General features: G+C 44.6%; 4 protein-coding genes, 1 non-coding gene and 1 pseudogene across 43 annotated transcripts; 2 read left to right on the top strand and 4 right to left on the bottom strand.

Annotated features, from left to right (window-relative positions):
* Positions 1–1,119: 1,119 nt before the first annotated feature.
* Positions 1,120–32,934, bottom strand: CCDC136 (coiled-coil domain containing 136). Of its 25 annotated transcripts, XM_519361.8 has the most exons (19): positions 32,148–32,290; positions 31,250–31,357; positions 29,073–29,327; positions 28,907–28,981; positions 21,724–22,047; positions 18,494–18,605; positions 17,731–17,896; positions 17,356–17,496; positions 16,862–17,020; positions 16,399–16,569; positions 15,712–15,897; positions 13,613–13,807; positions 12,889–13,116; positions 10,930–11,442; positions 10,313–10,534; positions 8,308–8,589; positions 7,320–7,613; positions 5,387–5,493; positions 1,120–1,449 (listed from the first exon to the last, which is right to left on the bottom strand). In XM_519361.8, the coding sequence occupies exons 1-18, from the start codon at positions 32,203–32,205 to the stop codon at positions 5,392–5,394; spliced, it is 3,591 nt and encodes a 1,196-aa protein (XP_519361.6). In that variant the 5' UTR covers positions 32,206–32,290; the 3' UTR covers positions 1,120–1,449; positions 5,387–5,391. The 25 variants fall into 25 exon arrangements, with proteins under 25 accessions (XP_519361.6, XP_016813616.3, XP_054512248.2 ...); XM_016958127.4 differs by lacking the exon at positions 5,387–5,493; XM_054656273.2 differs by lacking the exon at positions 5,387–5,493 and having other exon boundaries at positions 21,751–22,047.
* Positions 32,935–40,161: 7,227 nt separating this feature from the next.
* TRNAP-AGG (transfer RNA proline (anticodon AGG)) lies at positions 40,162–40,233 on the bottom strand. The gene has a single exon. It is a non-coding gene; the product is annotated as a tRNA-Pro (tRNA).
* Positions 40,234–47,929: 7,696 nt separating this feature from the next.
* On the top strand, positions 47,930–51,183 carry OPN1SW (opsin 1, short wave sensitive). Its single transcript, NM_001009127.1, has 5 exons — positions 47,930–48,281; positions 48,566–48,734; positions 49,055–49,220; positions 49,836–50,075; positions 51,064–51,183. The coding sequence occupies exons 1-5, from the start codon at positions 47,930–47,932 to the stop codon at positions 51,181–51,183; spliced, it is 1,047 nt and encodes a 348-aa protein (NP_001009127.1).
* A 1,059-nt stretch (positions 51,184–52,242) lies between these two features.
* Positions 52,243–84,442, bottom strand: CALU (calumenin). 9 transcript variants are annotated; one of them, XM_009454005.5, is made up of 8 exons: positions 84,290–84,398; positions 75,326–76,140; positions 74,889–75,120; positions 69,248–69,441; positions 64,671–64,837; positions 63,868–63,928; positions 56,050–56,249; positions 52,243–54,649 (listed from the first exon to the last, which is right to left on the bottom strand). In XM_009454005.5, exons 2-8 carry the CDS (start codon positions 75,336–75,338, stop codon positions 54,545–54,547), a joined length of 972 nt encoding a protein of 323 aa, XP_009452280.1. In that variant the 5' UTR covers positions 75,339–76,140; positions 84,290–84,398; the 3' UTR covers positions 52,243–54,544.
* A 7,548-nt stretch (positions 84,443–91,990) lies between these two features.
* GARIN1B (golgi associated RAB2 interactor 1B) lies at positions 91,991–114,643 on the bottom strand. 7 transcript variants are annotated; one of them, XM_063813937.1, is made up of 8 exons: positions 114,521–114,643; positions 109,610–109,819; positions 106,746–106,930; positions 104,657–105,005; positions 100,403–100,524; positions 96,868–96,905; positions 93,670–93,837; positions 91,991–92,637 (listed from the first exon to the last, which is right to left on the bottom strand). In XM_063813937.1, exons 2-8 carry the CDS (start codon positions 109,610–109,612, stop codon positions 92,624–92,626), a joined length of 879 nt encoding a protein of 292 aa, XP_063670007.1. In that variant the 5' UTR covers positions 109,613–109,819; positions 114,521–114,643; the 3' UTR covers positions 91,991–92,623. The 7 variants fall into 7 exon arrangements, with proteins under 7 accessions (XP_063670007.1, XP_063670008.1, XP_024213402.1 ...); XM_063813938.1 differs by having other exon boundaries at positions 109,668–109,819; XM_024357634.3 differs by having other exon boundaries at positions 109,733–109,819.
* Positions 113,478–113,545, top strand: LOC112209889 (U7 small nuclear RNA; annotated as a pseudogene).
* Positions 114,644–121,896: the final 7,253 nt, after the last annotated feature.

The following is a 121,896-nucleotide window of genomic DNA, read 5'->3' as shown; positions in this document are numbered from 1 at the left end:
GGGCATGGTGGTGTATGCCTGTGGTCCCAGCTACTTGGGAGGCTGAAGTGGGAGGCACTTGAGCTCAGGAGGTGGAGGTTGCAGTGAGCCAAGATGGTGCCACTGCACTCCAGCCTGGGTGACAGAGTGAGACCCTGTCTCAAAAAAAAAAAAAAGAAAAAGAAAAAGAAAGAAATAAAAAGAATATGCTTGGGGTCTTCTTTCGTAAGGAAACATTCATGATGATAAACTCCAATCACAAAGGTTCCACAGGAATGAAGGTAAACAGGAACACACATAAACTACCCTCATCATTCTACTTGTCCCAGTTAGATCCATCTTCAGGCTTCTGTCCTGCTCTAAGCTCCAGGAGGCTGAGCTTGAAAGATTACATCACCTGGGCACCTCTGCTCTTTGTCTTCCCATTGAGTTCAGCTGATAAGGTACCAGTAGAATACTGGCAGGTGGGAGGAGAAGGTAGGGGAATATATATCCCACTTCGTCACGGCTCTGGCGGGGGCTGCACCCCATGTGGCTGCCACTCCTGCCTGGGGCCCATTTTCAGAGCTCCAGCTCTTGCTTCCTTTCCTTCCTGCTTCAGCCTGGGATGCTAACAGCTTTACACTGTTGCTAGTGCCTGGTACTTCACTATTTTTTGTTGCTTCTCCTAACTCTGCCTTTGGTACGTAGTCCCTTCATTAAACTCTCTTCATGTAAAGCTTTGAGTGTGCCACCTGTTTACTGCCAGGACCCTGGCTGATTAAAGTCATCTCTGAGGGCGAATCCCTTGAGAAGTCACAAAGGCTAAGTCACGAAGGCACACACGTGGATCTTCTTAGGGCAGCCTTCTCATGTAGATAGGTGTGGGCACAGAACCTAAGGGGAGGTCTCCCCAGCCCTCATTCACTCCATTTCTCCATGCTCAGGAGAGTACCTCAGGATGGGGTTAATAAGCACAGACTAACCCCTCTGTGAGTCAGCTGACAGCACAAGGGGCTAGCCTTATTTCTGAGGTCATCTGCAAGGTGAGAAGCCGTATTTAGGAGTCAGACCCTTATGTGAGGTACTTGGTTAAAGGGGGACTGCTCTGTTCTGGTTGTGTTGTGAGGCATTTAGCAAATAAAAATCCACAGTCTCATGTAATTCAGTTGATATTTAATTACAAGGAACTCAGGTTCTTACACAAGGCAGGAGATGGAAGTCAGCCGCTCCCCACAAGCCTTTTCAGCCTGGGTGACTGAGGCTGAGGAGATGGGGACGCATGGAACATATGGGGAGGGTTCTGGCACAGTGTGTCCTGCCCAAAGCTGAGGGTGGTGGCCACTGGGGATCTGCCCTTGCGCTGGCCAAGGTCTGCCATCACTCCATGAGGCAGAACTCTGACTCCTGCTGTCGCATGTTGGGTAACACATACAGAGCCACAGCTGCAATAGCCAAGAATACCATAGGCTTCCACAACCCAAACATGTTCTGTGGGGACCAAAGAGAAACTGTGAGTGCCCAGCCTCCTGAACCCTGCCCTAAGCCAGAAGTCACCTGCCTATGGGTGCCCAAGACACCTCAGGAACATTGTGGATCAGTCTCTGTTACCTCCTGGGTAACCGGTGGAGGTAAGTGATCTCTCAGTCCTGGCACCACTAGACATGTGGCCCAACACTGTACGCACCACCTTAGGTGACCGCCTGTATTCAGGCCTCCGTTTCTCCCCATGGGCTGAGAATACTAGCTCCCATGTGAAGAAGCGGGCTCAGGGGCCAGACTTCCAAGTGGTTGCAATGAGAAAGGACTGGATGCCATGGCAAGAAAGAGGAGGGGAAATCTGGGGCTTTGGGAAGAGCAGCAGCACCTCATTAGTTTCACTGCAGTGAAGTGAACTCAGAGTCAAGAGGATGGGGAAGGGGGAATAAGGCTGAGGGAAAATGAAGAAAGTGCACCACGGAGTGCAGGTAAGTAGGAGGTTCTTAGGCAGACAAACTTTGACAGAGAATGACACTGGTTCAAGGAAATTTAAGGAAACCTGTCACTGGGCCTGGGTCATTAGAACACTCCTAATCACCAGGTATGTTGACTGACTTCCTGGTGCATGTGCTAGAGTATGCTGAGGCTTCCAGACACTGCCGGCCACTAGGGAACCCTGCTGATTCATGGGACAAGTGGCACCATCGAAGATATCCAAAAAGCATCCATTAGGTAATATGAAAATCTTAGACAAGAAAATACATACTTGGGGAAATAGGTTTTATTTTTATTACTTTTTTACTCTACTAACTGAAAGGCAGAATTTGGATTTTGAGTCATAAGCTATGGCATAGGTAACAGAAGGATGGTTTCAAGTAAAAATGGAATATAGCCCATTAATGCTAAGAACACATTTTCTCAGATGATAATTGAACTAAAAAGAGGACTTTAAGCCTGCTAAAGAGCAAAGAAAATCTCCTGAGCTTGTAGAAATAGCTACTAAGAACAACAGAAGGTATGAAATGGAAAGCCAAGCAATGTTACAGGTGGATATACAGAGTAACTCATGTAAGAAAACCAAGAGATCCGGAGGCTGAGGGAGGAGGATCGCTTGAGACCAGGAGTTCAAAGTTACAGTGAGCCATGATCATGCCGCTGCACTCTAGCCTCAGTGACAGAGCAAGACCCTGTCTCTAAAACCAAAAACAAAAACTAAGAAGGGAGCTAGCTAGAAAAAAATATTCATATGCTCAGATGCTTCTATCCTAATGTGCATTGCTAAGAATGTTAGTCTGGTGTTCTTAAAGGAGGGAGGAGCTGAAATCCTTAAATGTGACCAGTGCACCTCACACTGGGCAAAGGCAAGCTTCTACATGGGATGGGGAAAGGGCTGATGTGGGTGTCCCAAAGGGGAAGTCGTGTCAAACTCTCCTTTTAAACTAGGTGACCTAAGTGACAAATCACCGGAATCATGTTTTTGGACATTGAGTTGTTTGACAGAATTTTCTATGATCTTTGCAGATAATATGCAGAAATAAGGGTAGGATGACAGTACAGTTTGTTGAATGGCAGGTAAGTGACCAATGAGCTGAATAAAAGAACCCCAAGAGACGATACTCTAGAGGCTCTGTCCTCACTCTGTCCTCTGTAGATGAAGACAGGGAAGGAGGGCTTGCCACCCCTGTAGATGATGTGAAGGTGGCACAGGAAGTAAATATTTTAAAACCACAGGGTCAAGATTAAAAACACATACACACAAAACCTTATAAGGTAAGAACAATGAACTATAATAGGGAAGAATGGAAAATTCTGCCTTTGAAGCCTCAAAATCAAATGCAGGTACAGAATGGGGAGAGGACGCTTAGCATACACAATCTGCAGAGGGGCTTATAAAAAATACATGAAATAAATAAATAATATATTAGTTACCTAAAGAGCTAATGTGATCTGAGGTTGCCTAAACACAAGTATGGTGTCTTCCTACTTGGGACCAATGAAGAGAAACTGCTCAAAATGAGGAGAGACAATAAAGGGAAGCAAGACTGGAATCTTATTTGTTGCTAATATTGAGTCCTTATAATCTGACTCACAGCTTCCTGGCTGTTTTACTTAACTTCTCTATGCCTTAGTTTAATCATATATATAAAAAAAATAGGAGTAGCTTCTTCATGGGGTTGTTGCAAGGATTAAATCAGTTAATATACGTAAGTGATTAGAACAGTGCCTGACACATAAGACTGCATTTTGTAAGTGCGTGCTCTTTTTATTAATGATGGGGTATTTTATAATTTATAGAATACTTTCATCTACTTCAACCCATCTGGTCCTGACAAAAACCTGTGAGGAGGGCAGAGGTTTGATCATCCTTTGCTTACATTTGAAGAAACTGGAGCTCAGAGTGTGCATTTTGCTCCCTGGGACAACGCCTGTCAGTAGAGACAGACTCAACCAAGTTCTTCTGACCGCCTGGCAGCCATGCTTTCTACCACACTGTGCTCCCTCAGGTCCTGGCTGCACAGGTGCATGTCGGGGCCTCCCAGAGCTCTGGGAATAACAGGCCCCACCAGGAGAACCCTTCACCAGCAGTTCTTCCTCTCCCTCTGATTGGGCCGGGCTGGGTCTGAGGTGGTGGAAGGCTGTGGCTGAACTCTTTGGGTTTCATCCGTAGTGCCTTAAGACTTCTGGGGGGTGACAGGGGAGAAACAGTCATAGAGAGGGGCCCCGTCACTAAAGCAGTTGTGGACCAGGGAGTAAAGGGAATACCTAAGGTCAAGAAGAAAAGTGGAGGCTTGAAGATGAGTAACAGGAAAGCTGGGGAGGGAGCAGGAGGAAGGACAGAAAAGGAAATGGAGAGAAGTGCCACCAACAAATCCTCCAGTTGCCACCCTGTGCATTAAGCTACATTCCGTTCACAGGAATGTGAGAAGAGAGGGGAGTGGAGGGGGAGGCAGGGAAAGCATGAGAGAGGAGCCAATGCAGGACTAGAGAGAATACCTTATGGGTTCCAGAAGGCAGGTGGAACCCCAGGCTTCTACCTTAGGCCGTAAGACCACATTCTGCCTCCTGAATTTGGTATCCTGTTGACAGTGTAGATTACATGTGTGGGAGCTGACAGGAAAGTGGCCAGAATATATCAGTCTTGATTTCCTGAGAACATACATCTCTGGCTAGTAGAAACTTTTCACTAATACCTCATTCTCTCCAGAAAACCTAGCTTGGGAAGCCAATTACCATGGAATCTGGCCCACAAAATAGATAAATAGATAACTAATAAAATTTCCTGGCATTCTGTTCTGACTTTTCTGGAGACTGGAAGTCCAGAAGCAGAGAACTGTTCAGTAGAAAGAGCAGAATACAGTAGGGGTTCGGTTCCATTTCACCAAGCTTGATGGACCAACTTAGGTTGCCCTCCTACCAATGCCCCTGGGAGGATCATGAGGATCAGAGCTCTTCAGACCTCCTCTCTCTCCCAACAGAAGAGGGATTCCTTATTTTGCCATCTTGGGTAGCAACAGTAGTGAGAACTTGGCTCCGGAGTTAAACCAAGACAAAGAGAGTCCAGGCCAGCCTTGCAAATATCAGCTCATCAGAAGTGGTCAGGCTAGCCATCACACAGAGGATGAGCGGGGATAAAGAAGTAGTGAGGCAGCTTTGACAGTAGCAACCAAGCTGGGCTTATCCAAGTTTTTCCCAGCCAAGGATTGAAACTCAAACCATGTCTCTGGCAAGCATTCCAACCTCCTATGCATTACGAAGACATGCTCAGAGATGTCAGAGGCTTTGCAGTAGCCCAAGGAAAAGTCAGAACTAAAACTCAGACCTGAGCATCACCTATTATAAAATGGCACAAGCAAGAAGCAAGCAGCTGGGAGAAAAGGGAAAGAGGAGAGGCCAGGGCAACCTGCACCCTCCCTCTATCCCTCAGAAGGAGAGGAAGCAATACCAGTACCTGCATTAGGACGACGTCTCAGCCCACCAGCACCAGAGCAAAGCCGAGATGACCACCAGGCCTACAAGAGGCAAGGAGAAGATGGGGGGATTGGGGGTAGGGGATGACTGCAACACACCAAAATGAGAAAGAAGCACGAGGAGAGACCAGGATATGTGAGACATAAACGCATGGATCCAACAGATAATGAAGATGAGAAAACAAAGGGAAAAGAGAAAGGAATCAAGAGGTTAAAAAACAGGTAAGCTAGAGCAGTTGCATGTCTTTTCTGCTGCCTGGGCCTTGGTTCTTTCCACCGGCAGTCTGCAGGAATTGCAAAATTGAATGGGTTAAGCAGCAGCTAGGTCCAAGTCAGGCGGTGAGTCCAGTTTTCTTTCTGTCCCGTCACATACCTCTCATATCTTGTCAAGCAGGAGGTATCTGCATCTAGACCTTTCTTGTGACTTTTCCTAGGTCACTCTAGGAAGAGCCAGTCTTCTACCAGGTCACCTGTCCCTTTGTTCTAGCCTGCTTTCCATTAAGTTTCTTGGTATTTTGGGCTCTGGTCCCTTTGATCCCCTAGGAATCTAATGATATCATTGTAAGACAACATGCACCGAAACAAACTGACAAGGGAGAAGGGCTAGTTCTTTCACTGCAACAATCTTCCAGAGAGAAACCGATTTTGCAAGGTGGTAATACGCATGCCCTAGAGCTGCCTGCAAAAGACGCAGGACCCACGGGGCAAAGGGATCTCTCCATATATAGAAACATAGAATATATTTGAAGTAGAAAAATCAGGTCTAGCTTTAGAAATGTGGCACCGAAGGTAAAGACATCTGTGAGGCTCTGAACCAGCACGTGGTGGAATATGATGAGCTCAAGGAAACATGATAGTGGGAGGGGCTGCAGTGGTTCCGACTTTCCACATCTTAGGTAATGGTCCCCTGGCACAAGGTAAGCAGAGCACTGCACACTGGATCCTTAGCCAGTGCTGAAGACCAAATTGCTGGAAATTCCAAATATCCTCAGAGTTGACTGGATAATCCCACCACAAGAGGCTTTTTTCTTTACCTCTGTTTAGAACAGAAAGAACCTGTAATGTAAGCTGAGGACTTACACAGGAAATACTCTAACTCTGTAGGGACTCTGAGCCCTGAGTTAAGCCCAGGGCAAGAATTCAGTTGCTACATACCTGCAGAGACGTACCAGTTATTAAAATATGGAAGTACTTCTATATTGTTGGTAAGTTACCTCTGGCATTCTGGCATATATATCCCAGGATACCTCCACCCCAACCTCTCAATGATCTAGCAACTGAAGGGTTAAGGCTAGGGATGGTCTCCTTGGACTAGTCTTATGCTCCTACTGTACAGACGTGAAATATTTTCACTATCACTCTTGATCACTTCCAGGCCCCACCTTCATGTCCTGTGATATACAGAATCCAGGGGGCAACATGAGCCTACAAAGAAGAGATTATCCCCTGACACACCCCTAACAGCAACAACAAAGGTTAAACCTAACAGGGCACCATAGGAAAACTGGACTGAGTGACTTGCCCAGACCGACAGAAATGGCCTGAAGTAGACTTCACACTGTCAATGTCCTTCCTGCAGTGCCAAAAGAGGGATGAGGGAACACTCCCGACATAAGGAAGGTAACAAAGGCTACTATGTAAATGAAAGGACTCCAGAGACCCCACGCTGGTTCCCAGAAAAGGTGGTCATTGTGAGGTGGTTCCACAGCAAACGGGGCTGAGCCCATGATTTCCTGCAGACAGACTGCTCTCATCTCCCCCTTCTGCATCTCCACCTCCCCGAAGGGTTGTGCCTTAGAGCGCGAGGCCTCCACTCCTGGAGATATCCATCCTTGGCAGGGCCACCCATTAACTCGGAGGTATCTGAGCCCAAGACCCCACTTCCCACTTGATCTAGGCTTTGGCTCTGGTTACCTTTTTGCTCTCGGAAAGTCTGAGGGGGTTATTTTCTTCGGGACTTTCAAGGGAAGAGTCGACGTCATCTTCCTCCTCTTCACTGTCTTCTTCCTTCTCCTCTTCCTCTTTGTCCTCATTTTCCTCCTGATCTTCTGTGGATTTAGCTTCCCCAGGATCTGCTGGCTCAGCAACTAGCTCATCCCCATACTGCTCCTTTGCTTCCTCTTTCACTTCCTCCTTTTTTTCCTCCTCTTTTGCTAGTCCATCTAATTTCCTCTGGCTGGCCTTGTAGTACAGCACTACCTCCAGACTCTGTGGGGTGGGAGTAGGGCAGGATGGGGGCTGTGTTACCTGTGAAGCTCCTAATCTCATGACAATGCTGTACTAGCTCCAGGAAACATGACTTCCAGCATGTCAGAGTGCAAGGGTGTGGCCCGGTGCTCTGGGACTGTGAGCCAATCCCCTGAGCATATGTAGAGGGCATCACACCTCACCTCTCAGGGCCACTATGTCTGTTGGCCATTAAGCCATTTCAAACAGCTACCACAACTAAAGAGTCTTGGGCTCTGCACCTAAATTGTTGCTTCCCACCCCTACAGTGACTCTTCTTTTACCCAATCCTCTTTCACTTATTAGTATATAACTACTTTGAACAAATTCCTCCCTCTTCATCTATTTGGTTCTTCTCTTGGGCATGTAATCCAGGAAGAACAGGAGCCCCAACAAATGGGGCTGGGCAAACTGAAGGAGTTGTCCAGCCTAGGGGCTGTGGTCCTTTGGGGCTGCACCTCCCGATGTGAGTTGTCTGTGTTCCACTCTCCCCATAACTTCACAGGAAAAGGGAGCACCCACTTTCCATTAAGATGGGAACCACTGTAGACACTTCAGAGATCCCAGAAGCTTCTCTACAAATCCCTTGCCTGGTTGAAAGGGTTGTGGAGGCAATGCTTCTTCCCAGGATCTCCTCCTCCTTTCTGCTTATCTGGCTACCAAGGTTACTACTCACCTTTCTGGTCTCAAGGTCGCTCTCAGAAGTATCCGAGCATGGCTTGGTCACCTTTTTCATTTTAACCCCATTGGCATTCTTGTTCATGTTCTTATTAGCATTCTTCCCCCGGGCTTCTTTGACAACAGAGGACCTCTTCTCCCTGAGCTGGCGGAGCTCCTCCTGGCAGCACTGCAGCTGCCCCTCCAGCTGCTCCTGCACTACCAGAAGCCGCCCCTGCTCATCCATGCTAGCCTGGTATTGCAGCTGCAGCTCCCGCAGCTTGGTCTGCAGTTCTTTGATCTGTTGGTAGTGGAGGGCCAGTTACCCAGAGTTGGCTGGTTATGCAACCGGTTGGCTGACCACGCAACCAAACTCAGCCCTGCTTGGGGGTCACTGTCTCAGAAATCTCCCTGTTAAAGCCCGTAGGAAGTAGACAATAAAGAAAATATTCAACTGTGGAAAATGAGCCTCTCAAATAGTTTTACAAATAGCTTCTCCTAACTTGAGGCACCTGATGATGTCCATCTAATAAGATGAAAAAAACGGCAGGGCGCAGCGGCTCACTTGCCATCCAGTGTAATCCCAGCACTTTAGGAGGCTGAGGTGGGCAGATCACTTGCAGTCAGGAGTTCGAGACCAGCCTGGCCAACATGGTGAAACCCCATGTCTACTAAAAATACAAACATTCGCTGGGCTTATTGGAGCGCGCCTGTAGTCCCAGAAACTTGGGAAACTGAGACAGGAGAATCACTTGAACCCAGGAGGCAGAGGTTGCAGGAAGCTGAGATCGTGCCACTGCACTCCAGCCTGGTGACAGAGCAAGACTCTGTCTCAAAAAAAAAAAAAAAAAAGAAGGTCAAAACAATGATTTAAATGGTGTTTTCTACTGTGACTGGGGAATAACAATAGGGCTGCTACCAATTCTGAACCTCAGGGATTTATTATATAATTCTTTTTTTTTTTTTTTTTGAGACAAGAGTTTCACTCTTGTTGCCCAGGCTGGAGTGCAATGGCATGACCTTGGCTCACCGCAACCTCCGCTTCCTGGATTCAAGTGGTTTTCCTGCCTCAGCCTCTTGAGTAGCTGGCATTACAGGCATGCGCCACCATGCCCAGCTAATTTTGTGTATTTTTAGTAGAGATGGGGTTTCTCCATGTTGGCCAGGCTGGTCTCAAACTCCTGACCTCAAGTGATCCACCCACCTTGGCCTCCCAAAGTGCTGAGATTACAGGGGTGAGCCACCGCACCTGGCCTAGAATTCTTTTTATGGGAACTCCTACTTCATCCAACCCATCTCTCTAACAGGAACAATTACTTAAAGAACTGTGTTGTATACTCCTGAAGTGTGTACTGGGCTCCTGCACCTCACCCTGGAAACAGAGGCAAGTCACATCCTGCTCCCTGATCTCGGGTTTTGTCTTCCTTGGCTGATGGCAGTACACAACCATCCCCTCAGTAGGTACCAATACTAGCCAATCTGGACCCATGTGTTCGCTGCTCTCTGAATCTCTCCCGTGTGTATACAAAGAGACCCCCACTGGACCGTGAACCCCTGGCCAGAGACAAGACTTCTGTCCCATTCCTAGGGGGTGCAGAGCACTCTTCTTGGCATTGTGAGAGATCCAAAAGGAGACATGTCCCTGTCCTTGAGCTGCTTACAATCTAGTTGGTGCTCCTAGTTGGTGCACCGGGAGACAAGGCAAATGCACACAAAATGATGAAAGAAGATTGGCAAATGCAAAAATACAGTTCTACAGAAGTGGTCTAGAACACAAAGCAAAAGAGAACAGAAGTGGCAAAGGGAGAAAGAGAGAAATCATTCGATGAGAGAAGTCCTGATGACTAGTAAACCCCAGCTCCACGGGCACTTGGGAAATGTCATCAGGGATGGAGCAGACTGCCCAGCCTCTGAGGTGCATACTCTCCCTGCTTTGTCCCTCTCTTTAGCCTCTATGAAGTGGCCATGACCTCTATGGCTCCAGGGGCTGCCAGAGGAAACCCTGCCTCCCTGACAGTGGTTACCTCATTCTTGTCGTTCTGGGGGGCCACGGGCTTTTCAAGGCATTCCATGCACTCCTTGAACTCCCTTTCACAGGCATCCAGCTCTTCCTTCAGGTCTTTCTGCTTGGCCAGTAACTTTTCCATCTGCTCTTGCAGCTGGCTGTGTTCCTCCTGGCTTATCTGGTACATGGCCTGCACCGCCTGCAGCTTGATCAGCACTTTCACAACCATTTCCTCAAAGCACTGCGGGGGGTGGGGGAGCAACAATAGCACCCTGAGGAGCACCTAAGCTCCGCCCCACTCTGCTGGGCCCTTCCCTGGATACCAAACAATGGCCACCAGGATCCAGAGATGCCTATGGGGGATTACTATATTTACCCCCATAAAGAGCATCGTGGCTGTGGTGAGGAAACGGACTGAATCTTATGGGCCTCTGTCCAGATGGGGGCTTCTCTCTATGAGAGGGCTGAGCGGGAGACCAGGCTGCCATGGGTAGAGGGCTTCGCTTACTTCCAATAGTTCCCCAGGTCAGTTCTGACCCCATTCCCACACTTCTTGCCCCTTCCCCTGGCGATGTATCTCTTAAAAAGACAAGAGTCCATCGTCCCCTGCCTGACCTGTCACCTGGCAACCATTACCTCCATGTCTTCAGGCTCAGCAGGTTCCTCGTCAGTGCAGCTGCTGACAAAACTCTTCTGGCAGGTGTCAGAGCTCCTGGTGCTGCCGTAACTCTTCTTATAGGTAATGCTGCTGTTGCTGGTGGTGCAGTAACTCTTCCCATAGGCCTCACTGGCACTAGTGCTGCTGTCATAGCTCTTGAGAAAGCTCTCGCTGCTGGTCTGGGTGCTGGTGTAACTCTTGTAATAGCTCTCATTGTCATCCACAGTGGTATCATAAGTCTTGCGACAGTTCTCATTGCTGGGGACCATGCTACCATAGCTCTTCCCGTAGGACTCAAGGCTCATTTTTATAGAAGGGGACTGGACTTGAAGCAGCTGCATTTCTTCCAGGCAGAGCTGCAAGTCTGCCTGCAGCCTCTTCCGCTCCTCTAGGAGCCTCCCTTGCTCTTGCTGCAAGAGCTCCTGCTCCGCCTGACCGGCGTCATACATCACCTGCAGGGCCTGCATCTGCTCCATGAGCAGCTTGGATTGCTGGGGGCAGGGGTGGGGAGACAGTATCATTACTCTGACACTTCAGTCCTTCCAGCTGCACCTCTCCTGGTACAGATGTCTGAGAGCACACCTTAGAGAATGGCACGCCTACATTTCCACCTCACCCCGGCCTATGTCTCTGACTTAGCCTACAGGTAACTGGCATGTATCAGTTTCTTTCTCATTTGGGAAAATCTCCCCAGGGCAGATACTCCATGATTTCCGGGCTCCCATTTCGGCTGGTTTCTGCACTTTGGTACATCCCTGTCTCCTTGGAGCAGTGCCGAGTGGGTTTCCAGAACACCCTGGCTCCCTACCACACCCTCTTCTCAGTCAGGTATACCTGTTATCCTGACCTTCAGGCTCAGTCCCCTCGCCCACCCCTAGTTCTAAAATCAGCCCTGGCCTTGAATGCGGCAATATGAAGAATTGGAATCAAAGTCTTACTATTAGTTCCTGTATCTCCTGCCCCAATTCTGAATCTGGCCTCTGGGCATGTTTCCCAGGCTCTCTGGGCCTGGCTTCTTGGCTGCTGATGTCCAGGATGAGATCTGATCAGTTAAGGAAATATTTTATACCTGGTTCCCAGCTGTGTTACCCAGGCCTCCAGCCTGGACATCTGATGCCCCTGGAATATGATCCAGCCTCACAGTGTTGACTTCTGCTACTCCCTGGTTCTCCTTGTTCAGAATAAGATCTGAATGAATAGATTTGGCCTAAACCGAAACTGTCTACCTGCCCCTCCTTGCCCACGCCGAGACCTCAGAACAACTTTATCCCCCAACCCTGAAGAGAATTGTACGGTGATCTCCACCTGTGTCACCTCATCTGAATGACCTCTTGCTGGTACTTGAGAGGCATCGATTTTCCGGTCTAACCCCTGTGACCTTGCTCTATTACTGCCACCAAAGTTCCAATGAAGATAGTGTGGTCAGTACTAAGAACCCCATATGCTAGGAATTCTTCTCTTGGAAATGAAAGGCCCCAAATTTGCCTCATAGAGAACACCAAAGGTGATAGATTTTGATAACTGAGAAGTCTACTTTTCCACTCAAGAAAAAGATGACATTTAGAGTCAGTCCAAAGGAATCCAAACAAACACCAAACTGATATTATACATCTTACTGGGAATGAGTCAAATGATCTGATGACAGACTTCTGGTCATCCCAGCTCTGCCCTGAGTGCTCATAGTGCTTCAACTGGGCACTGTGAATATCAGTGTGATAAAGGATAATGGCATCTAGGTGAGGTCCTCAGGCCGTATCTAAAAGCCACCTCTTAATGGAGCCTGTGAGTGGTCACAGCTGGTGAAAGGCAGGGCTTTTGCCTTATCCTTACCCCTGGCCAAACACGCCTTCCCAACTCTGACCCTTGGGCGGTGCCCACTCTCCCTGCCATGCTGTTGTGCTCAGGAGAACTGTCTCCCTACCTCTTGCTATGGTTACCTTGTTTCGATTACATTTTGAGGACTTAGCCAATTTGGAATCATCGGGATTCTCCAACACTTCCTGGAAATGAGACTCTTTGAAACGTCGCAGCTCTTCGTGGATCTCTAATTGTTCCTTTAATACACAGTCTTGGTTCTGTATCAGCTTCTTCTGTTCCTCCTGCATGCCTTGGTAGAGCAGCTGCAGCTCACACAGGTCTTCTAACTTGGTGAGTAGCTCCTGACTCTGAGGCGGAGTAGAAGGAAGGAGGCAAGGGATTGTGGTGGTTACACAGGAAGTCTGATGCCTCCTTGGTGCCTCATCCCTGCTGTGAACAATTCCCTGAAGAATCTCAGGGTTGACTTCACAGAGCCCATCTGGGGACAGGGGGAGTCCTTCTATGGAGACCTGCTAAAAGTAGCAATGGTCTCTTATGTTGGGATATATTTTGTAGTTTACAAAGTGGTTTCAGGTGCATTTTCTCCAGATGGACTAAATATCTAAATATAAACTGCTGCACAGATTCCAGAGTATAAAAGGTATTTTAAGATTTAAAGCCCTTATAAGAAAAACTCTAATTGGCTCTATGGAGCTTTTTGGTTTGGGGAGAGTGGTGAGAAAGTAAGGAGTGGTTGGTAAGAAGAAAAAGTTCAATCCCCACCCTTTTATTTTTCCCTAGTCACACAGGGAAGCTTCTCAGAGCAGCTTCCCCGCAGTTAGCAGCTGCCTGTGGCAGAGTTACCTTGAGTAAGAGGCCACTCTTTGGCAGTGGCAGTGTGAGCCTGTGCAGCTCTTCCTGCAGCTGGCCCTGCTCCTCCTGCATCCTCCTCTGATCCTCCAGGAGCTCACACTGCTCCATCTGCAGCTGCCCCATCTCCTTCTGGCTGGCCTTGTACTTTTCCTGCAATTCTGTCAGTCTGGACAGCAGTGTGTCACACTGTGGGCGGGGGCGGGTGTGGAGGGGGTGGTTACTCTGTAAGGTAAGCTTCTTGGGTGGCTAACAGAGCACTTCTGCGCTCTCCTGCCTCTTGTGATTCTCTCCCCGTGCAGTCACCTTGGACTGGTCACCCCAAGCCACAATGCAGCCTGGCTGTTTAGATACCGATTGGGGATCCCCTGCAGGCTGCTCCTTCAGAGCAGGTTGCTCTAGACTGGTGGCTGGCCTTGCTCTAAACTTCCACCATTCCTTTCTGGGGGCAGTTTGATGGGGTATGCTATCGATGCCCCTTTCTCATTTCCCCCTTCCTCTTCTCCGGCCCTTTCCTTTATACACCATATTCCCACCCTATTGGGAACTCTTAGCTCCTGTTATTCTCATTAACCCCAGTTGTTTTTTAATGCAACTACACTCCTTATAAATAAGGACTTAATTTCACCCTAATTTTTCCCATTTTTGCTTTCCTAATTCTCTCTTTAAATCTTTAGAAAGTATGCGCTATTGCTAAATTTGGGTTGAGAAGACTAAATCATCCCATTTCCAAAAACCCAGATCTTCTAATATCAGACAGATCTCAATGCTGTTTTATGGCTAGAGAAAAAGCAGGTGCTGTCTGCCAGCATGCTTCTCCTTTCCCATCATTTTTCCCATTAGGGGAAGAGGTGATGAGCAAGTCACGGATCACCTGGGCTCCTAAATTGAGTAGAAGTGGAAAAAGGAGGAAATGTGAGCCTGGATATAGAAAGGCAAAGAGACTGCTGAGGTGGCCCAAATAAACTTCCCAGTCCTCCGTCTCCTGAAGGCCTTTCCCCAGGGACAGGAACTACTGAGTTTTCTGGCAGAATGTGACCAACTCCACCATCTTTAGAGACTCTTGGGCCTCTTCTCCAACATGCTTCAACACCTTTCCATTTCCCATCAGTAATCAGGAGCTGAAAGTGCTCAACAGGATAAATGATAACGGCTTGCATTTTATACACTATGGAAAAGAAAAAAAATGAATAAGGCCTTATTTATCACTACCAGGATTTACTGCTAAAAGGAAGTGAGTTAAGAGTAGTATTCTCTTCCATTTAAAGAGGGCACAATTCAACCTTCAACAATTTAATTACTGGCAGGGCATGGCGGCTCATGCCTGTAATCCCAGCACCTTGGGAGGCCGAGGCAGGTGGATCACCTGAGGTCAGGAGTTCGAGACCAGCCTGACCAACATGGCGAAACCCGGTCTCAACTAAAAATACAAAAATTAGCCAGGCACAATGGCATGTGCCTGTAGTCCCAGCTACTTGGGAGGCTGAGACAGGAGAATTGCTTGAACCCAGGAGGCGGAGGCTGCAGTGAGCTGAGATCGTGTCACTGCACACTCCAGCCTGGGCGACAGAGTGAGACTCCATTTCATAAAAAAAGAATTTAACTACTTCAAAGTCACAGAATAAATCCTAGAAGAGCCTAGGTCCTTCTCTTGCCCAATCAGCACTCTGGGCACAAGACCGTACCCCTTTATAAGAGCATTTGCAATCTGACCCAGAAAACTGGCCCCTTTCTCTAGTTCCAACAATAATATTTGTGTAATGGGCCCACGTATATGTTCCTCTCCAAGAATGACTAGATATCACTACAGTTCTAATACCATTGTATAAATGTCTACATACATGGAATCATGTGTAAAACTTTCAGGGGTTCAGACTGGGATCCAAAGATATTGATCCTACTAAGCTGTGGCTCTGGCTCAAAGTCAAGGTCAGGGCAAACAATTTTGAAGTTAGCAGCATGTGGCCCTGCCTCTGCTTCCTGCCTAGGAAGGCCATCAAGCCCTTGGGTTGGGTGCCTTCACTTTTTGCCTCTGTACCTCTTCTCTCTGGAGCAAGTGCCCAGGAGCTGTCACCTCTCTGAACGACAATTACCTTATTAGCACACTTTCCTTTGTCCTCCGGAATGGGCTGGGAGGCCTTGAGCTCTTTCAGCTCCAGCTGGCAGAGCAGGAGGTCCTGCTCCAGCTGGTCATACATGTGCTTCTGCCGCTCCAGCTCGTCCTTGCTGGCCTGGTACAGCTGCTTCATCTCCTGAAGCTGAGCGTGCGTCTCTGTGTCCTGGGCAGGGGAGGCAGGCCTGGCCATCATCCCAGGCACTCCTGCTGCTGGACTCTCTCCTCCCAGGCGGGGACTAAGGGGACCTATCTTCCCTTGTCCTTCTCAGCCCCAATTTCATCCCAGCCAGGGATAGATACCCAAGATGGACCCGTCCCTGACAGGCTTGAAACACAGACCTTCCCAGTGTAGCCTTTCCAGTTAAATAAATAAATAAATAAATATAAAAATAATTTAAAAAGAAACACAGACCTTCTGGGGCTTCCTTTTTTGGGAGGTGGGGAGGCAAAGGGACTTCCTTTTTATATGCTGCTTTTCTGATTTAAAATCAAAGGAAGCTGAGAGCCTTGTGACTCCCCAAGGTCACCTTTCTCCTAAGCACCTCTTTGGCCCCCTCACTGCCAGCTCCTCCACACTCCTACCATTCCCTCTCGTCCTCTGTGCTCTCACCCTCACACAAGATGATGCCTGGCTACATCCTCCCTCACCAGGAGCTTCTTTTACCTTCTCATTGCTCTCTTTCAAGGAGGCCACCGTATCCCTGAGGTGCTGCAGCTCTGCCTCATGGCACTGCAGCTCCTCCCGCAGCTGCTGCTGCCGTTCCAGCAGCTTTTCCTTCTCACATGTGACGTTCTGGTGCTGGAGCTGCAGCTTCTGCAGCCGGCACAGTAACTCCTATGGTAGAGGGGGCTTTGGGCAGTGCCTTTGGGCTCCTTAACCCACTCACTCTTCTGTGTGAGTCACTTGAAGACACCAACAGTCTAAGATTTGCTTCTTCCTGCCCTTCACTTCCTAATGTCCTCATATCTAATGTAGTACTCGAGCAGGGCTGGAGTTCTTTACTTGTGGTGCTGCCTATGTGGTTGCTGGAATTATTTTTAACTCACTACTCTTATCCACCTTCCCCAAAACCTCAGAAGGATGCCCTTAGCACCTAAGTTGTCCCCTCACCTCTGGTTGCTGTTACCTTATCACTCTGGTTTTCTACAAGTGTGGATTTCATGACTTTGAGCTGCCGGAGCTCAGTCTGAAGTTGCAGCTGCATCTTCAAGAGCTCGTTCTGCTCATCCTGGCTAGTATCATATTTTTTCTGCAGGGTACAGAGTCTGGACTTCAGCTCCTCATTCTGTGGTAGGGAGGATGTGAGTAGAACAGTTACTCTCAAGAAACAGCAGATCTTTCTATGGATCAGTTGGGTTCCTTTTCAGATGCAGACATCTTGAGGAGCTCCCACAGGTCTAGGGTTTGGTTTCTTCTGTGAGATGGACACTCAGTAATGACCACCATTTCTAGAATGCAGTGCTATATGACTTCTACAGTTGGTTTCCAGCAGACTGTGCCCAGTTGCAGGGCAAGAGTCAGCAGAGCACAGCCATACTCACTGTGCCCACCCCGGTTGAAGCAGCCCCTCCATGAGGCCCTTCTGCCCCCACCCCAGATGCCTCCCCGGGCAGTGTTTACCTGGGTGACACTGTGGGAGGTCTGAAACCGAAGCACCTCATTCTGAGCACACTTGAGCTCCCTCTGCAGCCGGCTGTGCTCCTCCTCACTGACCTGGCGATGATGCTGTAGCTCTTCCAACTCACAACACAATTCCTGACACTATGTGGGAAATGGAACAGGGAGGCTTGTTTACTAGATACCACATGTGCTCCAAGAACAAGCTTGGGGAAAGCATGGCGCTCTTTGACTGGAAGATTTACATCAGGCAAGTAAGACCCCAGAGTACTATCTCCCTCCACAGTGGATGCCTATGGAGATGTTTCTACCACAGGCTGGGAGAAGGTGAAAGAAAGACAAGAAATGTGCCTGCCTTCCCCACCCTCTGTGCCCTACCTTGTTCTTCATGCCATGCATCTGCTCTTCAGCATCCCGTAGCTGCTGCCGTAACAACTGCATTTCAGGATCAGGCTCTAAGAAATCCATTTCTGAAGTCTGAGACTCTGCTGACGTCATACTCAGTGTTTGGGACTGCAGCCATCTCTCTGTTGCTCTCTGTGTCCTGCAATCCAGAACCGCAGAGCTATGCTTGAAGGGAGTTCTGCCTGGCATCACCAGCCATGCAGGCTTTGTCCTGATACCTTCATTTTAGGCCAAAGATAGTAAGGGGCCTTCTATTGTGACTCACCGCTCAGATAAACATGCTTAGAAGACTACAGAAAGTCTCCAGCCCCTCAATCTGCAAAGGTGTGTTTGGCTCTGGGAGACCCTTAGAGTGCCAGTCCAGTTAGTTTTGAGGCTAGGCCTAGTCAAGCCCACTCCAATCTGGAAGCATTGTGCCTGCCATTAGACTGAAACAAGTCTGTGCAGACAATAAAAGAATCTCTTCTGATCCACTTTAGGGCAGAGCAAACCAGAACCCAGTGCCTAGAGCAGAAGTAAACTTCAGAACTCACTCCCTCTAGTCTTGAGATAATTGGGTCGGATCCCCATGTCTGCTTGTAGGTGGTATCTGTATCCTTTGGAAACCATGGAAAGGACTGGGTCTCCAGGAGCAAAGGAACCCTCACTGCCCTGGCATCTGCCTTCAGGGAAAGCCCAAGGTAAGGCAGAGTCCTGTGGAACCCCATGACCTCTCACTCTCCAGAGACAGCTGTACCTCTCACTCTCCAGATCTGCAAGCTGCCCCGTGAGGCTGCTGTTGCTCTCCTGCAGGGCCCGGTATTCCTCATTCAGGAAATGGTAGCGTTCCCGCAGCTCCTGCAGTTCTTCTGCAGAGGACAGGCAGAGAGAGATGAGACCGGGAGGAAAGGAAAGCACTGATGACCAGCCCCCAGTCTTCCTGTCTTGAAACCTGAGAGCAGAAGGTTAAAGAGCTTCTCTTTTTCTAAAGACAGAAAAGAGGTAGAGGCTTAGAAGACAGGGCCCAGGAAATTCCACAGTGCCGTGAGTCTTTCTCCTCTTCCCAATAGCTGTCCTTCTTCTCATCTGCCCTGAAGATTTACCCTGTGTGCTTATCTTCAAAGCCTCAACCGAAGCAGACTCTTGAACTTTTAGCAATTTTTGAAAGTTTAATTAACTTTTGGGTTTACTGTATGTAAAATTTCCATTCAACTGTTTATGATTACCTTCCAATTATGCTTTTAGTACAAAAAGCTGAGAGATGTGAACTGTCAGATGTGACTGCCAGTACCTGCCTTTCAGGCATTCTGAGTTTCCTTTTATGTTCTTTATTCCCACACCAAATACATTGGTCTGAATGTGGTAAAGAATTCTTGCCAGGTGTAGTGGCTCAAGCCTGTAATCCCAACACTTTGGGAGGCCGAGGTGGGCAGATCACTTGAGGTCAGGAGTTTGAGACCAGCCTGGCCAATATGGCAAAACCCGTCTCTACTAAAAATACAAAAAGTAACCAGGCGTGGTGGTACATGCCTGTAGTCCCAGCTACTCAGGAGGTTGAAGTAGGAGAATTGCTTAAACCCTGGAGGCAGAGGTTACAGTGAGCCAAGACTGTGCCACTGCACTCCAGCCTGGGCGACAGAGTGAGACTCTGTCTCAAAAAAAAAAAAAAAAAAAAAAAAAAGGAATTCTTTCTAATGGCCTTTTATCTGCTGACAGGCCCATCCTAACCAGACTCACATATCATCCTCAAGCATTAGAAGAGATCCGGTTGAAATACTCCAGCACATGTCTCTAAGCACCAGTCACCTATACCTATACTTTTTCCTTTTTGGTTTTGTTTTGTTTTGAGATAGTCTTACTCTGCCATCCAGACCAGAGTGCAGTGGCACAGTCATGGCTCACTGCATCCTTGACCTCCCTGGACTCAGGTGATCCTCCCACCTCGGCCTCCCAAGTACCTGTGACTACAGGCACACAGCACCAAGCCTGGCTAATTTTTGAATTTTTTTGTAAAGATGGGGTTTTGCCACATTGCCCAGGCTGGTTTCAAATTCCTGGGCTCAAGTGATCCACCTGCCTCGGCCTCCCAAAGTGGTGGGAGTACAGGCATGAGTCACCATGCCCACTTTTAAGGCTGTGATGATACAAACACCTGTATCTGTTTTGTTGCTTCATGATTAAGAATTATGTTGGCCGGGTGCAGTGGTTTACACCTGTGATCCCAACATTTTGGAAGGCCAAGGTAGGAGGATCATTAGAGCCCAGGAGTTCGAGACCAGCCTGGGTAACAGAGCAAGACTCTGTGTCCACTAGCAAAAAATTGAAAAAGAATTATGTCTCTTAGAACATTAATTCTACTGGTATTTAAAGAACACTAACTTGCTCTAATTAGAACACAAGACCTATCTTACCTGCTGGAAGATTCAACACCCTAAAAGTAACTTCTAATGTTTCCTCTTAATTCTAATCAGAATTCCTTAGAATACTGCAGATTACCATATAAGGGAGGAAGGAAACTAATCTTTAATGAAAACTAACCATGCACTAAGCATTAGACTTGATAGTTTCAGCCTCAGATTTGGTAAGTGTGCAAGTGATTTCAACATGCTTCACATTTCATTTAATTCCCAAAATAGCTCTGTAAGGTTTTTTTTTCTTTAAATAAACTTTGAATTTTAGAATAGTTTTAGATTTACAAAAAAAGTTGCAAAGGTAGTACGGAGTTTCCTGGGAGGGTTCTCACCCAATTTCCCTAATTGTCAACATCTTACATTACCATGATATACCTGTCATGACTAAGGAATCAAATATTGATACATTACTATTAACTAAACTCCATAGTTTACTTGGATTTCTCTACATTTTCTCTAAGGTCCTTTTCCTGTTTCAGGATCCCATCTAGCTATAAGGTTTTATTAACCAATTTTGATTTCATATCCTGGATATAGAAACAGGCTCAGAGAAAGACCGTAACCAGACCTCCTACGTTCATCCTGCTAATTAGTGGAGCTGAGATACTGAACTCAGGTCTGTTTGACTCCAGCCCAAGCCTTCCCACTGTGCCAACCTTCCTCTCCCAGCATCATTTAATCTAAAGGCTCTTCTGAGAGGCTTGATACAGCTGGAAAAACTTGCAGTTCTTTGATTCCTTGTTGATTGCCTCTGCTTGACCTGGCCAAATATAGGACCTCCATTATACTCAGATTATAAATCTAGCCTCAGAATAAAGGCAAACTCTCTGATGTCATGAATCCTAGCAACTAGCTGGGAGACTCACTGTCTGAAAGCAGGGCTCTAGGCTTTTGGGTACCTCATGTATCACTCAGAATAACTTTTCTTCTCTAGCTGTCTTTTGTTCCGATTTGTTGCCCCCCAAAGCTTCTATTTTGAGGAGAGCTAATGGAACCTAAGAATTAGCATCCCTGCACCTGGAAGCAGGGCCAGAGGCCCCCTATAAAGCATTCCAGGCAAAGCACCATGATGCCAGGGCAGCAGGAAGAGTTTCCCAAGGTGACAGGTCCCTCTTTGCCCATCCTAGAGCTGGAAATTTTCCCAGGAAGGGTTTTCCCATAGTCAAATCAACAAAGACCCAATGACTCTCTGAAGAATTCCCAGGGTACCTCTCCATGGTGCTATTTCTTACACCACCATGGACTGGTTATGTAACATCTGGGTAGGTTTTTCCCCTTTACTGTCTTTTTAAAATTTTTATTTAAATTTTTCTTTTAGAAAGAGATAGGGTCTCGCTTCGTTGCCCAGGCTGCTCATGAATGCCTGGGCTCGAGTGATCCTCCCATCTTGGCCTCCCAAAGTTCTGGGATTACAGGCGTGAGCCATCACGCCTGGACCCCTACAGTCTTGAATTCAACCTGGAGGTTTTTTCTAGAGATTCCCAATTCATGATCTAACACCACCTTCTACCATTTTCCTATATATTATCTCCTTTCCTCTGCTTGACTTTACTGACCCACTTGATGGCTCTCATACCTTGTAACCCAGAGTAATCTGAGAGACCTAAACTACCGGATGGTTCAGAGCTCTTCATCTCCATTTCTGCACGGAGGGAGGCAATCTCCATCTCATAATCTCCCCGAATGCGTTCCATGTCTTCAAGTTCATTCTGCATCCGGCAGAGATCCTCCTGCAGGGATGCTATGTCACTCTCATGTTCAGTTGCAGAATCCTCTGCTGCTTGCCGCAGACTCTGGATCTCAGCCTGGGCCAAATGCAATTCCCGTTCTATTTCCTTAAGTTCGCTTTCTTTCTCATGCTCTAACAGGGAAATCTCCTCCCGTAGAGAACGCAGCTCACCTGCAAAGTCCAAAGGTTGAGATGATCAAGAGGGCAGGTGAACTAACCTACCATGTTCTAGAGGCACAAAATTAAAGGGAGACTTATTTCTTGTCTGCAAAGTCCTGAAAACCTTGTCTCTACCCCATCAGAGAAGTATAGCATCATGCCGGACGGAATAAAAGGAGTACCTAAGAAGGGAAAAGAGAGTGACTCTATGTAGTAAGGTCCAATAGAAAAGTAGATTTTGAGGCCTGGCACCAAAACAATCACTTAGTCTACTGTAAACAAAAAGTATTTCATGCTTCTAAGGAATCACCTGACAGTTAAAGACCTAACTTCATTTATAGTATTTTCTTGATGCCCTGAATCTTTCTAAAAATCCCCTGACTCAAAAAATGTATACAGACTATTTTCACCTATTCATCCTGAGAGCTCAGAAATTACAGAGCCTCAGAGTTCCCATGACCTACCTGTGGTAAGTACTGGACCTAAAACAATGTGCATTTAGAGTTCACAACTCAAATTCAAATATAAGTTCACTGCATAATAACCAAACACGGGATAATAATCTAAGTGTCAGTCGATAAGGGATTGTTTAAACTGATGATAGGCTGGGCGCAGTGGCTCATGCCTATAATCCCAGCACTTTGGGAGGCCAAGGCAGGTGGATCACTTGAGGTCAGGAGTTCAAGACCAGCCTGGCCAACGTGGTGAAACCCAGTCTTCGCTAAAAAAAAAAAAAAAGAAAGCCAGGTGTGGTGGCATGCCCCTGTAATCCCAGCTACTTGGGAGGCTGAGACAGGAGAATCATTTGAGCCCGGGAGGCAGAGGTTGCTGTGAGCCAAGATCGCACCACTGCACTCCAGCCTGGGCAACAGAGTGAGACTCAGTCTCGAAAAATAATAACAATAATAAATAAATAAACTGATGATAGTTAAATAGAATATCGTGCAGCCATTTAAAAGAAAGTATCAGATCTATGGTGAAAACAAAGAAGTTTCTATATTAACTGAAGAAAAAGAGCTGTAAAATATATGCTATGATCTAATTTTTGCAAAAAATATTTTATGTATAGTATATAACACACAAATGGACAAACATATAGAAAAAGGCCTGGAAAGATCTATGCCCAAACCATAATGAGTAGTTGTTTCTGAGGTATGGGATAACATGTGGTAAGGTTTTTACTTTACATATCATATCTATCTGTGCTGTTTGGATTTTCAGAACAAGCCTATATTTTCTATTTTTTAATTTACAAAATAATGGGTTAAGAGTTCTCTGTATCTATGGAGCATCTCAGAGTTTCTAGACACATGTACCCATCTGGGATCAGAACGAAAAAGTGGAGAGAGTAAAAGGCACTGATACCAACAGTGAATTTAGGATCTGAGGGCCAGGATTAGAGAATTAATGAGGATTGGGTTGGGAGGGTCAGGATTTTCCCATAAATCCTTTGCAAGGCACATTCTCCCATCCCTTCCCCCAACTTCTGCTCATTCTACTCACCATTCAGATGTCAACTTTTCTAGCCTGTACCTCCACTTCCTCAAAAAAAAATAAGAGAAGTCCTCTATTAAATGGTCTCATAAAACCTTGTACTTTGCTATATGTGTGTGTGTACTTAAGTCTCCCCTTCACTTGGTTATAAGCTTTATCGAGGCAGAGAGCATATCTGGTTTGCTCACCATTACAGCTCCAGGATCTAGTATTGTGCCTGAAAATGAAGCTCAATAGATATTTGATGTATTCATGCATAAGTAAGGCAGCAGTTCATCTATTCAACAAACTTTTGCTAAGTATCTCTTATGTGTACAGAACTAAACATTTGGGGTTTGGGGGGTTTTCCTTTCTGTTTTTGAGACAGTCTTGTTCTGTTGTCCAGGCTGGAGTGGAGTGGCATGATCATGGCTCACTGCAGCCTTGACTTCCTGGGCTCAAGCAATCCTCCCTCCTCAGCATCCCTAATATCTGAGACTACAGGCATGGGCTACCATGCCCTGCTATTTTTTTTTTTTTTTTTTTTAATGTAGAGATGGGGGTCTCTTTCTGTTGCCCAGGCTGGTCTCAAACTCCTGGGCTCAGGCGATCCATCTTGGCTTCCCAAAGTGCTGGGATTACAGGCATGAGCCACCACACCTGGCCCTGTTTGGATATTTTTTAAAAATTAGAATAGAATCTAGACTTTCAAAGAAGACAAATTTGGACACGCTTCATAGATAGATGCTGAGTGGTGAGGGCATCTCAGGGGAAGATCTACCCTGCTCCCCTGAGCTCACATGTGGAACTATGGGCATGTCTTTTGCCAATCTTTCCAGTTCTAGAATGATCCTAGCTGTTACGTCTCCTTGATCTATTCAACAACTAACTATTAACTGATCCTTAACTGCATGCCAAGGCCAAGAATCTCCTGTTAGATTCTCTGACTTCCTATTGGAAGAAAAGTCCGCTCTACCCCCACTACTGAGCAGCACAGTGAGGTCTGTCTAGCTAGGGAGACACAAGAGGAAGCTGGCCATTAGGACAAAGGCCCTAGAGTCTGGGGTGGGTGTTCTGGAGAAACAGACCAACCTCCACCTCCCTAATATGCTTTTGATGTTAGGGTTCAACTCTCCCTTAGGTGCTTCTGGCCCTAAAAAAATGGTATTGTCGGCCAAACACGGTGGCTCACACCTTTAATCCCAGCACTTTGGGAGGCTGAGGCTGGTGGATCACTTGAGATCAGGGGTTGGAGACCGGCCTGGCCAAAATGGCGAAACCCCATCTCTACTAAATATACAAAAATTAGCCGGGTGTGGTGGCTGGCATTTGTAGTCCCAGCTACTCGCGAAGCTGAGGCAGAATTGCTTCAACCAAGGAGGAGGAGGTTACAGTGGGCCAAGGTCGCGCCGTTGCACTGCAGCCTGGGCGACAGAGCAAAACTCCGTCTCAAAAAAAAAGGCATTCTCAGATCTACTGGGAACAGAAGAAGGTGCAGGGTCACCTAGAGTCACCCGGGACAGGACCCGAGGCCTGGGCAGACTAATCCAGGAGCGCCCTGGAGATGAAGAGGCCAGCCAGGGTCCCCCGGGTTCCGAGGCGCTGGCGCCCGTTGAGTATGGGGCTGGGACCGTCCAGGCGAGGCCGAGGGCTGAGGAGTCGGGCTGCGGGCAGAGAAGTGGATTCTCACTCACTGGTTATGGCCTCCATCTCGCCGCCCCCCGTAGAGCTGTGTCCCTGGGGGGCCACCCAGCCGCTGGCCGGTCCCGCCCCGGAGGGGCTGTGGCGGCCGGAACGGCCTCTGAACAGCAGCTGCCTCTAAGGCCGCGCGCGCCCCGTCCAGGCGGAAACGGGTGACGCGCGTGCGCGAGGGCAGCCTCGGTCTCTCCCGCAGGGCCGTGGGGGATCTCAGCCTAGAAAGCACCCTACTGAGGAGCAGGCGCGGTGGCTCACGCCTGTAATCCCAGCACTTTGGGAGACCGAGGGGGGCGGATCACGAGGTCAGGAGTTCAAGACCAGACTGGCCAAAATGGTTGAAACCCCGTTTCTACTAAAAATACAAAAAATTAGCCAGGCATGGTGGCGGGCGCCTGTAATCCCAGCTACTCAGGAGGCTGAGGCAGAAGAATCGCCTGAACCCAGGAGGTGGAAGTTGCAGTGAGCCAAGATCTCGCCACTGCACTCCAGCCTGGGTGACAGAGCAAGACTTCGTCTCAAAACAAACAAAAAACTCTACTGAGGAGAGAATCGCTCTAGAACCCTATTTTCGGCCGGGCGCGGTGGCTCATGCCTTTAATCCCAGCACTTTGGGAGGCAGAGGCGGGCGGATCATGAGGTCAGGAGATCGAGACCATCCTGGCTAACACAGTGAAACCCTGCCTCTACTAAAAATACAAAAAATTAGCCGGGTGTGGTGGCGGGCGCCTGTAGTCCCAGCTACTCGGGAGGCTGAGGCAGGAGAATGGCGTGAACCCGGGAGGCGGAGCTTGCAGTGAGCCGAGATCGCGCCACTGCACTCCAGCCTGGGCGACAGAGCGAGACTCCGTCTCAAAAAAAAAAAAAAAAATAGAACCCTATTTTCCCAGGTAGTTCCTGCCTGCATCTCTGCTTCAATTCTGACTTTTCGCCTGTTTGAATGGAGGAACGTTCCTTCTCCAGGCAAAGGCCTTTTTTTGTACTGGATCTTTTCTTTCATTATACATGATCTAGCATTTCCTACCTTTGAAAAAAGAAAAGAAATAATCTTTTGACCCTATTTCCCTTACTTCTCTGCTTCTCTTCAAAATGACTACTGGAGTTATCGGTACTCACCTTCATCTCCCATTTCCTCTCCAAACCCAATCCAATCGGTGCCTCCATGCACTGAGATGTCTCAGGGTCCTCCCTCTTGCCAAATCCAAGACCATCTCACTTGACTTAGCAACCTGACACAGTGGATCACTGTCTCCTTGAAGCACTTTCTGCTCTGGCTTACAGGGCATGACATGCTCCAGGAGTTCCTCTCACTTTACTCTTTTGTTCACTTCTCCTTCTATACTGGACCTCTAAATACTGGAGTGTCTCCGGGACTGGACCCTTTCTCCTCTTCTGGTGTCTCTCCATGTGACTGCACCATTATTTCCCATGGATTCTAATGCCAATTATATGCTAATGACTCCAAATTTACATCTCCGACCCTGTTTTCTCCCTGGTTCTGCCTTTATATATCCAACTGCCTCAATATATTCACTTGGATGTCCACAGTTACTTCAAACTCAACAGAGGAAAACATGTTTTAAATGGCTCCCCTAGCCCCAAAACTTACCCCTTGCCAAGTCTTTCCCAATTCAATAAACATCACCACCTTCCATCAATTTTCTCAAGGCAAAGTCATCTTTCATGTCTCTGTTATCCCCTGATCGAATTCATTAGCAAATCCCGAGGGCTTCACCTTCAAAATATATTCTGAATCATCTCCATTTCTACAGCCCTAACTCAAGCGACCATCATCTCTTGACTGGACTATTGCAGTAACTTGCTGACAGGACTCACTGTTCTGAGTCACTTCCCTCCATCTTAAGTGTTTCCACTTAGTGGCCAAGTTCTCTTTTAAAAATGTAAAGCAGATCGTATCATCCCAGTCCTGGCTAAGACCCTCTCCTGGCTTTCTACCACACTTAACATGAAAGCCAAACCTCTTGGCTGGCCTACAAGATCCACTGTAATCTGGCCTCTGCCTGCCTCAGAACGTTCTCTTGCCAGGGTCCTCCACATGCACTTTGCTGCAAACACAGTGGCCTCTGTTCTGTCGCTCAAACAAATGAAGCTCATTCTCACCTCTGGGCCTTTGCAGTTGCTGTTGCTTCTGCCTGGTATGCTCCTCCCTCAGATCTTGGATGGCTGGATCCTTTTCATTATTCAGGTCTTAGCTCAAATGTCATCTTCTCAAAGATGACTTTCCTAACTGCCATATCTAAAATAAACTCCCTTCAAGACCAGCCTGGCCGACATGGTGAAACTCCATCTCTACTAAAAATACAATAATTAGCCAGGTGTGGTGGCGCATGCCTGTAATCTCACCTACTCAGGAGGCTGAGGCACTAGAATCGCTTGAACCCGGGAGGCAGAGGTTGAAGTGAGCTGAGATTGTGCCATTGCACTCCAGCCTGGGCAACAGAGTGAGACTCTGTCTCAAAATAAAATAAACTAAACTCCCATCCCACCTCCTCTCTGTATCATATTATTATATCGTGTTCATAGCATTTATTGCCATCTGAACTTGTGTTGTTTATTTTCTGCCTCTCTCCGTTAGAATGTACTCTTCATTAGGGCAGGGATGTGGTCTGTCTCATTCACAGCTGGTCCTCCAAGTATAAAGGCACCTCATAAATAGGTGATAAATAAATTAGTCCCATTTTACAGATAAGAAATGACATCTCAGAAAGATAAGTGACTTGCCCAAGATCACACAATTTCTAAGTGGTATAGCTGGGCCCAGGAATCTAGGTCATCCCAGACCAATGCCCACATTCTTCCCTATGTGACATGTGTCCTGCCACTTTCCTCCTCTGCAAGCCCCTTCACTGACCACCCTTCCTGTATCTACCTTTGCTTACATTTTCTGTCCCCGTCTCCTCTCCTCCCCCTCTTACACCTCTGCTTGCTTCTGTCCAGGCCTGCTTCCTGGCCTTCCTTTTTTTTCTCCATTTATACTTTTCTTTTGGCTTGATCTCAGTTCTCCCCAGAGTCCCTGCCGTTTTCTAGGGCAGCTCCCCTAAACCTTCCGGAGGCCCACAGAAGTAACAAAAGCTGCCTCTTTATTTGGTGGTGTGGTGGAATGTGGGGCATCTGCCTTGCTGCTTCCCAGAGACAAAGGGACGTGGGTGTTGGCAAAAAGGGATTTGGGGCCCACAAGCTCAGGTCCCAGGCAGCAACAGAAGTGCTGTCATCTGTCTCTCTTAATAGGTGCAGAGAGGCCCCACCAGTCACTTCTCATTGGCTTCATGCTTTCCCATGCCATCCTTGGAGGAACCAGAAAAAGGAATCCGGCTTGGAATTCAACTTGGATCACCCACCCCTGGCACTGACCAGGAGAACAAAGGGACAGGGATGCAGTATGAAGGAGGAGGCTGAAGGGGCAAGAGGAAAGAGCCCACCAGGGACAGGAGGTGACAGGGAGGCCAAGAAATGGAAGGGGAGGACAGAAGAGCCACGTAGATGTGCAAAGAAAGAAAACTGGGGACAGAGGAGGATGGAGAGACAAGGAGAGGAAAAGGGTGAGACTAGTAGAGGAAAATGAGGTGAAATTACTGAATTTGGTTATTTTTATCTGCTATGCTTCAGTCAAACCCTCAGGAAAAAAGTACTTAGGTGACCACTTGGATGGCCACCTCCCTCCAGTCCAAGTCCTGGGAATTACCTTGGAGCTGCTGGATCTGCTTGGTGAACACCTCTGCCTGCTGGGCGCTGGCTAGCCGTTCATCCTCCAGGAGCCCTGCAGGGAGAGGGGCACCAGTGTCAAGCTCGGATCCAGGGGAGTGCAGAGCCTCTGGGCCCGGGCACTGGGCCCTGGCCCAGGCACTCACCCTGTAGCTCCAAGGAGTCGTCTTCATGCTGCCCTGCCAGTTCCCGGGTCTCCTCCAGTTCTGCCACCAGCTGCAGCACCTGAGCCCGCAGCTCCTCCAGCTCTGTCTCCGTGAGGCTCAGTCCCCGGTGCTTGTTGACTGACAGAGAGCCAACACTGCCACCTTTCTGCACTTGTTCTTCTTCTTCTTCCACCTCTTCTTCCTCCTCTTCCTCTTCCTCTTCCTCCTCATAGAGAGCTGGGAGTAACACCTCTCCTAGGAGACACAGCCATCCCACCAAGGAGTCAGCATCAACTTCCTTTCTGCCGTCCTTCCAGGGCCCTCAAACTCACTATCCCAGGGCAGAGATGACATACTAGTGCCACCTGGTGTCCCCCAAGGAGCCCCGGGGCAAGACCTGTACTCAAGATGAGTCCTCAGGTGTGAGAGTCAAGTTGAGAAGCAGCCCCTCCACCTCCCAGGCCCTTCCTGGACCAATGTTGCACTTGGTAGCCTCCTATCACTGCCTGTGGGCAGGCTGGTGCCCGCTCAGCCATGAGACACTTGCACAGGATTACCTGCTTCTTCTAGGCTGGCCTCTGAGTAGCAGGACAAGTAGTCAAGAAAGGAGACAGTGAGCAGATCTTTCAGTCAAATGGGGTAACAGTTACAGTTTGGAGATTTCTCGAAAGTTAAAAAAAAAACAAAACTGGCCAGGCATGCTGGCCCATGCCTGTAATCCTAGCACTTTGGGAGGCTGAGGTGGGTGGATTACTTGAGGCCAGGAGTTCCAAACCAGACTGGTCAACATGGTGAAACCCCTTCTCTACTAAAAATACAAAAAAATTAGCTGGGCGTGGTAGTACACGCCTGTAATCCCAGCTACTTGGGAGGCTAAGGCAGGAGAATCACTTGAACCTGGCAAGTGGAGGTTGCAGTGAGGTGAGATCGAGCCACTGCACTCCAGCCTGGGCAACAGAGTGAGACTCCATCTCAAACAAACAAACAAACAAACAAAAACAACCAAACAAAAACTATCCAGGTGGCTTGTGAAAAATCAGCCTTTCCATAATAAGAAAGCATTGCCCGTCAGCAGGTAGAGAAAGAAAATATCTGATTGTAGAGGTTTCATTGGACAAACTCGGGCGCCCTTTCGAATGTATATTATTAAATACCTGTTTGAAATTTTCTACAAGGTCCACCTTGTTTTTCCCTGCTGCATGTCACAAGGTCTCCTCTCCCCTAGCTGAGCCATATGAGGCCCCTCCTACTCTGCTGACCACAAAGCAGCTTTCAGGGGAAGTTTTAGGCTGTACTTGTGTGTAAAAGAAAGCCTACCATTTTAATGCATTTAAAAAACTGGGGTTTGGTGCTGGCCCCCAGCCTCTGGTTGTGAGCACCCGCTCCTTTACTGCAATGCAGTCCCTATAAATAGCAAAATGTTGTCTGGATGGTGATTGTTTGCTTTGTTTTAAAATTCTGAATCTCTGGTCTTACTTTATCTAATATCAGCAGCCTTAGGTTCAACTGGGACCCTTCGTGCCATCTGTCCCCCTTAGGGGGAGCAGGTTTGCCCATACTGAATGTGCAACATGCAACACTTCACAGGAAGTACTGGAAAATGGACCAGCGTCCTTCCAGGGGCCTGGTGTTGGCAGCAACTGCCAAGTCACATGGGTGTGGTGGGGATACACGTGTGTTGGGAGGATGGCCTCACGCGCCCCCTCCTAGGCTCTCTCTTTCAGGCAATAAGGTATCCTAAAGAACCAAAGCCACAGGCTTCCATTCGAAGTTAATGGTGGTGGCCCCAGAAAGACAATTCACATGCCCAGTTCCTTGCTTTTTAAAATAGGAGACAGCTTGGGATCTGGGTCGGCAGGCAGTGAGGACAAACCCCCTGCTGAAAGGCTGCTTCAAAGCTCTGTCCAACAAGGCCTCTTTCTCTGTCTGGCGGCTCCCTCGGGACACATAACCTGGTTAGCTGGGGGGTGATTGGGGTCCCGAAGGGATGCATCCTGAACTTCTGTCAAAGCCTGAGCCCTGGGAAGGGCTGGAGCTCTGAGCTGCAGGAAGAGGGGCTAAGATGAACTGAGGGAAGGGCTGTGTCCTGGCTCAGAGGCCTGGGGGTCAGAGGGAGGAAGGAAGGGAATTAAGGGAGGAGGGGAAGGGAAAGAAAGAAGCCTTTTGGGAAAACTCACCCTCCATAGCTTGCATCCCCCGTCGTTCCAGGGACCCCCAGCGTTGGCCCTTCTTCCTCTCACAGCCCTCGGAAGCCTCATAGGAGCCTAGAGTGGTCACTGTGGGTCCTGAGAGCAGGGAGAAAGGAGGGGCTGGGGGGTGGGGGGCTGGCTGCGGGCTGGGGTGCAGAGGAAAGAAGGGGACATGCCTTCCAGCTCCTCGGGGCTCTGGGATCTGTAATCCCAGTGGAGGTGCCTGACTCACTCTGCCGGCTCTGCGACTCCTCTCTCTCGGCCACCTCTCACGCTCGGCCTGCGGAGACCCCAGCCCTGCCTCCCAGCCTCCTCAGAACCCGCTGTTCCAGGACCCTCTTGCTTGCACAGAAAGAAAGAGGGGGTGTGCGTATTTAGTCCGGGGGGACAGGGAGGAGAGGGCCAAGACTGAAAGAGGGCGGGAGCCAGTGAAGAAGAGGCTGAAAGGGTGAGGTGGCCTACAGATGGAGGGAGGGAGGAGTGGGGGGCGCGCGGGAAGGGGTAGGGCTGCGACCGCTCCCCTCCCCTCTCCTCCCATTCTCTCGCTGGACCTTGCCCACCCCACCCTCGCCCCGCGCTCAGGAGTCTCCGGGGCTGCAGGAGGTGTAGGGTCTGGAGTCCCGAAGGCTGGAAGCACCGTCGGACTGAAGTGGAGAGACGCGCTGGGGAGGGACCACCAGGCAGGATGCGGCCGGTGCGCGGAAGCCTCAGCCCCAGGCCGGAAAGATGGAGACTGGGCCCCGGTGGAGGCCAGGATGGAGGGAGGAAGACTTCGGGCGGAGAAAGGGGAGCCGCGGAGGCCGGGAGCACCTGGGGGTCTGGAGGGAGGAGGGATGGAGGAGAGAAAGGAGGGGCCGTAGACAGGTGAGGGAGGGGTGGCTCTGACCTGGGCCCGGGCAGCTCCAGCCCGCGGCTCCCGCGCCGGCTCCGGCGCCCGCCTCCATGACCGCTCCCGCCGCCGCCTTCCGCCTCCCCGAGCAGAAGCCGCAGCCGCGAGCCCGGGGACCCGAGCCGGGTGCGCAGGGAGGGAGGGAGGGCGGGCGAGGGGGCGGGGCCTGGCCAGGCCTCCTGACACCGCCCCCCGCCGCTCGCCGCCGCCCGGAAGCCCTCCCAGCACTCGGGAGCTCCGAGCCGGTGCAGGGGGCGGCGTGGGAGGGTAAGCGCGACCCCGGATACGCCCCAAGGCTCTCCCCTAGGGAGCGCGGGGAGCCGCGGGGCCCGGACAGTGTCAGGAGCTCCTAGGCTTATGGCTGCCCCAAGAGGGAGGAGCGAGATCCCCTGGTTCTGGCGGCGGGTCCCCCCGGGGTCTGCTGTGCCCAGGGACCCTTCTGCACCAGGTGTCAGGGCCCGGTCATGCTCAGCAATGGGGACGGCAAAGGACGAGGTGGGACTGTTTCCTCCAAAAGCGCAGACACGCGCGCCCCTCCTTCCCTCCCTCCCCCGCCCGGCTGGCGCCCCCACCTAGCAGTCCGCGCTGACTCCGGCCCCAGGCCCTGCCCACCCCTGCCCGGTGGCCCCTCGGCAGCCTGGGGGCCAGAGGAGGGAAGTCGAGGCCTGGATGGGCGAACGGCAGGGCCCTGACCTCTCCGCTTTCCGCGACCCCCCACCGAGCCAGGGCCAGGGACCCTCTTAGGAGGAGCCCTCCGGTGGCCCCATCAAGCCTCAGGGCCGGAAGACCCCCTCTCCTCCGCCCTGCCTTCCCTTCCGGTCCCACACCCGGTGGGCTGCGAGCCACGCCCCCGCAGTAGCCCGCTCAGAGTGGGCACGACTGATGTTCACTCTCGTGGAAGGGAGATTCGGAAGCCCAGGGGGCTTATTTCACGTCTTCAACCATTCGTTTATTCAGGCTATGACTACTGGGTGCCGGCTCTTGAAGAGGCAGTTCTCACATCTCGGCAGGTCTCGGCAAGGATAGAAGTGGGCACAGTTGGGAACAGGGGCTCCCCAGCACATCCAGGAAATGGCTGGAAGACTCCTAAGCCAGGGACACACGCGGATCCCCTCTCTGGCACATCCACTCACAGGTCGAGGGCTAGTATTGTCTGCGTTCCCCCCGCTGCAGGAAAGGGATCCGGATCCAGACCGCAAGAGAGGGTTCTTGAATCTCACGCAAGAAAGAATTCAGGGAAGTCCATAGGATAAACTAAAAGCAAGTTTATTAGGAAAGTAAAGGAATAAAGAATGGCTACTCCATAGACAGAGCAGCCCCAAGGGCTGCTTTTTTTGGTTATTTCTTGATGATATGCTAAACAAGGGGTGGATTATTCATGACACCCCCTTTTAGACAATGTAGGGTAACTTTCTGATGTTGCCATGGCATTTGTAAACTGTCAAGGCACTGGTGGGAGTGTAACAGTGTGAGGATTACCAGAGGTCACTCTCACTGCCATCTTGGTTTTAGTGGGTTTTGGCCGGCTTCTTTACTGCAAGGTGTTTTATCAGCAAGGTCTTTATGACCTGTGTCTTGTGCCAACCTCCTATCTCATCCTGTGACTTAGAATTCCTTAAACGTCTGGGAATGCAGCCCAGTAGGTCTCAGCCTCATTTTACCCAGCTTCTATTCAAGATGGAGTTGCTCTGGCTCAAATGTCTCTGACATCCCACAGGCTCCCACGTCCACAAGCCATCCCTGTTCCACGGGAAGGAAGCTCTTCTTTGCCTGGACTTCCCCTCCTTTTCAGCTGGGGGTCACCTCCAGGTGGCCTTCTCTGACTGGCACCCCATCCCTGCCCCACTAGGCGCTTTTGTGGTGCTCGCCCCTATTTGTCTGTAACAGCACCAGGCCCTCCGGGTTGTCCGGGCTCTGCCCAGTTTCTTGAAGGTTAGGGGGATCTTAGTTATCTTTGTATTTCCAGCATCTGAAAGAGTTTCTGACACAGGATAAATGAGTTAAAGGTCAATCTCCCAGCTACCCAGTTAATGCCCTGTCTTATCATTTAACATGATTTCATATTTGTGGTGTTAAATGTTGCCTATTAATGATGATGTTGCCCATAAGTCTCTCTCCCTCCCCCCACTCCTTGCTCCTTTTTTCTTCCTCTGCCTCTCTCATTATCTCAGCAGAGAGATGATGAGCAGAGATCAAGAATGTTTTCTTTGCTCCCAGATGACAAGATTCTACTCCAGATCCTGTGGCCAAGGTGACACAGTTGTGGGGAAAGTTGAACAAGCCCACCCAGACCCCTTCTACAGAGGGTTTACTGCAGACGCCAAGCCTGTCCAGATTTGGGGAGCAGAGCATTTGTCAGGGTGGTAGAAAGGGGCTGCACTGGGGGCTTGAGGGATGCAGTGCTCCGGGAACTGGCAAAGGCTAGTTCTGGAAGCTTACTGGCTGTTCTTTCTGCCCAGCGCAGCTCCTCCTGGTTCTACCTCCGCCAGCAGGGCCACGTTAGCAGTTGGCCTTGACTGCTGACCTCTTGGTGAATGTAGGGAGGCACAGCAGGGAAATTGTCGATGGTGACATCCACGGTTCAAGCTCTCCTCAGGGAGCTCTGATCCTGAATATTAGGACTAATCTCTCCCTGGCTCCTGGCATGCAGGTCACCTTTCACCCTTGATTTGGGAGAACATTTAAGAGAGACCTGAACCAGTCTATTTTCAGGAGCCAAACTTGGTCAAACCCTGGCCAGACCAGTACTGGGTTGAGGGCGGAGGGAGGCAGTTAAAAGGCGGGAGAAAAGAGCTTAAGAGATATGAGGGAGGTGGGCTGTGGTCCAGAAATGCATCTCTGAGGGGCCAGGAGTGGTGGGCATGTCAGCCAGGTGATCAACCTAGGGGGATGATCTGAATTAATCCCTGTAATCCCTGGACTCAGGGCTCAGCCTCCCTCCTAATCCCATCCCAGGAGATCATCCTCTTTGAGGACTGATGTAGCCATTTATCCCCCTTTACCCTTATTTCCAAATGCCTAGATCCTTTCATTAAAAAGAAAAAAAATATGAGTATTTGAAACATGCAGAAAAGTATGGTACAGAGAATAACGTAACAAATAACCAAGCACACAGAACTGAAATCCTACAACCAGTCAGATCTTGCCACATTTGATTCAAGGTAGCCCTCTATGGTTTTCCAGTTTTACCTGTATGTATGTTTTACCTTTTACAAATGTGTCTACCAACAATACATAATTGCGACTTGTGTGTTTTAGAAATTTATGTAAATAGTGTTATATTGTACACATTTTTCTGCAAACTCTTTTTTTGTTTTTTGGTTTTTTTTGCATTTATCCATGTTGTTTCATATAGCTCCAGTTTATGAATTTTAACTACTGAATACTCTTTCATTGCTTGAATTCACTGCAATTTATCCATTTTTCGGCTAATTGACATTTTGACTGTTTCCAGTTTTCCATATTAAAAACAGTGCTGCACTTGACAATTTCATGCATTCTCCTAGGATGGATGCCTAGAAGTGGAATTTCCGGGTCATAGAGTAGGTGCATCTTAAACTTCACTAGCCGTTGCCAAATTGCTCTATTGTGTAGTTAGGCCAATTTAAACACCACTAACAGTGGCTTCAATTTATCCTCTGGCCCCCACTGATTTGGAAGTTACACATTCTATTTCTACTCTTTCAGTGATTACCTCTTTATATATTTCTAAACATTCTTACTTAGGTCTACAGTGAATCAATATCACTATACTTTTTCTGAATAATAGATCTTAGAACATGTTAACTCTGTTCTTCTTTCTCCACCATCTCCCATATTTCTATCTAGTATTTTAGTTTCCCCTTCTTTCTAACCCCAGGAAGTGTCATCCTCACCATTATCACCACCACCACCATCTTTATCATCATCATCTGTCTCAAGGCTTGTTTAGATCTACTAACATATTTATAAATTTCTCTGCTCACCATTCCTTCTTATTTCAGTTTCCTTCTTATAAAATCTACCCTTTTGTGGCATTTCAGTGTAAGTCTTTGAGGGGTTAGCATTCTCAGTTAATGTCTTAAAATGTCTTTATTTCATGCCCTTTTAATGAAAATTTAGTAGGCATCAAATTCTGGATGACAGTTATTTTCTCTTCGCCTTTTGAAGATATTTTTTCCCTGTAATCTTTCGCTGCTAATAAGTGACAAAGATTTTTTCCATAATTTTAAAAAATAAGTATTTTCTTTTCTTTTTTCTTCTTTTTTGAGAAGGAGTCTCACTCTGTTGCCCAGATTGGAGTGCAGTGGCGTGATCTCAGCTCACTGCAACCTCTGCCTCTCGGGTTCAAGCGATTCTTCAGTCTCAGCCTCCCAAGTAGCTGGGATTACAGGTGGGCACCACCACACCCAGCTAATTTTTGTATTTTTAATAGAGACGGGGTTTCACCGTGTTGGCCAGGCTGGTCTTGAACTCCTGACCTAAGGTGATCCACCCACCTCAGCCTCCCAAAGTGCTGGGATTACAGGCATGAGCCACCACGCCTGGTCAAAAAAATGTCTTTTCTATAATCTTTTTTTTTCCATTCTTTTTTTTCCCTTATAATTAATCTCCTGTTGCTAGAAGTGAGCTGCAAATACAATTGTTATCTTTGTAGGCAGACAGGCATTTTTATTTCTGGTTATTTTAAGGTTTTTCTCAGGTGTGGTGGCTCATGTCTATAATCCTAGTGCCTTGGGAAGATGGCCTGAGCCCAGGAGTTTGAGATCAGCCTGGGTGACATGGCAAGACTCTGTCTCTATAAAAATTAAAAAATAACTCCAGCCTGGGTGACAAAGCAAGACTCCATCTCAAAATAAATAAACAAATAATTAGGTGGACATGACAGCACACACCTGTGGTTCTACCTGCTTAGGAGGCTGAGGTGGAAGGATTGCTTGGGCCTAGGAGTTTGAGGCTTCAGTGAGCTATGATCACACCACTGCACTCCAGCCTGGGCAATAGAGTGAGACCCTGTCTCAAAAAAAAAAGACTTTTCTCTTTCTTCAGTATCCTGCAGTTTCTCCACAGTGTGTTTCAGAGCTCAGGACTCTTCAACCTGAGAACTGTGTCTTTCTTCCATTAAAATTTTCAACCATTATCTATTGGAATATTATATTTTCCCCATTCTCTCAGTCACATTCAGGAACTCCTATTAGATATATATTAGTCTGTTTCATTCTTTCCCTCATGTTTTTTAGCTATTCTTTCATATTTTCTATCTTATCACTTTCCTTTTTCATATTTTGAATTATTTCATCAGCTCTTTTCCAGTTCACTTATTCTCTCTTTGCCTGAGTCTAATAATCTACTGTTTAATGCATCACTGAGTTTTTAATGTCTTCTTTGTTATTAAGTATAATTTTCCAGTGCTAAGAGTCGTTAATTTCAATGTTTATGTCTTTCATTTCTTCATGTTGTGTTTGATTTTTTTCCCTATGGTTTATTTCCTTGTCTTTAATACTTCTACATATATTTATTATATAATGTTTTTCATGTTGTTCTATCATGTGTAGTTCTTGGAGAGCTCTCTTGTTTGCTGTGTCCACCAACACTTCCTTATGATGAATTGCTTCCTTGTCTAGTTTTGTTTCTTCTCAGCTGAACCTGTGGCTAGAATCACCCGAAAAGCAGGAACTCCACAAGGGAGTGCCCCAAACTGTTCTGAAATGGGGCTGGTTGAGATTCCAAAGACACCAAGCAATGAACATCAGGGGATTGGTCCAAAGCATTTATTAGGGGAATGTACATAGAAAGTGAGCTGCCGTGGATCCTCGGGGTAGAGAGCGAGACAAGGGATGTTCTACCTAGGTGTGTCCACAATGAGGGAGTTTAAATGAGGTTTATGAAGTTTAAATGAGGGTTTCAGGAATTTGGCTGGGGACAGGGCTAGCTTCTATATGTTTAGCAACATGGTTGGTCTTTCAGTGTTTTCAGCAACAACCTAAACACCTTTATCAGTGCCTGTGAACGTTCAAGGCCCTAGCTTGGGTTCAAGCCTATAGGGGAAAACATTTCAGCTGGCTGGGTCACAGAGCACTTAAAGCAGTCTGTATCTCTCAGTCTGGACAGAGGGAAAAGCAGGGAAAGTTTATAATATTTTATATTATACAGGTTCATAATTTTTATTGTGAGCTCTTCTTCAGCACATCTTGGGTTTTTGTCATTTCGATGGGTTGGTTGGTTGGTTTGTTTTGGTGGGAGTCCTATATGCCCTGGTTATATGAAAACAGTCTTATAGAACTCTTTTTTGCTTCTGTGTGGCTGTGTGGTATTCCTAAGGATTTCAAGGGTCATAAACCAGGTTTATATTTAATTTCTCGCTTGGATTCAGCACCATGAAGACATAAATCCAGATACAGTACAAGCACTTGGTCAGACTTAGAACATCAATTTCTCAGGGTTGACTTGTATTTCCACCCCTTTTCTTGCTTCCTTGCCGGTTTTTAGTCCTCTTTTCTTTTCTTTTTCTTTCTTTTCAGAGACAGGGTCTGGCTCTGTTGCCCAGGCTGGAGTGCAGTGATGTGATCATGGCTTATTGTAGCCTCAACCTCCCAGGCTCAAGCAATCCTCCCACCTCAGCCTCCTAAGTAGCTGGGACTGCAGGTGCACACCACCACACCTGGCTAATTTTTTAAATTTCTTTTTTGTAGAGAAGGGGTTTTGCTATGTTGCCCAGGCTGGCATCAAACTCGTAGGCTCAAGTGAGCACCCCACCTCAGCCTCCCAAAATGTTGGGATTGCAGGTGTAAGCCACTGTGCTCAGCCTTTAATCTTCTTTTCACGAACAAGATGGAGCTTTTATATTCTGAGCTTTATGCAGGGGGTTCGGCTTTAGCTCCTTGCCTCTGGTAGGTGAGGCCACATATCCTACAATTGGAAGCATTGAGACACTCCAGATCTTGGGTGTCTATCTTATCTGTGTGTGACATCCACAATAGGCCGTTGTGATATCCTTCCCCCTGCCCCCCCGCCTTTTTGTTTTGTTTTGTTTTCATTATTTATTTATTTGTTTGTTTGTTTGAGATGGAGTCCCACTCTGTTGCCCAGGCTGGAGTGCAATGGTGCCATCTTGGCTCACTGCAACCTCCGCCTCCAGGTTCAAGCGATTCTCCTGCCTCAGCCTCCCAAGTAGCTGGGATTACAGGTACTCACCACCATGCCCAGCTAATTTTTATATTTTTAGTAGAGATGGGGTTTCACCTTGTTGGTCAGGCTGGTCTCGAGCTCCTGACCTCAGGTGATCCACCCGCCTCGACCTCCCAAAGTGCTGGGATTACAGGTGTGAGCCACCGCGCCCGGCTTTCTTTTTTTTTTTTTTTGGTTTTTACATTCCTTCTTTAATCCTGATAGCTGATAATTTCCTTTATTAAAAAAAAAAAGTTGGGATTGTCCAATTTTAATTTTTGAATTCTATTTTATCCAACATCCCTGTGTGTGTTTGGGGGCAGTGGATGAGGGGGTAGCTACCTTAGTCCAGTCTTTCATGTTGCCAGAAGTTCCCCTTTAGATTCTCTTTATCTGTAATACGATTCCTAACAATCCCTATATCTCTAGGGTGCATTACAGTTTCTGATTTCATCCTCCCAACAACTCTGAGAAATAAGTTTTGAGACTCAGAACTGTAACTGTCGTCCTAGCTTTTGGACTTTGAATCCAGTGCATTTCATAGCTTAGGTTTTATGTTGAGAGCTTGCCTGATCCTGACCTCCAGCTCTGGCCAAGCCCGCTCCTTGTCCTGATCTCTCTGACAGGCTGTCTTTCTGCCAAATAAAATGCAGGCCAGCCAGATGCTCTGCCAGTCCGCTCTTGGTCAGTTTGGCCCCAGTGGAAATAATGGGGTACATATAGGCCATGGCTAATGGGGGGACTGACTGCCAGTTTGTCCTCAGGGTCCTTTAGCCACACACCATGAGGCTACCTTTTTGCTTCCATCCTAGAAGGGGCAGGCGGTGTATGTGTACGTGGCAGCAGAGAAGGGACAGAAAAAGCAGGGCTCGTCCGGGATTTGAACCCGGGACCTCTCGCACCCTAAGCGAGAATCATACCCCTAGACCAACGAGCCACTGGTAGTTATCTCTTGCCAGATGTGCTCTCCCTGCCACATCAGCAGCAGCCACAGCAGCAGTCTGTAGTTCTTAGAACGGGCCTCTCTCCTCCCCCTTCCAGGCTGGCTTCCAGCCCAGGCCACTGTGCTCCAGCAGGCATTGCTCCTGAGTTCTCTCCTGCTCCTCCGTAGCTCATTGCGGAGCTACACGGATGCTCCTCTGCCTGGGCCTCCAGGCAGGGTCTATTCTTCCCCGTGACCTGCCAGTTACCCCGCCAGGACTCCCAAGCAGAGTTCACGGAGGAGCTGCTGGGGAAGAGGCCAGGATCCAGCAACCACCACTTCCGTGGGGACCCCCAGGGCTGGTGAGCCCATCTGGGGTCTCTTGCACTCAATTGAGAACTACTCTTCTTTCTTACTTCATGATCAGACCACCAGAAAAGCATTCTCCAAACCCATTAGACTCCCAGGTGAGGACCCAGAAGAATGTCTCAGCTTACTCTTGACTAGGTGACGTTTGCTAAATTACGCAGTTTCTTCATCTGCTGGTTGGGGAAGGTAACACCTACCCTGTCTACCTTACAGGGTGAGGATCGCATGAGACAGTGTATATGAAAGCACCTTGCGAACTGTAAAGTGCTGTCAAAGGAAACGGGTTACGATGGCAACATGAGGGAGGGGAGAAATACATAGTAGGAAAGCTGGTATTTAATGCTTACTGTGGGCCAGGCAGTGTGCTCCGTGCTTTACAGATCTTATTTAACCTTCCAGCAACCTTGTGAGAGCAGTATCACCTCACTGTAAAATAAACAATTTGCCTGAATTCAGCTTCTACTTCATGTTTATCTGAATGCTTCAACTTGCCTAAATTCAGCTTATTCACGTTTATCTGAATCCGAAGGCTGTTTTAAATGCAGTACACACTGCTACCCAGACTTTCTAAAAAACCAGAAATGGGGACTATATCTTGTCAATACCCACACGCCCTCCCCCACGGTAGCCTGCCCTGCTCATCCTACCCAGGGAAGCTGCCCAGGAAGAAGCTGCTGACAGCCTAAGGGTGGCCTAGATTGGGAGGTTCCCAAAAAGAGTGAGGGGGGTGATCACACCTCAGAAACTGGGGCGTTGTAGGAGACCCTGGTGGTCTTGGTTGGGCTCTCTGTCTTTTGTGCTTCCACCATCCCTGTACACATCCATCACACCCTGGATTCTTGCTCACTTCCAGAGGGGAGGTCTTTTGTGAGCTGAGAGCTCCACCAGGGCAGATACCTGTTTTATTGGTCTTTGGGTCTTCCCCAGTGTCTGACCCTTGGCAGTACTGCTGACAATACAGACGATTCCCAGGCATTTCTGTGTGCCCAGCCTTGTGTAAGCACTTTACCAGATTAATCCCACTTAATCCTCATAGCAGAACTGTTGTCATAGTCATCACTTAGCACATGTCTGTGGAATGAATGAATGAGTGAAAAAAGAAAATCCAAGAAGTGTGCACAAAAAAATCACTAGTGGCAACAGATATGCGGGTGAGTCCTCACCACTTGGCTTGAAGTAGAAATGGTAACCCTGGAGAAATCTTCCACACGCCATCCTTTTTTTTTTTTTTTTTTTTTTTTGAAACAGAGTCTCACTCGGTCACCCAGGCTGGAGTGCAGTGGCATGATCTCAGCTCACTGAAACCTCTGCCTCCCGGATTCAAGCGATTCTCCCACCTCAGCCTCCCAAGTAGCTGGGATTACAGGCGTGAGCCACTGTGCCCAGCCCACACTCCATCCTTTCAAGCAGGATTCCTACTGAACCAATCCCTCCCTTGGATAGGTGGGAAGAATGGCCCTCACTTTAGAGAATACATTGGCCAGCATTCTTTTGTACTCAGGGGCTAAAGTTGTATGATTTCCATCGAAGTGTCTGAACCAGACAACTGGCTCTGCTAACTAATCATGGCCAGAGAGGAAAGCAACAGCTCATCTATTCTCAAACCAAAGAGACTTTTTTGGGTCGCCGTTCCCCAGCTTTAAACTGACTTATAAATAAAAGCGCATGCAACATGTCCTTCCATTACCTCAGCACACATTCCCTAAATTGTTCCTCTTGGTGAGCGTGCCAGAGAGTGATGCTGCTCAAAGCTAGGGCTCCTAGGGGAACTTTGCTGAAGATGTTTCAGAGCTGAGACCAGGGTTGGGTCCTAGCCAGTGCTTCTCTCAGAGGTGCTGTTGGAATTTGGGGCAGGATCATTCTTCTTTGTGTGGCCGATCTGGAGCTGCATCCTGTCCACTGAATACCAGTAATTCCTTCTCCACTATTGTGATGGCCATGAAACACCCCGCATGCTTCCAAAAGCCTCCTAGATGGTGGAGTCGGTGGAGAGGAGCATGGCCCTGGTGGAAATCCACTGGTACATACCTTAAATTTGCTTCCAGGCTAAAATCACTGTGTCCTTCATCTATGCAGTAGGACTTCAGGCCGTCAGTTGCTCCTTTGTCTCTTAGGGAGAATCATGGCCCTCCCTCCAGGAGCTTCCTCACTCTCTTCCTAAGTGTGGGGATGGCTTTTAGGCAGATCCTGAGTCCTCATTTTCACAAGAGCATGTCAGTTCTTCCCTTATCACTTGTCTGGAGAGCCTTATGGGTTAGTATTTAACAGACAACATTGTCACACACATCATCTCAAGCTCACTGTCACCTATATATATAAAAAACAGCAAGAAGCTACCACTGGTTGCCTCTGAGAAGGTAACTGAGTAGTTGGGAGGCTGGGTGGAAAGGAAACTTCTTTTTCTCTGAATATTCTTCTTCCTTTTTTTTTTTTTTTTTTTTTTTTGAGATAGAGTCTCACTCTGTCCGCCAGGCTGGAGTGCAGTGGTGAGATCTCGGCTCACTGCAACCTCCGTCTCCTGGGCTCAAGCAATTCTCCTGCCTCAGCCTTTCAGTAGCTTGGATTACAGGCATGTGTCACCATGCCCAGCTAATTTTTGTATTTTTAGTAGAGACGGGGTTTCACTATGTTGGCCAGGCTGGTCTTGAAATCCTGACCTCAGGTAATCCACCTGCCTCGGCCTCCCAAAGTGCTGGGATTACAGGTGTGAGCCACTGCGCCTGGCCATATATATATATATATATATATATATATATATACACACACACACACACACACACACACACACACACACACGGAAAAACAAATTTTCACTTGATTGTATTATATTGGGTTCTGAGCATTTGTAAGTCTAAATCTAAATCAATGGTTGGATCTCAGCTGGAGGGGAGGGGAGTGGGGAAGGGTTTTGTCTCTCAGGAGGCATTTGACAATGTCAGGAGACATTTTTGGTTATCATGACTAGGCTGGTAGTGTTGATTTTGGCATCTAGAGGAGAGGGACACTGTTCAACATCCTACAATGCACAGGACAGCCCCCAGACAAAGAATTATCTGCGATGTCAATAGTGCCGACGTTGAGAAATCCTGGTCTAAGTGTATTTCGTGTGATCTTCTGTAAAGCCTTAGTGTATTAACATGTTCTAAATTAATAAGGTGATTTTCAGCCTGGGAAGAGCACTGTATAACTAAATGCACTTAAGATGCCTCTAGTTTTTATTTTTTATTTTATTTTGTTTTTTTGTTTTGAGACACAGTTCCGCTCTATTGCCCAGGCTGGAGGGCAGCGGCACAATCTCAGCTCACTGCAACCTCTGCCTCCTGGGTTCAAGCGATTCTCCTACCTCAGCCTCCCAAATAGCTGGGACTATACAGGAGTGCGCCACCATGCCCAGCAAATTTTTGTATTTTTTGGTAGAGACAGGGTTTCACCATGTTGGCCAGGTTGGTGAACACCTGACCTCAAGTGATCTGCCCACCTTGGCCTCCAAAAGTGCTGGGATTACAGGTGTGAGCCACCGTGCCCAGTCTGCCTCCAGTTTTTGTATTTTCTCTTCCTCCTTTACCCCATGCCCCTTCCTCAGAAGCTTGCCTCCTCCTACTCCGTGGCCTCCATGACTTTGGAGAATTTTTGTCCATGGCTTGAGCACCGGTAAGACTTTGCGCTTGGGTGAGGCTCTTTTTGGTCTGAGCCCCTCGGGGATTGGGTTGCCTCCAGCTTGGGCCCATTGTCTCCCTCTGCTGTTGGGGGAACAGGGTGGGAGGGCACTGTCTGGGAAGGCGTGAGGACAGTATTAGGAGGGGCCAAAGATGTGGCCACCTAGCCTTGTACACTGGATGTAAAAGGGCCCGGGGTGTCTTGCACCCTTGCCATTTAGCCTCCCATCAGAAATGTTTGCAGAGGTGGGCACCTCAGCAGAGCCCAGCGGACAGTGGAGGCTGGCTTGTTCCACGCAGGCCAGGCTCACACACAGTCCATGTGCCCTGCTCAGGGATAGGCACCTTAAGGTGACCTCTGGCCCTGGTCCTGAAGTCCTGCCCAGGGCAACGGATGAGCAGCTCTGCTCATCTGTACAAGGCTAGGTGGCCACATCTTTGGCCCCTCCTAATACTGTCCTCACACCTTCCCAGACAGTGCCCTCCCACCCTGTTCCCCCCATGACTCAGGCAATCTGGCTGGACCCTTAGCTGGCTCTCCCCAGTAACCTCCACCAGGACTCCCACCTGCGGCCGAGTGTTTGTGTGGGATGTGCATGTGTGCGCATGCACATGGGAGTGGCGGTCTTTCGGAAATAATTAAGTCAGCTGGGCACAGTGGCTCATGCCTGTAATCCCAGCACTTCGGGAGGCCGAGGTGGTCAGATCACCTGAGGTCAGGAGTTTGAGAACAGCCTGGCCAAAATGGTGAAATGCTGTCTCTACTAAAAATGCAAAAATTAGCTGGGCATGGTGGCACAGACCTGTAATCCCAGCTACATGGGAGACTGAGGCAAGAGAATCACTTGAACCCAGGAGGTGGAGGTTGCAGTGACCTGAGATTGGCTCAGATCCTACTGAGGAGATGCTGGAGACAGGAGAGAACTATTTTGTTTTGCTTCAGGTTTCATTGATTTTTCTCCATTCTTTATTCATTTTTAATTTCAATGTTTTCTGCTCTGCTTTTTAGTATCTGCCCCTATTTATTTTAGATTTGATTCACTCTTTCAGCTTCTCAAGGTGAAAGTTTAAATTTTAAACACTTATTGTCTAGTATAAATACTTAAAGCTATAAATTTTTCTCTAAGTACTGCTTTAGCTGACTCCTTCAATTTCTAATACTTTTTTGTTGTTATTCAGCTCAAATTCTTTCAGTTTTTCCTTATGATTTCTCTTTTGACTCACAGGATATTTAGATGTATATTGCTTATTCATAAGTGTTTGGGGGATTTTCCAGATATCTTTTTGTTATTGATCTATCTGTAAGTTCAGTGATCCTTTCTTCTGCTGTCCAATCTGCTGTTCAGCCATCTAGTGAATTCTTCATTGGACATGTTGTAGTTTTCAGTTCTGGAATTTCCATTTGGCTATTTTATTTTTCCCATTCTTCTGTTGAGATCCATTAACTCACGATGATCATTTTTTTCCTTCCAGTTATTGAATATATTTATATCGCTGTTTGAAGTTTTTCCTGCTGGTGCCAACTTCTTGGGTCATCTCAGGTTCTGTTTCTATTGCTTGCTTTTTCTTTTGGCTATGACTCATACTTTCCTGTGGGTTTTTTTTTCTTTCACATGCCTTTTAATTTTTCATTGTATATTAGACATTGTAGATAGTGAACTTTAGAAACTGGGTTATCTTCCATTGAGGAGTGTTGATTTTTGTTCTAATAAGCAGTTAACTTACTAGTTGATCACCTTGAACCTGCTGAGGCTTGGTTTTATCTTTTGCTAGTATGAGTCAGCTTTGGCTTTGACCTTACTCTCAGAACAAATATTTAGTCCTGGGATATAGATTTTAGCTCTATGGTGTGGCCTTTTGGGAGTTTTAAGTGGAAAGCCCTAAGTTTTACCCAGACCCTCTGACTTGGGATTCAAATTCAAACTCTTTCTCTGCTACAGTGGGTAACGGTCAAAATCTGCTTAGCTCTTTCAGACCTCCAGTGGTTGTCTTTTACTGGGCTCTTGGAAATTCCTCCATCCACAGTTCAGCAGTCAGCCTATGATTTGAGGGGAGTTTATACGCAGATTTAAAGACTTTGCCTTCTGTGGCTTCTTTCATTCCAGGAAATCCACCTTCAGCTGTTCTGGAGTCCCAAACTGTCCTCTGTCTCCTGTCCTCTGTCCTCTGACTCTTCAAGCCAAAAAAGGCTGGGGCTTTCTGCTCAAGTTCTAGCTATCCTGTGCCATTTATACTCAGGAGTACACTCAGGGAAAAAAAACAACAACAATGTAGATGGTTCTTTTCATTGAAGAGTTGAGTTCCTTTCAGTTTCTGCCTGCTTTGGATACTTTAGGTGTTTTCAAAAAGTTGTTTTTCATATTGTGTCCAGTTTACAATTTTTTTGCCTAAGGGGGCATTCATTTAATAAACTATTCTGCCATTACTGGACCATCCTTTCACTTTTAAACTTACTTATACCTAAAGTGTGTCACTTTTAACTCATCTATATATATAGTCTTGCTCTGTCCCACAGGCTGTAGTGCAGTGGCGTGATCTCGGCTCACTGCAGGCTCCGCCTCCCGGGTTCACGCCATTCTCCTGCCTCAGCCTCCCAAGTAGCTGCGACTACAGGCGCCCACCGCCACACCCAGCTAATTTTTTGTATTTTTAGTAGAGACGGGGTTTCACCGTTAGCCAGGATGGTCTCGATCTCCTGACCTTGTGATCCGCCCATCTCAGCCTCCCAAAGTGCTGGGATTACAGGCTTGATCCACCGCGCCCGGCCAACTCATCTATATATTTATGATCTGCTGAGGTGGAAAAGATTCATTCATAAAGCCTAAAGTGTAGTACTGAGTACAAGTGCAGGTGGAACTTAAAGCAGAGTTGGTGTCACTGGGGTGGGCTGCACAGAAGAGGTGTTTGTGAGGTAGGCTGTGAGGGCTAGGTAAGACTTCAATGAACAGACAGGAGGAAGACGGTGGTGACTTGTTGAGCTAAGGGTAGGGGTAGGCATGAACATGGCGTAAGGACAGTGAACAGACCCGCCTCCCTGGCTGGAGGTCTGAGTAGGAAAGGCACACTCTTTGAGTAGATTCAACACAAAGAAATGGAGGCAGCCTGGCTCAGGGATGCCCTAGACCTCTAGGCATTGTCAAGTTGCCTAAGTCCTGTTCCATCAAGGCTGTTTACTGATGTGCTTCCAGGGCACTCCCCACTCCCAGCCCTTTCCTGCAGCCCAGGGCTGGTTCCTAGCCTCTCAGCAGACTTAAGATGGGCACCTTCCACAAAGGGGCAGATGAGTTGAGGAAAACTTAACTGATACAGTTGTGCCAGAAGCCAAAATAAGAGCCGTGCCCTTTCTATAGCCCCATTAAAAGAACAACAAAAAAGTGGAAGCATCTTCAGTGAATATGGGTCAGCACCTCCCAGACCTCAGGGAGTCCACTTCTGTTCATCCCAGCACCCAGCATTGCATATCCAGATTATTTGAGCCCAATCTCTTATCCTCTGAAGAACACAATCGGCTTTGGGGCCACAAAAGGTTTAGGTAGTGGTTTAGGGATTTCTAATCCCAAACTTTGTCCTTGGGAGGTTTAGGATTAGTATTGATCATTCACAGAGCCCAAGTGTTTTTAGAGGAGGGGTTTTGTGGGGTGGGAGGATCACCTATAAGAGGACTCAGAGGGGGGTGTGGGGCATCCATGAGAAAAATGTCAGAGGAAGAGTTTTATCTGTTCAAAAATATCTCTTCAGTGGGGCCGTGGGATGGGCCTCAGTACCACATTGCCCCTGTCTGGGCCTTCTACCTCCAGGCAGCTTTCATGGGCACTGTCTTCCTTATAGGGTTCCCACTCAATGCCATGGTGCTGGTGGCCACACTGCGCTACAAAAAGTTGCGGCAGCCCCTCAACTACATTCTGGTCAACGTGTCCTTCGGAGGCTTCCTCCTCTGCATCTTCTCTGTCTTCCCTGTCTTCGTCGCCAGCTGTAACGGATACTTCGTCTTCGGTCGCCATGTTTGTGCTTTGGAGGGCTTCCTGGGCACTGTAGCAGGTACTGCAGGGGAAAAAGGGGTTAGGGGAAGGCAAAGGTTGCTACTCCACTGGAGGGGGTTCCTAAAGAGGAGTCTGGGGGAAATGAGTCTGGTGCTTTTTAAAATACTGGGGTACAAAGCAACCCAGACTAGAAGTTTGGCTAAAATAGGATGTTTGAGTCTTCACTCCAAATGTCAGTCCAGCCCTGTCTCTCTGTGCTTGCTCCACCCGATCTGTTTGCCACTCTGCCAGCCAGGCTGGGTGGGGCTCTGTCTAGCCCATTATCCTCACATTTCACCACAGGTCTGGTTACAGGCTGGTCACTGGCCTTCCTGGCCTTTGAGCGCTACATTGTCATCTGTAAGCCCTTCGGCAACTTCCGCTTCAGCTCCAAGCATGCACTGACGGTGGTCCTGGCTACCTGGACCATTGGTATTGGCGTCTCCATCCCACCCTTCTTTGGCTGGAGCCGGTGAGAGTGCAGGGCAGTGGTGCTGAGTTAACTAGGAGCTCAGGTTGATGTGGGTGGAAAGAGCTTGGGTATAACTATTTAGTCTTTGACCTCTACTTTTAAAGAGTTGCAATATGAGGCGAAAGGGCAGTGGGAGACAAGTGCTAACGTTTACTCTGCAGTTGGAATTGCTGTAGCTTCTCCCAGTCAGGACAGAAAACCCCCCTGCTTGAAGCCTTTGGGCATTCTGTGGGTTCTAAGTGGAGAACACAATCCAGGCATCTCAGCTCCCACTGCACTCTTGTGGAGAGTCCAGTGAGCAAGTGTTTGGTCCTTTGCAGGTTCATCCCTGAGGGCCTGCAGTGTTCCTGTGGCCCTGACTGGTACACCGTGGGCACCAAATACCGCAGCGAGTCCTATACGTGGTTCCTCTTCATCTTCTGCTTCATTGTGCCTCTCTCCCTCATCTGCTTCTCCTACACTCAGCTGCTGAGGGCCCTGAAAGCTGTGAGTGGCATTTGATAGTCAGGGAGGAAGGGGTTCGGGGCTCCACATGAGAAGGAAGAGTGCTCTGGAACATAAGATGCCTGGAAATGTCCATAGCCAGAGAGGGTATCTAAAAGCAGCAAAGGAAGTAGGAGGAGGGAGAATGATGGAGATCCAAAGGAACTAGGCCAGGAGATGGGACAGAAAAGAGGCAATCAGAGTGGATGCCCCCTCCCCCATCCCACAGAAAAGCATCCAGAGACTGGGTGCAGTGGCTCACGCCTATAATCCCAGCACTTTGGGAGGCCAAAGCAGACGGATCACCTGAGGTCAATAGTTCCAGACCAGCCTGGCCTACATGGCAAAATGCTAAAATGCGAAAATTAGCTGGGCACGGTGGTGTGTGCTTGTAACCCCAGCTACTCAGGAGGCTGAGACAAAAGAATCACTTGAACCCAGGAGGTGGAGGTTCAGTGAGCCGAGATTGCACCACTGCAACTCCAGCCTAGGCAACAGAGCGAGACTCGGTCTCAAAAAGAAAATTAAAAATTAAAAATTAAAAAAAAAAAAAAAAAAAAAAGGCATCCAGAGGGCCAGGAAAAAGAGGGATGTGATGCTCTCTGTGCTCCACCGCAGGTTGCAGCTCAGCAGCAGGAGTCAGCTACAACCCAGAAGGCTGAACGGGAGGTGAGCCGCATGGTGGTTGTGATGGTAGGATCCTTCTGTGTCTGCTACGTGCCCTACGCGGCCTTCGCCATGTACATGGTCAACAACCGTAACCATGGGCTGGACTTACGGCTTGTCACCATTCCTTCATTCTTCTCCAAGAGTGCTTGCATCTACAATCCCATCATCTACTGCTTCATGAATAAGCAGGTAAAGCTCTTTATTCACATTCCTATGGTCCAGAAGACCCTGGTTCTTTTCTCACCATTGACTTTTAACTCAGAGCACCCTGGACTCTACTCAGGTTTCTAGTAGACGAGGGAAGCCACAAAACCCCCGAGTAGGTTGGGAAGCCTTTGGTAAGCACAGGGAGGAAGGCATGGTTATCAAGACGAGAAAATAGAACCCCGGAGGAAAGAACTTGAGTCAGGAAAATGAAGTTGCTCCAAAGAACAGGATGAATGAAAGCATTTTATTGAAAAACTCATGCAGCAAACCACCATGGCACACGTTTACCTATGTAACAAACCTGCACATCCTGCACATGTATCCTGGAACTTAAATAAAATTAAAAAAATAAAAATAAAAACTCAGATTCCTCTCAATTTTCAGTCCTTGCATTTAATAATTTCTTAATCATTTCCCTTCCAACTTTTAGCCTGCACGAGCATGTGTGAAGCACAGAAATCATACCACATGCAAAAATCTCTAAAATATCTTATCATCTGAAGGTACTGGGGGATTTCCTATCCCATCTGAAATCCAAGCTAATAAACACCAAACCCTAAGTGGCAAAAACCCTACTTTCAGATGGTATTGTTTCCTCAATCCCAGAGGTAGACTCAAAACTAATTTGAAACCTCCCTGGATAGAAGAGATTAGCAGTCCTTTCCAGCTGGGAGCACCTGCTAGTAACAGAGGGGCCTCTGTTGACAGTGCTTTTATGAAGCAGGATGGTTTGTGAATTTACCAACAGTGAGGTCTCAGACTTGACCAGTTTAGGATTACCGTAGACCCAGGAGTAGTTCTAGACTGGAATCTAGATAGTTTTCAGGATGGGGAAGATAGATTCAAAACCACCTAAGGGCATTCTGGGTACAAAGCGTTGTGCAAGGCTTTGGTGATACAGAGAATGAGGTCTTTTTTCCCATACTTCCTCATCTGCCAAGGTTATCTCCAATTGTACCTTTCTCTCCAGTTCCAAGCTTGCATCATGAAGATGGTGTGTGGGAAGGCCATGACAGATGAATCCGACACATGCAGCTCCCAGAAAACAGAAGTTTCTACTGTCTCGTCTACCCAAGTTGGCCCCAACTGAGGACCCAATATTGGCCTGTTTGCAACAGCTAGAATTAAATTTTACTTTTAAGTAAGTTTCTATTGTCTCCGTCAGAAACCAAACTACTAAAAACACAAAAAAGATGGTAAGAGGAGTGATGGCAGTTTGGGGAGTCAATTTTTCATTTTCTTACTATTGCCTTCTTGCCTACAAAGCTACTGTTTCCACTGGTCCATTTCAGACCACCCAAAGGCCATTTCAACAATCATCAGTTTCTACTCCTAAGTGGCACCATTCACAGCACTTGGAGAACTGATTTCTACATACAAGGCAACCAAAAAGGAATATGCTTTAAGTTTTCAGTGTATGGATACTTTCCTTTTTAGTAACTTTTTTTTTTTTTTCCTGCTGGGGATCCATTCTGAGATGATATATGCTGAATTAGAACAAACTTAAGAAAACACCTTAGAAATGGGAGAGACATAAAGAAAAAACAAAAAAACAAAAAACAAAAAAAACTTAGTGGCCCCAAATATGAGTTTGAAAGAACTTTTGGATAACTGCTACAGCTTTGGCAGGAACAGCCATGTCCACAAGCCCCTGAGCAAGCACAAATTATTCCAGGTGCTTCCTCCCCGTTGCATTTGGCTAAACCTTTATATTTGTCTTAAACTGTGTGTTTACTAAAGTTAATAGTTTAATTCTCTCGAGGTTCTCAAAATGAATTTGCATGTTTTAATAACATTTGTAAACAATACCAAAATGTTAAACAAAATTGTTTTACCTTATGCTCTATAGATAAACGTGTGTGTACATTCAGAATCGCTTGTGTTTGGTATCAGATAATTATATAACGAGCAGCAGGTCTCTCCAGTTATACGGCCTAATGGAAGTAAAGAAGGGTTATGGCTGTGGTGAGAAGGATGCTAGAAAATACCAGAAAACAGGGAGAAAAGAATAATCATTTAGAAGAAGGCAGTGCTGTCTCTGAGTCTGGGAGAACTTCAAGGAGAGTTCCCATTCTGACATTTTAGAGCATCCATAATTCTAAGCTAGAGTTCTATTTCTTAGAAAATGAAGGTCATACATACCCCATAATGAATGTAAACAGTTTTATTTAGAAACAGATAGGTACCTGTTCGCATTGCAGAATATAAAACTTGGTTTACACTCTATAAAAAATAACCAATATCCAAATTCAAGAGAGCTAGCATTCACAGAACACACAATATGGGTGTGTAGCTACTGTTCACCAGCCTCAGGCTTGATTTGAACAAACAAACAAACAAAAAATTCCAAAGGGATCATTCAAGATGACCGTATAATGCTTGCTGCTGTCTTTGCAGATTAAGGTTTGCTTTTCAAGTGCATGATTTTAACATAAGGCCTGGGCTCTCTGCACCTAGTGAGGTGTGAGGCTCTCTTGCCACACAGTTCACACTCTCACTTAACTAAGCCAGAGTTGGTGGCATTATTAAATTATCACTGGTCTTCTTAATAGTAAAAATGGGGAACCCAGAGGGCAGGAAATTTCCATTACCCTATATTGGGGCTAAACTTAAAAGAGTATATCCACTATCAAGAGCTTAGTACAAAGGCTGGGGTGAAGTTACATTATACCTGGCTTTTTACCATACCAGGGAGCCCACCTCAACATGACTGTGGAAGACCAAAGGATATACCTAGGTTCAGATTATAATAAATCACCCAGCGCCACCTGAATGTATTATCCACAAAGATATAGCAATAATAAAGGTTATATATACATATATTTATCTTGGTAACCTGAGGGCTAAAAACGTGGAATACGATAATTCTTCTCAAGAGGTCCATCTGTAAGAAAGGGACCCAAAAGGACAGTGTTTGTGTTGCATAAAATATGGGTAAAGTGGAGTTGGGAACAAAGGGTGGTTTCTTTAGCTCTTTCCACATCTCTCTTTGATAAGGACTGAAACCCTGTTGATTCACGATAAACGTTTCCTTTTTTTTTTTTTTGGCAGCGGGGAGAGGGAAAGAGGAGGAAATGGGGTGTGATGGGTCAAAGGCAGGAAAGGTAAGCCATGGTCCTCAAACCAAAGAGCCCTCTCTGTAGGTCCTCTGATCTTTGAGTGTGAGCTCAAGCTCTCCAGCGGACACAGAAAAAGGCCTGGTAGTGAGTGGTTTGCATTGTGAGGTATGAGGATCCCTGGTAAATTCAGCAGCACGTGGTTTTTGGAAATCAGCCCACAAGATAAGAACACTGCAACCAAACTCATAACTAATACTGCTAATTTAACTATTGTCCAAAAGAGAAAGGGAAGAAGAAAAAAATCCCCACTCTACTGGGAGGTTCTAGGCTTTCCTATAAGTTATCCAAATAGTCTTTTTTTAATCTCAGGGTTTCTTAAGAGAATTCCCATTCAGTGACCATTTCTTTCGTTAAAGGCACTTTCAATGACATGATTGGAAAGGAGTGAATTTTAATTGTAGTGAAACCGAGATTAATTCCTTGGCACACCCGGGAAGAAGAGGAACCGGATGGGGGCATTTACAGTGATTTCAACAGGCAAATAATTAAGTCTTGAGCATTTCAACAGATGCACACCCAGAAAAAAAATGTATGCCCCGAAAACACTTGTATTTTTCCTTTAGTTTTCCAGCTGTTTCTATCTATAGCTCTGCAAAGAGATCACATTCACTACTTGATTGATTTTCAAGACACTGGCCCTAACTCTTCCCACCACAGCTGTGCTTGACAAAATTAGCCAACAGTCAGTCCTACAGGGGGAAAAAGAAGAAAATCAATTTGGGCCAAGCTTTCCTAGAGCAAAGGGATCTTTCCTTGCCCAGGTAATGGCAGGTTCAGTTGCTGGACCTATAGCAACTGAATGTAATATGTGGCCCCTACTACCTATGAGATGTTGGACTTTTTGACAGGCAAGACTAAGTGTTCTCTCTCTAAATATAAATTGTGGAGCATATATTTTTTTTCTTTCCTCTCTCCTGAACATTTCTTATTGATCTCAGGCTTACAAAATTAGTTAAGTGAGAATTATTAAAATCATATAAGGGGTTGAGAAAGAGTAAAGAGCTAATGTCTACATGTGTGAGTTGAGGATCTTGATCCTTCATATCATACTCCCAACCAGAGAAAAATACAAAAATAAACACGCCATGTTAATACATAATACAAAGTGTAAATCTACAAACACAAGTGTACTAATTAGAGTTGTTCCTCAGAAGCACGGCTTCCCTCCAGTCCCTCAGAGAGGAGGAGGAATGGGGACGGGATGGTTTTCATTACGCCTTTTCATGTCTTAAAAAGTTTGTAATAACAGTCTCAGTAGCGCAAACAATTTCATGTGAAACCAGAAGCTGTAAAAATAAATTACTTTTGAGGAAATGAGGGTTCCTCCGCAGCTCAGAACTCATCATGCCGTACTAAGGCCTCCCCAAAATCTGTGGCCTGGCTGCCAACAAATAAGTCATACTTGTCAACGATCTCCTCCTTGGTAAGCTTGCCATCCTGAAAGTAGAGATAGCAATGAATTGAAGAAGAACATATTTCCCATTAAAAATTCAGAAACACTGTTATAGAAGAATTGGGGTTAATCAGAAGTTAAGATTCTCATTTCTACTAAATTAAGTGTGAACTACTCAGCCCTCATTCCCCCTACATACATACGAAGAGGGAAGAAAGCAGCAATTACACATTCCTTGTTTTTTTTTTTTTTTTTTTTTTTGAGACGGAGTTTCGCTCTTGTTGCCCAGGCTGGAGTGCAATGGCGCGATCTCAGCTCACCGCAACCTCTGCCTCCCGTGTTAAAGTGATTTTTCTGCCTCAGCCTCCCGAGTAGCTGGGATTACAGGCATGCGCCACCACACCCAGGTAATTTTGTATTTTTAGTAGAGACGGGGTTTCTCCATGTTTGTCAGGCTGGTCTCGAACACCCAATCTCAGGTGATCCGCCTGCCTCGGCCTCCCAAAGTGCTGGGATTACAGGCGTGAGCCATCGTGCCAGGCCAATTAAACATTTCTTTTATCAAGAAAGTTAAAAGTGGAAGGGTGGAAAGAATATAACACAACAACTCAATGCTAGAGATAAAGGTTTGTTTCATGAGGAGAAAACTCTCCTTTTAGAGGAAAATATGGAACATCTCCTAGATAGGGATGACTACATGCATTTCCTTTTCTCATACATCTCAGGACACAACACCTGGCTACTAAAGTGACTTTGAGCAAGAACTTAAAGCAGATCAACACTTAAAAAGGCTCTAAAATAAAAAACTGAATTTGAAATTGAAGATTAGCCTAGACAAAAGTATACTCAGAGCACTGAAAATCTCCATCTTTAGACTGATTTTCAGCTTACTCCAAGCAGGGCAGGAGTAATCTCTGAAGCAGGTGACTGGGCTTAGGGACAACAATACTTTCAACAAAATACCTCAGATAATTAATTGATCAAGGACAATTTGAACAGGCTCCAGAGAAAAGCTGATTTATAGCCCACACAAAGGACCCAATTTAAAAAAGCGTATTTGATTTAAGAAGGAAACAACCAGCTTTGAGTAGACAGAATGGGCCTGTAATAGGTAAAGGAACAAATGAAGTAACAAAGAAAAAAAAAAATTCCTGGGGATCTAAAAATACCTGATGATGCACGCTGGGCACAGGCTACACACAAAGGCTCTTTTCTGAAGCCAAATTTCCTACAATGCTATCAGCACTGGGCAAAAGGATTTCTAAAATGAGATCAGATAGCTAGTGCTGCCCTGAAAGGTTTTAATCGCCAGATTCAGATACTTGGCTGACTTAGACTAATTAAGACCTTAAATGCTCTATGCACCTTAACAGAAACTGTTCAGGTGATCCCCTAGAAGCATACTTCAATCAAGGATAGATCGTGTGGGCCTCGCCAGACTTACCTTGTTTTGGTCTGATTCATAGACCAGGTGCCTGGCTTCTGCCTCTGCATGATCATAGTCTGAGGGAAGGATCCAGTCTTTGGTCTCTTCCTTGTCCATCTTCCCATCACGGTTCTTATCCCGAAACTCAACAAACTGCTCTCGCTCTGTCTTTACCCATTCTGGCTCATCAGTATTCCCATCATGGCTGTACATGTCACCTGGGTACACAGACATACATACAAAAGAAGGGTTTGTCTTTTCCCAAAAACTGCCTCATGCTAATCTGGCCTAACCCTTTTTCCTCATCCATTTGTTTGGAACCCAACAGCAGCTACAAGGGTATTTTAGGCCAGACAGACCTTAGAAAGCAAGGTATTTTCCTGAGGCTTAATCACTTATCTTGCAACAAGAATATTTCCAGCTGCTGATTTTAAGTCACATGAGAGCAAAGAGTTCTTATACCTTAATAAATGCAGAAATAAGAGGAGAGAGCTACCATCAAGAAAGATTTAGACTCGTTCCCTACATTTCATTTCACCCTAAGGTAGCTAATTAAACTGGACCACTTGTTTTAGAAAGGTGTAGCCAATTACTACAAAGAGTCCATTATACCAGTGGCCTTCAGTTGGGACAAGCACGCCCCTGGGGAAACAGGAACACTGTCAAGGAGTACACTGCGAAAAGTCAGTCAAGAGAGAATCAAATTCCAGATACTCAGTTCCACATATAGATTTTTCCAAAAATTGATCTTCATAAGAATGTACCTCTGGCCATCAAGGCTTTTTTCCCATCTCCCCCCTTTCACAACTGCCCTTGTCCCACTTTATAAAAGAAAGGCATATTTTCAACCATTTTGAAACTAGAGTGTAAAAAGCTCCAAGATAATGAAAAAGAAACAATTAGAAATACTAGTGTCTGGACGGGCGTGGTGGCTCACACCTGTAATTCCAACACTTTGGGAGGCCTAGGCAGGCAGATCACCTGAGGTTGGAGTTTGAGACCAGATCACCTGAGGTCAGGAATTTGAGACCAGCCTGGCCAAAACGGCAAAACCCCATCTCTACTAAAAATACAAAAATTAGCTGAGCATGGTGGTGCGTGCCTGTAATCCCAGCTACTCGAGAGGCTGAGGCAAAAGAATCACTTGAACCCAGGAGGCAGAGATTGCAGTGAGCCGAGATCGTATCACTGCACTCTAGCCTGGGCGACAGAGCAAGACTCCGTCTCAAAAAAAAAAAAAAAAAGAAAAAGAAAAAGAAATACTAGTGTCAGTCTTGAGAATGCAAATGTCTGAAAAAAATGAATAAATTCGTTTGCATGTCAAAAGGTTTTAAATTCTTTGCTTTAAAAAAAAAACAAACCTTGAAAAATGGCCTAATTGAGTTTTAGCTAAGGGATCATTAAACATAATTTTTGGGCTGGGTGCAGTGGCTCATGCCTGTAATCCCAGCACTTTGGGAGGCTGAGGCAGGTGGATCACTTGAGGTCAGGAGTTTGAGACCAGCATGGCCAACATGGTGAAACCCCGTCTCTACTAAAAATAAAAAATAAAATTAGCCGGGCGTGCTGGCCCACACCTGTAATCTCCAGCTACTGGGGAGGCTGAGGCAGGAGAATCGCTTGAACCCCAGAGGCAGAGGTTGCAGTGAGCCGAGACCGTGCCTCTGTACTACAGCCTGGGTGACAGAGAGAGACTCCACCTTGAAACAAACAAAACCCATAATTTTTGATGATAGATTACATGATTTCTGGCATGTAACTCAAAAGGAGTTCCAAGAACTAAGCAATATTGCTATGACAAATCTTCCATTTCCATCAACTTATTTACTAATGTAAACAAGGTCTGTTAGTACTTCCTCTAAAAAATAAAAATTAGGAATTGGTGCTGAATCCCATTTCACTCTAGGGATAAGTAATTGTCATCCATGGATATGAAACTATTTGAAAAAAAATGTGTCAAAGAAATGCATTTAAAAATATATAAACATAAAACGTCTGTAATAAATGTTATTTTGTTCAATTGTGTATTAATAATTGTAATAGTAACTTAACACAGAAGACTCTAAAAACACTTAAGAGCCATATCACAGAACACCATTTTCCATATTTCAATTTACATACACAATGTTCTTGCAAATAAGAATGTCAAAGTGACTAAGGCTTCAAGATCAAATATGTCAGAATATAATTCTGTTGAGGAAGTAAACTGCAAATGAATCTAACAAATAGAAGGCTGACTTGTGAGTTTGAGATCAGCCTGGACAACATGGCAAAATCCCTACAAGAAATACAAAAATTAGCCAGGCATGGCAGCATGCACCTACAGTCCCAGCTACTCGGGAGGCTGAGGCAGGAGGATGGCTTGAGCCTAGGAGATCGAGGCTGCAATGAACCATGATCATGCCACTGCACTCCAGCCTAGGTGACAGAGTGAGACCCTGTCTCAAAAAGAAAAAGAAAAAAAAGAAACAGGAGGTCGGGTGGCTGATGTCTGTAATCCCAGCACCTTGGGAAGCCAAGGCAGGTAGAGCTCTTGAGCCCAGGATTTCCAGACCAGCCTGGGCAATGTAGGGAGACCCATGTCTATAAGAACAATAATAAAAAAAAATCAGCTGGGTGTGGTGGTGCTCTTCTGTGGTCCCAGCTGAGGTGAGAGGATCACTTGATCTCCCCACCTTGGAGATCGAGGCTGCTGTGATTGTGCCACTGCACACCAACATGGGCAACAGAATGAGACTCTTGTCTTTTTAAAAAAGAAGAAGAAGAAGAAGAAACAGGATGCGTGTAAAATGTCCAAGTTGGTTAACAGTTTATTCATTTATTTTTTTAAGACAATATCATGTGGTGACTGATAAGTAGTATAAATATCCCCAAATCCCTATAAATTTAAACAAAAAAAAGGGCAATTAAGTGATGGTCACATTGTTGCTAACCAAACGCCATAACTAAAAAAAAAAAAAAAAAGTACCAAAGAAACATTTCAACTATTATGAAATGTAAAAAATTACGGATATTTTCTTATATACCCACAATGCCACTTTCATATTTTACAAAATCAATTCCTTGGTATCATCTAATACCCAGACTGAATTTAAATTTCTTGATTATCTTTTTAAAGTTGTCGTGTCCAAATTATTCATATGAAAGACGGCAGGTAAGAAGTTGCTATGGTATCTTGTATTTAAATTTTATAGATTTCTTTCAGAATTACTTTCAAAATGTCAATGCTTATCACCAACAGAGATTATTCTTTTTTCTTCTGAGACAGGGTCTTGCTCTGTTGCCCAGGCTGGAGTGCAGTGGTACAATAACGGTGCACTGCAACCTCAAACCCTCAGGCTCAAGTGATCCTCCTGAGTTGCTGGGACTATAGGCACACGCCACCATGCCTGGCTAATTTTTTCTTTTTTTGTATTTTTTGTAGAGACAGGGTTGCGCCATGTTGTCCAGGTTGTTCTCAAACTCCTGGGCTCAAGTGATTCACCTGCCTCAGCCTCCCAAAGTTCTGGGATTACAGGAATGAGCTACGGCATCCGGCCCAACAGAGACTATTCTTTACAACTGTTTAAATTTCTTAATTAAATATTTCAGATGCCAACTTTAAAACACATAAGGGAATGCTGTTGGTCAAATTCTTTCAGGAGTTATGTAAGTGAACAAGTCTGAAAATGCTTGAGTTATACGACATCTAAGTTAAGTGTACCTGCATTGCATGTAAGGTATGGGAAAACACCTAAAGAGAAATCTAAATAGTTCCTGCAAGTTCTAAGCAAAGGTAATTATTTAGTCAGTGCTGCCATTTTCCTGACCTTGAGGGTTAAGGGTGGAAGTACTCCTCTGTCTTAAACTCACAAGAGAAATTCCTCACAGCAGGACTTGCCAATTTTTTCCCATGCTACAGCACATTCAGAAAATGTAGTTTGTACGGTCCACTGGATCAGGTCCCTGCCCTAGCTGTCCTGAAAGCCAAGAAGACTTACTCACAGGATACAGATTGGAAAGTTCTGAATTAGGAAATAGACACATGCTTAAAAGATATGGTTTTAAAGGAAGCTAGAATACACAATACACTACAACGTAAGTGCATTTTAAAGCTAGGTGACCATGATAAACTATTTGAATTTCTATTTTTATTTATTTTACTTTATTTTTTTGAGACAGAGTCTTGCTCTGTCGCCCAGGCTGGAGTGCAGTGGCGCGATCTCGGCTCACTGCAACCTCCGCCTCCTGGGTTCAAGCGATTCTCCTGCCTCAGCCTCCTGAGTAGCTGGGATTACACAGGCACATGCCACCACACCTGGCTAATTTTTATATTTTTAGTAGAGACGGGGTTTCACCAGTTTGGTCAGGCTGGTGTCTAACTCCTGACCTTGTGATCCGCCCACCTCAGCCTCCCAAAGTGTTGGGATTACAGGCATGAGCCACCATGCTCGGCCGAATTTCTATTTTTAAAAGACTCAGTCTATTTGATGATTTGAAGGGATTATTAATTTTCTTGGGTTGACATTATCTTTAAAAAAATGTTTTTAGAAACACATATATATTTTAGACATATATACCTAAATGTTTACAGATGAAATGACATAATGATTGGGATTTACTTCAAAGTAAGAAGGAAGCAAGGAAGTGGATGTGGCTGAGAAAAAACTGGCTGTAAGTTGACTGTTGTTGAGGTTAGGCATAGGTACATGGGGATTCATTATACTATTCTAATTTGGGGGCAGGTGCAGTGGCTCACACTTGTAATCCCAGCACTTTGGGAGGCTAAGGCGGTCAGATCACTTGAGGCCAGGAGTTCAAGATCACCCTGGCCAACATGGCGAAACCCCGCCTCTATTAAAAATACAAAAATTAGCCAGGTGTGGTGGTGCATGCCTGTAATCCCAACTACTCAGGAGGCTGAGGCACAAGAATCGCCTGAACCTGGAAGGCAGAGGTTGTAGTGAGTGGAGATCACGCCACTGCACTCCAGCCTGGGTGACAGAGCAAGACTGTCTCAAAAAAAACATAAATAAATAAATAAATAAATAAATAAATAGTGTATGTCTGCAATGCTCTATAATAAATTTTAAAAATAAAAATAATTATCAGCACAACTTTGGGTGTTTTTTTTTTCTTTCCCTATGTTTCCACAGGCACTGATGGGGGCTTCTTTTTAATGCTAAATTTATGAGGCGAAGAACTTTGTTTCTTCATGATCTCCTTCAACAGGGCACTAGAAGCTGAAAGATACTGTTTGGGAGAATTTTAGATTTACAAAGCCCAGCATCCCAGATGTAAAAGTGTTTGCATTAGTTACTGACTTGTAAAAAAAAAAAAAAGCACACATGCACAAGATAGTTTTGGTAGCTTCAAAATATAACTCCTCTGCCCTTGAATCTATATGATACACAGGGAGACAGAAATATCTCCTTATTTGGCCTCAATGCTTGATAAGTGATGTAGTTAACAGTTATAAAAATTCCTCTCCTTGGGAGGTTCAAATGAGTTCCTCAGTTTTAGCAATGGCAATAAAATGGCAAAAGCCAAGAATAAAAAGATAAATCGTTTAAAAGTAGAAAACCCTAGTAACATCAACGTGGGCTCAGTAAATGCACCTAGGCACTTATCCACTGTCCTGATAAACTTCTCCAAAAAAAAAAAAAAAAATCAGTTTAGGAAAACATCCATCCTATCTTCCATTGCTCATCCTTCTTTAAAAAGTTCAAAGTATGTCACTGAACCTAAGAAAAGGGAGGTAAACAGTCAAGGAGTAATTCAATTGGAATAACTCTAGCATGTAAATAACAGGTATGATAAGACAACATCTAAGTAAAGCAGTGACTTGCTCCATACAGTTTAATGACAGGTGATAGAGGTAAGGATTAAGTCTTCCTTTCAGGCTTCAAATAAACATTTCAGGTAACTATCAGAGGTCTAAAAACAAACGGGCTTATCTGAAACACAAAACCAATGGTGTGCTAGAATAAGTTATTACAAATGACAATAAGTATGTGAAATATTAAAATATCTAATATCTTTCTAAACAAAGTATTTGTAACAATGACATTTGTAGTAACAGTCTTATACTTTCCATCTTTACTCACTTTTCTAAAGAGATGGAGTCTCGCTTTGTTGCTCAGGTTGGAGTACAATTGCTATCCACAGGCACAACCTCACCACTAATCAGCACAGTTTTGACCTGCTCTGATTCTGTCCTGGGCCGGTTCACTCCTCCTTAGGCAACCTGGTGATCCTCTGCTCCCAGGAGGTCACCATATTGATGATGAACTTGTGACTACAGTCCAGACTCTTGGACTCAAGTGATCCTCCTGCCTCAGCCTCCCAAGTAACCGGGTATGCCACCACACCCAGCTCCTTTACTCATTTTAATTTCTGTCACAGTAATTGGGAAACAATTTGCTCAACTACTTGGTAAGAAAGACAGCTTTTTTTTTTTTTAAAGCAATGAGAATATCTTAAAATTAGTCTGATGATAATAAAACAGAGCTTTACTTGGGAGAAATTAGCCTTGAAGGTGTGACATCCAAAACAATTTTAAAAAAAAAATTTAGACAACTAAAAAGGGAAATGTCAAAAGGGAGAAACTTAAAAAACAAAAGGAAAGTAGTCAGCGAATCAGAGAGAAAATATGAACAGAACACAGTAAAAAGGAATGGCTACAAGAGGGATCAGCAACTCCCTGTCATTTATTTATCCATCTCTTAATCTATTCCCTATCTCCTTTCCCTGGGTTTCCCTATGTCAGTCTGGGCTCCCTGCACCTCTTTTGTTTGTTTGTTTGTTTGAGACGGAGTCTCGCTCTGTAGCCCCGGCTGGAGTGCAGTGGCATGATCTCAGCTCACTGCAAGCTCCGCCTCCTGGGTTCATGCCATTCTCCTGCCTCAGCCTCCCCAGTAGCTGGGACTACAGGTGCCCGCCACTACACCCGGCTAATTTTTTGTATTTTTAGTAGAGACAGGGTTTCACTGTGTTAGCCAGGATGGTCTCGATCTCCTGACCTTGTGATCCGCCCGCCTCGGCCTCCCAAAGTGCTGGGATTACAGGCGTGAGCCACCGTGCCCAGCCCCCTGCAACTCTTTACCATCAGTTCCATAGAGCATGCAGGATACACTATATCTGTGCTGTTGAGGATGGTAGCCACAGGTGCTTATTAAGCACTTGAAATGTGGCTGGGATGTGCTTTAAGTATTAAAAAAAAACCCTCAATAATTTACATTAAGTGGAAATTATAGAGTTTTAGAATATTAGGTTAAATAACTACTGAAATTTCATCTGTTTCTTTTTACTTTTTAATGTGGCTATTAGAAAAGTTAAAATTACATATGGGGCTCACATTTATATTTTGATTGGGCAGTGTGGCTACGGATACTTTATCACAACCCACTATCACACTGGTCTGGTTAATGATCTGGTGACAGCTAATGAGCTAGTGAGAATTGACCCTTGGAGTAAATTGTTTCTATGGGCAAATACATCTTTCTTTTTTTGAGACAGTTTCACTCTTGTTGCCCAGGCTGGAGTGCAATGGCGTGTTCTCGGCTCACTGCAACCTCCACCTCCTGGGTTCAAGCGATTCTTCTGCCTCAGCCTCCTGAGTAGCTGGGATTACAGGCGCCCGCCACCACACCCAACTAATTTTTTTGTATTTTTAGTAGAGACGGGGTTTCCCCATGTTGGCCAGGCTGGACTTGAACTCCTGACCTCAGGTGATCTGCCCACCTCGGCCTCCCAAAGTGTTGGGATTACAGGCATGAGCCACTGTGCCCAGCCAGCAAATACATCTTTCAAAGCTTCTCAGCTTTTCTAAGAAAAACACTAAAAGCAGAGACTTACCAATATACTCTTCTAGATCAATGAAACCATCAGCATTCTTATCTATATCTTCCATTGTTTCCTAAACAGGAAAGAATAAGAAGAGACTATTAAGTTGGTCTCTGAATTTGCCAGAAGAAAGTAAAGTATCTAGTTTAGGTAAACATTTATTATTCATTAAACACACGTGTACATGTATGTATGTATGTATGTATGTATGTATGGTTAAAACCATTTCTAGCCAAGAAATGGTAAAACATGAGCAATTTCCTATGCTTCAATCTAAAATAACTGAGTCTTCCTGACAGAACACTGACACTGCTTAATGACAAACTATCCCATCAAGCCCATGATGATCTACCTGGTAGCCTTAGTCATGCTAAAGTCACACTAACAGGAGATGTGACCAGTGATTATGTGTTTAGCTATAGATAGTCTATGTTGTCAGTAACTGCCTTCTGTGAGAGTTCTTTAGTATCACTGTTATTACTCAATGTCTGACTATTGGTCATGGGATATTTTAAATAATGGGATTTCCCCCCATTCTTACAATATGAAGCTACCAATGAAATGGCAAAATACATTATATGACAGAAGGTATTATCATACTAAACAGAATGCCCAAGGCACCTTGATCAAGGTCACAGAAAAACAGTGACAGACCTTGGATTCTGAATCTGGCCAGTACTTATATAGCATATACAGTGATATGCTATATAGCATATATATATATAAGATATGCTATATAAGGCTAAAGGGGAAAGACAGAATAAGCCACAAAAAGAGAAACTGAGTCCCTGTTCAGAATCCTTCATCTCACCCACCTGTACTACTATATCTTTCATGTAGTCATACTCCTCAGGGTGCAGGAAAGCTGTGAACTCCTCCTTGGTGGCAATGAGGTCTCCATCCTTGTCTGCCATTTTAAACCTCCGCTCATCTCTAACCATCATCTGTTTATAGTTAAATCCATCATCAGGATCTGGATCATCTAGAAAACAAAAATTTAGGTCAAATCTTAAAAGGCTTTCAGAAAACATGAAAATGTGTGGGGTGGGAAATCAATTTCCAATAAAGATAAAACCATGCAAGGAAGAAATAATTGATGACACAGGTAAAACTGCAGCAGTACAAAGACATTTAGTTTTGGGCTACAGCTCCAGGCATCAGATCTCAGAGTCAGCTCCAAGTTCACATGGAACTCTGGCTCCTGAACTATGTAACTCACTGTTATGCTTCACTATTGCTATTAAGGCTACTAGAAGGCTTGAATTTTCTAGTTACATCTGGAAGGCAGTGGTGGCTCTCAAGTCCCATACTGCCTGAGTTTGAACTCTACCATTTTCTAGCTGTTTGGCCTGTGTCTTGGTCTCTTTTATCTGTAAAATGGAGCTAGCAATGGTGCCGGCTTCATAGGATTGTTGTAAGGTTTAAATGAGAAAATATATCTAAGTGCTTAGAACAATGCCTGGCACATAGTTGGCTTTCAACAAATGTCAGTTATTGCTACTTTTATTAAACATTAGGATCTCATTAAGAAGATAGAAATCAAAGGGCTTCTATCTCATATAATGGACACTTGGATTCAAGCAATAGAATGCCACCGCTTTGAAGGTCACATTCTGTTTTTTTTCAGTCAACGCAGAAATCTACCAAGAGTGACAGGTATTGTTCATCCCCATTTACGTAAAATTCTAGAAAATGCAAACTAACTTAGAGTCACAGAAAACAGATGAGTGATTGCCTAGGGACGGGGGAATGGGGAGAATGAGAAGGATTACCAAGGGACATGAGGAAATGTTGGGGGGGGTAATGGATATGCTCATTATCGTGATTGCAGTGGTGGTTTCACTGGTAAATACATACGTCAAAACTCATCAATTATGCACTTAAATACATACAGTTCACTTTACGTCAATAATAACTTGACAAAGGTATACAAAAAAAAAACCCTTAGATTACAACCAAATTGAATTTGGAACTACCCATCTGTTATGACATCAAGCTACACAAGCAGCAGTTATCTAGTCTCTATATAAGAATATAGAAAAGTGAAATTTAGTTTTTTAAGCTGAAAAAATGTGGCGTTAACTGCAGAAAATAAAAATTTTTTTCAATCTGCGTTCCTGTATAAACCAAATTAAGATAACAGACATGAAGATATTTTAAAAAGTAAAAGACACCACATTAATGGTAAGAAATTATTGTTTCTGCAACATATTGATTACATAAAAAGGATATGACACTGGTTTTATAAAAAAGACCCACAGGGCCCCTTTAAGAATAACATCATTACTGCTGACCTTTGAGATTGTTCAGTCTTTCCATACTTTAAGCACAGTTTAAAGAAACAAAAACAAAACTACTGTACTATTTTGAGAGTTGAGCATTTTGAAGCTTCATTTTTTATTGAGTGTCAAAAATTCAGTCAGACAGCTTAATGAGTCATAAGGCTTTAGGATCCTGTGTACACACACACACACACACACACACACACACACTCGAAGCCATAATAGGTTGAGATGGAGAATGTTAAGGCAAACAAGCCTTTCTCAGATACTAAAGTGTCTCTTCTAAACAAGGTTTCAGGACTATGTAACATAAATAAGAAACATAACAAAGACAACTTATACTTTAAGACTAGATTCTTACATAAGTGCTCTCCTCCCCTCCTTGGGGTAAAAGGTAAAACATGGTGACTGGACTCAAATAGCCTAATAGCAACATGCACATATATATATATAAGGAGGGAAACAGGAAGATACAATTTTTTTTTTTTTTTTAATTTATAGTCAGGTCCTTGTTCTGTGTGGCCCAGGCTGGAGTGCAATGCAATCATAGCTCAATGCAGTCTTGGACTCTGGGGCTCAAGCAATCCTCCTGCTTCGGCCTCCCAAGTAGCTAGGACTACTGACAAGTACTACCACTCCTGGCTAATTTTTAATATTTTTTTTGTAAAGACGGGGTCTGGCTTTGTTGCCCTGGCTGGTCTCGAATTCCCGGACTCAAGCAACCTTTCTGCCTCGGCCTCCCAAAATGCTAGGATTATAGGCATAAGCCACTGTGCCTGTCCAAAACTTTATTTTTAATGACAAAACCTATTTTCCTATAGCTCTGCTTGGAATGCTGTATTTATCCTAAGCACCAGTTTTGGCCCTAGCTGGCCTGTATACAGCTTTAGGTAGGCTCTTGATCTAGTTTTGCTATAGGCAGGGTAGATCTCAGTATTTCATATTTTACTTGTGGCAGAGACAGTGTTAACCTTTCTCTCATGGATAGCGGATTCATTGAGACAGATTTTAACTAAGAGCTATGATGATTTATACCTGAACTCCAAATTGAATCAAGAACACACAGTAACAAAAACTCCTCACTTCTCTAAGCCGACTCATGACCCCCTCAGTGCTGTCCACCCTCATGCCTCTGGGGAAAGATGCCTTATAAAGACATTGCTTCTCCAGCCAGTGCTTCAGCTTATGCAGTCTCAGGCAGCAGAAATACCCATTACGTTGAATCATCTGCCTTGTGAGGCAACAAAGCTCTCAACAGATTTTTATGCACATAATCATACACAGCACCGAAGAATCATTCTGGGCAGCAAGTGAGTGCCTAGGTCGGAGCTGAGATTTATTTACACACCATTTTGTTTAGATCACCAATAGCTTACTCTTTGCTTTATATTTATCATTAATTCCAAATAAATCAGGAAGGTGTTGGGTCTCAGCCAGAGCAAGAAGCAGGATGCCTCTCCATCTGTGCTGACTGTTTAATACATGTGTTCTTAATTGGGTGAAAGATATGTTTGGTTCTTGGCTAAGTGTCAAGCATTGAGAGAGAGTGCCACTTTAGTCTTAGGAATGAGAACAAGCCTGACACAGAAATAAAAGTCTCTTCACCAGAAATGCATGCAGTCCTGTAATTAATGCAGACAGCTGGCTATCTGTGGGGAAACAGATCCATTATACACTCACTGTTAGTCAGTGGCGGAGAACGCTTGCTTTAACCCAGAAGGTTGCCTAATTTCCAGGATTAAAATGGAGAAAGTACCATTTATATTCATTTATATTAATACAATTCTTGTCTTAAACTATAACCATGTACAACAGAGGAATTTCACAAATAAAAACACCCTGGATCATCAACTCAGACTCATTGCCTAGTATTCAGCAGCAGGCAAGTGTTACAAGTAAAAGAAAATTACTAACAGGTGGCCCAAGCATACAAGCTATCAAATCAACAAAAAGCAATCAAATTAACATTTATTTGCCTTAAAGCATTTGCAAAGCAGGCTGATAAACTCATGTGCCAGAGAAAACAAATGGGAAATTTTCATTTCCAAACTTCAGTAAGCAGACATACTGAAATAGTTAAATTTTATCAAGGAAAACTATTTTATTAAGACTTCTCACCAGTTATAAAGAAATCTAATTTGGTTTGAATTTTAGGTCCAACACTTTACTGGGACCATGTCAAGAAACATCTCAAAGCCCCTTGCTTTGCACTGTTGGAAGTATGTAGCCTCATAGCCTCTTTTTTTTTTTTTTTTTTTTGGACAGATCTCGCTCTGTCCCCAAGGCTGGTGTGCAGCAGTGCAATCATGGCTCGCAGCTGCCTCAACCTCCTGGGCTTAAGTGATCCTCCCACCTTAGCCTCCTGAGTATCTAGGACAGGTGTGTGCCACCATGCTTGGCTAATTTAAATTTTTTTTTTTTTTTGGTAGAGACAGGGTGTCCCTATGTTGCCCAGATTGGTCTCAAACTCCTGGGCCCAGGCAATCCTCCTGCCTCAGCATCCCAAAGTGCTTATAGGCGTGAGCTATCGGCACCCGGCCCAATGTATTCTTTTAAATGAAATCTACTCCAAAAATTGTCTCTATGAGGGATGACATAAAGAAAAAATGGTAAAATATATGTAAAATGCTAAAAATGTAGAAGATACCAGACTTCCAGACTTCAGAAAATGACAATAAACAAATTTAAAAATACATAATATACAAATTTAAAATTAATAAAGGGAATCAGCTTAGCACTGAACTGAACTATTTAAGATAAGCTTCCTTTCCTTTACTGTGTGACCCATTTGTTTCTTTGACTCAAGACCACGGTCCCTGCCAGGCTGACATCTTGCCCCTTACCCAGGTAAGTGCCATAAGTCACGTTTCTGTACTCATCCCAGGAGATTAAGCCGTCTTGATTCATATCAAACTCCTGCCATTGGTTTTCAACATTGTCATATATGTATTTCTTCTGGGCGTGCTTAATCCAGGATTTCAGCTCCCCCTCCGTCACAAACCCATCTTTATCCGCGTCTATTTTATCTACAATCATTCTACAAGACAAAACAGTTACGTTTCAAGGTGCCAGCTCCACAAGCCTTTTTCCCCCAGACAGTAGGGACCTACCTAAAACGTAGCCGTAGGTGGCATTTTTATACTCCTCCCAGGAAACGAGGCCGTCCTCATTGAGGTCATGCCCCTTCCACTGTCGCTCTACATCCTCGTAAATCCAGCGCTTTTGTGCAAATTTAATCCAGTCTTTGAGCTCATCCACAGTGACAAACCCGTCCTTGTCGCCATCTATTTTACTTACAATCTTTCTGTAGAAAATGCAGAGAAATCCAGCAAAAGGTTAAAAAGACACAGAACTCTGGACTTAGCCAGGTGTGTGCCCAGGGCTAATGCACAGAAATAAAAAGTTGTCTCCAAAACAAAACTGCCAGGCCAGCAACTGAAAAAAATGGTCCATTACTGGTCTGTAATAAGCCACGTGAATAAGGTCAACACAGTCATGGCTGGTGCACTTGGATCCAAAAGCAAACTCAGCCTATCTCTTTGGAGGTAGATTTCAGCCTATGGTTAGAATTCAGGAGTGAATATCCATTCCTATCCAAGTTCTCCACTCTTTGCATCAAACAACATGTAAAACTTTGTTGTTCCTTGTTTTCATTTTTATTTTCTCTAGTGAAGATGTGGCTGAACTTTATTTTTCTTTATTGCTTACAGAAGAGAAACTCCAATTCTTGGTAAATAATCATGGTTTTCTAAAAATTCAAAATAGTTACATCAGACTTCAAAAATTTAGCTGATTTTAGAAAAAGTAACACTTTTGATAAAAATATAAAGATATCAGAAAAGTTCTGGGATCATTTATATCTCAAGGCAAGATTATTTTTAAAAAACAGATAAAAAGCCAGGAAGATGCTTGTCTAAAAAATGGCTAGCAGCTTTTAAATACTGTGTTGAATTGGATTTTTACATGAAAACAGAGAACTCTGAGGAAATGATGTGGTAAGAATGTATATCTGATTATAAGAATGTTAATAAGCTGAAAGGGTTAGTATGTAGATTATAAAGCAAAACCACAAAGCTAAAGAATCAGTGGCTTTATGAAGCTTTATAAGTGTCTTTCTTCCAGATCTGTCATCTTACGGATTTAAAAATATGTCCATGATATGAAAACTTCTGTTTAAAGGTGCAATCACTTAACTATAGGGGCAAAGTCATCCTATGTAATGTCACCCAAGTAAGCAGCCCAGTTTGGAATATGAAGTTGAAGTCAAAACTTCCAACAGAAGAGAAATCTTGGTATACTCCTATGCTCTATTATTTGCAGGATTGAAAAGATTGTCACTTGGTAGCAAATAATGTCTTTCCCTAGCTTGTGTTCATTTCATGAATACAACATAGGAAAGTGATCAGAATTGAAAAGTACTAGTGACTCTAAGAAAAGAGACTCATTTTGATACAGATCAGGTGTTAGATACAACTATTACTTAAATCCTGTAACTAGCATTTTCCTTCAGAGAATGTGTAATCTTGCTCTAAAATGTTAACAGGAAAGGTAAACCAGTAAGAAGTTATCTCTGGCCTGGTACGGTGGCTCACGCCTATAATCTCAGCACTTTGGGAGGCCGAGGCGGGCAGATTACCTGGCGGGAGGTGAGGAATTCGAGACCAGCCGGGCCAACATGGTGAAACCCAGTCTCTACTAAAAACACAAAAATTAGCCGGGCATGGTGGCGCATGCCTGTAATCTCAGCTATTCAGGAGGCTGAGGCAGGAGAATCTCTTGAACCTGGGAGGCGGCGGTTGCAATGAGCTGAGATCGCGCCACTGCACTCCAGCCCGGGTGACAGAGCAAGACTTCGTCTCAAAAAAAAAAAAGTAGTTATCTCTTAAATATCCTCTTCTATCTACATAGACATAAGGACAATTTTTGTTGTTGTAACTTTAGTCCTGTAGAATTTTAACACTATTCACAGACGAAGCTATACCAATATTGAAAAGTTCTACATTATTTATAATGGAATGCAGTTTGTGCTCAAATGATACTGGCTACCAATAGTGCCACTGTACAGTTCAGAAATAAACGGCAAGGAAAAAGGGCAACCAGAACCCCTCCTACCCCCAAAAGGTATTTTTAAACTATTATAAATAGCCTGAAGAGAAGGATCGCCCAGATAAAAAAAGACATATGACTGTTCAAGACGGGCTTTTCTTAATTAAGTTGACTGAAGAGCATTCTATTCAATGCAAACAACTCAAATGGTTTAACCTAGGGGTTGGCAAACTTAAGAAAAAAATTTATTTATTTTTACTTAAACAGAAATATAGTTTACAAGGCAAACTTCTTTTTTAAAAAAGGGACAGATAGTAAATATTTTTGACTTTGTGGGCAACATATGGTATGGTGTGTGTGTATTTTTTTTTTTTTAACAAGCCTCTAAAAATGTAAAAGCCATTCTTATCTTGCTGAGCATCAAGCCTGCAGGCAGTTGTGTAAGTACACTGGAAGTGGGCACATCCTATTTTAGGCATAAGGTTCTAAATTATCATCTTTAAATGCCTGTGTAAATTTATGAAGCTAATGGTGTCATAGTCCTGTGACAGGGGAGAACCCTATGGATGCCACTAAATAAGCCTTTATTCTAGGACAGACACAGTGCATTAGTGCACCTCATGTTATTTCTTTTAGGAGGTAGCACATACCTCTACATTTCAAGGAGCATAAAGCAAACCCTTCAGTTGTTTAAGAATTTGGATCAATAAATGGGCTCCAGAAGGGTGACTAATATTCCTGAAATTTTCAGTGTGCAAAATTTTCTTATTTTGTTATTATTATTTTTTGAGATAGGGTCTTGCTTTGTCACCCAGGCTGGAGGGCAGTGGTACAATTATAGCTCACTGTAGCCTTGACCTTCTCAGCTGAAGGGATCCTCTCATCTCAACCTCCTTAGTAGCTGGGACTACAGGCACACGCCACCATGCCTAGCTGATTTTTTAATTTGTTGTAGAGAGAGGGTCTCCCTATATTGCCCAGGCTGGTCTCGAACTCCTGAGCTCAAGCAATCCTCCTGCTTCAGCCTCTCAAAGTGCTGGGATTACAGCTGTGAGCCATTGCGCCTGGCCCAAAATTGTATATATAAGTGTGCACTTTTCTGAGGAAAAGTCCTTAGCTTTCATTAGACTCCCAAAGGGTCTGGGCCTGTGATCCCCAAAAGGATAATGAACTGCTCTAGTTCACTTCTATAGTAAATATATCAAGGATTTTTTTTTTTTTTTTTTTTTTTTGAGACGGAGTCTCACTTTGTTGCCAGGCTGGAGTGCAGTGGTGCGATCTTGGCTCACTGCAACCTCTGCCTCCCAGGTTCAAGCAATTCTCCTGCCTCAGCCTCCCAAGTAGCTGGGACTACAGGCACGCGCCACCAGGCCCAGCTAATGTTTGTATTTTTAGTAGAGATGGGATTTCACCATATTGGCCAGGATGGTCTTGATCTCTTGACCTCATAAACTGCCTGCCTCGGCCTCCCAAAGTGCTGGGATTACAGGCATGAGCCATTGCGCCCAGCCAGAGAACTTTTTAAATATTAAGAACCACTACCTCAAAACAAATCTTCATTTTAAGGATACATAAAATCGCCTATTTGTCAACATTCTTAATAAGAAAAAATACCTGAAACTTGTATATTGAATTGTTTTAAAATGTTTCCTGTGTTCTTTTAGCTATTATTATTAAAGATTTCAAAAAGTCGTGAATTTTTGCAACTAAAGGCATGAACAATGACTTATCTCTTAATAATTATGTGCCTTATAGACAGATGGAAAAAAGAGGGAACCTGTTGTTCCCAGCTGGTATACATTACCCCACCAAAACAATGTTTTGAAATGCCACAGTAAAGAAGTTTTTTAAAAGTTTCATGTGGGATTCTTGCTCCCAACAGTATGTTACTGTATAAAGTAGGGATATTTGTCACTACCAACAAAATTTGGGAGAAGCAAACAGTCTATTCACACATTCCATAAAAAACATGATTTTATCATCTTATTCTAATCAAATACAGAATCTGCGTATGTGACGAACTTTTAATATTCACTGATCACAAAAAGGAATACTTTCAACTGAAAAGTGCCAGCAGAGCTTTCTCCCTACCTGCAAGGAGCCAGAACATCCTCATTACAGTACCATCTACCCTAAATGATACCAAACCTAAGGGCCTTTCATTATTTTAGAGTTAATTCTGTGAAAAAATATGTGCAGACCAAAATGTGGGTTGGACGTGCACAATATTAATGGGCATGACATGAAGACTTAGAATACCCTCTGCATTTCTATTTTTTTTTTTTTTTTTTTTTTGAGACGGCTCTGTTGCCCAGGCTGGAGTGCAGTGGCGTGATCTCGGCTCACTACAAGCTCCACCTCGGGTTCACGCCATTCTCCTGCCTCAGCCTCCCAAGTAGCTGGGACTACAGGCGACCGCCACCACGCCCGGCTAATTTTTTTTGTATTTTTAGTAGAGATGGGGTTTCACAGTGTTAGCCAGGATGGTCTCGATCTCCTGACCTCGTGATCCACCCGCCTCGGCCTCCCAAGGTGCTGGGATTACAGGCGTGAGCCACCGTACCTGACCTGCATTTCTATTTTCAGCCTGGAATGTTAGTACAGTTATTAGATTAAAACTGAAAGTGAGGATGGTCTCCCAAAGGAAAGCAACCTAATAGAAAACTAACTCTGTGATGCATATCTACTTTCAAATGTTATGTGATAGTGCTCATTCTACATAGCAAAATATCTTTATTATTTCTGACAATGTTGAAGAATAAAACATCGTACCCTTCAGTCAGTAGATAACCCAATGAAAAAATAAATCTATTCTGCAGCATCTTCCAAAGCAAATCCTACAACGTCTTATGATCAAAATGCTACCCATCAAGGCAAAATATTTTTAGAAATTGCTATGTGTGGCACAACTTTCCACACAAATCTCTTGAATACAATTCAGGAAGTTGCACCAACAGTGCTCACTGAGAAGAATATTTTTACAAAATTGACCTGCATTTTCTTCAAAAGTAAGGCTTTGGAAGGACCAAAAAAGACACTCTCAGATCCCCAATTAGAAATAATCAACTGTGATTCTACCAAATCCATTTTTCAGGACAAAAGATGTCTACCGAGAAAGCCAAAGAACCTGACTATGTCCCTGCTGTTACTGAAACAGTAACTCATACTCAGACATTAAGTTATAATTTTCTAAAAGACAAAGTTGGTTTGATTTTTGTTTTTAATTAAACAAATATCTGAGAATGAAAATAAAGAGGGTGAAGGACACCTCGGGAAATCATAAACTTTATAGGGATCCAATGTGCCGTTTATTAGCCCATCAAAGACTTGGCTTGTGCCAGGTCAGTAGGGTACAGATAGTTTTTAAAAATTAAAAGCAGTAGAGATGAGAAGAGATGAGAAATCCCCCCATGCTATGTTCTTCTGGTAGCAAGATAACGCAGTTCAAGTTGGGTCTTGCAGTACTTGGTACTTTTATGCAAAAATGATGCTTTGTAGAATGAGGCACCAACTGTTATTCAATTAAAAATGTATGAAATCAGGCATTTAATGAAATTTTAGAGGTAGTAATTCCATGGTTAGCTTTCAGAAGATGTATTAATAGTTCAATATAACTTTACTCATAACTGAGCCAGAAAAGAAAAGAATTAGCCTTTATAAAGAATGTCATTACCCACACTAGACCCCTGAGAGGTGGTACCTTACCCAAGCCTTTCCTTGCTCTCTTCTGGTGTCAGCTGATCAAAGGTCTTTGCTTCTTCAGCACCCAAGAAGGCATCATGGTCATAATCAAAACTCTGAGCATCATTGTGAACCTTGTCACTGAGCTGAGGCTCATGATGTACACGGTCCTTCTTTTCTGTGGGTTTGCTCAAGGCAAAGGCTGTGCACAGGGACAGGCACATAAGAAACTGTCGCAGGTCCATGATAATTAGATCTTAAAGAAAATGAAAAGCAGTTAATTCAGGAGGCAGTATGCTTAATAACTAAATAAGAAATTAAAAGCTCACATCCAAGTTAAATTATTAATTTGATATACATATCTATGCAAGTCTTTTATATTATCCCAAATATTACTTAATCCATAAAATAAGTATGGTGGAATATCAGACTCTTCAATTATTACAGTGAGAAATTTTTACCAGTTTCCTTCATCTGATTGTAGGCTGATAAGAAACTTATAGTTAAAATGTCCACTTTCTGTTTTCTTTCAAAAGATACCAAAGTAGAACTTTAATCCTTTTGCCCAAGTTCATAAGAATTAAAAGTGAAAGAACCAAGGTTTAAATGTTGACTCCAAATCCTTTACTTCTTGTACGCATTGGTGGTCTGGTCTTCAAACATGGCTGGTTATTGGAATCATCTAGGAAGCTTTAAGTTTCTCCTATTGATTTAGAGTCTCTGAAGCTGAATTCAGACATTCGTAGCTTTAAATGTTTTTCAGGTGATTCTGATGTTCATGAGATTAGGAACCAGCGAAATACTTGGCAGCTTCCTTGGTCTATAGCACCAAGTCTCCAACATCCAGGCTCAACCTTGAGTCACCTTCAAAGGCCAAATCATTCAGATGGTCTAGTCATAGATAAGAACGTCTTTATCCTTCTGCACAGTTGTTTCCCATACTTGCCTAGGCATAAATACCACCTGTAGTACTGTTCAAAGTACAGATTTCCAGGCCCTGATTCAAACTTTCAGAATCTCTGCAGTCACAGGTGACTCTAATGAACAAGCACAAAGCTGGAACACTTGACTGAAAAATGTGACAAAAAACCTGCAAAGAAGCTGCAGAGTACACATCTGTTTAGCACACTCTACTGATACCCCGTGATACTATCCAGAGTGGTTAAGGTCTTAGAGGGAAAAAAAAAAATTAAAAATCAAGAAGAAGGGTTTTCAGGCTTTTACATTTTTTCTTTCATCACTGGGAAGGCAGCTCAGTGGGGGAGGGTGGGAGGTCCTGAAATGGCAGAGGAGGACATATCAGTAGAGACTGGAAAGTGTTCTAGAGTAAATACGACAACGCAGTAAGACAAACAGAAAAGTACCTAAGGAGATAATGGGGGCGGGGGTTGGGGGGCAGTCATTCCCAAGTGCCCCAGTCTCAAATAAGGTACTGTTACTGATGACGTGAAGGTTAAGAGTTAGGAAAATCCATCAGAAGAAGCAATGTGAAAGCAAGACCATGAAACCCATAGAGAAACGGGTAGAAGATGGTACTTATCTTACTCTATTCCTATCAACGTTAGAACTTGGCTATGTTTCTCAACATTGTTTCATTCAATCCCATCAAAATACCCACATTTACAGACAAAGATACTTGTATTAAGATGTTCAATGATGACAGTTCACAATGATTAAAAAATCGGAAAACAAATAAAAACAGAGAATTGGTAAAATATATTAAATCTCGATTATGGAAAAATACACAAAGGTTAAAAAGAATGGGCCGGGCGCAGTGGCTCACGCTTGTAATCCCAGCACATTGGGAGGCCTAGGCGGGTGGATCACAAGGTCAGGAGATCGAGACCATCCTGGCTAACACAGTAAAACCCCGTCTCTACTAAAAATACAAAAAATTAGCCGGGCGTGGTGGTGGGTGCCTGTAGTCCCAGCTACTTGGGAGGCTGAGGCAGGAGAATGGCGTGAACCCAGGAGGCAGAGCTTGCAGTGAGCCGAGATAGCACCTCTACACTCCAGCCTGGGCTACAGAGTGAGACTCCGTCTCAAAAAAAAAAAAAAAAAAAAAGAATGACATGAGGCCAGGGGTGGTGGCTCACGCCTGTAATCCCAAGACTTTGGGAGACTAATGCAGGCGGATCACTTGCATCCGGGAGTTTAAGACAAGCCTGGGTGATAGCGAAATGCTGTCTCTACTAAAAATACAAAAATTAGCCGGGCATGGTGGCATACACCTGTAGTCTCAGCTACTCAGGAGGCTGAGGTGGGAGGATAGCTTGAACCCACCAGGTGGAGGTTGCAGTTAGCTGAGATTGTACCACTGCACTCCAGCCTGGGTGACAGAGATCCTATCTCGAAAAAAATAAAAAAAGCAGCCAGGCATGGTGGCTCATGCCTGTAATCCCAGCACTTTGGGAGGCTGAGGCGGGAGGATCACTTGAGGTCAGGAGTTCGAGACCACCCTGGGAAATACGGTGAAACCCCGTCGCTACTAAAAATACAAAACTTAGCTGGGTGTGGTGGCACACACCTGTAGTCCCAGCTACTCAGGAGGCTGAGGCACGAGAAGTGCTGGAACCCAGGAGGCAGAGGCTGCAGTGAGCTGAGATCTCGCCACTGCACTTCAGTGACAGAGCGAGACCCTTCCTCAAAAAAAAGAATGTAAAAAAAAAAAGAATGAGATGCATCTATCTGCAGTGAAATGGAAAATGAGATGCATCTATCTGCAGTGATATGTCAAGTGAACAAAAAAAGCAAGGTTCAAAACAATGTCAAGATCTCATTTACATAAAAAGCAAAACAAAATTAAACAATCTCCCCAGCTTGTTTTTATTTGTATAAAATATAACATGCACATAAATGGTGTGCAAAGACAAACACCCATGTGTAAACAGTGGTTTACACTGTTTACAAGGTTCATGGGAGAAGAGACAGGAATGGGGTGGGCTGGTAAGATTGGTGTGAAAGTGAACTTTAATACTGTATCCTGCTGTACTGTCTAATTTGTATGAACAGCACACTCTCATGTTTATTAGCTTTCTGTGTGCACCACTTGTAAAATATTGCTCTGGGTGAACAACACTCTGGCTGACCCTCCAATAATTCAACTGATCAATCAAATCAGTTAAAGAGTAAACAGAAAATCCGAGATTTAGTGGCTCTATAAATACAACATTAAAGTGAGTATGCCTTTACTTCAGGGCAAAATGAAACTTCTGTCTCAAACTATAAACAATTCTTTTTTTGAGACAGGGTCTTACTCTGTCACCCAGGCTAGATATAGTGGTGTGATGATAGCTCACTGCAGTCTGGTCCTCTGGGGCTCAGACCATCCTCCCACTTCAGCCTCCCAAGTAGCTGGGAATACAAGTGTGTACCACCATGCACAGCTAATTAAAAAAAAAAATGTTGTAGAGTCTCACTATGTTGCCCAGACTGGTCTCAAGCGATCCTCCAGCCCTGGCCTCCCAAAGTGCTGGGATTACAGTCGTAAGCCACCATACCCAGCCTATAAACAAATAATTCTTTAGATAAACAAAACTTTGGAAACAAAAAACAGAATTATATGTTGTTGATGTTTTGGGATATATCCCAACAATATGTATAGTGACAGAGGCTTGCAGAATCAAGTAAAATCAAGAGTCACTACAACAAAGGATTTTCCTTATGCCTAAGGGGACTTTATCTTTAGGAAAATTTTACAAATGATTACATTCTCAAAATAAAATATAGCATAATACCCTAACAATTCTTGCCAACCCCAAATATTACAATATGAATAAATACTTATGCACTCTAACATAATCTGGTCCTGGAAAGGATACTGTACCAAGTTTTGAGACATGTAGCATACAGAAATGTAACAGATTGGTTTACTCTGTGATTTAGAGGGAAAACTACATTTATGTTTCAGGCTTAGTATCTTGATACAAGGATACCAGAATTCCAAAGAGTAGAAGCCAAGTGATTTAGCTTTATCACTCACCCATTTCTCCCTCCTTCCCCTCTCCTGATTAAACTTTCAATCTCATCCCTTAAACAGGCTCCTCCATTCTGTCAATCAGTGCTTTCTCAGGTCTCCACTACCCATAGTCTTTCCCAGACTGTGCTGTTCCTTCATGCTTGCTCCTCCCTTTCCCTCACCCACAGTTTCTACCCTGCTGCCTCTGCTTCCTCACTGTCCAATGCTACCCTGAAACCTGGCTTCCTTACTATTGATGAAACTGCCTACAACGGTCATCAAGGACCCAGATGGACAAAGCCAATGGTCCATCTTTACTTCTTTATCTTTCTGCAGGGAGGAATGAAAAATCTGCACTTTAAATAAGTTCTACTTAAAAAAAAAACAAAACGTCCTTTGTGCCCACATATATACCAACTCCTGGCTATTAGAAACTTTAACAAAGGCCTCTTGTTTTATGAATATAGACACTAAAAACAAAAAACACCATCCATACCAAAAACTGTACTAGATTTATCTAAAACCATATGGTTTTTGGTATGGAGCATGTATGTTCAAGCAGAAACAAAAGACATCTAAGACAAAGGATATCTTACATGGGAAGATGTGAAAGGAACAGTAAAAAATAACTTCATACACAGCATTTGAAAATCTACTTTAGTGCACTTCGTTTTCTTTTGTTGAGACTGAGTCTGTCTCTGTTGCCCAAGATGGAGTGCAGTGGTGTGATCTTGGCTCACTGCAACCTCCACCACCTGGGTTCAAGTGATTCTCCTGCCTCAGCCTCCTGAATAGCTGGGATTACAGGCATGGTCTACCACGCCCGAATAATTTTTGTATTTTTAGTAGATACAGGGTTTCACCATGTTGTCCAGGTTGGTCTCAAACTCCTGACCTCAAGTGATCCTCCCGTCTTGGCCTCCCAAAGTGTCGGGATTACAGGTGTGAGCTACCATGACCAGCCAGTACACTTCATTTCTGAAGCATCTTTGTCTTTTCAACCAAATTGAAACCAAATGATACAAAGTTAATGGCCCTTCTCATTTTCCTCACCCACTTCAACACTTTATAAAAGTTTAGACTGGGCCAGCAGCAGTGGCTCAAGCCTGTAATCCCAGCACTTTGGGGGGCCAAGGCGGATGGAATGCTGGAGTTCAAGACCAGCCTAGGCAACCCCATCTCCACCAAAAATACAAAAAATTAGCTGGGTGTGGTGGCGCAGCTATAGTCCCAGCTACCGGGGAAGCTGAAGTGGGAGGATCGCCTGAGCCCCGGAGACACGAGGTTACAGTGAGTCATGATCATGCCACCACACTCCAGCCTTGGTGAGGGAACAAGACCCTGTCTCAAAAAAAAAAAAAAAAAAGAAAAGAAAAAAAAAAGTTTAAATTGGATACTTTTGTCCAAAAAGTAAAAAAAAAAGTTTAGAGGAATAGGTACAGATCACTTCCAGCTGGAAAGATCTTTGTGTGTCCATTCGGCCATACATACTGATCACAATACTGGTCCAATGGATATATTATGGACATAATGGACAACATAATATTAGGAAAAATATGATACACATAAACAAAAGACTTAGCTGTATGAGCTTTTATCATGTGATCTAGAAAGTAAACCAATGGTTGTGAAAACGGAATCTCCCCACCTCCCATTTCTCAAATGAGTTTCTCTCTCTAAAATTCTGTCCCTCTTCCATGAAGGGTAACATCTAATATTTTTTTCTTGGGGAAAAAAAAAAAATCTAGGCCTGTACTGCCCAGTACAGTAGCCACTAGCCACATGTGACTATTAAGCACTTGAAATGTGACTAGTGTGAATTGCGATTGGTATAAGTGTTACATTTCATATTGAAAGAATGGTATTTTATATGTATTAGATTAAACATTATTAAAATTACTTTCACCTGTTTTAGATTTTCACCTGAAAATTTAAAATTACATATGTGGCTTGTATTATATTTTTATTGGACAGCATGTTAGACACAAACCAAAAGATTAGAACAGAAAATACATCCAGTAGCTATCATCCTTTTGTAGTATTAGTATGTCACCAATAATGGTCTTCTATAAAGTTGTTTTCATGAATCGTTCCAGTAATTTATAAAGAGAAAAGCTTAACTGGGTTAAGTGTGATTTTAATAATAATGAGTCTTAAGAATTGGTTTCTTCGATCCATCCAAAAATGTCCTTAAAAGCTCTAAATTCTTATCACTTCTCCCTACCCCACCCTTCAGGTAAGAACTTAGAGCTTTCAAGGAAGTTTTTGTCCTTAGTGTCCATAGTGTATCCATTGGACCAGTATTGCGATCAATACATGGCCCAAACTTTCAATTTTGGTAAAGTGCCATTGGTCACAGAATACTTAAATTGTTTCAGGGAAATTTAGATGTTTAAATTCAACTTCACAAGAACGTTAACACTGAGTGATCCAACAGTTATTCTGGTTGACCAAAGACCCATTGCTCAATGTTAACAATTGGGAGAAATGGGTGTGGCAGTAAAATTCCAGTTCTCTGAGCTGGACGGATATTCAACAGAAAAGGCATTTATTTCTCCATAACGCAGCAAAAGCAGGATCTCATTGTTTAACTGTCTACTTCAATTGGAGATTACAGGGAACAGACTGATAGCAATTTAACTATACTAAGGCCCAGGTTATGAGATCTAGAAAATGAAGTTATCTTGTTATCTATCTGACATTCTTTACTTACAAACTTTAGTACTATACCAATGGACTATCACATAAAAGTGATGGCATCCTTCATGATTTGATAAAAGTCATGATACCAACACATAATTTATTTAACGTCTCTCTAGTGATGAAGTTACATCTGTTCATCAATACATTCTAATTATATTGTGTGATGGAGGGAATACATTTATAAGACAGCTGAGATAATAAAAGTGTAAAATCTGGCTGCAGAAGAAAAACCCTGAGAATGTCTGAAACTATTACTCAAGCTTCATTAGTTCTATAACCAAAGCAACCCAGCACAAACTTTAAATTTTTCTGGCTACAGAATAAAAAACTTTTTAAAGAAAAAAGTTCTCGAAATTCTGAGAGAAAAAAGTTTCCTTTTCGTTGACAAGCCTTAATACATAATCAATTGTGAGAGAAATGCTATTTGAAACGTAGGGATAGGAGCCTTGGTTTCTAGTTGTAATTTTGCTGTGCATGAGTAACATGCGTGACATTGTTGAGAATTTGGTAGTTATTTTAGCTCAAACTTCCTTCAGTGCCAGATGTTTATAGATAAATTTAAGATCCTAGAAGACCTACCTACTATGATCACTCTAGCTGGAAGTGATCTGTTATCTTTTTTTCTTTTTGGACAAAAAGGGTATGATCCAATCTAAACTTCTATAAAACTCGTCTGAACCACTCAAAAACAATGACCATAGGTTACCTTAAGTTGTCTCCTTAGCTCCCCTTTAGAATCTACATTTCTGGAAGAATGTCTACATATCATTCTAATACAAATTATTACCCCTATATTGTCCCTAATACATTGTCTTGCACTTTTTTGATACCAATACATTTTACTGGATTAATACATCCTACTAAATTAATTGGGCGGTACTTGGCAGCAATGTGGTTCCTGCCTGCCTGTGTTCTCCAACTTCCAATTCCGTTTACTGGATCTGGCAATCAGCCAGGAACAGGCAAAAGTGTTATTTCAGCTGTCTTAACTCTAATACATAAATTACTGCATCAGCAACATCCATACTTAAGAGTTCAGAGAGTGAGAATCTAGGGCCTTATGGCCTAGCTAGCATTTCCAGTGGCTATCCTTGGCTACACCTCTGTCCTTTCAATATCCCTGGTATACCTACGTTACAGAAAATCTGTGTTAACACCAATGTACTAGGGTGTGGTGTTATATACCTCTAGTCTCAGCTACTTGGGAGGCTGAGGCAGGAGGACTGCTTGAGCATGGGAGTTCAAGGCTCCACCTGGGCAACATAGTGAGACCCTCAACTCTAAAATAAATAAATTTTAAAAAATAACACCAATATATAGATCCCAATACTGCTCTAATGGATATTAAGTGCTATCAATAAGTACTTCTTGACACATCACTGGATGAATGAAAACAAACAATGATTACATTGAGAGTGACAATGAGTTGGTTTCAAAGCTATATTGAGTACTATTCACTCAGGCATACTCAATACATTTTTGTGAGCTCATGGCTTTCCTACTTGTGATTCTCAAAAGAATCCTGTTGGAACCCCCCCACCCCCCAATCACAGTAAAACCTCAGATTAGGTCTTGGCAAACTCATTTTCTTGACAAATACAATTTAGAGGTTATATCTGGTCCCTCATTTGGATTATACTATATAAATTCTTCAGTGATTACTGTCGTTTGGTATTTGGTTAATTAAATCTACTGAGTGAGGTCAAACTTGCATTTGTCTTGTGTCAAGTTCCATTCTATGGCAGACTAATTTAACAGAGATTCCAAGGTTCTCTGCCTCCAAGCTGAAAAAGCTACTAGAACAAAAAACAACTAGAAGCCACCTTATTCCCAATTCATTAACGTTGACTTCACGGTCCACACCAGAAGATGAATGCAATTCAATTCTCGAAGACACTATTCTAGAATTTTATACACTTAGGAATTCAGATCACAGGCTCAAAAGTTTTAGCAGGAGACCCACGGAGCTTGGGCCTTGATGCAAAAGCAGCTTTTTAAACTGCAAGCCACTCTACGCTTAATCGCGGCAGCTATAGGGCATTAAGTTTATTTCTGACCGCAGCATGCTAAAAATCAGTAGGCTATGGGGCTAGAAGCGACAAAAAACGTAAAAAAAATTAATTCCCCAATAAAGCTTTAAAAACTATTTTCCGTCGCTAACTGAAGTACGTAGCCAAATATGGAAGCTCTAAACATTCGGCTTTTCTTTAAAATCATAGATATCACCTAGTGTCGTCACTCGTTCTCTCCCCCCTTGTTTCTGCACCCTTTAGGTGAGTGAACACGACCTTGGCAGATGCACCCTACTGTCGGGATGTGGCCTTGGGGCGGAGCGGGCAGATACAAGCAGGATGGTGAGTGGAGGCGGCAAGGAACTGTTACAATAACACTATCCAAATGCCCTCCGACCTTCCGGAGGCAAAAAATGACCCTCTGGTGCCAGAGACTCGGTGAGTGGCGTGACCTAGAGATGGAGGACCAGGACGCAGCAAACCAGGCACAGAACAGTACCCAACGGGACAGAGTTCGACCGGACCAGCCCCCTTCCCAGAGCGCGCGGTAAGACAGGCGGCGGCCTCCATCCCAGGCTGCACACCGAGGGCCCCGGGATCTCCAGCAGCATCAGGCCTGGGACCCGGGCGCCAGCAGAGACAACGGCCCCGAGTGAGGCAGTCCCCTGCCGCGCCAAGAACAAGACCGGGGACAGAAAGAAAGCGAATAAAGATGAGGCAGTGGTGAAGGGGCTGGGCATCACCGTACTTACCTTTCCTCGTAGCCCCCACAGCACAGGATGCCGTGGCCGCCGCTCACCCACCGGCTTAGCTCACGCGCGCAAGCACCGCCCAACCGGAAGCGGGTCCGCACCCCGCCCTCATCCGCCTCGCCGGCGGCCTCCCGACCAATCATCAGCAAACCCGCCGCTGTCGCATAGCGTCCCCGAGTAGCCATTGGTCTAACAATCGCATAGCCGGGATTGGCTAGAAAGCGCCACGTCCCCGGGACCGCGCCGAGTTGCGTGGAGCGGATTCCCGCCCAACTCTCGTCCCCGGGATTGTTGGGACGGCGGGCTCCAGCCCCAGCCCCAGCCCCAGCCCCGTACTGCGGGTGGCGTGGGCGCGGCCGTGTGGCCGCCACGTCCCCATTCACAGCTCATGACTCTGCTTCCACAGGGCTTCTTAGACTATCCTGCTAGTTATCTTCATTCCCACAAGACCACCAGGGCGGAATTAATCCGACTGAATCAGTCACCAACTTTATTGAACAATCCCAACTTTTTCTTTCCCTTCAGCGCTGCGCCCTGCGCTATCTACAGGAGGCTCTTCAGTCTTTGGCACCAGTGTATCTTTTAGCTCCATCTCCCAACACTCCCCCTCATCTTGCGCTCTGGGCACCATCATCTGTTTCCTAACAACCGGTCCTTTTTCATCTCTTAAGATTTTTGATCAAGAGGCTTCCTCTGCCAGGAATAAGTGCGTTTTCCTGATTTTCTGCCTTGCCAATAGAAGTCCCAGTTCAGATGTTAGCTCTAGAAGCCTTCCCTGACCTCACTAAGCATAATTCTTACCTTATTTACCATCATAGCTGTTTATAGCTTCAGTACACTTTGCCAAATTCTGCTATAAAATGTAGCTTATCCATCTGTCCTCTTCTAGAGTAAGCTCCTGGGTAGGTATCTGTCTATTCATCTTTATATCTGCAGCTCTGAGCTTACTGCCCAGCTCAGTAATGTTAAGTGAAGGGAATGGGCCGAACCCGTTGCATGTCCCTGAAAATTTAGTTTCATGTCATGAAATTAAAACAAATATCAAATAAAGGCTACTATAGCTTCAACACAAATGGAATATAAACCTGTGGCATTCTTAGCACATAAAGCCTCTATAGTTTAAAATCAAATTGAGACAAGTTGTAAACTCATGAAACAGTTAAGCTCATGAAAGCAAGCTAGTTACTGTCAACGTGAAAGGTTTACAACTAATCCTTCCGGCATTCAAAGGAGTGTCAGTGACCCTTGGTGGTAGTCAGGGAAGGCTTCAGAGGAAGATATGACTAAGGCTGGACTAAGGAAGTCCCAAATGGACTATTCAGCAAGAAGAGTAATAGGAATAAGGACAAGTGGAGGGCAGAGTGGGAGGTAAATTCTCAGGCCAGGTAGCAAATGAGGAAGGTTAAAAAAAGGGGTGGGGAGAAACAATGAAAGGAAAGCATGGATAGTAAGTTTGGAGAGGTAATGGAAGATCTTGTCAATTTGAGGAACCTGAACTGAAGACAGTGGGAACTGTGGGTCTTCCTGGGAAAGTTTCTAAGCTTGTGCCTACAGGGAAGCCATCTAATGGGTATTAACAATAAAACAGGCTACCTCAGGAGGCATTATTTCGAAAACAGTTTTTAAAATACCTCCTTAAGGATCACTTGAGGCCAGGAGTTCGAGACCAGCCTGGGCAAAATAACGAGACCCTTCCTCCCCCTATCTCTACAAAAAAACAAAAACTAAAAATTAGTTGGGTGTGGTGGCACACACATGTAGTTCAAGCTAGTTGCTTGAGCCCAGGAGGTTGAGGCTGCAATGAACTATGACTGTACCACTTCACTCCAGCCTGGGCAACAGAGCAAGACCCTTTCTCTTAAAAAATAAAAATAACAACTCCTTAAGGTCAGGCACTGTGTTATGTGCTGGTGAACCCAAAGTAAACAGGACATCGTCCCTGTCCTCAAGGAACTCAGCTTAATGGTGCGCCATCCATCCTGGAATTGTCCTAGTAAAGGCTAAACAGGTAGTGAGGGTGCCAGAGATAGGGCCCTCCAACCCTGAGGTTCCCTAATGGAGAAGGGCCTGGCCTAGCAAGGGAAATGGAAATGAACCCTTATATACAAGAGTTTTTTGTTTGTTTTGTTTTGTTTTTCTTTTTTTTTGAGATGGAGTTTTGCTTTTGTCGCCCAGGCTGTAGTGCAATGGTGCGACCTTGGCTCACTGCACCTCCGCCTCCTAGGTTCAAGTGATTCTCCTGCCTCAGCCTCCCAAGTAACTGGGATTACAGGCATGTGCCACCACGCCTGGCTAATTTTTGTATTTTTAGTAGAGACAAGGTTTCACCATGTTGGTCAGGCCAATGTCGAACTCCTGACCTCTAGTGATCCGCCTGCCTCGGCCTCCCAAAGTGCTGGGATTACAGGCATGAGCCACGGTGCCCAGCCACAAGAGAGATTTTAAAAGTGGAAATAAGTCCTGAGCTTAGTGACCACTCGAATGAAAGAAATGAAGAAGGAGCACTCAAAAGTTAAAAGGTTTAATCATGGGAGACTAGGAGAATGAGCTAGGTGCATGGAATGAGGGAAGTCAATTGAGTTCAAGACATAGGAAGTCTATGTGATGGCGGAATATCCAAAGAGAAAGAGCCAAGAGCCTGGAGGAGATATTTGGGAGGGGTTGTTGGCTAGCAGATGGCTGATGGAGCCATGAGAACAGATAAACTTTTTGAGGAGACGAAAGCAGATTAGGCCTCATGGGAGCCCCAGAGTTAGAAAGTAGGTGGAGGAAGGAAGAAAAGGACCTGAGGGACAACACATATTAGAAATGCCGCCAATAGCTGCACCCAAGGCCATCGAGTGAGAGCAGCACTGAAGGACTGCTTGGGGCCAGCATGATGGTGTCACCATAAAAGGCTGACATTCATCTCCAAGCTTCCCATCTCTGCTCATGGGTGCTACTGAACCTTCAATGTTTCCTGTGTGCAGACACTGTTCTAGGAACTGGGGATACAACAGTGAACAAAATTAAGTCTGTCATGGTGCTTATATTCTGGTGTGTAGAGGTAGGTGAGACAGTCCATAAACAAGATAAAAAAGCAACATACATAGAATGAGAGGTGGTGACAGGTGCTGTTACCTGAAAAACCAGGGTTTGTTCGCTTAGTGAGTAACAAACAATGCAAAACTCAGTTTTTGATCAATAGCAGTTTTATTACTTGGCATATGTAAGAAGGATACTGGGAATGTTCTCTAAAGCAGTGTCTCCCCAGGGGAAAGTGACAGGAGGGTTTTACAGGGTGATGGAGAGAGTGCAACATCACATGTAGAGGAGGGGTTCCAGTGGCACAAACGAGTGAGTCATTATGCCAGAACATAGGTGGCATGTTATGGCAATGAAGCTATAGCTCCTCCTAGGGTGGAGACTTTGGCATGGTCAAGAGAAAAGTTGACTCAGTTCATCTATAAATTGCCAGGGTCTGCAAGGAGCTGGTTCAAACCAACAAGGTGACCACATTCCATGCAGGGTTTGGGGAAGAACAGGCTGCGGGGCAGAAAGCTGTAAAACAGGCTGATTGCTCGAGTTGATTGAATTCCTTTTATCCCTGGAGACCCTGATATGGTTTGGATCTGTGTCCCTGCCCAAATCTCATGTTAAATTGTAAACCCTAGTATTGGAGGAGGGGCCTGGTGGGAGGTGAATGGATCATGGGGCGGAGTTCTCATGAATGGTTTAGCACCATCCCCGCTTGGTACTGTATAGTGAGTGATTTCTAATGAGATCTGTTCATTTAAAGTCTGTGGCACCTCCCCCGCCCCTTCCTCCTGCTCCAGCCATGCAAGACGTATCTGCTTCCCCATTGCCTTCCGCCATAATTTCCCTGAGGCCTCCCAAGAAGCAGAAGCCACTGTGATTCCTGTACAGCTGCAGAACTGTGAGCCAATTAAATCTCTTTTCTTTGTAAATTACCCAGTCTCAGGTATTTCTTTATAGCAATACAAGAATGGACTAATACAGACCCTCTCTGTCTGCTTACATAAGGAGAAAAGGCAGGAAAGGAGAACAGTGAGTGTTGGGACTATCAGGAGTGGTGTTGCCATCTCAGAAAAGGTGGCCAGGGAAGCTCATGAGAGGGTGACACGTGAGTGAACATCTGAAGGTAGTGAACATTCCAGGAAAAGGGAACACCAAGGCAAGGCCCTGAGTTGGGAGTATGTTTGAAGTGTTTGAGGAGCAACTGGAAGCCAGTGGGACTGCAGTACAGTAGCAAGGAGAGTAGACGACATGAGGTCAGAGAGGGAGCAACAGGAATGGGGGAGGGAGAGAGGGACACCATGTAGGGCCTTTAGGCTATTGCAAGGACTTTAGCTTTCGCTATGATGAGTGCGAGGATATGAAGACTGACTATTTGCTAAATTGTTTCTTCTTCTTTCTGTGAACCCAGCTAGACTACATTTCCCAGCCTCCCTTCCAGTATGGTCATATGACTGAGCTCTGACTGAAGGAAGGAGGGTGGAGATGTTGTACACTACTTCCAGTACTGGCCATACAGACCTGCCATGTGTAATTCTCCAAGCTCATTCTCTTTCTGTGGCTAGAAGCTGTGTATTGCAGATGGCAGAGCCACAAGATGGAAGAAGCCCAGGTTCCTGTGAAACTGCCACTCAGTTTTTGAACCAGGAACACCATTTTTGGACTCTTTGTGAATGAGAAGTAGAACTTCTATTAGCTATTTTATGCCATTGATATATTAGGATTTATCTCTTTCAGAGCTAGCATTGCCTTAACTAATACAGAAGGGAAACCATTGGAAGGTTTTGAGCAGAGAAGAAACATGATCTAAGATTTTTAAAGGATCACATTAGACTGAAAGGGAGTAAGGTTAGGAACGGAGTGCATTTAGGAGGTGTTTGCAACAATCCAGGTGAGTGATGATGATGGTTTGGTCCAGGTTGGTAGCAGTGGAAGTAGTGAGAATATCAAATTCTGAATATATTTTGAAAGTAGTTTGAAAGGATTTCCTAATGGGTTGGAAATAGGGTGGAGAGAAAGAGAGGAGTTAAGTATGACTCCAGGGTTTTGAGCAAGTAGAAAAATGAGGCTTCTGCTTATTAGGATGGAGAAGACTTTAGAGAGAACAAAGTTTTGAGGGATAATTTTTTTTTTTTTTTCTGAGACAGAGTCTCGCTCTGTCGCCCAGGCTGTAGTGCAGTGGTGTGATCTCAGCTCACTGCAACCTCTGCCTCCTGGGTTCAAGTGATTCTCCTGGCTCAGCCTCCCGAGTAGCTGGGATTACAGGCATGCACCACCACACCCAGCTAATTTGAGGGATAATATTGAGAGATTTGTTTTGGGCATGTTGAGATACATATTAGACATTCAAGTAGAGATATCGACTAGGCAGTTGGATATGTATCTCTGGAGTACATGGTGGTCTGGACTAAATATATAAATTTACGAGTATATTTGTGGCATGAAATCTGTGTGTTTTGATTACAAGAGACTTAAGGACTGAATCCTGGGAATTTCTGATGTTCAGACATGATTGGGGGGTGTTGATGAGAATGAATCAGCAAAGGAACTGAGAAAAAGGTCAATGAGGGAGAAGGAAAGCCAGGAGAGTGTCCTGGAAGCCAAGTGAAGAAAAGGTTCAGAGAGAAAGCATGCTGCTGACAGTGAGGTGGGGCCCGGTTGGCCATGGGCTTTAGCAGTGTGGGAATCTTTGACAGGTTTGTCAAGGTAGTGAATGCAAAAACCTGATTGAAGGACTTCAAGAGACAATGGAGATTTTTAAAAGTTGGTTCCCTTTCACGGAGTTTTCTGTAAAGGGGTGGAGAAAACTGGAGCAAGGAGGCAGAGGGGCCAAGAGAGGTTTTGTTTTATTTTGTTCTGTTTTTATTGTAAGAAATAAGTATGTTTAGGAGGCATGCCAGTATGTTCGTTGCTGATGGGAAGGATCTGGAAGTGGGGATCAAACTGATGACGTAGGAAAAAGGAAAAGTTGCTGGTGTGACATATTTGGGTGAGATGGAATGGGATCTACTACCAAAGGGGAAGAGCTGGACTTTGCTTGGAGAGACAGTTCCTCCATAGTAACAAAGAGAGAAGCTAGAGTCAATGGGTCTGGATCTAGGTAATTGGTAGATATGGTGGTGAGAGCCTGAAATTCTCTTTCAATTCTGACTATGTTCTCAGTGAAATAGGAAGCAGGGTCATCAGGAGGAGGCATTGGCAGTTAGAGGAGAGAGGTGTGAAATAGCCATTCAGCAGAGTGAACAGATTTAGGGGAACACATGATGATTTCCAGGCAACATCAAGGACCCCCTTGAGGCCATGATGATGACTTTGCAGGGAGACTGGTTAGTATGTCATGTGATCTTCTCCAGAGAGGTTCAGTGGCAAGTTCAGCAGCATCACACAGGCATGGAGCTGGTAGAGAACTGAATTTAGCCAAGGGAAGAAAGTGAGAGAGTCACATAGATGTTGAGAATGCATGCCAGGAAGTGATAATAATAATGACTGATCACAGATAATCTAGGTTACAGGGGAAGGAAATGAGAACATGAAGAGAGCGAGGAACAGTGAAAACCTGGTAGAAGCAATAGATTATAGGATTGGTGGGTCAATGGATTATTGGACTCAGGAAAAAATAGGAGGTGTTATAGCTAGGGAGTGGAAATAATGGGGTTAGGTGCAGTTATTAATGACAAACACTAGGGTAAAATCAAGGGAGACAGTGGTCGAGGAGGGTGGAAAAAGTATTGCTGGAAGGCAGGAGTTCAGGGAACAGAGATCAAAGTACGGGAAGGATCATCCATGTGGAGGGTGAAATCACTAAGAATTAGGACATAACTCAGCCTTTGAGTAATGGTGATCCAGGAGCTTATTTTTTAGCCTTCTAACAATTTCAGGCTGAAAACTAGTTAAGTGAGGAAAAAGATGCTGCTAGGATATCTTAAGTCAAATCAAAATACCCTCCCCAGTTGGGGGATGGACAGCTTTCCTGAAATACTCATAGTCTGTTTCTCATTAAATGTGAAATTTTTCTTTTTTTGAGACAGGATCTCACTCTGTCACCCAGGCTGAAGTGCAGTGGCACACTCATTGCTCACTGCAGCCTCGACCTCCTGGGCTCAAGCATTCCTCCCATCTCAGCCTGCCTGGTAGCTGGGACTACAGGCACACACCACCACTCCTGGCTAAATTTTTTGTATTTTTGGCAGTGATGGGTTTTCGCCATGTTTCGCAGGCTGGTCTCAAACTTCTAGGCTCAAGTGGTTCACCTGCCTCAGCCTCCCAAAGTGTTGGGATTATAGGCACGAGCTACTGCTCCTGACACTATTGCACATTTTAAATAAAGAGGCCAGTCCATAGACCATCTGACAAACACTCCTTCATGTCTCCCTTCATCTATAATTGGTAAACCTCTGATTAACCTGTATGTTGAGCCTATATCTCCTATCTCTGGAATCTCTAATTTAAAAAGCACTAACAAGGTATGTCGACATTTCAAGGGAGTGTTATACAAAAAAGAAGTTGAGCCAGTGTTTGCGGCATGGAGATAATAGCAAACTTAGGGAATTTGAACACAAAAGAGAAATTCGCCCTACCTTACACACCTTGTCTTACTATCTCCTATAAGAACCTTTCTGCAGCTCAAACCCAAACCTCTATTAGGAACAACAGGGCTAGCAAGTCCAAGTTAGGGAACAGGCCAACAAAGAAGGAATGAAGCTTTAATCAGAAGACAGGAACTAGCAAGAAAAACAGACAGAAAGGGAAATGGAAGGTGTCTGGCAGTTCACATTTGTCCAGAATGGTCTCAGCAGGGAAGAAAACATATTTCTTTTTTTTGTTTATGGCTTTACTTTCAAGTTTTAAATTAGATAAATAGAAGCTTGGTGAGCATCTCTCAGGGGTGTGTCCCTTCTCTTGTCCTCCTTATCTCGTCTACCAAGTCTCTTCCGTTTCCTATTACCACTTCTCTTTGTGTCTCTCATCTGCTGACTTTCTCCCACCACCTTTCTCATCACCTCCATTTTGCTTCCTTCCACTTCTCTGGTCCTACTTCCCTTTCACTCCTTTCCTTCATCTCTTGGGCCCGGCCATTCTGAGAGCACATCTTGCTAGGCCAGCTCTGGCAGTGGCATGGAGGTGGCATATGCCGAGGTGCAGTGGCGAGGACGTGGTTATGTACAGCTGGAAAGGCTCTGCTGTCACCGTGAGATGACTCTATTTTTCCCTGGTTGCAGTTTTCTCCTCCTCTCCATCCCAATAATCCCTCAGCAGCTGAATGCTGTAAAGTGGTGTTGATGAGGCTTGCATAGATTCTCCCCAGTGCGGAAGGGTGGCTCAAATAGAATTTCCTGTGAGTGTAGGAGAGAAAAGTGTTTGATAGGATATAAATTACCTAAAAAGCTCTTTTGTGGGCACACAGATACTTATGCTAATTTTAAAAAATTGTCAACTACCTATAATAGGTATCTTATATGGGTTGGTGGTGGCCGGGCCCAGTGGCTCACACCTGTAATCCTAGCACTTTGTGGGAGGCCAAGGTGGGCAGATCACCTGAGGTTGAGAGTTCTGAGGTCGAGAGTTCGAGACAAGACTGGCCAACATGGTGAAACCCTGTATCTACTAAAAATACAAAAATTAGCTGGGCATGGTGGTGCATGCCTGTAATTCCAGCTACTCAGGAGGCTGAGGCAGGAGGATCACTTGAACCTGGGAGGCGGAGGTTGCAGTGAGCCAAGATCATGCCACTGCACTCCAGCCTGGGTGATAGAGTGAGACTCCGTCTCAAAAAAAAAAAAGAGTTGGTGGTTTATTCATGACATTTTACTTTAGAAAACAGAAATCACCCCTCCCTTTTAGGGAAATCTATCTCTGGTCAAACAGAGGCACATAGGAAGTACTTCACAAATGTTTGTTAAATGAATGTGTGGATGGACGAATGGGCCTTGAGCATGAAGACAGAAGGACTGGGACCTTAGGGAGGTCTGACCCCACCCCAGCCCCCTTAACCTACTTCCTTTTCACTCTCTGCATCCCAACCCAAGCAGTAAGAAGGCCCTTCAAGAGCTCCAGGAAAGGAAAAGAGAGGAAAGACCACATGGGGAGTCTGCAGAGGAGATCCCTTACACCTCCCATACAGCAAGAGAAAGCATCTATAGCGTCAACAGCATCTGGGGGAACTCTGGGGGCCCTGGAGGTGCCACACATCATGGTTTTGCTCAGCCCAGTTGGGAAAAGAGGGCTGAGGTCTCTGTGGCCAGCATTCCTCGACCACACCCCACAACTTTCTGGAATCACCCTCAGGACCCTAGGATCTGACCCAGCCCTGAGGCTGAATGCCAGGGCTGCCCCACAATGGCAGGGGATTCCTCCCATTGCTGTACCTATGGGTGGGGCCAGCTGTGGCCCGGTGGAGGCTGCCAGAGTGCTGAGTAGTGAGAGGGGCTGCAGGCCGGAGGGGTTCTCTCTTTCCCACTCTCCGTACGTGAATGAAGCCCTCCAACGTAGGTCACAGGTGCAAGGGATGCTGTCTTCACGGGAAGAATCTTTCCCTAGATCAAGTAAAGAAATGTATTTGCTTGTGTGCTGGTTCACAGAGCCCTTACAGGTTATAGCTGACATTTGGGGGGTGCTTACGATGTGCCAGGCACCATTCCAAACAATTACGTGCATTCATGGTCCTTTAATCCTCACCTCTGTGAGGTCAGAGAGGGTGAGTAATTTACCAACTGTCACACAAGGAGAAGCAGAGTCAGAATTCCAAGCCTGGCAGCCTGGCTCCAGAGTCCACGTTCTTACCACTATGTCACGTGAACAAGACAGCACCAGTAAAAGGAGAGACCCAATATAATTCAGATGGGTTAACTGAGTGGATTTCCCCAGGAGACTCATCTAGCTGAACTAGCAATGGCCTTGAACCCAGAAGGCCTTAAGCTAGAGCCTGTTCTTGGTCCACTTGGCCCTGGCTCTTCAAAGGATGGCCCACAGCCCAGCACCTTGGGCATTACCTGGGAGCATGTTAGAATCGCAGTCTCAAGCCCGCTAGACCCAAGAAATTAGAATCTGCCTTTTAACAAGATCTATGGGGGACTGTTTGGACATTAAAGTTTGGGAAGCACTGCAATAATAGGCCATACCACCTGCTGGTGGTGAGTGGAAAGATTCAGCCACACAGGTGCTGTTGGGCCTCTGGTTTTTCCAATTTTAAGTCTCTTTTTCATCCAAAAGTTCCAGAGGTTGAGGTATAACAGTCTTTTTAAACTGAGAGACTACACTCCCTCGCCGAATGAGAAAAGAGGGCCTGGAGGCCACCTGGGATGGTTAATTTCAATTCAATTTCAGCCTAGGAACATCTTGGCCGTGGTAGGTCCCATGATGTCAGATACCCTGCGACCCTAAAATTCTAGCTGTTTTCTCAAGTCCCAGAAATGTTTGAAATATTCCTCACATCTGTTTTCTTCAACCCTGATGTCATGGGGTATGTTTTGAGTGTGTATGTTTATACATATGTGTGTTTGAATGTATGTTTAAATGCAGAGAAATGAATCACCATCATGTCATTAGTCGCATAACATGAGAAAACATTCTTAGGCTTGGACAAAATGTGAGGCAGCCACAGCTGTGCTCACCATTTAGAACAGGGGCTGTGAGCTGGCAGCCTCCAGGCTGAATGTGGTCTGCAGATATGTTTTGTTTGCCCACTAAGTGTTAGCCAATACTACGCTTGAATATTTTATGGGAAGGTGGTATGCCACATATGTCCAGATCTTTTGGCTTCTCTTGAAAAATCAGAATATTTGGCCTGGATTCCAGCATGGCAACAACGAATGGAAGTCTTAATTGAAGCTTTCACTTTCTCATTGCCACTATCCCCACCACTCCCTGCTGTCTTCTCAGTTTTGACACCAAGTGTCAGCTGCCAGCAGTTGTTTTACTTATAACAGAATTTAGAGAAAAGTTAACCTTTTCTTACATCCATGTCACCCAGCCCTTTATCCATTTCTTTTTTTTTAAGTCTGAGTCTCGCTCTGTCACCAGGCTGGAGTGCAGTGGCGTGATCTCGGCTCACTGCAACCTCCACTTTCCCAGATTCAAGCGATTCTCCTATCTCAGCCTCCCGAGTAGCTGGGACTACAGGTACGCACCATCATGCCCAGCCAATTTTTGTATTTTTAGTAGAGATGGGGTTTCACCATGTTGGCTAGGCTGGTCTCGAACTCCTAACCTCGTGATCCATCCACCTCGGCCTCCCAAAGTGCTGGGATTACAGGCGTGAGCCCCCGCGCCCTGCCCCCTTTACCCATTTATACCACCTGCAGTCCTATGCATTTGTAATCCCTGATTTAGACGAAAGTTAGCAGAGTTCCCCTGGGACCTACAGCCTTCTCTAAATTTATAAATATCTTATGATATTTTGGCTGCCTACTGAGCCAACGTGAAGGAATAATTTATTAGTGCCATGGTATATGGGTATTAATTGCCTCCCATTGTGTTCTCAGGCCTCTGCTTCATGCTGTGGATAATTGAGAAGCCTGAAAACAATTTAGTATTCACTGAAGAAATATCCCTCAAACCTATAAAACAACTAGGGAATAATGAAAGAGAGGTTATGACCAAGGAAGGATTAGCCTGGCAGGAAGGTGTTGTGTGAAGGGTAGGATTTAGAAGGATAGGGAGGATTTAGAGTGAAGCATCGGGGGAAGGGAGTGGATGGGGGATGAAGGAGGCATGGGATGGCTAAGGTTTGCTGGAGCAAAAGATTTGGGCTAGAGAAGATGATTAGGCAGAGAGCTGCTACTAGAGGAAGAGTGAGTGAGCAGGTGAGATGGGCGAGATGGGGGAAGATTGTGCAGGGCCATGCATGCCAAATTGAGTGGATTTGGGGTGAACTAGAACCTGGAAATAGGGAACTGGCTGCTTTTTCCAGAATGTGTCATGCTCCCTCTTGCAGACTCTGTCTCTTCTTCCTAGAATGCCCTGCCTTACCTGTTTCAAGCAGCTCACCTGCACTCATTGTCTATGACTCAGTTCAGAAACCATGCCTCCCAGGCAAGCTTCCTGGCAGGAATGAGGGACCCCCTTCTTTGTGCTCCTTTGGCACCCTAGGCATAAGCTTTGAATGTTGCCTGGAAGGAGACATTTTGTAATTCGGGGATCTTCCCATCTGACACCACCAAATTATAAACTTCTTGCGGGAACATGGTGTCTTTCTACATGGTGGCCCTAAAGCCCATCACAGTAATTGGCACTCAGTGTGTGGTTTTGAATGAATAAATGGATAAATGAACTTATGGAAGAGTGCTACAGGCTTGAGATGAGAAGGGCTGGGCTGGGGTAGGGTCTGTGGGTGTAGAAATGAAGTAAAGAATACAAGATACATTGCAAAGAAAGAAATTGGTTAGGACTTGGTGCCAACTTGATTGTGGTGGCCAGAGAGCCTAAAGGAATTGAAACTAAGGCATGGAAGGACAATGGCAATACTGACAGCACCAGGACAACCAGGATGGGGGCTGGAGGGGATCTTATTCTTATATCCAGAGTAGAAAGCTCTTTGAGGCATGGTACCCTGTGCCCTCCCTTACCTGAGCTGTTCTTGTTGGTCTCCACCTTTCTGCTGCTCCTGAAACTCGAGCCATTTCAGGATCAAGGAAATGAAAGTTGAAATTAAAGGAAAAGAACATTAAATTTGTATTTCAGATCTTGTTCCAAAGTTCCTGATGCAAAGCTTTAGAGACAGATATAAATATGAAAAAGGCCAGCTGTGGCTATATTGGATGGGTGTGACGCATATTAAAGTTCCAGAAAAAAAAAATCGGGAAGGGGGAGGTGGAATGGGGTGGGAGGTGGGGAGCAGAGCCCATGCTGCTGATTTTGCTGAGGAGGAGGGGGTGACTCCATCTGTTCAGTTCTGCATCTCAGCTATTTATTTTATTTGCTGTTAAGTTGCATGTTGTTGCCAATGTGCAAAAACTGATAATAATTGCAACCAGACTAGAACCAGCCCAAATGAGAGAAAAATCATCACTCAGGGGCTTCATTCTGGGAAACTAACAAGAAAGAGCTAAATGTCTGTACAAAGCAATTATCAAGATAGCAATGAAGCAAAAACTAATCCCTTCCTCCCCTCATTTCTTACATCCTTCCGATCTGCCCAGAGTAGGTTGCCATAGCTCCCTAGCTCGTTTTTCCACATCTCTCCTTCCCTTCAAATTAACTGTCAGGCAACAGCTAGCATGACCTTTTCAAAATGTAAATTGGATCACGTCACTTCCCTGTTTAAAATGCTGCTAAGGCTCCCATGACACTGGAAGTCTAAATTTCTTCGCATGGCTTCCCAGGCCCCGCCTGGCTCACTCCTTGCCCTCTTCTATTTATTCTCTTCCACCACTACCCGCTTTTCCCCACTGGCCTTCCACCAAGCTTCTTCTTTGTGGAAGCCTCAGCCTTGCACCTGCCCATTCCCTTAACCTGCCTGGCCCTTCTTCACCCTTTCTTTAGCTGTCTATTACCTATTTTCTCCTTCAGACCTTAGCCTCCTCTCAACTTCTAGAAATATTAAAAGCTGTCTGTGCCAGAGAGTGCCAGTAGGCCCCCAGTGACCCTTTTTGCCTTCTCCCTGGGGAGCACAGTGTCTAATTTTGTGTTGTGTACATGGCTATGCAAAATGGGGAATGCATTTCCCAGCCTCCCTTGCAGCTGAGTGAGGTCACGTGACTGAGTGTGGCCAATGAGGTATAAACAGAAACGGTTCTTTAAATAGTAATTTAAAAATCAGTGATTTGAGCAGACACAGTGGCTCGCTCCTATAATACCAGCACTTTGGGAGGCTGAGGTGAATGGATCACATAAGGCCAGGAGTTTGAGACCAGCCTGGCCAACATGGTGAAACCCCATCTCTAATAAAAATACAAAAATTAGCCAGGCATGGTAGTGAGTGCCTATAACCCCAGCTACACTGGAGGCTAAGGCATTAGAATCGCTTGAACACGAGAGGCAGAGGTTGCAGTGAGCTGAGATGCCATTGCACTCCAGCCTGGGCGACAGAGTGAGACTGTCTCAAAAAAGAAAGAAAAAGGAAGGAAGGAAGGAAGGAAAGTGATTTGATAATTTGAGATAGCCAAAAAGCAGTTTCAAAATACCTTGCTCTATTAGAGTCCAGTGCCCTCTAGCTCAGCAATATGACATCTCATCGAGAAGTTCCTTAATTACAGAGCTCTGTATGATATATGGAGTGACAATCTCCAGGATATATTCTTTATACTGGGCAACAGATAAGTCTTTTTCTTGTGTTAATAGTTTTCTACCTCCAGCCAAGTTAGAATTAACAATACAAGTTAATACTTATTGAGAGCTTACTTACAATTTGCCTCTAAATCTGCTGAGTAGCATTCTAAGTGCTTGGTGCATATGAGCTCATTGGAACCTGACATCTGGATGGCGTTGGCACTATTTTCATTTCCATTTTACAGATCTGAAGACTGAGCCCCCAGGTTTCGATATGCTCAAGGGTGCAGTCAGAGCAATGACTTGGGCCCATGTCTTTGCGAGCTCTTCGCTGCTATAAGCGCTTGCCTCCTCCAAGCTGTACTGGTTTTCAGTTTATTACCAGTGCTCAGAAAGAAAGGGAATTTGTTCTGCCTCTGAACTGCTGGTCCAACTGGTTCCTGTTGTGACAAAATTCTCCTCTCTGACACCTCATTTTTCTCTCCTGGTGACATTTGCTAATTTATTTCTGTTCTCTCCTTTCTATTAAACCATAAGTAATAGGCACTAGGACCCTGGATCCCACTTTATTTGGGACTGAATATTCTGTGGTACCCTCTGGTCTAAGTACGCTCAACTCCTGTCTCTTTTAAACCAACCAGTTTTATACCAAGACTTAATGCTAAGTCATCTGTACATACAGCGACATTTCCTCAGCCATGAAGAAGATAGATCTGTAGCATGGAGCTTTCCAGAACAGACTCTATATTAAGAAAACGATCACAGAAGCTCCATAAAGTCCAAGCAGAGACCTTGGGTGAGTAGGTAAGTAAATCCAATAAGTTGACAATGTTTTAAACAATGGTTTTGGTTATTTCCCTGTAGGACTAGAAACTGGATTAGAAATTAGGTTTTACATGACTGGGCACAGTGGCTCACGCCTGTAGTCCTGGCACTTTGGGAGGCCAAGACAGGTGGATCACTTTAGGTCAGGAATTCGAGACCAGCCTGGCCAGCATGGTGAAACCCTGTCTCTACTAAAAATACAATAATTAGCTGGGCGTGGTGATGTGTGTCTGTAATCCCAGCTACTTGGGAGGCTGAGGCAGGAGAATCACATCAACCCAGGAGGCAGAGGTTGCAGTGAGCCGAGACTGTGCCACTGCACTCCAGCCTGGGCGACAGAGTGAGACTCTTGTCTCAAGTAAACAAATGAACAACAACAACAACAAAAAGAAATTGGGTTTTACTTTTTCACCTGTATACCTAACTTATCCTCGTTGTTGGAGAGCTACTTTTCATTTTTTATAGTAGTCCTCCTCTGGAGTCAAGCCCACCATGCTTGCTGTGTGGAGAAGGAGAACAAGGCAAGGAGAGCTGGAGGAAGGTTGTCCCGAGTCAAGGATAAAGACTGAACAGTGACTGGGCGCGGTGGCTCATGCCTGTAATCCCAGCACTTTGGGAGGCCGAGGCGGGCAGCTCACCTGAGGTCAGGAGTTCCAGACCAGCCTGGCCAACATGGTGAAACCCTGTCTCTACTAAAAATACAAAAATTAGTTGGGGGCATGGTGGCACATGCCTGTAGTCCCAGCTACTCAGGAGGCTGAGGCGGGAGAATCGCTTGAACCCTGGGCGACGGAGTGAGAGCCTGTCTCAAAAAGGAAAAAAAAAAAAAAAAAGACTGGATAGTGAGTGGCAGTATATCGAGGCCAGGCTGGTCTCAAATTCCTGACCTCAAGCAATCCATCTGCCTTGACCTCCCAAAGTGCCAGGAATACAGGCGTGAGCCACCGTGCCTGGTCACGTAAAACCCTGCGCTCATTAACCAAGCTATTTGGTTTCTGGATCTCACAGCCCAGACCATCTGGGTTGCAGGAGGGAATGTCAGAGGCTGGCTTGATTTAAGTCATGTACCTCAACTGGTTCTGCTGGTGTAAGTCGGCAAAAATCTGAGACAGGGCTTCACTCTCCCCCTTGGTCATTAGCTGAATGAGACTCTCGCTGGGCTGGGAGGCTTGGAATTTCTTCTGTACTAACTATATGAAGAAAAAAAGCAGAACCAGGTGGTTAAGGCCTTGGGGTCTTCACATTTTCCTAATATCATGGTCCAGACTCTAAAGTGTTGGAACTCAAAATTTTCCAAAGTGCAGCCACACCAGCTGCTCACAGAGGCAATTCTGAGGCCATGTTTTTTGGTTTACACTCCTCGTATTGGTAAAAATGTCCTTTTGTGCCTTAAGGGTAATATCTTCATTACATACTTTTAACATTACTTAACAGATACTTATTCCTATTAATATACCTTAATATAATGTATGAATAGCCTATTAATATAAGCTTTAATAAAGTTTATGCTGTTTGGTTTTATACTTAAATGTAGGGGAATCATATATTTGTTATAGAAATTTAATTAGTGGAGTTTTTTTTTTGAGGCAGAGTCTCACTCTTATGGCCAGGCTGGAGTGCAGTGGTGCAATCTCGGCTCACTGAGACCTCTGCCTCCTGGGTTCAAACGATTCTCCTGCCTCAGCCTCCCAAGTAGCTGGGACTACAGGTGTCTGCCACCACACCTAGCTAATTTTTGTATTTTTAGTAGAGACAGGGTTTCACCATGTTGGCCAGGCTTGTCTCGATCTCCTGACCTCGTGATCTGCCCACCTTGGCCTCCCAAAGTGCTGGGATAATAAGCGTGAGCCACCGCGCCTGGCCTAATTGGTGTTTTAAAACTTAATTTCTCTAAGAAATATCCTATAGTGTGCTGCTTTTTACATCAGGGCAAAATTAATTTCTTTCCTGCTGCCTGTGATACTCAAAAGTGCTCCAGTTGTGCATGCTGTCCATGTCCATAGTCACTCATTCATTCCATATTTATTGAATGCCAACTAGGAGCCAGGTACTAGGGATATAGCAGTAAAGAAGACAAACAAAAACCCCTGCCTTCATGGAGTTTCTGTTGTAGCTGAAGTCAGACTTACATTCATCATGTTCTGGGGCAAAAAGGCCCAGGTATCTTCACTGGTAAATTCTATCAAATATTTAAAGAAGAAGTAATAGCAATGCTTCATGAATTCTTTCAGAAAATAGAGGAGGGAATACTCTCCAACTTCTTCAATGAGGATAATATTAACTTAATACCAAAGCTAGGGGATCACAAAGATATCACAAGAAAATTACAGACCAATATCTCTCATGAGCATAGATGCAAAATTCCTTAATGTAATGTAAGCAAACTGAATCTAGTAACATATAAAAAATAAGTATATACACCGTGACCAGGCAGATTTTATTGCAGGAACACAAAGTTGGTTTAACGTTAAAAAAAATCAATTCATGTAATATACTGTATTAACAGAATGAAGGACAAACCACATAATCATCTTAATAGATGCAGAGAAAGCATTTAACAAATCTAATACCCATTCATGATGAAAAAAGGAAAGAAAGAAAACTCTTTCAATAAATAGGAAGACAGGGAACGTCCTCAATCAGATTAAGGGCATCTACAAATATTCATAATAAGCATCATACTTAATAGCAAAAAACGGAATGTTTTTTTCCTAAGATCAGGAACAAGACAAGGATGTCTGCTTTTGCCTCTTCTATTAAACATGTACTGGAGGTTCCAGCTAATGCAATAGAGCAATAAACAAATCTAGATTGGAAATGAAGATATGAAACTGTCCTTATTGCAGATGGCATGAGTGTGTGTGTGTGTGTGTGTGTGTGTGTGGTGTGTGTATGTAGAAGATCCCAAGGAATCTGTAAAACTGCTATAATGTATAATGAGGTTAATATTAAAAAACCAATTGTATTTCTAATACTATCAATGAATGACCCAAAAATGAAATTAAGAAAACACAAACACAGTTCTGGTCACAACAGCATCAACAACAATAAGATACTTAGGAAAACATTTAATCAAATAAGTGCAGAACTTGCAGAATTTGTCTACTAAAAACTACAAAATAGGCCAAGCATGTGGCTCCCAGAACTTTGGGAGGCTGAGGCAGGAGAACTGCTTGAGCCCAGGAGTTCAAGACCAACCTGGGCAACAGAGCAAGACCTCATTGCTATTAAAAACAAAACAAAAGCTACAAAACTTTGCTAAGGGAAACTAAAGTATTGAAATAAATGAAAAGACATTCCATATTCAGATGTTGGAAGACACAATATTATCAGATGGCACTTCTCCCCAAAGTGATGTATAAATTCAACATGTGCTTATCAAAATTCTAACAGGTTTTTTTTTTTGTGGAAATTAACAAACTGATTCTAAAATTTATATGAAAATGCAACAGATCTAGAATAGCCAACACAGTTTGAAAAAGAACAAAATTAGAAGACTTATATCACCCATTTTCAAACTTAACATAAAGCTACATTAACCAAGACATTGTTTTATTGACACAAGAATAGGCAAATAAGTCAACAGAATGGAACTGAGAATTCAGAAATAAATTTTTATATTGATAGTAAATTGATTTTTGATGAAGGTGCTAAGACAATTCAATGTGGGAAGGAATAGTCTTTTCAACAAATGGTGCTAGGCTAATTACATATCCATATACACAAAAAAAGTACTTAGATCATTACCTCATTCCATACATAAATATTAACTCAAAATGGATCATAGACCTAAATGTAAGAGCTGAATCTATAAAACTCCTAGAATAAAACATAGGATAAAATCTTTGTGACTTTGGAATGAACAAAGAGTTCTTAGGTATGCATAGAAAACCTGATCCATAAAAGAAAAAGTTTCATGCCTGTAATCCCAGGACTTTGGGAGGCTGAGGCGGGCGGATCACTTGAGGTCAGGAGTTTGAGACTAGCCTGGCCAACATGGTGAAACCCTGTCTCTACCAAAAAATACAAAAATTAGTTGAGTGTGGTGGTACATGCCTGTAATCCCAGCTACTTGGGAGGCTGAGGTGGGAGAATCACTTGAACCCAGGAGGTGGAGGTTGCAATGAGCTAAGATTGTGCCATTGCACTCCAGCCTGGGCAACAGAGGGAGACTGTCTCAAAAAAAAAAAAAAAAAAAAAAAAAAAAGAAGGAAAAAGTTGATAATTGCACTTAATCAAAATTAAAAACTTTTGCTCCTCAAAAACATCATTAAGAAAATGAAAGGCAATTCATAGACTGAGAGAAAATATTTTCAAATCATCTATCAGATGAAGAACTTGTATCCAGAATAAACAAATAATTCTTACAATGCAATAAGAAGAAAAAACCCAATTGAAAAATGGTCAATGCCGGGCACAGTGCCTCACGCCTGTAACCCCAGCACTTTGGTGGGCCGAGGTGGGTGGATCACCTGAGGTCAGGAGTTCCAGACCAGCCTGGCTAACATGGTGAAACCCCATCTCTACTAAAAATACAAAAATTGGCTGGGCATGGTGGTGCGTGCCTGTAATGCCAGCTACTTGGGAGGCTGAGGCAGGAGAATCACTTGAGCCTGGGAGGCAGAGGTTGCAGTGAGCCAAGATTGTGCCACTGCACTCCAGCCTGGGCAACAGAGTGAGACTCCATCTCAAAAAAAAAAAAAAAAAAAAGCAAAACAAAACAAAAAAACTACAAATACTCTGTGACTCTGCCCTGGAGTTGGCCCCATGCTACAATATGGATGAAACTGAAAAATGTTATGCTAAGTGAAAGAAGCCAGACACAAAAGACTATATGTTGTAAGATTCCATTTATATGAAATGCCTAAGATGAATGTGTATAGATTAAAAACAGATAATGGTTGCCTAGAGCTGGGAGTAGTACAGGGAATGACTGCAAATGGGCGAGGGGGAATTTTTTAGGGTAATGGAAATGTTCTGAAACTGGATTGTGGTGATGGTTACACGACTCTATACAATCTACTGAAAGTGTTGAAACTGTGGTTTCAACATAATCCACCATAAAATCCACAATGGTGGATTTTATAAAACAATAAACAATTTATATAGAATTGTTTATATAAAATATATATAAAACAAAACAATTATAAAACAATAAACTCCACAATGGTGGATTTTATTGTTCTAAATGATACTCAATAAAGCTGTTTAGAAAAGGCCTCACGCTGAGATCACCTTCATAGGGCACTCACATACCAGCTGGGTTAAGCTCTACCTCGCTGCTTTGGCCTTGACTGCAGGGTGGCAATGGTGCTCACTTACCTTCGAATCTCCTGAGGGGCTGCTGCAGTTCTTGGGTACCAGGCAGTGCGTGACAAGAATCCTAGGGTCTTTGGTGGTGATGGACAGCCCCTTTTGCAGAATTTGAACCAGTCGGATCCAGAAGTGGAAGACAGTCTCAGGATGGTCAGGGTGGAGCTTTAGGTAATAAATCTTCTCAGTGACTGTCCTCAACTGCAGGATGCGTTGATAGTGGTCACATACCTGGAGCTCCACAAACTTCAATGGGAGAATCCTGAAGCCACCAGGGAAGACACACACTGACAACCCTATTGCATCCGATCTGACCCTGTCTTCGTTAAAATGAGGCAGGTCTCCTTTAGGACTAAGGCTTTTGGAGGTAGAAAAGAGGGTGCTTTAGCACAGTGCTGCTCAATTGTTGGGGAGACCAAATACACCTGCTGAGCTTGTTTAAAATGCAGACACCTGAAGACACCACTGAAGATTCAGATTCAGTAGGAATTGGGTGTGGCCCTGGAATTTGCACTGTAACTTCCACCTACCCTGCCATGATTCTCGTGTGCCCTAGACCCTATTTGAGAGAGACAGCCTAGGAGGTAAGGTGGCTAGTCACAGGATTTTACAATTTCTTTCTGTTTTTCTTTTCTTTCTTTCTTTCTTTTCTTTTTTTTCTTTTTTCTGAGGCAAAGTTTTGCTCTTGTTGCCCAGGCTGGAGTGCAATGGCACGTTCTTGGCTCACTGCAACCTCCGCCTCCTAGGTTCAAGCGATTCTCCTGCCCTAGCCTCCTCAGTAGCTGGGATTACAGGCATGTGCCACCAGGCCCGTCTAATTTTTTATTTTTGGTAGAGACGAGGTTTCATCATGTTGGTCAGGCTGGTCTCGAACTCCTGACCTTAGGCGATCCACCTGCCTCTGCCTCCCAAAGTGCTGGGATTACAGGCACGAGCCACCGTGCCCAGCCAAAATTTCTTTCTTGAAAGCACCAAAGGAGCTTGCCCCACTGTCTGGCTTGTGCATTTATTGAGTTTAATGCCACAGTTAGTCTTCCCAAGGGAGTTAAACTTCAAGGTTCTGGCTTTGGATCTAATATTAGTTAGCTGGGACTGGGTGGTACTTGCTACAGGTACACCAAGAACATCATGGAGAGGTGTGTCACTGAGGTAGCATGGAGAAATGAAGGGTTTTCTTGGACTTTTGGGAATTTCTAGAGATTCTTGAGATATCCTACAGATTATTTAAAGAGGCCCCAAAATTTAAAAAGGCTACTTCGTCCCAGACAAGCATGATGTCACTATATGCTACAGCTCTAAGTGAGACTTAGTCCCATTTATTTTACTGATAAAAACAAAAACAAAAAAAAAACTGGCCGGGCACGGTGGCTTATGCCCGTAATCCCAGCACTTTGGGAGGCTGAGGAGGGTGGGTCACCTGAGGTCAGGAGTTCAAGACCAGCCTGGCCAACATGGTGAAACCCTGTCTCTATTAAAAATACAAAAATTATCCAGGTGTGGTGGCAGGTGCCTATAATCCCAGCTACTCGGGAGGCTGAGGCAGGAGAATCACTTAAACCTGTGAGGCAGAGGTTGCAGTGAGCCAAGATCCCACCATTGTACTCCAGCCTGGGCGATAGTCTTTTTTGAGACTCAGTCTCAAAAAAAAAAAAAGAAAGAAAGAAAAAGAAAAAGACAAAGAAAACTGAGGAGCAGCAAATAACTTGTGATTTTAAAAATTGAGTCCAGTTAGTTGTACACCAAGAACTAGAAATAATCTCCTTTCCCCAACCAGTGCTCCATCTGCCAGACTCACTGCCTCCTTGCCCTTGGACCCAATGCTGAGAGATTTCCTATGAATTCAGTGGCGTCCGTGCAGCGAGAAAGAAAGTGGGCAGGTAGAATAGCCCCTGACTCCTGTCCACATGACATCTCCCTTTGTCCCACTTGGCCTCTGTCCTTCCAGTGCAACACCTGTCTTAGGATACTGTTGTCTAAAAAAATCAATGTCACTGCTGATGACATCTCTATCTTCTCCTTGGGTTTAGTAGTCAAGCAACCTCCACTTTGCATCCACCCCTCACCCCTCTTGTCCTCCCTTCTCATCTGCATTGCTCACCTCTTCAGGAAGATGTTGGGGGCTACGGATGGTCTGTTCCATGTCTGGTTCTGCCCCTGGTGCCATTTGACACTGGCCATGAGTAGGATGTTGGGGAGGGGCAGGCAGGGTACTGAGGAGGTCACCCCCAGGGCCATGGTGTTGGAAGCTTTGTAGACGTCTCTCCAATTCCTGCCCCTTTTGACCTGCAACACAGCCCCCAGGCACAACCTGAGCATTTGGCAAAAGCTGCAGTCTGTTTCAGCCCAGGGTTTCTCAACCTCGACACTATTAATGTTTTGGGTTGGATATTCTTTGTTGAGGGCAGGATACTGCCCTGCACACTAAAGAATGCTTAGTAGCATCCTTGACCTCTACCTACTAGTTCTAGTAGCACTACCAGCCAAATCGTGACAACAAAAAATGTCTCCAGACATTGTCAAATGTTCCCTGGCAGTTGGGGCCAAAAATCAATTCTTGTTGATAGTCACTATATTGGTTAAACAACTACTAGTATTTAAACAATATTTCAACCACCCATTTGTTAACAATTGCCCACAGGAATTACAACCCAGGAGTTCCCTGCCATCTGTCATTTCTGCCAATCCTCCCTGGACTGTTTCCTGGCCTTCTTTGAAAAATGTATCCTCTTGGTCCTTCCCCGAGGTGCCCTATTATCTCCTGCACCTTCACTGAACAGGAAGGTCCTCTCTAACTCCAGAGTGCTGTTCATTCTCGCTTCCATCCAACCAGAGGAGAGCCCAGGCAAGGAGACGAACGTGCACCGAGTGCCTGTTAGACAAGGTACTTTTCTTGCTGTATTTGCATTTCATCCTCAGGTCAGTTCAACCCTTTTACAATCAAGGGGCCAGATTCAGGCTGCACAGGTTACTTGCACAGTCACCTCCCAAGGAGAAGGCAGAGGACTGGAATCTGAGCCCAGCTGTCTCTGGGACCCCAGGTGCTGTTCTTTCGCCAATCCGCATTATTGTTCTCAAGAAGCGTCTCTTTTTACTGCCTCTTTGTTCATCTACTTCAGGTGACAGCCTGGGGGCTGAAGTAAACTGGGGGATTAGAATACCAAATTCTCCACTCAGAGCAGAGGACCCCTGACCTTTCTCCCTGGGTGACAGCTGTCTGTAGGAGAAGCCCCGTCTGGGGCTCAGCAAAGCCCAGGACAATGAGGGTGGCCTTGCATTCCAGGTCCACTAGCTTCTCCTTGCCTCAATTCTCACTCTGCCCCGGTTTCAGGGATGGACTCTCTCAGTCATATCTTGGGAACAGGTTTAGAAGAATCAAAGAGTGCTATTCTGCGCCACCCAGGAGTACCTGGATGAAGTTGCTTTCAAACACCACGGAGTCAGGAAACAGGTTGAATTCTGGAGAATGAACCACCTGGCAGAGCAGTCCCTCCTCCACACCTAGGCCCACTCCAGGGTTCGGCTGTCCATCCACAGGCAAGAGGCCCCTGAATTCTTCCCAGGCATTCAGGGAAGGGAAGGTTGGATAGGATCTTGTGACTTTTACTGTCTTCTTTGATTTCCTCCAAGTCTTTCTATGTGGAAATGATGACAACATTTCTACACATGCTCAGGGGCCTGCTGCACATTTGTCCTGGGATCTCTGTCTCCCCTCCTGGCCTTGGGCAGCTGGCCAAGCCCTGGGACCACCAGTCAGCTCACAATGATTAATGGATGACATCATGAAAAACCAGGACGGACCTGCAGGAAGGGGAAGTGCAGAGGAGCCTCCCTTTTCCTCCAGAGAGCTTGTGTGCCTTATCCGTGCCTTGACATTCCCCAGCCCTTTTCGGAACCCCAGGACATAGTCCTCCCGGAACTTGCTGAGAAAGCAGTGAGCCAGGCAGAAAGCAAGCAAGGAGGGCTGTCAGGAAGATCCTTCCACTGCTAAGAGGAAAATGCCCTTCCTGCCTTTCAACCCTTCCTTACTCTGAATGCAACCTATCTCACACAACTTTAAAAGCTGCATGTCCATTGAAAACCCCATCTTCCTAAGCTTTGCAGCATGTGGGCCCCCGACACCCTGGTGGATCTGCAGGTTATGGAAGCAGTTGCAGGGCAGTTGGTGCCTGCTCTGCATTCTGCCGCGGCAGGCTGGTTACTTCTGCAGGACTTATTTCCCTTAGGAGGTCAAACTGAAGAAGCAGGAGAAGTAATTAGTTTCTTATCCAGAGGCTGGCTTTGTCAGGGCGCTGGCTGGGAGGAATAGAACCCCAATGAGCAGCTCTGCTAGGTCCCAAGCTGTTCCCCCTCTTGGAGAGTGACAGCATCCCTCATCCCTGAACCAGAGGAGGAAAGAGCCCAAATCATGGGCTGCTAGGTCAGGGAGAAAGAACCAAGCAGGCTGACCACTATTCAAGGCCATTCCTGGGAGAAACTGTTTTCTAATTTGGACCGAATTCTAAATTTTTTTTTTTTGAGATGGAGTCTCGCTCTTGTTGCTCAGGCTGGAGTACAATGTGTGCGATCTCGGCTCACCACAACCTCTGCCTCCTGAGTTCAAGCGATTCTCCTGCCTCAGCCTCCCGAGTAGCTGGGATTACAGGCATGTGCCATCACGCCTGTCTAATTTTTTGTATTTTTAGTAGAGACAGGGTTTCTCCATGTTGGTCAGGCTGGTCTCGAACTCCTGACCTCAGATGATCCGCCCACCTCGACCTCCCAAAGTGCTGGGATTACAGGCATGAGCCACTGTGTCTGTCCCAAATTCTGAACTTATTACATAATGAATTAACCATCAAGGTCAAATGTAACACATATAGACAGAGTTTGACAATCATTACACACAAAGGACAAGCATGGAGGCTGACTTTTGTATTTCATTATAAAGTCAGGGAGAAGCCTAAAGGGCCTGGAGGCTCTCACCATCCAATTCCATCAGTACTTCCCTGTGGTCATTCAGATCACACCCCTGCTCCAGCACCTGTTATAGCTCCTGGCTCAGTAAACCAACTTCCAACCTCACTTTTCTCATTATCTTTTGTTTACCAGGTAGGAAAAGTGTCTTCATGGTCACATTCTCTAAGGATTAGATCAGAGACCACATCCTTTGGTTTGCATTTCCCTGGAAATAACCTAGAAAGGGAACACACAGCACAAAAGCGTAGTAATTAATAAATTGATACGTTGCTGTTCACAGTTAAAGCTTAACCACAACAATAAAGCTCATTGGTTTAGATATACAATTTGAGTATACTTGGCCACTGAGACACCCAAGAGTCAGTTGGGGAGATGACTTCTTCTCTTTTCCATACAAGTCTGTTAAGCCCACTTCTATGGTGTTCAACCCTCAGAGGAAGAAGGCTTGGGTGCCCAGTCTAGAAAGCTGATTGTCAGCAAAGGATTTTTTAGCTCTAAACAAGATGCTAAGCAGTTTTGTAAATGGTGCTTTAAGGTGGCTCACATCTGTAATTCTAGTGCTTTGGGAAGCCTAGGCTCCTGGGAGGATCACTCTAGGACAGGAGTTCAAGGCTACAGTGAGCTGTGATCTTGCCACTGCACTCAAGCCTGCATGAGAGAGTGAGATCCTGTCTCTATTAAACAAAAAAAAGATGTGCACCCCTTCCTACTTCCCCTGCAAACCTCAAAAACAAGCATATTGAATCTTTTTAGAAACCATGTGACAGATACTTAGTTGTCTATTAGTTGTCTGTCCCAACACCCATTCTGCTTCTTTCTTTTTTTTCTTTTTGAAATAAGGTCTCACTCTGTGGCCCAGGCTGGAGTGCAGTGGCACAGTCTTGGCTCACTGCAACCTCCACGTCCCGAGTTCAAGCAATTCTCCTGCCTCAGCCTCCCGAGTAACTGGGATTACAAACGTGCAGCACCATGCCTGGCTAATTTTTGTATTTTTAGTAGAGATGGGGTTTCACCATCTCTACTAAAGGCTGGTCTCGAACTCCTGGCCCTAAGTAATCCAACCGCCTTGACCTCCCAAAGTGCTGGATTACAGGCCTGAGCCACCATGCCCGGCCCATTCTGATTTTTTAGTAATAGAATACTTGATCATTAGTTGGGCACAGGTCTCCTGTAAGAAAGATTACATTTCCTGGCCTTCCTTGCAGCTAGGTAAGACCATGTGACTACCTTCTGGAAAAGGAGATGTAAAATTATTTACCAATAACTTTAAGCAATGAAGAAAATAGGGTTAATTTACAGGAAATTAGAACTGTAGAAATTACAAACTTGTAGCTTCTGGGGAAAGTTATATAGATGTAGGTTCCAATAACTTGAGAAAACATTGCTTTTTCCTCCTTGTGTATTCAGTAATATTGATGCTGCCACAATCACTACTGTTTGCACTTTTAGTGATGAAAACTTTGGTGACAGCCTCAACCATGCTGACTGTCCTTTGGTTTGAGGCTAAAGCCACTTTGGCAGTGCAAGGTATCATTTCGTAGCTTGCACAGGAATTACCAGGACATCTGGTTGTCAGTTGGGGCTGGACCCAGGTTTTGTGAAGCTAAGAGTTTATACAATTTTGGAAACTCTTAAAAATAAAAAGACTGGATGGAGGGGGTCATAGGGAGTTCTTGTTTAATGGGTGCAGAGTTTCAGTTAGGGAAGATGAAAAAGTTCTGGAGATGGATGGTGGTGATGGTTGCAAAACAGTGAGAATGTACTTCATGCCACTGAACTGCATACCTAAAATGGTTAAAATGGTACATTTTATGTTGTGTGTATTTTACCACAGTGAAAATATGCTAGAACTTAACAAATAAAATTAAAACCCCCACAAAAGTATGATACAAAATTGCTAGAGGTCCTCCTAGGGCCTCATAAGGCCCATATGAATTAGAGGCCCTGAAGCTTTAAGTTTTATTATCTTTGTGGTAAGTCTGTCCCATTTAAATCTATGTCACTATTTAAAACACTTTATTATTGCATAAGCAGTGCAAAGCTTTGTAGAATATTGGAAAATACAGCAAGGTTTTTTTTGTTTTGTTTTGTTTTGTTTTTTGAGGCAGAGTCTCGCTCTGTCATCCAGACTGGAGTGCAATGGTATGGTCTTGGCTCACTGCAACCTCCGCCTCCCAGGTTCAAGTGATTCTCCTGCCTCAGCCTCCCGAGTAGCTGGGATTGCAGGCATCTGCCAACATGCCTGGCTAATTTTTGTATTTTTAGTAGAGACGGGGTTTCACCATGTTGGTCAGGCTGGTCTTGAACTCCTGACCTCAAGCAATCCACGCACCTTGGCCTCCCAAAGTGTTGGGATTACAGGCGTGAGCCACCACGGCCAGCAATACAGCAAGTGTTTAATAAAACTCAGCATAGTCCTGCCTCCTGGAGAACATCACTGTAACTGTGTGTGTATGTGTGTGTGTGTGTAAAACAAAATGAGATCATACTTTAAATATTGTTTTATAACTTTTTAACAACCTGGTTCATTTAGTTGATACTCTCTGCCTTTGAGTTTCCCTATATTTTCATCTTATCTAATTTTCAGGCCATATTATACTTTCTCCAATTAACCAAAATTATTACTACAGCTGGCTTATCCAAGTCAGTACCCAATACAGGACCAAGCATGTTCCCTTAGCTTATTTTAATCTAGTATATTCCCCTTTTTAGGACACTTATTAGTGAGAGCAGTTGAGTGAGTTGTCCCACACCACGTCCTACCTTCTAGGTTTGTCTGGTTGCTTCTATGGGGTGATGTTTAGCTTGATTCTCTAGCTACTTATTTCCTGTGAAATAGAAGCTCTATCTAAAGGGTTACTGGATTCAAGGTAAACTTTTTTTTTTAATTAAAATAGTCACTATTTCTTAGTAAAGCTCTATCACGAGATCTCCGTAAGATGCTACTCTTCTCTCCCAAAGCATGCCAGGAGGAAAGTACACATGACGACTGCATATCAAAAGAATAATGATCCCAGGAAGTGGAAGAAAATATTTGACAAGACTCTTCTCTGCACTCTCAAGGAAATTAAATATAATATGGACCCTCTGAAACAAAAATATAGAGATACCAAAATAAGATGAAATTAAGACCGAAAGAGGTAAGCGAAGAAACAAGAAAAACCAGGCCAGGTGCAGTGGCTCACGCCTGTAATCTCAGCACTTTGGAAGGCTGAGGCGGGCGGATCACCTGAGGTTGGGAGTTCGAGACCAGCCTGACCAACATGGAGAAACCCCGTCTCTTCTCTACTAAAAATACAAAATTAGCTGGGCGTGGTGGCACATGGCTGTAATCCCAGCTACTCAGGGAGGCGGAGGTTGCAGTGAGCCCAGATTGCGTCATTGCACTCCAGCTTGGGCAACAAGACCAAAACTCCGTCTCAAAAAAAAAAAGGAAAAGAAAAGAAAAAAAGAAACAAGAAAAACTCACTAAAGATCTGGAAGTCATGTTAGAAGCCATAAGAAGTAGAGCTGGCATGACAGAAAACTGAGTCAGCAACATGGATGACAGGCTTGAGAATATGACACAATAAAGCTGGGATAAATATCATACAATAAAGCTGGGGAGAGAGATGAACTGACTGGGGAGAAATGAGAGATATAGAAAATAGTTATGTTGATCCAACACACAGATTGAGTCCTTAGTGACTAGGGAACAAATGAAATTCAAAAAAGTAATGAAAAACATAAAAAGAAACAGCCATTTCTGAAACAAACCAAAAAAATTCCTGATTTAGCAAAAGAACAGAATGTACTATATTGCAGGTAAAGTGAGCAAAGAAGCCACTGGCTCTTGTGAAGTTCCTAAATCTTAGGCAAAAAGAATGCATTAGCTAAGTGTTACTGCTCTTTCAGAATTTGTCTAGCAGGGCTGGGTGTGGTGGCTCACACCTGTAATCCCAGCACTTTGGGAGGCTGAGGCGGGCAGATCACTTGAGGCCAGTTTGAGACCAGCCTGGCCAACATGACAAAACCCTGTCTCTACAAACAATACAAAAATTAGCCAGGTGTAGTGGCAGGCAACTGTAGTCCCAGCTACTCAGGAGATTGAGGCAGGAGAATTGCTTGAACCCAGGAGATGGAGGCGGGTGGATCATGAGGTTAGGAGTTCGAGACCAGCCTGGCCAACATGGTGAAACCCCATCTTTACTAAAGATACTAAAAATTAGCCGGGCGTGGTGGCACGCGCCTGTAATCCCAGCTACTCAGGAGGCTAAGGCAGGAGAATCGCTTGAACCCGGGAGGCAGAGGTTGCAGTGAGCTGAGATCACGCCATTGCACTCCAGCCTGGGTGACAGGGTGAGACTCCGTCTAAAAAAAAAAAAAAAAAAAAAAGGACAGAGAGAGAGAGAGAATTTGTCTAGCATGTTTTCTGGTTTCCACTGGAAAACCCCATATTAAAACAACAACAACAACAACAACATTATACTACAAACATCCAGAAAGAAGAAGCAGACAGTCTACCCAGGGGATAAAAGGATACTGGCCTCAGACCTCTTTCCAGCAAGTTTAGATGGCATAGGACAATGAAACAATGGAGAAAGAATGTTGAGAAGAAAAGTATGTGACCCCATGATTCTATAAATGGCTTAAAATTCATTCAAATATAAGAAAAATAATCTCAAAACACTAAGCACACTAAAATAAATCCATAAGCTGGTTCTTTGAAAAAAATTAGTTGGACCACTAAACATTTTACTTTGTAAAAACATGGACATAAAACATGAAATAAGAAAACATAAGTATGTGCAAATAAAGGAGAGGTACAGGCTTCTGGGTGAAGGTAGTGGCATGAAGCTGTACTACTTAAGATGTAGTCCAGGTAGTCAAAGACCCCAAAGTATTGTGACTTAAAATAGAATTTTGATTTTCTCTTACATAATAGTTCAAAGGTCAGCAGTCCAGAGCAGATACAGTTATCTCTGCCCTTCTCAACATGTGGCTTTGAGCTCTGGGTCCTCAGGTGGCTGCTCCAGCTCCTGCCATCATTATGTCTGCATCCTGGCTGGTGAGAAGGGGGAAAAGAATGGGGAGTTCACACTCATTCCTTTTAAGGCTATGACCTGAAAATGGCATAATCACTTTTGCTCACATCCCATTGGTCAGAATTCAGACACAGGGCCACACCCAGATACAAGGGAAGCTGGGAAATGTAGCTTTTCACTGGGTGGCCATGAGCCCACCTACAACTGGAGAATTATTTATTATTTAAGGATGAGGGATATTGATGGACAATTAGCAACCCATGGAAAGAAGCTATGTCACAGAATGACTCCCCTTGCCATACACGTTAAGTATGTAGTTTATTTAAAAAGCAAAAGATTAACTATTGATAACCTAACAAAGAAAGAGGTTAAGTCAGGTGGCCAAAGGGTAGAAAAGACATAAAATCTGGAGATAGCCTGATAATAAAGAATGCTAATTAATAATATTGTCCGTGTTCTCACAAATTACTCCCTCCCTCTCCCCAAATTGGAGAAGAGCAGTCTGAGGGAGTGAGAAATCAGCTCAGGAAAACAATTCAAGAAAAACCTTCAGAAATCCCCTATCAGTCACAGCACTGTCTCATTAGAGACAGAAAAGCCCAGCTGGATTCACCATTGTTCAGTTCTTCAGGCTGATTTGACGGAAGGATTACCTCATGAGAATAGGATACACCTCCAAATAGAAAAGAGAGCTTTTTAAAATTTTTCAGGAGACATTCAGCCTTAAAAAAGAAAGAAATTGGCCCAGTGCAATGACTCACACCTGTAATCCCAACACTTTCAGAGGCCGAGGTGGGAGAACTGTTTGAGCTCAGGAGTTTGAGATCAGCCTGGGCAACATAGTGAGACCTTGTCTCTACTAAAAATTTAAAAAAAAAAAAAAAAATTGTCCAGGTGCAGTGGCATGTGCCTGTAGCCCCAGCTACCTGAGAGGCTGAGGCAAAAGGATCGCTTGAGCCTGGGAAAGCAAGGCTGCAGTGAGCCATGACATACCATTGCACTCTCGCCTAGGCCACAGAGATCCTGGAAAGAGGGAAATAAAAGAAAACAAAAGAAAAGAAGGAGAGAAAGGAAGGAGAAAGAGAGAGAAATAAAGGAGGAAGGAAGGAAGGGAGAAGGGAAGGGAAGGAAGGAAAGGAAGGAAGGAAGGAAGAAAAAGCAAGAAAGGAAGGAAGGAAAAGAAAGAAAGGAAGAAAGGAAATCCTGCCATAGGCAAGAGCATGCATGGACCTAGTGAAATAAACCAGACACAAAAAGACAAATACTGTATGATGTCACTTATACACAGAATCAAAAATAGTTGGCCGGGCAGGGTGCTCACATCTGTAATCCCAGTACTTTGGGAGGCCAAGGCGGGAGGATCATTTGAACCCAGGAGTTCAAGACTAGCCTGGGCAACATAGTGAGACCCCATCTCTAAAAATAAAATATAGTAATAATAAAAATTAGCAGGGCCTGTGTTCCCAGGCTGAGGCGGGAGGATTGCTTGAAGCCAGGAGATTGAGGCTGCAGTAAGCCATGATCGTGCCACACTGTACTCCAGCCTGGGTGACAGAGAAAGACCCTTTCTCAAAGAAAAGAAATTAGTCAAACTCATAGAAGCAGAGTGTAGAACAGTGATTGCCAGGGGCTGGGTAGGAAGATGAAGACGAGGAGATGATGGTCAAAGAGTACAAAGTTTCAGTTGTAGGATAGATGAATGAGTTCTAGAGATTTACTATGAGGCATCATGCCTACCACTAACAATGCTGTACTATATAGTTAAAATTTCCCAAGAGGGTAGATCTTATATTGAACATTCTTCACACACACACACACACATACACACACACAATAATAATAATAATAGGGCAGAAGGAAAATTCGGGAGGTGATGGGTATGTCTATGGCCTTGACGGTAGTAAGGTTGGCTTCACAGGTATATACCTAACCCACATTCATCAAGTTGTATACATTAAATATATACAGCTTTTTACATCTCAATCATACCTCAATAAAATGGTTAAAAAAAAAAAACTTTTAGGAGAGAGCATACCCCATGTCCTCTGACAAAGGCTACAGACAGGCCCCTGAGTCCTCATCACCCCAGGATCTTCAGCCTATGAAAGAGTGAATGTCAATAATACAACCTGCAGCCTTCCAACCCCATTGTAGCCCTGTGCATTTCCCAGAGTCCCATGAGGAGCTGCCTTACTGCCTGCTGTGCGACAGCAAGCAGGGAAGGAGACAGAGGTGAGCCCACCAGGCTCTGGGATCGCAGGATGCCCAGGGATGAAGGATGAGGCAGATCAGAGAACTTCTCAAAGACAGAGGGCTTGCTCAGTAGGGGCGGTGGCGGGTGAGGGAGTCAGCCAGTGTGATTGGGAGACTAGTTACATGAGCAAATAAGTAAACATATTGAGGATAATGGTAGCCAGGTTTCTCACTGTGGGAGGAGGTCCTTGTAAGCATGGCAAGCTTGGGAAGGCTAGAAAGAACCCTGAGGTGGTAGACTGAAACTGGAGATATCAAAATGAACTCAGTTTAAAATATATAAATAAATAGAGAGAGAGAGAGATGGAGATATATAGTTATAGGTGCATGAGTGTATAAAAATGTCTGTGCATATATGGATGTGTGTGCGTGTGTGTGTTTTTCTAAATCTGTCCATTGAGAGGGCCTACAAGCAGTGACACCACAGTAGGAAGAAGCACGCTCAGTATGTAGATCGGTTTCCAAATACCATCTTCCACTCTAAAGAACTGGGATTTCTTGGAGAAATGGTTGATTCCAAGATTGGGGCAGGAAAAGTACAAGATAAGAGTAGGGCCTCTTGTTTGCCAGAAAGGAAGGAAGTGCTCAAAGAATGATGCAGACAAGTCAAAAGAATGCAGAAGACAGCCTGGAGGTGCTCCTGCAGGCCAAATTTGGGACTGTTTGAATGTCAAAGCAGATAATGACAGTAATGAGTTACAAACTCTTGAATAAAATTGGAACCTATGAGTCATACTGATGAGAGAGAGAGAGGGAGAGAGAGAGGAACCTCTTCCTTATAGTAGAATGCCAACTCTTAATTGTAGAAGGGATAATGGAAGCAGAAAATCACTATTTGGCAGGGCGCCATGGCTCACACCTGTAATCCCAACATTTTGGGAGACCAAAGTGGGTGGATCACTTGAGCATGAAGTTTGAGGCCAGCCTGGGTAACACAGCGAGACCCTGTCTCTACAAAAATTAGCTGGGCGTAGTGGCACGCCCCTGTGGTCCCAGCTATTTGGGAGGCTGAGGTGGGAGGATCACCTGAGCCCGGGTGGTGGAGGTTGCAGTGAGCTATTATCATGCCATTGCACCCCAGCCTGGGCGACAGAGTGAGATCCTGTCTCAAAAAAAAAAAAAAAAAAACCACCAAAAAAATCACCATTTGGCGCCATCAGAGTTGCGGCTGATTCAGGCAGAAGTTTTCAATAGAGGCTAAGGCTGGTGAGTAGAGGAAGTTTGATGAAGAAATGGTATCAATGCAATCTTGGGATATATTTTTGGAAAAACCTTCTGAATTATAGAAGGGGAAGTGATAATGTTATGGTAGAAAAATCTGGCAGACAACAAAATCAGTCCCCCGATGTGCAGCTGTGAGAACGGCACGGCTCCATTCCCAGGGCACTCCTGCCGAGAAAACAAGACCCAAGTTTGACCATGATGAAACACCAGACAGACCCACCTGAAAAGGTAAAGCCTGTGCCGTCTAAGACAGTTGAGAACAAGAAAGACAAGGAAAGGACAAGAAACTGTTCCCGATTGGGGGATGGGGTGGAAGGATCATACTGACAACACATGGAAACCAAATTCCATGTATGTTCATGAGGGAAGTGTTTCTAGCAGCTTTATCACCCAAACCGGAAATGACACAGATGTCCTTCAGCAGGTGAGTTGATAAACAAACCGCGTTACATCCACACAGTGGAATACCATTCGGCAACAAAAAGGAACAGACTGTTGACTCATGCAAGAGTAAGGCTAAGTGAAAGAAGACAGAAAGCTCCATATTGTAGGATTCCATTGACCTATTTTGAACTCCTTCCTCTGACAGTGAGAAAGCTGGCTCTCATGATGGTTCCTTATTTGTTCAGTCCTAATATGCTGAACATTATAATGTAATGTAGTTTCAGAATTGCTAACCCATATTGTGTGAGAAGCAAATTTACCCACTAAAGCAGGGGTCCCCAGCCCCCAGGCTGCTGCAGACTGTTAGGAACCCGGGTCGCACAGCAGGAGGTGAGTGGCCGGCAGTGAGTGAAGCTTCATCTGTATTTACAGCCTCTGCCCATTGCTGACATTATCACCCAAGTTCGGCCTCCTGTTAGTTCAGCGGCGGCGTTAGATTCTCATAGGCGTGCGAACCCTATTGTGAACTGCACATGTGAGTGATCTAGGTTGCACGCTCCTTGTAAGACTCTAACTAGGCTGGAAGCGGTGGCTCATGCCTGTAATCCCAGCACTTTGGGAGGCTGAGGTAGACAGATTACCTGAAGTCAGGAGTTTGAGACCAGCCTGGCCAACATGGTGAAACCCCGTCTGTACTAAAAATACAAAAATTAGCCAGGTGTGGTGGCACATGCCTGTAATCCCAGCTACTCGGGAGGCTCAGGCAAGAGAACTGCTTGAGCCTGGGAGATGGAGGTTGCAGTGAGCCGAGATGGTGCCACTGCACTCCAGCCTAGGTGACAGAGCAAGACTCTGTTTCAAAAAAAAAAAAAAAAAGTTACTCTAACTAATAATGCCTGATGATCTAAGGTGGAACAGTTTCATCCCGAAACTACCATCATCATCCCCGCCCCACCCCCACTCCATCTGTGGAAAGACTGTCTTCCAAGAAACCAGTTCCTGGTGCCAAAAAGGTTGGGGACCACTGAACTAAAGCACAGCTTTTATGCACTTCTTTTGGTCTTTAGCCAATCAGTATAGTTTCCCAAAGCAACTGAGTGAGCTCTTTCTTCTCCATTCCCTTCAATATAGTACAGTTAGATTCATTTGTCACAGTCTGCATTCCAACCTGGGTTCCCCTGACATTCAGTTGATTTTTTTCCTTTGCATACAGTGAAACTCACTCTTTGTGGCATACCTTTTAACAAATGCACAGGGTAATGCATCCTCTAACGTCGAGTCACCTCTCGTGCTGTTCCTCTGTAGTGAAATCTTCCCCCAAGCCCTAATTGGCCCCACTGAATTGTTTACTAATCTGCCAAGCACTGATTTGGCAGCATCTGCACTTTCTTTTTCTTTTTTTTTTGAGACAGGATGTCGCTCTGTCATCCACACTGGAGTGCAGTGGCAAGATCATAGTTCACTGCAGCCTTGAACTCCTCAGCTCAAGCGATCCTCCTGCCTCAGCCTCACGAGTCAGTAGGACTATAAGCTGCTCCACCATGCCCAGCTAATTTTTAAAATTTGTTGTAGAGACGGGATCTCTCTATGTTGCCCAGGCTGGTCTCAAGTGATCCTTCTGCCTTGGCCTCCCAAAGCGCTGGGATTATAGGCATGAGCCACTGTGCCCTGCCCTGTACATTTTGATATGCCGTATTTTTGTTTTCATTCAGCTGGGCGCAAACTGTTTTAAAATTTCCCTTTAGTCCTCTTTGATCCATGGGTTATGTAGAAGTGTGTAGTTTATATTTTGGGATTTCCCGGAAATCTTTCTTTTACTATTTACAGTTTAATTTTGTCGTGGTCTGATTATACACTTTGCATGAAATTTGTTGAGGTTTATTTTATGGCCCAAAATGTGGTCTCTCTTAATAAACATTCCACGTGTACCTGAAAAGAAAGTGCATTGTACTACTATTGAATAGCATGTTCAATAAATGCCAATTAAGTCTAGTTGTTTGATAGTGTTGTTTACATTTTCTGTATTTTTACTGATTTTTATGGCCTATTTTATCAACTTACTGAGAGAAGAATATTGAAGTCTTGATCTATAATTATGAACTTGTCTTTTATTTTTCTGTTCTAACAATTTTTGTCTCAAGTATTTTGAAGCTCTATTTTTACATGCTTGCACATTCAAAACTATTTTATCTTTTTGGAGAATTGATCCCTTTATCACTATATAATGCCCTCCTTATGGCTGCTAATATTCCTTGCCTGGGAGTCTGCTTCATCTAATATTAAAATAGCTACTCCAGCTTTCTTTTGGTATATGTTACATAGCTTTCTCTGTCCTTTTACTTTTAACCTTTCTGTCTTTACATTTTTAAAAAAGATTTATTGTAGATTGCATACAGTTTCGTCCATTTTTAAAGCTGATCTGACAATCTCTGACTTTCAACTGATGTGTTTAGACTGACTGTCCACATTTACTGTGATTATTACTGTAGCTGCATTAACATCTACCATATTGATCACTGTTTTCTATTTGTTCCATCTGTTCTCTGCATCTTTCCTTCATTTATTCTGCCTTTTGGGGGGGTTATTGATCATTTTTTATGATTCAATTTTATCATCTCTATTATCTTATACATATATATCATATTTATATGTATAAAAACATCTTTTCAAGAAATTTTAGTGGTTGCCCTAATAGTCATAATATGCTTCCACAGTTAACTGAAATCCAACTGCAAATAACATTATACTGCTTTGTGTGTAGTGTAAGGATCTTACAACAGGTCTTTCCAATATCTCCCTCCTGTCTTTTCTGATATTGTTGTCATACAGTTTACTTTTATATATGTTACAAACCTATAATATATTGCCACTATTTTTGCTTTACCTTTTAGAGAAACTAAAATTTTTTAAAAAATTGATTCTGTCTTATCTTCTTTATTCCATTTCCAGTGTGCTTCATTTCTTTGTGCAGATTCAAGTTTCAGTCTGATATCACATTCCTTCTGCTTGGAGAATATTCTTTAACATTTCTTGTAGAGCTGGTCTGCTGGCAATGCATTCCTTCAGTTTTCATTTGTCTGGGAAAGGTTTTTTACCTCTTTTGTATTGTGAAGGATATTTTCACTGAGCATAGAATTTTGGGTTGCCAGAGATTTTTGTCTTGATTTGCTTCATTTTCACTTTAAAGAAGGTCAGACCATTTTCTTTTGGCTTCTGTGGTTTCTGATGAGAAGTTTACTGTAATTCTTATTTTTGTGTAGGATATAATAAATTCCTCTTCAAAGACTTAAGGCTGTTAACTTCCTTTAAAATTCAAGAAGGAGAAAATTGTTAAGTACAATGAGTTCTGAGTTCCTCTCCAAAGAACCAATGTATCAGTATGTTCAGCTCCCCTGTTCTTTGTTCTCT

Source organism: Pan troglodytes, chromosome 6 (assembly GCF_028858775.2).
Source record: "Pan troglodytes isolate AG18354 chromosome 6, NHGRI_mPanTro3-v2.0_pri, whole genome shotgun sequence".
Classification (NCBI taxonomy): Eukaryota; Metazoa; Chordata; class Mammalia; order Primates; family Hominidae; genus Pan; species Pan troglodytes.
The sequence above is the reverse complement of the archived record's forward strand: the minus strand, read 5'-3'. Positions and strand labels throughout refer to the sequence as shown.

Bases quoted from the DNA above. Each gene is read 5' to 3' on its own strand.
- GARIN1B (XM_009454042.5), bottom strand. From the start codon at position 108,302: ATGTTGTCATCATTTCCACATAGAAAGACTTGGAGGAAATCAAAGAAG. The intron at 106,931-108,053 runs GTACTCCTGGGT...GCTGTGTTGCAG, and splicing joins TTGAAAGCAACTTCATCCAG to GTCAAAAGGGGCAGGAATTG. The intron at 96,906-100,402 runs GTACATGACTTA...CTCGAGTTTCAG, and splicing joins CACCAGCAGAACCAGTTGAG to GAGCAGCAGAAAGGTGGAGA.
- CALU (XM_009454005.5), bottom strand. The intron at 64,838-69,247 runs GTAGGTCCCTAC...TTTGTTTTCTAG, and splicing joins CACCTACGGCTACGTTTTAG to ATGATCCAGATCCTGATGAT. The intron at 63,929-64,670 runs GTGGGTGAGATG...TTTCCTGTTTAG, and splicing joins TGAAAGATATAGTAGTACAG to GAAACAATGGAAGATATAGA.
- OPN1SW (NM_001009127.1), top strand. From the start codon at position 47,930: ATGAGAAAAATGTCAGAGGAAGAGTTTTATCTGTTCAAAAATATCTCT. The intron at 48,282-48,565 runs GTACTGCAGGGG...ATTTCACCACAG, and splicing joins CTTCCTGGGCACTGTAGCAG to GTCTGGTTACAGGCTGGTCA. The intron at 49,221-49,835 runs GTGAGTGGCATT...GCTCCACCGCAG, and splicing joins TGCTGAGGGCCCTGAAAGCT to GTTGCAGCTCAGCAGCAGGA.
- CCDC136 (XM_016958127.4), bottom strand. From the start codon at position 32,205: ATGGAGGCGGGCGCCGGAGCCGGCGCGGGAGCCGCGGGCTGGAGCTGC. The intron at 16,570-16,861 runs GTAACAGCAACC...CCTCTACCATAG, and splicing joins TAGAAAACCAGAGTGATAAG to GAGTTACTGTGCCGGCTGCA. The intron at 13,117-13,612 runs GTAACTCTGCCA...ACTCCGCCTCAG, and splicing joins AGAGTGGCCTCTTACTCAAG to AGTCAGGAGCTACTCACCAA.